The following is a 144,179-nucleotide window of genomic DNA, read 5'->3' as shown; positions in this document are numbered from 1 at the left end:
GGAACCGCGTTCATCTTCCCTAACACGACTCATCTGGACCCAGCAAGGGGCACTCACATGAGGTAGCAGCAAGATTCGGGCAAATTGAATGCTCAGAAGAGAGATGGATCAATAAAACAAATGGTGATAGAAGCGTTTCATTGTCAGGCAGTCCCAAATGGGCCCTAACAAATCTTTCTCATCTAAATAAATAATCTGCTTCAATAATAATCTCCCAAGGATATTTGACATCGGCTGCACTCCTAAATTTATTTACTAGGAAGTAAATCCTACTTGGAGAGGAAATAAGCAGTCAATGGGATTCCAAATTCACCAAACTCTTGACTTTCGATTTTGGAATCGGAATCTAGATTAGGGAATTTAAAGTTGGCTTCCACAGACTTGGCTGCTTGCCATCTCTCACTCGTTTTGACTGTTTGTGGACACAGATAAACTTTTAGCTGCCAAAAAGCGGCCTAGATCAAACACTGTGGCTCATTCATACCCCTGCATGCCAGTCTTCAGATAAAGTCAGGTAGGAAATATCATTGCACATCAACAATGGAACACAGTCAGAACTTTGACTATCCAGTTGATAGTCAGCATTAAAAGTTATGGAAGGACCGGGGGTGGGGGTGGTGCCAGCCCCACTGCTTTCCTTCCGAAGAAGTGTGTTCGGGAACAACCATCCTGGGTCTGACCCACTTGCCAAATGCAAGCAAAGGCCCAAGATTGGGCCAGTGGGCTTTGCACGGTGCCAGAGAAGCTTTGCCCTGGAGGCTGGTGGAGATGTGGGGTGGGTGTCCTCCAGGACACAAGCTGTGCCCTTTCGTTTGCACCCACTGCTCTTGAAGGAAAATTAGGGACTCGTATCTTTGTGGTTTCGGCAAACAGTTGCTTCACTGAACCTTGAAGGTGACAGTTTGGTATAAATAATAGCTTCTCTTGTGTGGAAGGGCCCTAGTAGACTGGAGAACAGGAGAGACTTCTTCAGTCTTTTCTGTGTAAGCTCTCTTGGGTCAGAGCCTATCCCTGTAAAAAGCCTCTGGGAAAAGGAGGGACCGTGTCTTGGTTGGTGAGGGACCACCTTCGCCCAATACTCAGGCATTTTGCAGGAAACAGATGCTAAATTCCTGGAAAACTGGAGGCGTTGACCAAGAACTTTGCAGCAGGAAGTACACTGTACACTGGAAAACTCTACCAGCCTTTCCTCCTTTCCGTTACTCCGTAGTGGGTGACATGTTCTCCTGGAATGAGCCAAGTACCTCCCTGGTTCTGGGGTACAAGCCAGGCCATGGCCTATGCGTGGCCATCTTGGGAACCTCAGAGAGCTGGGCTGGGACTCCTCCTTTCTGAAAGTCCAGGGCCCCACTGAAGCCCTACAATGATCAGCCCTGGGATACCTTGTCTAGCTCCCTGTACCTTAATCAACCAAGGCTCCACAGTTCTCCCCATGGTGTCCAACCTGGTCCTCAGCTCTGTAGCTCATGACTAGGAGCATTTGATCTGGAAATAAGACAAAGCACCATCAGTGAACAAAGTATCCACGAGCTTGAACAAAATATTATGGTGGAGGCTTAGGACTGCTCATACCCTCATGACCCATGCTGACTGGAGAAGAGCATTGATCAGCTAGACCGAGGGCACTGGACCTTTTAGCCTGAGGGCTGAATTCATCTTTCCACAAGCTTTTGGTGGAAGACATTACAAATAGCTTCACTGCCTTACTGCCGGTAACTAAGCCCTGGGAGAGGCATTTCAACCTTTTAAGGTGGGAAAGAAATGTGTGTAAGCTGGGAACCTCCCAGCAACTGGGGCTTGTCAGGCCAGAGGAAGGGTGTGTGGCCATCTTGGGAAACTGAGGGGCCTGGGCTGGGACTCAGCAGGCTGGATGCGGCCTGCAAGCCTCAGGTTCAATATCTGTGGCATAGACCATGGCCTGGCTTGTACCCCAGAACCAGTGAATGGTCCTGCACTGAACTGGCTGTAGATATTCTGCAGCCCACACTCTGCCGTCAACCAAAATGAGGGTGGAGTAGGGACGGAGTATTGCAATAAAGCACTTGTGGAATGTGTTGTGAGATACTGGGAGGAAGCAAGCTGCCCCACCAATTCACCTGTGTTGCTGGGCTCTGAGCCAACGCTTCTTCAGTCTTCCTCCCCGGTGGTCCAGGATCCCACCCCAGCCCACCAGGGACTGGGTTAAGTGCTGGAAGAATCAATCTGGAACTAGCTGGTTTGGGGGTCTTCTAAAACACAATATGTGTGGAGTTTTCTAGGTATTCCTAGATGTCGGAATGACTGATATTAAGGTGTTGCTGATGACTTATAAACCCCTAAATGGGTTAGGATCTGGATATCTGAAGGAGTGTCTCCTTCTATACATACCTGCCCACCCCCTAAGATCTGGGTCAGAGGTCCTTCTTTGGGAGCCCTCTTTGAAGGAGAGCAGGAGAGTGCTACCAGAGAAGGGCCTTCTCTGGGGTGGGACCTCAGCTTTGGAATTTTCTCCCCAGAGAGGTGCACCTGGTGCTAACACTTTACTCATTTTGGTGCCAGGCTAAACCCTTTTTGCTTTTCCAATATTTTAAGATCTGATGTTGTTTTAAAATTTTATTTTTATTTGTTATTTGGTTGATGTGCTTTATTCTTGTATAGGCGTCCTGAGACCCTGGTGAAGGACAGGATAGAAATGCTTTTAACAAACAAACAAACAAACAAGCATTATATATCTGAAACTTGGGTCAAGCAGTCAAAGGAAGATCTACAATGTCACATGAAAACAAGGAGTTAAAAGTTTAACTTTTCACAAACCAAAAGAAAGTAAGCCAAATGCATAAATGCTTGATGCTTGCTGCATTTTTAAATTTAGTGTTCTGCAAGTTTGAACGACTTAGGGAAAGCATGTTGCTTCCTAGGGTATGAATTGAAAACACTCAGACCAACAAACAAAGGGCATGTAAAGTTACATAAATGTGTCCCACTGCTTTCCTGTTGACAATTAAGCAACTGTTTAACCCTCTGCCGGACTAGGATTCCTGAATATCTACAGCCAATCCAATGCAGAAATTGTCCTACCCAATGCAAGGATGTGAAGTTTATAAATTGCACAGAGAACAGCAACAGACGCTTGTAAGTTCATCCAGGTCATTGCACACTGAGTTAGAAGAGTTTCAGACAGCTCCTCTTCACACACTTTCCTATTCATTGTATCTTGGCCGATGGCAATAGAGATCGGATTGCCACTTGTCCGTGAGCTGCCAAGAGCTCCCGTCCACTGCCTTGCGGCAGCTGCTGAGTCCAGTGGAAATGCCTCCACTAAAACCCTTCTCCAATTTGGTCTCCGAATAGACCAAATGCAATCATTCTGAAAGTGCTAGAAAAAATATTATTAATGCAGTGACTTTGGAAAGGTGATTAAGTGATTTAAATCTGAAATGTACTCCTGAAGCAATTCCTCGGAAACCATGGGAATCAGGTATGCTGTACAGACACTTGTGAAATTCACTTATAATTAATGCTAAACTGAAAACGTGGCCCCTTGCCTTCGCTGCTGGTTGCTGGCATTCCCACCCGCTGGCTGTTCCCCTCTTCCGTCAATTCAAAATGCCTCGCTTAAGCTGAATCCATCTCTCTCTCCTGTTGCTACGATTAGGACACTCTCCGTTGCTTAAGTCTCTCCGGTGGCGTCACGCTGCTTCCTGTATCTACTTTAAGATCCCATCCCTTCCCTTTGCTCATCTGTTTTTGATGGTAACTAGTCAATGTATGACATTATTGCTCACTGGGCCCTTCCTGTAGTCAGTCGTCCAGCTCTCCCCGGACATCACAAGGCATGTACTCTCTCTCTATCTCATGGGTTACTTCACCAGCCCTGGTCACACCATCCTGAAAATCATTAGACATACACATGGTAGGCATGTCAGGAGTAGAGCTGGCTGGAGCCGGGGGGCCAGACTAGATGGCCTGGGAGACCCCTTTTGACTTAGTTTCTATGTTTCTTTATTCCAAGGTTTCAGACCTTCAATGCCAGCCATATATGACTTTCTCCCTTCTCCTATCTCTTCTGTTCTCTTCTTCCCCTTCTCTCTGTTACTCACTCCTTCATTTATTCCTCTTTTAAAGAAGAGCAGGACGTGTTGCTCCCTTCTTCAAACAACAGCAACAGCTGCTAAGAGAAGGCCTTCCTGTAGGTGCAGCTCACCTTAGGTTAAGGGGCAATCCAGGTAGTCAAGACCAGTGCTCTGTAAGATGCCCTGTCTTACCTCTTTTTGGGGGTCATTGCTCAGTTATGGGGCAATGCGCATGCTGCTGGGTCATGGGTCTTGCGCACTACGTTCGAAGGGTACATGGGCTGGTGAAGAGCTTGGTTGAGATAATCAGCCATGACTCTTCTTAGCCTAGTCATTGTGCCTAACCAAGTTGATATCCGGGAGAATGAAACGAGATCTCTGCATGCCTTGAGCTTTTTAAACAAAAGCATGGATAAACCAACAAAAAAAGAAATAAAGAAAGAAAGCTGTCAGGGATGGGAAAATCTATCAGTTTCATTTCCTCCCACATTCAGTTAAAAATAATCTCAAGGAAGTTCTGCTTAGTGGCAGTAAACTCACGGCAGTGGCTTTTTTGATGGAGTCAATCCATCTCATATTCGGTTTTCTTCTACTTCTTCTGTCTTTGACTTTCCTTAGCATGATTGTCTTTTCCAGTAGGTCTTGCCTTCTTACGACGTCTCCAAAGCATGACAGCTTCAGTTTTGTCAGCCGTTAGCTGTTAACATAGAACTGCTAAAGTGATGAGGAAAAAAAAGAATGCCAGAAAAGTTGTCAGAAAAAAAGAAGTGGCAACCATAGTACAGAGAAAAGGAGAAAAACAATATGCTAAAGTAAGTTTTGGGTTCTCCCACATTCACTGTTTAAAATCTCAAATAGCATTAACCCCGAACATGGAGACTTTAATGAATGCTGGTAAATTCTTATTAAAACCATACTGAAGCAACTTTCTCACCTGACCCTATTCCTAGCAGAGGGGTTCCCAGCTCCAAAATTTGTTTTCTTCCCCTTTCAGTTTTAATTTCTTATATATCCAAGAATGTCCATCTATCTTATGATGGCAATTACTAACTTAAGGCAAGGTTGGAAGGAGATCCTCTCAGCTGCTCACACATGAGCCATGCCCTCCTTCCCCACTGGCATGGTGTAATAGAAACAGAGAAACAGAGCCAGTCAGGAGGGGCTCTCGGGACATCTAGTCTGACCCCTGGCTCCAGCCCGGTCCGCTCATGACATGCCTACCTAGAAGTATATTCCTGGTCATTATGGGATGCAGAGCTGCTGCACAGGGCTCCAGCACACAGGAAACGCTCTCACACAGCATGAGTAGTGTGACCCCCGGCTCAGGAACCTTCTTTGGGTCGAGCATACAGACCTTCCCTGCACTGAAATGGTGGTGCCTTGCCCTGTGCGATCTCAGGACATCTTGCAGCCCAGGCAAACTGTACCTTGTGCCATTTCATTTACAAATAAGGCAGCTGGGCTGGAAATGCAATGCCCAAGAGCAGCGAGCCTGCTCAGGCCGACAGCCCTTGGCGCCAGTTGCCTGGAGCCACTGCTTTGCTGTTCCTTCTGGTAAACCTGCCCTACACTGGTCCCTGCACGAGGGGAGCAGCCTGGAGGCGACTGCAGAAGAGGGAAGTGTGCCCAGGCCACGCTTCATGAGCCTCCTGCGTGGGAAAGGCTGCACATTTGAGCATGCTGTCAACTGGTCCAGCCAGAGCCCATGCCTTCATTGCAGCACCAGTGTTAATTTGATCCACATCTGGATTCACGTCTGCACCAGTGGCCTATGAGTTTCCCCTGCTGTGGCCAAGGGATTCTTATCCAGCAAACGTTGTTGTTGTTTAGTCACAATGTCATGTCTGATCCATTGCAACCCCATGGACAACATTCCTCCAGGCCTTCCTGTCCTTCACCATCCCCTGGAGTCCACTCAAGCTCACACCCACTACCCCAGTGACTCCATCCAGCCACCTCATCCTCTGCCGTCCCCTTCTCCTTTTGCCTCAATTGTTCCCAGCTTTAGGCTCTTCTCCAGGGAGTCCTTCCTTCTCATTAGGTGGCCAAAGTATTTGAGTTTCACCTTCAGTATCTGACCTTCTGAAGAGTGCTCAGGGTGGATTTTGTCCAGCAAACACAGAACTGTTCATTAAACCATCAAAGAAAGGGCGAGGAAAGCAGCATTTATAGTGCTCGGTTCCAAAGCAGAGATGCAAAGCATGTGATGCCTGAAATAATCCATGCGTCTTTCTCTTCATTTTGTAAGGCCATGTTGTGAGAAGGAAGATATAAGTGCTGAAATAGCTGGACGAGCGTTGCTTGGAAATACATCTTTGGCAGCCCGATGCTGGCGACAGCTTTCCTTTCCTTTGGATGACTTCATCCTGCATCAGAGGGTGCTTCCCTGGAGTGATGCCCGATGCTTTGGCGGTCATATCATTAGAACGCCGGGGAAGGTTTTTGATGGGAAACTCGATTCCTATCGTCACAAGTTCATTTGTACAGATTTCGAAGACCAGGAACTGCTTTTCCCCTGCAATGGGTGTTTTCCCCTTATACCTCTAAAAATGATTGAATGGTTTAGACCCAGCACAATCCTTATACACGCTTGCCTGGGAGTAGAACCAGCTGAGCTGAGTGCGGTTTAACTTTAAAGGGCAGGCAAGGATTGCACTGAGGAGTTACAGTTTCATCCACACAAATGGTAAACTCCACAGAATATAGTAGGATGTGGGATGTTCTTCAGTCTGACATGCCCTGCATTTCTGAATGCGTTGACTCCCCCAGGAAAGTCACACAATTCTCTCTGAGCTAGGCTTGCCTTTCAGGCAGGCTGCCTTTCAGCAAAGCCACACTGGAATATTAGTCTTTCTGCATTTAATCACCAAGCACTAACGGCGAACTCTTCACTTCATTAAAGGTGCTCAGAAATTCTGGCCAGCTGTTCTGAGCCACGTGGCTAAGGACAAGGTGGAGAAAGACGAGGATCCACTCCTCTGCCGCTCTCTGTTGCGTTCAGCATGTAATTCTGCTGCATAATTAGGTGTTCCTCATTTGATTGCCCAACTGGAAGCAGAATCCAAGATGGCCCCCTGCAGGGTCTTTGGGGCTTCAACACTGACATATTGTAATATTCTCTCATTTCCAGGGATTTCAGAGATATTTCAGATAAGTTATTTGTGCTGATAACTAATGATGTTCCTACCTTAGAGTTTTGTTTTTTTTCCAAAAAATTCCCCTACATTGCAACTTATTGCCCTCTAGATGTTATTGGACCAGAGCCCCATCAGCGCCAGACAGTGAGCTATCATTGCTAGTTTTTACCTAAATATTATCAATGGTTAATATTCATTTGGACTCTCAAATAGACAGACAGACAGACAGGGTTGATGGACAGATAGAAGTAGCTACTTCCACTCCTACACGTTTCGTTCAGAGTATATCGCCATGAACTCACAGGGTTCATTTCTCAGTATGCATGTATAGGATTGCACTGTATTGGATCTTAGACCATAACTCTATGCACATTTACTTCCATAAACATGGTGGCACTAAATTTGAGTAAATATGCACAGTGCAATTCTATTTTATATTTGTTCAGATGAAAGTTCCATTGATTTCAATGATTCTTGCTCCCAGGTAAGTGCGTACAGGTTTACGTTCTTAATTGTTTTTCTTTATGCTATTAATATTTATTTATTTATTCATTCATTCATTCATTCATTCAAGTATTTTTATTCCATCCAATATCCAGTGTGTCTCTGGACAACTTAATGATCCATGAACTGAGCATACAAACATAGTCAAAATTAAACATTAAAAGTATGGAAGAATAATAAGGTCAGTAGTCTTCAAGCTTTTGGTGCTAAAATTTAACTTCCCCTTACTTTGAATGAAGCCAATTAAAGCTAATTTTCAGGACTATGTGGTACAATCCTGTGCAAGGGTAGACAGGGAAACAGTGGCAGGCTGGGCGTTGTAGGTCTCATTTCTGTGTAAGTATGTAGGCAATTGTGTCCTAGCACATCCTCACAGTTAACCACTTAAACAAAGAAAGAGATGCTGGTGAAATGGAAAAAGCAACTGCACAAGTTCCCTAAGCAATTCAGAGAGACCCTTTCTTGAAGGAAATGCTTTATATTATTTAATGTAAATGCAAGCGTCTTGAGACACCATCTTGAGTGTATGGAGGAACACGTTTTTGTCCCAAGCGATTCTTATTAGGAAGCATAAAACAAATGCCACTTGCTTAAAGGTTCTCTTCAAACTGTGTTGGATCATATGTGGCCATGTGTCCTCTTTTACCAAAGGATGTCCTTTATTTGATGCTATCCTCCACTTGAAGATCTCTCCAGATTATGTCTGGTTTAAGGAGAAGGAACCAAAATGACCACTGAAGAAGGAAATGGAAACCCACTCCGGTATCCTTGCCATGAAAACCCCATTGAGTATCCAAAACTCAAATACTTTGGCCACCTAATGAGAAGGAAGGACTCCCTGGAGAAGAGCCTGATGCTGGGAACAAGAGATGGCAAAGGAAGAAGGGGACAGCAGAGGATGAGGTGGCTGGATCGAGTCACTGGGGTGGTGGGTGTGGGCTTAGGCGGACTCCGGGGGATGGTGGAGGGCGGGAAGGCCTGGAGGAGTGTTGTCCATGGGATCATGATGGGTCGAGCACGACTTTGCGACTAAACAAAACAAACAAGCAAACAGAAAACCTTTCCATCATCCCCCAGTTGAAGGCCATCTTGCACCTGGTGCCCCTTATGTTTTGGCTTCACTAGGGGCGCAACTTTATTAATACACAGCAAAGGAGAGCTGCGAGAAATACTGCAAGTCCTCCTTCCCCATCCCGGTGCCTGCCTGATGCATTGGGCTGGGGCTTCCATCATGCTCAGGCAGCTTGGCCATGAGCTGTGGGTACCTTCAATCCCCGGGCCCCGTGGCCGTATGGTGTCCACGTGGCTAAGATTTCCCTTGCTCCCCTTACCCCACTTCCATTCCATACTTTACAACCACACTTCTGTGCTCCTGATGCTTACAGGGCCACCATCGCCATCACTAACTGTTGCCAATCCGGACAAGACATATTCCGTGGCAGGACGGACTTGTCTCCCTCTCCCTGCCATGACTGCAAACTCTTTTGCACTCGCTGCACTTTCCCCCCTTCCTCTTCCCTTCTGTTTTACCCCACAGAAATTCCAAAAAGCGATCTACAATTTGCCAGCTAGCCCCAGCAAAGAGTCTGAAGGGCACATTGAAAAAGCTGTTAGTCGTTCATCGCCCCGTTTTTTAAACTTTTTTATTATGCACAAGAAATTTGTGTACACGTTTTTGAGTATTTTCCTGTCTTTTTAGCCTGATGTGTGCAGGGCTGAAATGGCAACCCTAAGCTGAGCAATGTGCAGCTAGTCCCCACCGTGGGTATTGACCCAGAGAGGTTGCAAAGAGTCTTATTTTTCAGATTGCTTTCTCTTGACAGCTGTCAAAAGGCGAGCTTTCAGGATAAACCAAAGCTGGGAATACTGTTTGCTTGCAAAAAGGGATGGCCATTCGATCGTGGTGAGGTCCTTTATGGGAACAGTTTTTGGTCCTGACTTTTCTCATATTCCTTGCAGTCTGCCACCATTTCAAAGCAAAGCAAAGCAAAGCAAAGCAAAGTGAAGCTGATTGCAGATTGACCCAGCCCTGAACAGTGAGAGTGGCCATTCCAGACTTTTCAAATCCAAAAGTAATAAAAAGATAAATTGAAAATATTTGCTCAAATATCCTGTGCTGAAAAAGAAAGGTGATGGACTAGCAACAGCCACTTCAAAGCAACGTTTGATCTCTCCAGATCAGAACATTCTTTTTGTAAACCCTGAAAGAGCGAGGAGGGGGAAATGTCACAGTGAAAGGAAAGGGGCCTGCAATCATGGTGGGGGGAATCGAACCAGCAGCCTCCACTCCGCTATGCTGCTCAGGCACTGATGGGACAGCTGGCACTGCCCTGGTTGGGGCCTGGACTGGCTGGCAAAAGCTGCAAGGTTTTCCCCCCACTCTTGCTGACTGGCCACTTCCTGTGACCATAGATGGGGTTGACATGACCACCCATTGCCCAGGTATGGATGACATGACCACCCATTGTGAGTCCAGCAACCTCAAGCACAAAGCATGGGTTATCAGGGTGGGTTGTTGTTGTTCAGTTGCAAAGTCATGCCTGACTCTTCGCAACCCCATGGACAGCATTCCTCCAGGTTCTCCTGTCCTCCACCATCCCCCAGAGCCCACCCAAGCTCACACCCACCGCCCCAGTGACTCCATCCAGCCACCTCATCCTCTGCCGTCCCCTCCTTCTGTTGCCATCTATTGTTCCCAGCATTAGGCTCTTCTCCAGGGAGTCCTTCCTTCTCATTAGGTGGCCAAAGTATTTGAGTTTCATCTTCAGTATTGGCCTTCGAAAGAGCAGTCAGGGTTGATTTCCTTTAGGATTGACTGATCTGTTCTCTTTGCAGTCCAAGGGACTCGCAGGAGTCTTCTCCAATGCCCTGGGAGAATAAGTCTGGATTTGCTCGCACTGCCATGCACTTTGGCTTGTCGCTCATTATGGGCTGTTATGCCATGCAAACCCAGTGGTTAATGCATTGTGGGCTCCAGGGTTTTGGGAAGACATTTCAGCCCAGGGTGCAAGTTCATGGACATTCATGCACGTGAAACCTATGCTCTGCTTTCGATCAATAAATTCCTTGCCCCATCAAGACAAGCTGCAGGGATCCCCTCCACAGCACTACTCTTCAGAGTTAGGGAAAAGAGCACAATTGCAGTTGCACAGTTATACAATTGCACAGTCTGGGTTTGCCACACTTCACAGGGAACCAGAGCCAGCCCTGCTGTCAGTTTTCTTGCTGCCCAGCTTTTTCTGCTAAGAACAACCAAGATGGCTCTCCAGCAAGTGGGGGCCCATTTAAAGCACAGCATGGAAGGGGGGCGTTGTCAAATAATTTCCCCTACAGCTCAATTTCTCCCTAGTCTGATTGCTACAAGCTATCCCCACCCTAAATTTGTTTTGCTTAAAGAGAGGGAGAGGGGTTTGATAAGCTTTATTAAACAGTATTTTAAAAGGTTGCAGTAGAAGACTGATTTGGGCATTTTCTGTTGATGGCCAATTTAGCTCAATTGCATTCACTGGCTTGCTTGAGGATAAGCTGCATTTTGATTCTTAAAATCGTCATGGCTTGCACGGATTAAAAACGCACCTGATTGGGAAAAATGGCATCCTGCAGAAGCCTTGATGAGTGGATTAGAAGAAACAAAATATGGCCATGCTAAACGAGCCACCCCACCAAATAATGGAACTATTTGAAAGATGTACTGTAGTTTCTCCACTGTGCAATTCTCGCCTCTCCCAGGGTGAGCTCGGGATTTGGAAACGTGTAGGAAGGCAGATGACAGAAAACTGGTCTGTGGTCAGGGGTGAGTCACTCCACAGCTTCCCTGCTTTCTTAAGCTGCCTCTGCTCAATCCGCCAAGGAACTCAGGAAGAGGAAAGGTTCAGCCAGCAGATACATCGCTTGCAGACAGCTGGGACATTACTAAAGAGGACGGTAGAATGTGACCGAGTGAAACCTTTGATGGCCACCAGCTTGATGATGCTCAGTTGCATCCCACATGTGGCCTGCAACACCAGTAAGAGAAATCGCTGTGCTCATGGCCTAGAGGATGTTTTAAAAAGCATCTTGCATGTTTTAAACTTCTGGCATCGCATGAAGGCCTCGCTGCATGTAAGCCATGTTGCCATCTGTGGAAACGACCCAGCTCCACCTTAAGAGCATATGACCTGAGGTCTGCGGGCGATGAAGTGCCTGGTTCAACACATGAGATCTGAAGGTTTATCCCATTGAAAAGCCACAAGATTCCTGAATGTTTCCATCGGTCTCCCATGAACACCCCAGATGTTTAGCTTTTTGCCATATTCCTTTTTCCTGAATTGAAGTGTAGAACATTTGAGACTTTGTTTTCATTGGGTTGTGTTTTAGCCTTGGCTTTTCCTTGTGTGATAGGTCACAGCTACAGTCTTAGTTTTGAAGACTGGGGAGATGAAGCAAAGGGCACATGATGATGATGATGATGATGATGATGATGATAATAATAATAATAATAATAATAATCTTCTGAAGGACACACAGGGCATGGCAAAGGCTGACCTAACCTGATGCTAGAAGAGGGTTGCTGCCAAATCGACAAAAAGCTGGATCATGGGGTGAGAGGGGGTTCTAAGTGCAGCCTCGCAGGTGCAGGTGGAATGTCCTTCTCCCCCCTTGAACTTCCTTCCAGAAATAGCTCCTCCCAGCAGATTTTTGTCCTGGTGGGCCTCCAACACCGGCATACTTAGAAAAGGCCAGCAGGGGGTGTTTTGGAGAGGGGTGTGGAGGGAGAAGCAACCTTGGGCGAGGATTAAATGACATTTCTCCATAGGATTTGTGGTCCTGTGTGAAAGGAAGGGAAGGGAGGCTCTTGAGATAAAAATGTTAAGGCTCCATTTACTTCAAGAGATCTTATCCACTCACACAACTCTATAGATGCTGCATTTGTAATCGATGGATTGATCTCTAAAAATTCATTTTTTAAAATCTATTCATTCAGTCATGTCGATACTGCCTGGTAGCTGAAACTGACTGACAGCTCACAGCACTTCCTAAAATTGTATTCAGGGATACAATAATGAAGTATATAATAAAATATACCAATAATAAAATGCAGCATAAAGTACACATTTCCCAAGATGCCAGTAGATACACAGTCTAGAAAATCCATAAATAAATAAATAAATAAATAAATAAGATACAGTAAAAGAAAAGCACATTAAAGATTCTGGTGCATCAAGTTAAAGCTATTGAGATATCTAACATAATTCCAATAATTCCAGTAATAATAATAAACTAGACCTTTTATAGAAGATGACATGGGCCATCATACATCATCCAATACCAGCCTGAACCAGGAACTGAAAAGATGACTATGCTGGCATCAGGCTAGCCTCAGTGGAGAGATCATTTCCATAATCGGGGGCAACCACGGAGAAGACCCTTCCCCTTGGAGCTATCCTCTGAAATGCCCTTGGAGGTGGCACATGGAGGAAGACCGCAGATGTAGGGATGGTCCTGAGGGCAGTCTTGCCCATTCTGCTGACTTTGGCCCTCCATCCTTCCCCACGGCACCACCAAGCATACAGGGAGAGCAGGTGCAAGGAGGTGGTCGCGCAGACAGAAAGCTCCTCCTGAAGCGGCCTCGTTCTCCAACAGCGACTGCAACCCCCACGTACTTGAGTCTTCTCACAGGGTCAGAATTAAAGGTAGGCATGACGGAGTGGCTGCTGGAGTCCACACCCAGTAGGGCTCGCTTTCAGGAGGCTCCCGGGTTTGTCCTCCTCTTCACCACTGCAGTTGGCCTCTTGCTGTGGCCCAGGAGACTGTTGGTGAGAGGGCGGCAGAGGAGAAGCTGGTGCCCACCTGCTCTTTGCCAGCTGAGCAAGAAGTGGTTGCGGCATCACTGGGGAAAAGGAGGAGGAGGAATAACAGCTGGTGACAGTGGCAGAGGAAGATCGCTAAGGGAGGACTCTCCAAAGCCTGGACCAGCATTGGCTTCCCACGCCCACCGCTCAGGTGCTTCCTTCCAGCCAGCTCCAGAGGCCCAGCAGATCAGAAGCGCATTATATCTTAGCAGTTTACCACCATATATGGTTACATCTCTTCTAATAAGGCCTCAAAAGTTGACTGCTTCTCCTTACATCCTCTAAATTTTATCGTGCACATCTGGGAAGCATTGAGAAGAAGCTTAGATGTTCGGAAAGATGCCTGTTAAACAATAAAAAGCATTCCTTTACAAAAGATGAGCTTCCCTTTCATGGTTTTCACATGGGATGGATATATTTAGCTTTACAATCACTATAAATAGAACTTCCTAGGAGCACACGAACCGTCTTCCTCGGCAACCTTGTACTCAGTCCTCTGAAGGTTGCAGCTCTCACACTGAACAAGCAGTCCTCCTGCTGCTCTCCATCTGCAGGTAAGTGGGACTTCAGCTCCCCTTATGCTTTCAGGGGGAAGGCAGCTACTTTTCTGTCTGCGGGCAGGTAGTGTGGGGGATGGTCCTCTAATATCAGGAAACACACCCAAATCTCCCACCTGCCTTCTGGAATAGTTGCATCCCATAGAAGAGCAGGGAGAGTCTTCCTGTCTGATGGTGGAGATGAAAAGCCCATGCCCGCACCATGCAGCTCCAGTATGATGGTGGGGAAAAGCAGAGAGGCAGCAGAGGTATCCCAGCTCCCTGACTGGACACTTCTGGATTGGGTGGATGGCCCATTAGCCTGATCCAGTGAAGCTATTCTGAAGTACATACGTTCACATTCAGCCCCAAACCCACTTGACAAAAAGCCCTCACCAGTCTATTATCCAGGACTGAACACAAAGCCCTGTGATCGAAGTGCCCTTCAGCAAATGGAGAAGTATTCAGCTGGCTCAGAGAAAGTGAGCCAAGCTGCATTCTGATGAGGAACTGAAGATCCTGTACATCTTTCCCAAGTGGAGAGGCCCTGCTCCAAGCTCCAGATATTTCAGTAGATTAGACTGGTCATGAAAGCAGCATCCTTACCACCAAGCTTCTGTGCAGAATGTTCCATAGCTGTGAAACTTGCTCAGTTCTTCATTCCTTGCTCACCCTGCCTCCTTCCTGAAAGTGCAAGTTTCCCCCCATTTTCTAAGGCTGAGGTACCTCACTTTTAACACATAATTACTGGGGCTTTAAACAGAAAGATGCTGATTATCCTAGTTTATTTTAAGATGGCACCCTAAGTGAACTGTCAGAGAAAGAACAGCAGGTGAAATTTGGAGGAACTTAAAAGGATTGGTTCCTGGACTGATGAGCTTCCCTTAATTTCTCTGCATTTGATTAAAAGGAGCACTTGATGACTGGAAACAGAATGGATACACTGAAGTGGTAGAAAACACTGGGAACTACAGACCAGTTAGTCTGAAATCAATCCCTGGAAAAAGTCTGGAACAAATTATTAAAAAATCAGTCTGCAAGCACCTCGAAGAAAATGCAGTGATGAGTAAAAGCTGACATGGATTTATCAACAATAAATTATGTTGGACTAATTTAATCTCATTTTTTGACTGGGTAACCTCCCAAACAGAGGAAACATTGCAGACATAATCTACCTTGACTTTAGCAAAATTTTTGACACAGTGCCCCATGACATCCTGATAAGCAAATTAGCAAAAAGTGGCTGCTAAATTGGACACAAAGGGTGCTCATCAATGGCACCTTTTTAAACTGGAGGGAGGCAACGAGTGGGGTGCCCCAGCTTTCAGTCCTGGGCCCAGCGCTCTTCAACATCTTTGTTACTGATTTAGATGAGGAAGTAGAAGGAACAATAATCAGGTTTGCAGATGATGCAAAGCTGGGTGGAATAGCAAACACCCTAGAAGAGAGAATGAAGATTGAGGGTGAGCTTGATGAACTTGACTGCTGAGCTGAAAGTAACAGAATGAGTCAGTAGGGACAAATGCCAGGTTCTCCACCTAGGAAAAAGAAACGGAATACACTGATACAAGAAGGGGAATACTTGGCTCAACAATAATGCAAGTGAGAAGGATCTTGGAATTGTTGTAGATCGCAAGCTGAATATGAGCCAACAACTATGTGACATGGTTGCAAAATGGGCAAATGCTATTTTGGGACCGCATTAACCGAAGTGTTACTTCCAAATCACCAGAAGTAATGGTTCCCCTCTTCTCCCCACTAGTCAGACCTCACCTGGTATACTGTGTCCAGTTCTGGGCACCAGGATTTAAGAAAGGGTCCAGCAGAAGAAAACAAAATTGATCCAGGGGTTGGAAACACTGCCCTGTGAGAAGAGACTGAGGGAACTGGGCAAGTTCAGCCTTGAGAAAAGAAGACGGAGGGGGGACATGATATCCCTCTAGAAGGACCTCAAGGGCTGTCACAAAGAGGAAGATCAAGATCTCTTCTCATTGATATCAGAGTGTAGGACACAGAATAATCTATTCAAGCTGTGACAGCCCAAGTTCAGGCTAGATATTAGGAAAAGTTTCCTCACTATCCGAGCAATATGAGAGTGGAACCAGCTGCCTGGAGAGGTGGTGGTCTCTCCCACACTAGGGTTATTCAAGAAGAAGCTGGGCAGGCATCTGAGTCCTGCAGCAGATGGTCTTCTTGACCCCTTCCAACTCTGCTATTTCATGATTCCATGATGCTTAGACTCTGCTTATTGAAATCCATATGACTGGAAGAAGGCGTGATTTCAGTGGGTCACCCCAAAGATTACTAAGCATGAACTCTACACACGTTTAGTCAGAGAACAGCTGCCGGGCTTGTAGGAATTATCTCTGTCTCCGCATACATGGCATCACACCCTATGTTTTGATCCAACCTGTTGAATACAGACTCATAGAACAGTAGAGTTGGAAGGGGCCAAGAAGGCCATCGGTTCCCGCCTGCTGCTCAGTGCAGGCCTCTCAGGGGGCTGCCCAGGTGCCAGTGAGAGGAGGAGAGAGGAAAGTTGGCTGCACGGTCCTTTTCAGAAGGCTAAGAAAATGACGCCGCGATGCCAACGCCACGCCTTAGCACAGTTCCACTTGTCCACAATCATGTCAGACATTTCCTTTTTGTCAGCTTTTTCTTATGAGTCACTGACGGAGCTGCTGGCTGGTTTGATATCTGATCATGGTGAGGTTGGCTGCTGGGGTGATGGCCAATTCCCTACTTTCATTGCTTGGATTGTTGTTACGTTTTTGCTATTCATACTAATCAGAAATATTTGGATATAACAGGTTAAAAATCCATGCTTTCAAAATTTTCTGCATGTAAGCCCACCGTGCCTCAGTTTCTTACACGGGCTAGATTTCCCATCACAAGTTACCAGTTCTGGGAATAAGGATGCCACAGTTGTAGGACCGGAATCCTTGAATGGAATGACGGCCAAGGAGAAATGTGTGGTTGACTTCAGGAGCCAGTCAGCAATATAGGGATCTAAGCTTGACATTTATCTGCAGCTGAAAGAAAACCGCAGGGACAAGCCGATCTCTCCATTTCAAATGGAGATGATGCAGAGATGGTGACTCTCAAAAGCAGTTCTCAGCCTTTGAGCTGACAGGGAAGAAAATGACCAAAAATGGGAAACAGTAGCACTTTTGTACTCCTTCCAGAATTCTGTCTAAGGATTAGCACTCATTTGCATATCACTAATGGGCACACCCCGCAATTTGAGCACACAAAATAGATGGAAGTTTAATTGCAGAGGCTGGCTGTGGTGTCTCGTGTTCGTAATAATGACTTACACTGCAGAACATTTACCAACATGCTATAAATCACTATTATAATTAAAGTAAATATACATGCCAAATCCATCAAAGGCCTTTAATGCAGGAAGGATGAACACCTGCACAGCCCGAGAGGTGGACGAGTCCTCCCACACATGACTGTTGCTCCCCACTCTGCACTATTGGGATGTTGTAACTTTCTGTTCTTACTAAAGCTAGCTGCAGCCTTGCCATCTTGTGGTTTGCATACCTGTGGGGAGAGAATGAAAAAAGTCCCAAATTCAGCACCTGGTGCCTGCAGGGAAGGTTGAGAAAGACCCCTGTCTGAAGAGCACCTGCCAGATCTTCCAACAGTGAGCCAGATGGACCATATCCTTACTTTTCAAGGAAAGGTGAAGGGAGGCTGCAAGTCTCCAGCTTGAATAGGATACTCCCTTCCCACGGCCAAGATCACCCTTTCCTGACCTCCAGACGTTTGGTGTCTTAGCAGGGCTAATGTCCCATGGCCAGGAATGCTGGAAGCCATTGCCTCAAAGCTCTAACAGGCACCAGGTTGGGAAGAGTTTCCAGATCTTTGGCATCCCCTTTCAGAATCACTGAAATCAGTGAGGAAATCATGGGAGAGCAGAACAATTCTCTCCATGCATCAGAGCTGCTGTGCCTGGAACAGAATGTCGGATCAAGCCGATGTGGCACAGTTTATGGAACGGCGGAGCTTTGGTCGGCTCTTCCCACAGCACTGCAGAGAATAAAAAATGAATCGCAGAGAACTGGTTACATGGGGGATGATGGGGAAGATTCCTGCCCTCTGCTGCCTGTGCTGTCCCTCCACTTGTCTTTCCTATGCCTGATGCTTCTTCTCCTTGTGCCTTTGGCTTCCAAAGGCACAAGTTTTAGTAGCTTCCCTTTTCCTAGTCCCAAAGAGAAGCACTTGGAACATTCAAAAGGTGATACAAATGCTAAAATGCAGAAGAGAGAGCAAGAGCTCAGTTTCAAGGTCTGTGGGGTAGCGTATCCACTCTGGGTTTCAGGCTGAGCCCTGAAAGTATTGTCCATGGTCTTGAACCTTCCAAGTTTGGAGTGGATGCATCCTCCTACAGACCTTGGAGCCGTCACTCCCCAAGTGCTCATACCTGTGTGTACAGTAGCAACGGGAGGCAGGAACAAGGAAGAGGCTAGAACAGAGAATGTTTCATCCTACTGCTCATCATTAGCTGACAGTCCCTGGTTTCAAAAAAATGCTACACTGGCAATTACTGTAATGGCAACATGAAACCGCAGTGTTGCCTTCTATCAAATCTTCACAAATATGTTTACACTTTGATGTCCAGATGTCTTCCTTTTGTGCTTAGCCTCAGAAACAACATCTGGGAGACCCTTCTGAAAGGGGGGTCCCATTGTTCCCTGAAGTAAGAATGGCTTAATTAAAAATATGACACTCATAAACACTAATTAATGCCGCTTTTGATTGGATATGCAGGCCTCCATTTTTAAGGGAGGAAATTGGACTGATACAACAGTGGAAATGCCATTGTAAAGAGTTGTAATGCAGCCCACATTTGCAAAGAAAAAACCCCTCAGTGGTTGTTATGATTAAAAATTATCACTAAAGTATGAAAGAGTAAAGAAAGAAAACAGTAATCAAAATGCTACTTCCAATAGCAAAGGGATGAGATCAAACCCAACTACAACACTTTAAAGCCCATTGAAATCAGTGGGAGAGCAAAGGGCGCACTTATGACTGCTCTCCTGTATTCCTAAGCCAGGAAGTGCATTCCATTCAACTCCATGGGCTTTTTTTCTGGGCATGCACGCAAAAGATTGCACTGTAAGTCTTTCCCATTGAAAGCAGCAGGATTAAGGGAAGAAGCCAATGCAGTGCAATTGCCCTATTAGGAGATCTTGATTCCTGTAGCTTGAGGTCTCCTTGGAGTTCCCTATGGACCCATGGCCTGACTGGAGTCCACCAGGAGAAGAACTTTCAGTGGGGCAGCCCCATTTCTGTGGGACTCCTTGCCTCCGAAGGCCAGGCAGTTTACAGTGGTGTGTTGTTTCCAGTCCCCACTGAAGACATCTTTGTTCCAGGAAGCCTATCTTGCCGGCCAGCCCTGGGCTTAACGTTATCTTGCTTTTAATGCACTGTTTTAATTCTTTTTACTGCCACATCTTTCTATTGTGGACTGCTCTGGAATCTCTTTAGATATGGAATGCTGTAATAAAGAGCGCGTCATACCAACACAACACATTCTGCTGCTGCGGAGCTTGTGCAACTTCTGCTAGGTTGTCTCGTTGCCAGTTGTGCATCTAATCTGATCAGTTCTGGCAGGCTTGCTGATCTGATGTAGCAGAGCAATACCACTGGATGCTGCTGGGAGACTGCATCATGCAGAAACCTGCCTGAGAGTAAGCCCTACGGAGCACACGCGTACTTGCTCCCTGGTAAATACGCCTAGAACCGAGCCGAGTATTTGCTGAAACCTGATTGGCTGCAGTCCTGCCTATGTGCCATTGGTTGGAAGAACCTAAGAGGCAGGACCAGAACGATAGCTTGGAAAGCAGTGCACTTCCCTCTCCGAGGCAGGTGATGGGACATCCTGCGAGGGTTGTGCGAGGACTCGCTCTTGTGCAGGAGATTGGCCAGACCCGCCAGTCTGGGCTTCCTGGACTTTGGTCTTGGCAGGGCCCCGAGTTCCTGGCACACATGCCTGGGGTTTGTGGGACGCAGGCCAGAAACTGAGCACGCCGTACCAGCAGTGCCGTTCTTCCACTCCCGCCACGAGCAGGACTGAGCGGAGAAGAAAGTTGGCTGCTGGGGGTGGTGGCTGGGCTAGGATGCCCGTCGTACGACCAGGGGCCAAAGAGAATTTGCAGATTTCCACCTGGAGGAGCTGGCTGCATATGAGAAATCTGTGGATTCTGGAGGGATTTATTTATTTATTGGCTTTCTGATTCCGATAGCCGCATGGCTCCCTGGGTGGGTTGCAATGATAAACCCATAAATGCAACATACGAGCAGTTTATTTATTTAAAATATTTCTATCCTGTCCTACACGCAAAGCGTCTCAGGGCGGTTTACAAAAATCAGAGCAAGCAATCCATAATCAAGACAGCAATTAACAATAACTAAGAATAATTGAGAACATACATGAAATGAACAGAAATATTATCAATAAGAACAAAGTCAAAGCAAAAGCAAAAACAAAAGCAAAGACGAAATGAAATGCAACTGCGGATAATTAAAACCAGTTAAAATTCCTAGTTGCTAAAATGGTGGGCAAATTTATAAAAAAAACCATGAATCACACATTACAATAAAACATTAGAACAATAAAATAATAAAAATGCATCCACTGACAGAATGAGTGATTTCATGAAAAGTCATGCCCTCTGGTTAAAATGCCATCAAAAACAAGCTAACAATTACAGTTGAAATAAAAAGCTATTTGCCTGATGCCGAAAAGAGTATAAAGAAGGTGCCAGGTGGAAAGCTCCACCTGGAAAGCTCCCCTCTGGAAAGCTCGTTCCAAAATTGGGGTGCCACCCCAGAGAAGGCCCTCCTTCTTGTTGCCACCCTTCTTATTTCCTGAGGATGGAGCTCCCTCAGAAGGGCCACAGATGTGGATCCAAGGTGTTGGGCAGGTTTAGACACCCTGGGCCCAAGTCATTGAGGGTGTTCAGTGCTAACGGTAACACCTTGAATTGGGCCCAGACTTCAATTGGAAGCCAGTGGAGATGGCCAAGGACTGGCGTTACAGGATCGCATTTGCCGGTCCTCATTAGCAGCCTAGCTGCCCTATTCTGGACCTACTGAAGTTTCCAGAGTGTCCTCAAGGAAAGCCCCAGGTAAGCATTCATCCCGGCCTCCACCCTGCTATCAAACAGACCTGGGACTGTTTTTCAAAAGCTGTTAATTGAAAACTCTGGTAATAGAAGCTCACTACACCTCACCACCGGGCAGAAGACTGAAGTGACTAGTGCGCTCAGCCTGCTCCCCAGGTATATGGCACCGATGGACAACTTCATGTCCCCTCTCTACCTTCTGGTGACTCTCTCTCTCCCTCTCTCTCCCTCTCTCTCTCTCTCTTTCTCTCTCTCTCAATTTGAATCAGACTGGGCTGCCCTTCCCATGGAGAATGCCTTCAAAATAAGGGAAGGTCCATTTGGCAGCCCTTCCAGCACAGCTTTGTGTTCAGTAGAAAGGGACTCCAAACAAGATCAGGGTGCTGGCATTGTCCAGATATCCCCATCCTGGCTGCCATCTGATATTGACAGAATGTCCAACCAGATCAGCTTCTGGTGTGGTCCAGCAGAGCTCCTCCTATGTTCTCATGAACTTACCTTCACTTCTAACCATGCAGACACTGGCACGGTCCAGTGGGACGTTCTGAAGAAGAAGCCTTGTGTGCCCACTCGGCTCCCCTTCATTCCATTCCTAACCCAGTAAACTCTTAAGGACGTGGCCGGTCTGCGGTCCGTGCACGTGGAACCAACCGTGTGTTGCCAGTGCCACAACCACCACCACCTTTGGTGTTGGCCTGTCTTTAATCTCTCAGCCCTGTTGGACCGATCGGGTAATCCAATCTTACTGTTCAAATCAGTCTTAAGATGGGGTGGGGGAAAGGTACCCATGAAACAAGGCTTTTCATTTTCCAAAGGTGGGGATACTAAAATAGTGTCTGTTCAGGGTATATTTTGATGTGATTTTTTTCTGTTCAGTATCAAAGAAATGGAGACCTTCTTAACGCATTTCATTTGTGATCTTTTAAAACTGTCAGACCAGAATGATTTTCAGTCATTTCAGTCTGGAGTGGATTTAAAATCCTCTCCCAAAGGTGGTAGATTAATAGATTTAAAAGGCAAAGTATTAATCTCATGCACTGATCTGTCTCCCAACCCATAACTTATAGAATAACTGTCATGAGATTATGGCAGTTCTCCAATGAAACAAAGTACTTAGATTTGATTTTGCAATAATCAAGCATTTCACTGACCATTACAATTGCTACTTTAATACATAATCTTCTATGTTCTGTGAGGTAGGAAACAGGTACCAAAGGGACTTTTAAAGACTTAAAGGGCATGTAATGGTTCACAATGCTTAGATTGGACATATTTGGGTTTGACTTTAATTAGGAGAAGGAAATCCAGTGGTTGGATGAAAGATCTGTTGGCTGTTATGGCTATCTTTCTGATAGTGGCCAACGCACTGCAAGGAAATGAGTGGCCAGAATGATGCGATGACACCAGCAGTCAGCAAGGGAGATGAAGAAACACCCCCTGCTTTTGGAGGATGAATGCACGGATTCAGGGGAAGCTTGCAAAAGCACTCAACAGTTTATTTACAGCAACAGGGACCCTCAAATTACAACGGCACGGAGGGGCAGCAGTTTAAGACTGGCTATGAGGAAACGGGACACGTGCAGTGTGTTTTATGGATTTGGGATCATCACGTATGCTATTGCAGGGATGGGGAGGCAGGCTTTGAATGGGTGATATACAAGAATATAGAAGCGCACGAGGACAATACAGAAACATGGAGAAATCATCAGGCGCACACTGGAAAAACATCATGATGCATCAAGACCTTGAGTGACAGACAAACAGATAAAATAATCAGGAGTTACAGGATTTAGCAGCCTTCAGTGTTTGCTTTTTACAGGCTGAGGTAGGAAATTGCAGGAAGACAATGAGGAGCTTGGCCAGAATTTGAATATTCAGACTGGCTGCATGGCATCGTCCCCTTGCCGACTTTGCTCTGCATTTGAGAGCAATTTGCCAGCGGGTGAATCATTGCAAATCCTGCAGCACTGGGACTTGCCTCCTTTTCCCATAGAATGAATCTGAATGAGAAAAAGCCCTACAGCTTGAGAGGGGGTGAAGGGAAACAAGCACAGCTTTCTGTACTCTGAAGTATAAAGCTTGCAGCTTTTATTAGGGCGACTCCAACAAGGAGGAGCGGTGATATAGGGAGACGAATGCTGTCTCACCTTACTGGGTTACTAGGGTAATGCATGAAACGCATTTGGAAGGTGAATGTGAGCTGCTATTGATGATGTGTTATTTTACTATCTGACAAACCCCCTTTTTAATGCAAGAGCTTGTAACAAGCACCGCTCACCTGAAGTGAGAAGCTGTTCCCTTCCAGAAGCCCACAGGCTCAAATGCACTGCCTAAAAAAGGGATTTCTGATGTGCTTCAGGCCGAGTAGATAAGCACTTCAATAGTTTGGGACTCAAAGAGCTGAATGACAGGATCAGGGAGACTTACTGGTCTCCCAGGTGGGGCTATACCACTTTGGACCACACATAAAATCACTGTATTTCAAGCCTGGCGTATTTCCTGCTTCTGGGAAAACGTCACAGGCTTCAGTCTGAGGTCACTTGGAGCATTTAAATAGCATAAAGGCTGCAAAAACTTTTGCTGCACGAATTGTGCTGAGACCACATTTAAGAGATTTCTGTCCTTCCGGATCGGGGGAGAGATATCAGGCCAATGGGGTCTCCACATAGGACATTCACAGAAAGGACCCAACCCACATATTACCTATGATTCCCTAACCTGATATCTTCCTGAATCCCATCAGCCCTAGCCAGCGTGGCCAACAGTAAACCGCTTTGAGAGCATTATGCTAATCATACATTATAGAAATGGTATAAATAGGCAGTGCTCCAAAACATCTGCCGAGCACCGCGTTGGAGAAAACTGCATGGCATCTGCTTGGTGCCTGGAGCCCCCCAGGTAAGGCAGGGACTGGGGGAGAGGTGGGGCTTGTCCGTGTCTTAGCCTCAGCCCCAACGGTGGAGACCAGCTGACCAAGGAGGCCATTCCCGGCAGTGACTGGCTGTCATCCAGTGCTGGGCACGTGTGGGATCGTATTTCGTTCTCTGCGCTTGGGAATTGGTGGCTGGCTGTGGGGTCTGTCTCCAACGAGGTGCACTTTGCCTGAGTGGCATGGTATGCAGGACAACCCATTCACACATGCAAGCCGTCCCTTCATGCCACTGTCTTTGACCTGCATGTGTTCACCGAACTTGTGTACGGTACACGATATGAAATAAAAGAGCAAACCGCATGAAACTGTGTTCCAGACATGGCGGCTCCTTTCTGGCCATTGATTTCCCCATTCTTGTTCATTTTCTTTAAACATCTGGGCATGATGTCGTTTAATACAAGGACTTCTTTAGCTTCATTAACTGCAGGGAAGAAGTTTGGCACATTCAGTTTTATACGTGTGCATTTTTGCCCAGAGCAGGCCTATTTGTGTGTGTGTGTTTGTGTTTTAATTCTTGCTATTTTTGTAGACTGCTTTTGGGGTGGTGCTTTTGCAAAGAGAAAAAGGTAGCTTAAAATAAGTACGACTTCGCCCACCTTCATCTTCCCTCTCAGCCAAAGGCCTCTTCAACTTTTGCTCTCCTCAGAAATGTTTCTGGCACCGTTAGGACCTGCCTTTCTCCAAAGAAAGAAAACCTTGGCAAGCTCAGAGGCTTGGGAGGTGTGTGTACAGGCATGACTCTGCACTGCATCCCCCCAAGACCTCAGCTTGCAATCACCTTCTTCCCTCTCTTCCATTACCCGATGCATTTTATCATGATTTCCACCGACTGCAGGCACCACTGCCTGACCACTTCCCCTTTAGCACACACTTATAAACTTACAGGGCGAGAGGGGCGGGGGAAGTAAACATTGTATAACAAAGTGTTCTGCAGCTGTCAACAAGGGCTTTGGAAATAAAACATTTCCCTCTCAATTCACAATTGGCTGACATTCGGCGCATAATGAATATATCTCTTGGGGACCAGCAGCAAAAGATGTGTGGGAAAACTTTAATTAAAAGCCTGTCAGTACAATTTTACCTGGGTGACATCATCTGACTGAAATCTCGCTGTGGGCTTTGTTGTCTGTTGAATCACAGGTAGCAGGGTTGTTTTGCTGACAGCAAACAATTCAAAAAGTGCCTTAGAACATTGGGCGAGGGGTGGGGGAAAGGGTGAGCTGCCAGAATGCAAGCCATTTACTGTGGGTTAATTTTCTAATTAGCCGTTGCCAACAGAGCATGCTTCCCCTTTGCTCTTGAAAGAGCAGCATGACAACTGAGCTTGGGGAGTGGCTGTTGACTCCGGGACTGGCAAGGAGCTTTCCCGGATGGATAGACTTTCCTGATGCGAAGAGGCCACTCGGGCAGAACGTGGAAGCTCACCTGTGGCCAGCAGCTGCTCCCTTTCAGGTCCTGGATCACACCAAAGGTCCGCCTTGGTAACCTTCAAGCCCACACAGCAGGCATTCAGTCGCCAAAGGGAAGCCTACAAGCAACCACAACGCCCATCCATCTTCCCCAGCACTTCTGCACATACTGCCTGGTTCTGGAGGTGCCACAAAGCCATGAGGACTAGTAACCATGGCTAGTTTTGTTGTTCTCCATGAATTTGTCCAAACCCCTGTGGAAGCTATCCCACTTGGTGGACATCACTTCATTTTATGATAGAAAATTTCATAGTTAAACTATTTATTTTATTTAAAACTTTTTAGACCATTCCTTACTGTAGTCTTGGGAAGGTTGAACAATAAAACGTAAATAAAATAAAATAATAAAATAAAACACAGCATCCTAATCAAATTCTTAACCAATGAACAATAAAACCCATATTAAAAACAGACCTTAAAACATTGAAAAAATTAAAAGGTTGTAGCCTGGTGCCAAAAAGGATAAAGTGATGGTGCCAGGCAAGCCTCTCTGGGGAGCGGATTCCACAATTGAGGTGCCACCGCTGAGAAGGCCCTTCTCAGGGCAGTCACCCTCCTAATCTCCTTCAAGGAGGGCTCCTGGAGAAGGGCCTCTGCCCCAGTTCTTAAGGGGTGGACCGGCACATATGGAAGGAGATGCTCCTTCAGGTAGCCAGGTAACCACTATATGTTCATACCAGCTGGTCCCTGCTAACAACCTGACAGTTGTGTTCTGAACCAATGAAACTATGCACAATGTGAAAAAAAGAATCCCTCATTTATCTTTCTTGAATCTTCTACCAAACAGCTTTGTGGGAAAACTGGGTTCTAATAAGATAAGAGAGGAAGAAAAACATCTCCTTCTCCACTTTCTCCACCACCAAGCACAATTTTGTACTCTTCCAACATGACTCTCCTTACTCCTTTCTTTCTACATGAAAGATAGACAGAAGCCGTAACCTGCCCCGATAGGAATTGTTCCAGTGCTTTGATCTCTTTAGTTGTTGGTTTCTCCATTTTTTCCCAGCTCCAAAGTATCCCTTTTTGATGCAGTGACCAGAATTGTGCACAGAATTCCAAGTCTGGATGCACCATAGAACTGTAAAAGGGGAATTGGTAGGCTTTTAAAAAAAAATCTTTCCAATTTGTGTCTAACATAGAATTATCGGTTTTCCCAGTAGTTGCGCTCTGGGTCAACATTTTCCTTGAGGTGCCCATATAACTTGAGGAACTGTGGCTGGGTTATCTCCAGCTAGGAATTGCCACTACCGCCATATTGGCCTAAATGGATGGAAAGTCCTCCAAGGCACCAAGGCAGCTTGGGCTTTTAAGGACAATCCTGGGTCAACAAGTGTCCCCAAGCAAGAGACCTGAACTTCGAGGGCACCGGTGGGAAGCTTTGGGAGGGGGAAAGCTGTTCCAGTCCCTCAATCATGACCTGCTCTTTTGAGCAGAAGGACAATATGCTCTCGGAGGTTTTATTTTCAATACTTTTCCTAACTGGGACTAAAATGGAGTTCGCCTTTTTCTACAGCAGTGGCTCACTGGTTCAGTGTTTTCATTGAAATGTCCACCATAACCCCAAGAACTCTTCCTTGCAACTGCTTCTTTGCTTCCCTGCCAGGTCTAAAGTTTGTTACTGGTGTACAAAGTCTTAAACTACTACCACCAGGTACTTAAAAACCATTAGATGCAGCTTCTGCTAACACAGACTTTTAAGAGCCAAGCACTCAAAGAGCTGGGCTTGGGTGGACAAATCTGTCATTTTTGTTTTATCTCACATTCAGTTTGTTTGTTTGTTTGTTTGTTTGTTTGTTTTTTAAATCTCAACTTCTTTCTGCCCTCTAATGAAAAAAAAATCTGCAAGTTTTGCTTAAAAAACACAAGATAAACCAAAGAAAGTCATCATCCATCATCAGTCTCAGTTGATTGAAATTGAAACGTGAAAGACTGAAGAGCAGAGGAGGAGAAATTACTTGGTCGGTGAGGCGAAGTCAAAGGTCCACCTTCGTGGGAGTTCTATCAGACTTGGCCAATTCAAAGTTTTCTTGGCGGCTGCTAATTTCACCCTTATTTCCTTTTGCCGGAAGACTTTAATGTCTGAGGTCCACATGACCTCTCTAAGCTGGATTCCAGCTTCAGATCCTAGACTTAAACCCAGGAAGAAGAGTCCCTTCAAGATTACCTTGGACATAGGCACATGGGGGTTTTGGAGCGGTTGCCGTAGAAGAAGGTGGATAAGAAGGATGTTTTAATTTATTTTAATTTATTGTTGTAAGCTGCCCCGAGGCTTTGGCGAATGGGGCGGCATAACAATGTTTTAATAAATAAATAAAATAAATAAATAACCCATGGGAACACTAGGCACAGCAGCACTGCTTGCCTGCATTTCGTTTGAAAAGCATGGTGGTTCAGCACAATGCTCCACATTAGTCCAGGTCTGATTTCTGTTCTAGGCTCACCAGTTCTGCAGCAGGTAGGTAATTTCTCTGCCCTTATTACAAAGGAAGAACCCACTCACTCGAGGCCACCTCGCCTCTCTGATCATGGCTCTTGTTGCCTGGGGCTGGTGGCAGTTGGAGGATGCCAGATGCTGCTTCTTCTCTAGGCTGTCACCTTCTTGGACAAGTGACCAACCTCCACCTTCAGTTATTTTCTTTCCAAAGTGGCACGTATTCCATGACCAGGGCACTAGGTAGATTGATGGTTTACAAGTTGCCAGCTTAGTTTTGCTTAGGGTAGCCACTTATGAATTGGCAAAAGACAAAGACAAGAGATGACACTGATTTTCATCAAATACACACACGCAAATATATACGTAAGTTATACTTACAATAACATTAATATAATTACAGTAGTGAAGAAGACTTGTCAGTAGGTGACCTTGATGTCTATCTTATTAATTGGCTGTTCTGGTGTTATCTATTGATGCTCAACTGTTCTTTATCTATGAACTGGAATTGGGCAAGCTAGCTCTTCAGATGGACAACCGGTCCTTGTGAAAAGGAACATACACGGCCACTTTAGTTTTGTTCAGTGGGTCACAATTGGCACTGGATTTGGCCTAAAGTGAAGGGGATGATTCAAATATTCACAGCAGAGTTTTGAAGAGCTAGGATTGCTTTCCATGTGATGGTGCACCTCAACTGAATGACTGAAGAATGTGCAAGATGGGCAAACTCCAGAAGGACACTGGGCCTATGCTTTCTCATGGCATCTGTATACTATGTTGATGCAACCCGCAGCAACCCAAAGGGGTTAACATTTTTTAAAAAGTTACCCTCATTTCCAGTCTTCATAGGGAGGTTCCAGTCCGCACGTGACCTCCTTTGGTTCTAATGGCACATAAGCCAGGGGGTCCTTCATTTCATGGCTTCCAGAGATCCTTCATTTAGAACTCTGTATGCAGACAGCAGACGGAACAGCTTGGGGCCCACCAAAGCAATCACCTTCCATAAATGGTGGTTTACCTGAGCAGAATGGAGCTTCCTCTTGGGGAGATATAGATAAGTTGGCATAAACTGCATGGCAGGCCACGGTGCGCTGACGGTGGGCAGCAATAAGTGAAGCACAAACTGAGCTTGCCTAAGCAGGACAGTGGAGAACTTCTTGGGAAAAACAGGTAAGAGCTCTGCAGACCACCAGCGCCGAAGTAGGCGATGGACTGAACTGTGGCTTATAAGAAAGAAAGGCTCAAGGAGTGTTTCAGGCCCCTGAAATATGAAACATCTGGGCAAGATCTTAAAACTCTATGGAATGATAGAACACACAAACATAAGGACCCTTGCAATAGAAGGTAAAGGATTTGCTAGAACTGAAGGGCGTTGTTGACCCAAAGAGCTGAGTGGTTGATTTGTTGCATCTCAGTCCTCCACAACCTGGTGCTCCCCAGATGTTTTTGACTCCCGTTCCTGTTGGCCCCATGGGCAATTGTCAGGAATGCTGAATTCTGGAGTCTGGAACGTTTGGAAGGCAGCAGGCAGGGGAAGGTTGTTGTATCCCAAAAAGTTGGTAAGGCTAAGAGACAGTAACCAGCCCAAGTTTATCCTGATCGGGAGGGCAGACGGTAACTATTAACATCCTACTATATCATTGGGATTTGGAGAAAATCAAGTACAGACAGATGCCAACAGCATTCTCTTGAAACGACACAAAGCTGACTTGTAGCAACACCGGATTTCAGTGTTCAGCTGCACCATTCATTACTCTAACCACCTCTTAATTGCTACAACAACCACTTTTCTTACTCATTCTCTTCTTTATCTGTTTGCTGAGATTACATGACCAAATCCTGAAATCCATCTTTTCCCCTGCTGGTTGTGCAACATTAAACTTGATCTATGGCATACAGTATTCCTCGTGGCTTTCTTGGGCTCTGTTTCCATGAATCAGCTGAGGAATCCATCGACTCTGGAATTTCCTAACAGGAGAAGCAGAAGTTTTCTTACAGTGCTGGCTTCCTGTAAGAATGGAGCATTGCAAACAGAGGCTTTTATTTGCTCTTCATCTCCTTTTCTTGAAGTTTGGAAACGTTCTCCATGTTTACCTCTTGCTAGGCGACAGGCTGGAATTCTGAAGGAAAATAAACTCCACAGTTAAATGCTAGTACTTCAGAAGAGCAAAGGCATAGAAAATGGAAAACAGGATTAGGTGACTTGTCCAAATGAAGCAACGTTGGTGGGTAAGACAGGAGTTACTTTAAATCCATTTCTAGCACCCATGTTTTGTTTGTTTAGTTGCAAAGTCATGCATGACCCCATGAACAACATTCCTCCAGGCTCTCCTGTCCTCCACCATCCCTTGGAGTCCCCCCAAGCCCACACCCACTGCCCCAGTGACTCCATCCAGCCTCTTCATCCTCTCCCGCCCCCTTCTTCCTTTGCCATCAATCGTCCCCAGCATCAGGATCTTCTCCAGGGAGTAGATCCTTCTCATTAGGTGGCCAAAGTAGTCAGGGTTGATCTCCTCTAAGACTGACTGGTTTGCTCTCTTTGCATCTAACATCTATGCCTGCTTTTATTTACATATTTTTACTCTAGAGGAGGTGAAAACTTTTGGATCAGGGCCCTGACATGGGTGTAAGGAGAGGGCTTTAAGAGTGGGACAGGAAGCCTACTCTAGAGTAAATATGAAATTAAACTATGCCACAGCTGACAGATTTAGAGTATCTGCTTTGGTCCTGGATTCAGAAAAGATGGAATCTCTATCGTGACAGAATGGGCACAGGGAAGGGCAACATGCTTTCCACGCCAAAGGTCTGTGCCCATGCACCTCCAGGTAGTGATGAGAAAGAGCCTGCCTGGAACCTTAGACATTTGCTGCTACTCAGTAACTGGGTTCAGACAGCACAACAACCCACATGAAAAGGTGTATGAATTGACTGCAGTTATTGTTGAACCATAGGTTGTTGTTGAAATGTGGGGTAGAAACAACCCAGGGATGCCACTCCTACAGTGAATTAAGTGCAAGCCTGTTTCACTCCCATTTCACGGAGCCACGATAACATACCATGGTGGCTATCACACGGTTCATGACCCAACAGCAAACCATGATTTCTCTTCATGGCTTGTTCATGGTTAACAAACCATGGCTTTAATTAGCACGGCTGAGTTCATACAATATAAATCCCCATGTTTCAACAAGAACCCTGCCACAGCAGAGGTTTGGACTCGATGGCCTCCACGATCTCTTTCAACTCTACTATTCTATGATTCTATGAACCCATATTCAATTGTTCAGTTCTCATGTTGTCCGAATCCAGTCAGTGCAGAACATTCTGACAGACCAATGGCTTGACTTCACACGGATCAAAGACAGCTTCTTCTCTGGAAGAAAAAATTTCATAATTGCAACTTCTGAAGTTCCACTACAGCCATTGCTCTTTTCTTCATCCTGCATAGGAGCTGAATTTTTCAGCTGCACCCCTTTGAGCCTTAACAACCCAGCACTATCAGAAGGATCAGTGCTTCTCTTCTGGATGGTTGTTTCTGTGACAAAAGGAATAAAACACCTATAGCAGAAGTTCTCCTTGGAATCCAGATGCTGACATTCCCAAGAAATGGAATCTTGCAGTGCAGTTGATATTCTCAGATTTACTGCATTTCTGCAGAATACACAGACCCCTGTCCATTTTTCACCGCTGAGCTGTGTTGCTGAAGGCTGGACACCCTTGCATGTGTAGATAATCACCCAATAAATTTCTGAATTGCAATAACTTATCATACTGGTATTTGGTTTCTTGATTGATCACATATATTCACCATGGCAAGCTGTTCATCACCTTCTGATAGCTTTGCCCCAGAGAAAGATCTTTAGGGGAACATATCTGAGTTCACATTTCTATGCCTACAACTTCTGTGGTTTTTGAAGAGAGCTGTTTCTGCTGCACTTTTGATGTATTAAGTCAAGTGACGAAACGGCATTTGCAGAGCAGAAGAGAGAAAGAGCTGCAGAAGTAAGTCAGGTCAACAATCATGATATTCATCATAAATGTGTGGATATGTGTGCATTTCAATGTTAAAGACACTCTGGCCTGAAATCCAAGCGAAGTTTTGCCAAATCTTTGTCAGGACTGAAAAGAGCTGCTACTTCAGCATGTTCTCCCTCCCTCCTTCCTTCTTGTTCCAAGGAACTTTGTAAAAGGCCTTGGAAATTGTCCCATTCTTAGGATAAGCCACATTTGGTGGAAGTTGGAATACAGTGGTACCTTGGCTCACGAACTTAATCCATTCCTGGACTCTGGTCGTGACCCAATTTGGTCATAAGCCAAGTCAAATTTCCCCATAAGGTTCAGTGTAAATATTTATTTATTTATTTATTTATTTATTAAAACATTTCTATGCCGCCCCTTGCCAAAGCCTCAGGGCGGCTCACAGCACAGAATAAAATACAATAAAATACAAAAATAACAATATAAAACCAACAATATAAAATAAATAACAATAGAAAAGAAGTCGCCCTGGCCATAAATAAGGTTAATCCATCCTGCAAATATTTTTTAATCACAAAAATTTGAAACAAAATCATACAGAACAACAAAGTAACAAAGTCCAGTACAGGAAAGAACACTAACCTAGGTGTAGAGGAGGTTATTGTTTGGAGGGAGAGTCCTAACCATAATTGTGTGATAGTGATCATGCTGGGAGGGGGGACGGGTGTGATTGTACTTGAGGTGGGGGAAGATGGGTGCAATCGTGGTCGTCACCCAATGCGGAGTTCACAAACTGAGGCAATTTTGCTCTGAAATTTCTGTTTGCGACCTGATTTGCTTATGAACTGAGACGTCCATGAGCTGAGGTACCACTGCAATTGAAGAGGAAGAGGACCAGGTGGTGGAGATGGCAGCAGTGCTGTTCAGATGTTCAAAGATATGTGAGGGAATAAACCGGGGAGCTGCAGTTCACATAAGCAGCTCCCCCCAGCCCTGTTCCTAATGTGCACGTTCCCTCAGGTTCCGTTCCCAATCTCCTTGCGCCTTCCTTGAGTGAAATGGCCTTCCTCATGCGTTCAGCGGAACAGCCTTCTGATTGGCAAGGCTTGGTTTTAGCTAATGTTAGTCCTACTCAAAATAGACCCACTGAAATAAATGGGACTTAACTTAAACTACCATTGGATACAACCACAAATCCCAAACTTGAGGAGGACTTTTCATCCATGCAACCAAAGATTTCCTGTTCTCAGACCTTCCCCTTCAACATGGGGTGGACAAGAGTGGACTTGTGCCAGACTACCTTCCAACACACACACACACACTTTGTTGACACACACACTTTCTTTGAATCCTAGAATCCAGTGAGGACTTATCCAGGATGTGATCCTTGATCAGCTGGGCTGCCTCGAACAGGAACACCTAGAGGGGAAAGTGGCCACCAAACAAGGCAGGGGCAGAGGAGAGGAAGTGGAGAGGAATGAGTCGCTGTCAGCAGTTCCAACAGTCATGAAAAATAAGCAGGATCAAGGATATTCTCCACAAAACAAGCACTCAGCAAACCAAGGGACAGCAAACAAAAATACTATTAGTAGGTCAAAATCAAACCCAGAAAACATCCATTTCTGCTCATACTGGTTCCTTTAGGCGATAGTGTTGCTTCCCTATTTAACTTAATGTAGATAATAATTTAGAAAAGAAATAAGATGAATGAGGAACAGGCCAAGAAAATATAAAAACGTGGGAGAGATGGAGCAGAGATCATGTTTATTCCCCCTGCCATGATACCAGAAGGTGAGATCACTCATTGGCACGTTCAGGAGAGGACTTAAGGCTGCAGTTGAGACCTCATTCAGAAGAACAAACAGGAAGACCCTCAAAGGCAGCCGGGTTGATGTGCCACATTTTTTTGGTGGGAGGAATGAAGTAATACAGATTACCAGTAAAAGAGGGGTAAGGCTATTAAATTCAAGCTCTAGAATGCATGTATCCATATAACTATACAGTCTATGCCAAGTTGGTCCAACTTTTCATACCTCGAGATCCACATGAGGACTTCAGCGCAGAACCTGGGGACTTCACATTGAATTATATTTCCATTTTGTAAATTAAAGTGTTTGCAATATATTTATCTAATTTAATATACACAATTAGCATATTTAATTAGCCATTAAACAAGGGAGAAAACCAATAAAAGGCCTCTGAGTTGGTAGCTCCTTCTCCAACCATGGACCAAGCATAATGACCTCTGCTCTGGGGTGGCCCACCCCTGTCTTCCCTGATCCTCCCTCCCAGAAACCCTCCCATGGGCTCCCCCTTGGCCCCTCCTTCCTTCTTGGAATTGTACTTGAGTGGACGAACCCTTCCCAGCATGCTCTGCGTGCTTCTGCTGATGAGAGAAAAGGCATAAAGCTCCTGAGCAGCTATAGGCTCACCAGGTGGAGTGAAACAGGACACGTACCTGAGTCTCAGGAAGAGAGTGGGATGGGATGGGGCCTCAAGAGCGCTCGGCTCCATCCTGCCGATGCCATGCTGGGATCTGGGCTGGGGGGCTGGGGGGCCTCCAAGCAGCAAGGGGGCATAGAACAGGCCATGTGTTGCATCACTCTGATCTATAGAATCTATCCGTATCATATATATACAATATCACTGGTGCTCCATGAGTAGGTTATTTGGCGGTTGGGCAGAGGTTGGGTAATAGAAGTCCTTTTGCAGTGCAGACCAGTGGCCACTTATGAATCATCCAAAAGAAAAGAGTTGACTGGTAATGAAAGAACCATCAAGTTGACATGGTGGACCAGCCAGAACTATCTTACAAGATTGGTTACTGCTATGAGGATAAAATGGATTTGTAAGCCACCTTGGGTGCCTTCCGGAAAAAGTAGGCTATAAATATAATTAATAAATAACCATGATTAAAATAGCTTTAGGTCTGGGAAGAGACAATATTTCTCCATCCCGTATATTATTCACCTACAGAACTCCTTGGGCCCATGCCTGGATGGGAGACCAGTCTGGAATCCTACATGGGCTGCCTCCAGGGCCATCCCAGAAGAAAGGTGGGGTGAAAACATAATGAATAAATATGGTGCCATGTCACTAGCCAGTGGTTACACTCATGAAAGAGGGATATTCAACAGCCGTTCGCCTTGACACATAAATAGCTGTTTACCTCTGAACACTGGATGATGTGGACAAACAGATTGCCGGACATGAGGCCCCAGTGCAAAATGCAGGAGCTCTTGCAGACAGAAGATTCCCCACAGCTTCTCCTCTGCATCTGTTACCGCCAGGATGTCTATTTAAAATGCACATATTCATTCTAGTCCTCCACCGCTCTACCTACCACTTGCAGGAGAGCAGAGAGAGTGAAAATGGCTCTCTTTAATTCTGCCCACAGTTATCTTTTTATTTATTTATTTTAAGAAAAGGCATAAACAACGTATTGAATGTGCAACATATGGGCTGTCAAAGAGGGTCGCATGCATCAAAAGCTTTTACACAACTATTACTCTGAGATGTGCTGGAAATGGGGGGGTGGGCGTTACCATGGCAACTGTCACAGCAAATTCGATTTTCCTCTCCACTGCAGAACACTTAAAATCAAGCATTTTCTTGTGATCATTAATGCCACTTCGTTCCCTTCAAGTTACAATAAGCTGGCCGTACGCTTTCAGCCATGGGTTGGCCCACCAGCTCAACTTGCGCTCTCTCTCTAGCAAGATTGCCCACCACAGTGTCCTGTAGAGAAGAGATTCGGACCACGCAGCAGCTCCGACTGAGGGTACAGCATCTGTCCTCGTGAGCGGACAATGACCCCGCTACTCACTGGCTGCTTTGCACCTTTTCGTTACCGGCTCAGAAATGCCTTTTGGGTAAGAAAGGAATGCTCCTCAAACAGTCTTGGAAAGCTTTGTGAGATGCGCTTCTCTTGTAGCCATTATGTATTTTATATTTGGTCTGCGCTCTTATTCTATATTAAGAAAAATACTGTAATTTAAGCAAGGTTAAAACTGCTTAACCCTGACTCTGGGAACGAGTGATGGCAAAAGGAGAAGGACAAGGCAGAGGATGAGGTGGCTGGATGGGGTCACTGGGGCGGTGGGCGAGGGTTTGGGTGGGCTCCGAGGATGGTGGAGGACAGGAGGGCCTGGAGGAAAGTTGTCCATGGGGTCATGATGGGTCAGGCATGACTTTGTGATGGGGGGAAAAAAAAAACCAAACAAAAAAACTGCTTAAGATTTCAAAGTAAAAAAATAATAAAAAACCCCCAAAACAACAACAACAACAACCCTGATCTCATAGTCCCGCATCTAAAAATTAACGTAACCTATGCCAGAAATCAAGCCTGCATTCTTGGTGGAGCATTATTTTGGGGGAAGACTTGGGATACATTAACTGCTGACCCATGACCCCAAGAAATAAAGAAATCCTGTTTCATAAAAACCCACTGGATTGGGATCCCCCGTTCATCCACCAATCCATAATGCAATGATGGGCATTTTTCTAGCTCATTGTAAGAATGAAATTCAAAACTGCAGCAGAGGTGCATGAAGGCTCTTCTCCACTATCACTTTTTACAGTGGCAGAGGGGAAAGAGAAGACCTGAAAAAAGCTCTTTGTCTCCTCGGGGCATTGAAAAGAACAAAGGAATCATGGGTGGAGTCTTTTGTAGAGCAGCCACTGAAGAACCTCCAAAAAAGAGGACTTACCTCATCAAAAAATGGGGCCAAGAGGACATAGTGGCAGAACATTTGAATATGCTAATGCATGTGCATAGATGCAATTTTTAAAGTAATTATTCTAATTTAAATGGAAATGCAGTACATTTCACCCAAGTGGCTGGTGTTTCTTTCTTACCAGGTGCTGCTGGCAGGAAGCTTCAAGGACCTGCTTTTCCTCTGATGGTTCTTTCTCTTTAAACTGAGCTATCCTTCCAATAGGGGAAGTCTTCAGAGCAGAGGACTGCCCCTGCCATCCCTTCAAATAGAGGAATGTCCTCTGTAAAGGAAGGGCCACGTCCTCCTAAAATTACCCAGTCGATTGCAGGCTGCGAACCCACCTACTTGTCTGGAATCATAAGTTTCGCTCAAAGGGTAACTGCCTCCCAGAATCCACCACTTCACATTCTACATGTACAGTGATACTTCAGCTCACGAACGCCTCAGTTCATGACCAAATCAGGTCACGAACAGAAATTTCAGGAAAATTTTTCCTCCGGTTGCAAACTTCCCATTGGGTGACAATCGCAATTGCGCCCATCTTCCCTGCACGGATGCAATTGCGGTCACACTTGGGGGTGAGGGGAGATGGCTGTGATCGTGCTTGGGGGGGGGGAGATGGCCACGATCATGCTCGGGGGGGGCAAATGGCCATGACCGCGCCCGTCTCCCCCCCCTCGAGTGCTCCCACAATCACGCCTGTCTTCCCTGTGATTAAAAAAAATAGTTACAGAATGGATTAACCTTATTTACATTGAACCCCATGGGGAAATTTGACTTGGCTCACAACCAATTTGGGTCACGACCAGAGCCCTGGAATGGATTAAGTTCATGAGCCAAGGCACCACTGTACTTCTACTGCAGAGGTGAGCAACTTGGGATCCTAAGGGCACACGTGCGTCCCCCCATCCCAAGCAATTTCAAAATCCCTCTGCAAGTAATCCATCTGGACCAGATGAAAGAAGAATCTTGTTTATTTTACTATTTATCTATTTAGAACATTGTTATCCCATCCTACACAACTAATTGTCTCAGGATGGCTTACAGTAAAATATAAATAAACAATAAATATAAACAATCTTTTTTTAATAAATTTTTTATTAAGATTTTTAAACTAACACTAAAGACTTCAATCATCAAATACATCAGACGTACTGGGTCAGCCCCCTACTCATATTTTTTTAACATTCTATAGTCATATTCAAATCCATTTATAATAACTTAAAAACATATTTAAATCTAAGCCAAGTCCCGTTTCTCTAGCCAATAATAAAAAAAGTCCCAAGTTTGATAGAGGTCAGTATCTTCTTTCTCCTTCAGGATAAAGTCAATCTATCCATTTCTGCACAGTCCAGAATCTTTTTAATATAAACAAACTACAACTAAATGAAAAGATAAAATGCAACTAAGGATATTGATATTAATAAAACCAGATTAAAATTATTTAAGCTTTAAAATGCTGGGTTAATAAAAAGGGTGAATAAAAATAAAAAGAATCTACCACACAAGCCAGAAGACTGCCAAGTTGGAAAGGGAACTAGTGAAAGAGGTGAGAGAAAGAGAGAGAAACCGCCACCCTCACCATCGCATGGCCTCTGATAGATTAACCTGGAGGGACTACAGCCTTCATCCCAAAAAGGCTTCCAACCCTTGTTTTACAGGAATGATCTGGGCTACACCAGGGTTGTTGAAAACTAGCTCAGGGGCACAGTTAGTATCAGAGAAGTTCTCGTAGGCCACATTCCAGTTTTGGGCATGGCTGAATGCAAAGAGATGGGGCCAAAGACAGAAAGGCCATGCTAAAATACCCCAAATACCAGTGTATATTAGTTTAAAGTTCTTAATGACATCTCAGGATAGGTAGTCGGAGGGAAAAAGTAGGAACCACCTGGTAACATGGGGAAGGGGGCCATCAAGTCTGGCACCACAACACTGCTCTACAGAGACTCTCCAGGCCTCCACACCCAGACCTCTACCCAGCTCTGCCTGGAGACATTGGACGGTGAACCTGGAGTCTTCATCCTCCAAGCCATTTGCTGAGCCCCTGGGCTGTAATTCACAGTGAATTGCAGTTCTTTTGCAACCTTGCCTCTCCAGGCAACTTTTCAAAAATATTTGTGGATTTCTCAAATGTGGGGAGTCAGACTTCAGTTGAAGCTGAAACACAACACCTCCCCTGTTGTTTTGTGCCAAAGTTGTCTCCGACTTACAGCAACCCTATGAATGAGCGCTCTCCCAAATGTCCTATTCATGACAGCTCAGCTCAGCTCTCGATCGCCTCTGTATTGAGGTGTAAATGACTCCAACATGGCAAACCTTTTCATTTATTAATAGAAAATCCACAATGATGATAATTTATACATACATCTTTTTTTAAAGCATTACTTATTTTGGTCAACTGGACCCCAGCATTAGATTAGTAAGGTACTGGATATGTTTTTATAGAGAGGTTCCAAACACGTTTGGTAATTCCATCTAATTTTATTTTTCCTTTATGTGGCAATTCTTGACTATTTACAAGAAACAGGTTTACAAAGTCCTGCGCAGATTTTTATCCAGAAATCTGGACAAAAGCTATCTATCCAGGACCTTCTTTACAAAATGAACTGCATTTCTAATATAGGTAATTTACATGATTGCTATAATTTGTAACGATTACTCATGCCTGTAAATTAGTAAGAAACTTTGAAAATAACACCTGCGAGAGCTTTTTCTTCACCCAGCTTGTTTAACCTTTTTTTCTCCTCAGTGTCAGAGTGGAATTTATGATGTTGAAAGACTTGGAGCACCTGGTCTGTGATTTTATCAAGTGCATAAGCAACACCCTGGAGGCATTTGGTGCAAACAGTTACAACAAGAACTGCCATTCATTAAAGCAGGGTGGCTGGGTTTTGTTTTTTGCGAGGGTTTTTGGTCTCCTAGGCAGAGTTCATTTCAAAAGGCACTTCATTCCAAACTGAGAGTCGCTTTTGACAAAATCAGTTCTTAAGGTGTTAGAGAAACTGTTTGTTAAACAGTTTAATTTCTTTCCTGGATCTGCAGATATCCAACACATGTGGGTTGCTCATTATTTAAGCAGCTCAGTCATCCTGTGGATCAATTTAAGCGTCGGTGGCACAAGTAGTGGCAAGTACACAGCAGCTGCTGTTGCCCTCAGGTCTTGGGAATCCAAGAGCTGTGAATGCTGACACACTGGGGAAGGGAAGGGAAGGGAAGGGAAGGGAAGGGAAGGGAAGGGAAGGGAAGGGAAGGGAAGGGAAGGGAAGGGAAGTTCTTCCCATGCCTCCAGCTTCATAGAACATGCAGTAATAGTGTTGGGAAGGGGCCAAGAAGGCCATTGGGTCCAACCAAGTTGATCCATCCCACTCAGAGGGCTGTCCATGTTCTTTTTGGATGCCTCCCGTGTGGGAGAGCCCCCCACCTCTCCAGGCAGCTGGTCCCACTGTCCTATTGCTCTGACAGTGTGGAAGCATTTCCTGGTGTCCAGCCTGAAACTGGTTGTCATAACTTGAATTGATTATTCCGTGTCCTACACTCCTGACTTCAGCAAGAAGAGATCTTGACCTTTCTCTTTGTGACAGCCTTTGAGGTACTTCTAGAGAGAGATCATGTAAACAATTTCAGATTGTGAGCCATCCCAAGATGCCATGCATAAGGAATGGCATATAAAAGTTACAAATAAATAAATAAACCCTCAGTCTTCTCTTCTCAAGGCTGAGCATGCCCACTTCTCTGTGTCTCTCCTCCTAGGGCAGTGTTTCTAAACCCTGGATCATTTTTGTTGCCCTCTACTAGACCCATTCCAATTTTTCTGTATCTCTCTTAAATCTTGGTGCCCAGAACTGGACACTGTACTCCAGGTGAGGTCTGACTAATGAGGAGTACAAGGGAACTACTCCTTCTGGTGATCTGGAAGAACTACTCTGAAAGCACTAATCTCTGCAATTCATGTAAGGCCCAACAGGAGGCATGCAAAGGCTTGTCCACACATGGTTGCTCCAAACATCAGGAGATAATTCTCCATGCATGAATGGCAACCACAGGCCTCAGGCCAGCCTTCCATAGCCTCTCCTGTGGGGTATCTTTCAGCTCAGGCACTCTACCATCCATCAGCAGGTATGGCGAAATGAATTGATCCTCAGGCATGTGTGAACCAGCCTTGGAAGACTGGAGACTAGAACGTTGTCCAGCAGGGGGCGATCTGTGGACCTCCAAATGTGGTTGGACTTCAACTTCCATTAGCCGACATGTCTCATAGTGAGGTATGATGGGATGGCCATCTCGCAACATCTGGAGGGTCAGAGGGTACCCCAGCTCTAGCCTCTTTCTAGAATTGCCACCTGCTCATAGGCTGTAGAACTGAAACAAATATTTGCTCATGTGCAACATTTGGCAGAATTTCGTATTTTTCTGTTCACAGTCAGAATGGAGACTTTCAAATGTGAAAACTGAGCTGTTCCAGCAGGTATCCCATATGAAATCTCATAAGCTGAGACTTATTTCAGATATCATATATGGCTGCATGTCGGTTCTAAAATATAATCACAGAGCACAATTATTATGTGTCATCCACGCAATGGCATAAAAAATCAAACAACAAAGCTATTCTCTGAGCTGTCAAATATTAATTTATTGTAGGAGGAGGAGAAGAGAAGAGAAGAGAAGAGAAGAGAAGAGAAGAGAAGAGAAGAGGGCCATTGAATCCAGCCCTTTGCTCTGTTTCCACATGTGGTCACCCATCCTGCTGCAGGCCCACATTTCTCCTGCTTCGCAAAGGTGACTTGACATGCTAGCTCAATGGATAGCTGTGCAGGCAGGCATTCCAACATCTGGAAGGGTTCATGATCTGTGCTCAGCACGTCTAACCTCCTCCCTCCACCTCAAGGCCGTCACCATCGAAATGCCCAGAATGGTTGTTGCTCACATGGAGGCACAATGCTATGCCAGTGACAGAATGGATTGTCCTGCTCCAGGAAACACAGAGAGGTCCAGAAGCATCCAGAGACTCCATGGCTTGAATGGGGAAACTCATGGCTCTGGAAGCTGGAATTAAGCCCAGTGAGCTCCTGGGGATGATGGATGCACGTCTCCCAACATCTTTAAGCCACAGAAGGGCATGCCAGTGAATTGTACTAGCACTTGTGAATGGCAGGGATATGAAGCACATTGATTGGCCAAGCCTAGAAATTGATGGCACCCTCCCAAAGAACCCCCTCCCCAAGAAAGGTATCACCAAAACAGAGCACACCGATTTGCATAAAATGTGAATACCCGAATTTGTATGTATAGAGGAACGTTATAACGTAAGCAAGGCATGTCGTGAGTGGAGCCAGCTGGAGCCAGGGGTCAGCCTAGTAGGCCCTTCTGACTCATTCTTTCTATGTTTCCATTTCTATGTTTCTATTATTACGTATTAATGACAATAACTTTATTATCATCATCATTGGGTTACTGAAGGATTGTTTAATTGGCTGGTGCTGCTAACTTCATTTATTACTATGCTCTCAATGGTGTTTTTAATTTATTTAACTTGTTCGAATTAAAGAGTCTATTTTTAGTTCTTCACCACTTTGAGTGCCATTTTTTCCTGCCGGATTGGAGCAATTGTAAGTAAATGAATAACACAACAATACAGTGCATCACACCACACTCTGGAAGAACATGTCCAGGTGACCCTTGCACTCAGTTGGCTATCCAGGTGTGCTGTGGATGGGAATGGGCAGTCTTCAAGTTGTCTGGTCACCCTTCAAATGGAGGACTGTCCTTTTCAAAGGAGGCCACACAGCCACCTTCTGGTTCAACAAGCCCTGGATTCTCTATCTGATGCATTCTCGGGCCTTGGGGAGAATGACCTTCACCTTGGGGCCAGCAGGGGGGTGTCAGCTCTGGTACCCCACATGGATCTGTGTTAGGACCGATGCTTTGCTATGTATCCTAAGATGTTCGGGTGTTTGGAGTGAGCAGAGATGCAGCCAAGTTTGCTGATGACCCCGAATTATTTAGGATGGTTAACCTGAAACAAAAAGGATTGTGAGGAACTCTCAGAAGGACTTCTCCAAATGCGGAGAATGGGCATCAAAAGTGCAGATGTAGTTCAAGGTAAACAGAGTAAGTGCAAAGCAATGCAAACTGAGGCCAAAACACCCTGGCCTCAAACGTAATCGGGTGGGATCTGAGTTAGTGGTGACTGACCAAGAAAAAGAACTTGGGGTTGTCATAAAAATGTCAGCCTAGAGTGTGGCTGCCATGAAAAGGGCAAACTCCATGCTAGGCATGGGAATTGCAAATAAAACTGCCAAGATCTTACTCTTCTTGTACCACACTTGGAAAATTGCGTACGGTTCTGACTCCTGTCCCACAAAAAGGGACATTGGAAGGTTAGAAAAAGAGCCAAAGGGGCCACGGAAATGATGAAGGTGTTGGAGGAATTCTCCAGTGTGGAAAGGTCCAAACACTTAAGATGGCTCAGTCTAAGCAAGTGAAGGGTGAACGTTAATGAAGCATGGCAAAGAGAAAGTAAAGATGTCTTCTCCCTCTCTCATGAAAGTTCCCGTGGCGAACCCCGTGAAGGTTGGATAAAAGGAAGTAACTCCTCACACAGCACATACGTAAACTAAGGAATTCAGTCCCACGGGATGTGGTGATGACCAGCAATTTGGATGCCTTCAGTGGGGAACTGGATACACCAATGGAGGAGAAGGCAATTAGACTTCACGACATATGCAACCTCCGGGATCAAAAGCTGCACTGCATTATCAGGAAGGGGCTGTTGTCATGCCCTGCTGGGGGCAGCTGCTGGTCCAATCCAGCCTGGCTCTTCTTAAGCTCTTCTGTATCAGAATCAAAGCACCCAATCTGGCCTTGGTTATGGCCAGACCCACCATTGCCAAAACCCCAGCTTGGTCCTTGATAGTTTGGTTTCATTCTGGCCTGATTACGGGGGATTTATTTCCTAGTTCACTCCCCTGGCAAGTCCAAAGGTCATAATTCATCTCAATTTGCAATTGCAATGCATTTGCATATACAGATACGCCACCTTTGATTTTTTAATGATGGAAGAGGCTGTTTGATTGTGAGAGGACTCCTTATCTCATCTGATTTTCAATAACCTGCAGTGCTGAAACTTGTTTCAGGTAGCTGCAGAAACAAAAGAGAGAGTTTTATACTTTCGTTAAAATGCACAGCTACCCGCCCAGCTTCCCAAGTTTGAAAAAAGAGGAAAGCTTGTAGAAAAATGAATGCAGGCACCAATGCTATATATTTAAAGATAGATTCTTGGCAAAGCCTCGTTTACACTTCGGGTGCCCATATTGCATACGGTCATAAATCTGCTTTCGTTCGGAGCTGGCAGACACTTTGCTTGAGCTCCAGATTGTGTTTAAGTGTCTGCTTCTTTGCATCATTAAGCAATCATGATGATGATTGGACGGTGACAATTAGGCTTCCCACGTTGAGGAATTGCAGAGCCAGGACCCAGTGGCTGATGCCACATTACTTCAGCTGCGGATGAGGAGGAAGCCTAAACCTAAGTATACGTAGCTGCACTGGGGGGTACTCACACATGCACCTTCCCCTTTGAGCTTTCTCCACACATCTCCTCGGCTCTGGCTGCCATTTCCAGCCACGGACAAGCATTTCCAAGCAAAAAACCTGCGGAAGGCTGAAGCCCAAAATACACCTACCAAATGAAAGTCCCTTTGAATTTGACAGGACTCACTTTTTTGAGTTGGCACGTATAAGACTGCACTGCAAATTCTTTTTCGGGCAAGTAAGGGTGCTGGGAAGTGCTTAACCTTGCTGGATTATGCTTAAGAACAGTACAGGAGGAGTTGCCAACTTGGTGGCACAGCGCAGGCTTCCCATGTTCAGAGGAAGGTTTCTATTTCCTCAGTTCCTGTGGACATGGGACTCGTCTTTTCTTTTGTGTTCATGGCACTCTCAAAGTTCCATGTAAATTAAGGGTGTCCGTCTTCACCCCAAGCAACTCAACAAGAAGCATGGAAATGACTAGTCTGGCTGGACATCCTCACCAAATCCTTTGATGCTGCTCCGTACGCAATCCTCCTGGAGAGAAACCAGTCACAATGAAGCACTTTTTGATTTCAATGGGAGGATTTGAGAGCTCGATCTGCAATGGATGAGACTGAAAAAGAATGGGCAACAACCCTATGGACATGTCCCGGGAGAAAGCCCTACTGAACTCAGTGGGACTCACATCTGAGCAGAAGTCTATAAAAGATGGATCTGGGTCCTCTTTTACGGAGGACCATCCTCTTTCTGTCTCATTCATTGTAGTGAGAGCTCTCCGGCTCTCCCATTGAAATCAAAAAGGGCTTCATTGTCTGGCTCCTCTCAAGGATGATAGTTGCACAAAACAGCATCCAAGGTTCTGGTGAATAAGTCTGCACACAGCCATTTCTACATCAGGCTGATAGGACTTGTTTGCCATTTCCAAAGGACAGCTCCGGTCAGAAAACCCCATGCAGCTTGGGGTTTGAACCCCATACAAACAAAGAAAAGGAAAAAGAAAAGCTATGCATCCAGTGTTGAATCGACTCTGTCAGGTTGGCTGTCTGTTCCGAAGCTCCCTTCAGCCTCAGTTCTTGAATGAAACAATTCACTTTGCAAGGAAGGTTAAAAAAACACACACACACACACAGAGAGAAGCCATCCTCTCTCTCTGTGCGCGTACGCGTTCGTGCGCGTGCGTGCACACACACACACACACATGTTCATACCTGTGAGGGCAGGTGACTAATATGCATAAAATAAGAGAGATGAGTCTTGATCTCGATAAAGCAGCTCATTTTGCTTTCTTCCCATCTGTCCACCACATGAGTCTTCCCATATGAACAATCCAGCTTTGCAAACCCCCCGTAGGAATGACTTGCATATCGGGGAAGAACTGGGGTCATACATCACTTTGGTGCCTTGGCCAATTTTGAAACAACCGTGGCAGGGACACTTTTCTTAACGATTACTTCAAGCCAATGCCTGGCAAATAAGGGATAGAGTATTCTTTCCTGACTGGCATTGTTCATATTCCTCTATATTCTTCTCAGAGGTTCCTGTGGGCTAAATATCACCTGAATTTCAATTCAATATTTTGACGTATAACCAGCAATAGTTATCAGCAACTTTCTTTGAGATATTTTCTTCTCGGCTGGGGCTTGGAAGGAAAATGAACAGCATCAGCACCGCTCTCAATCATGTCGATTTTTTGTTGCGCATACACATTTATTTATTTGCTGGTCTCCTGGTAGCCCAAGAGTGCAGGGAGAAGATGTAGAAGGTGCACGTACACGCAATTGGCTTAAACTTGAAAATAAGACATGATGCAACCAAAGAAAAGGGCAGGGAAGGTTTGAGAAACAAGATTAGTCTTTAATCTTCTTGAAAAGCATGATGGAAGGAACAAGCAGGCCCTTGAAGAGGGTGGCTTTCCAGTGATAAAGAGCTGCATGAGGACATCTTGGGCATAAGAAGAAGGCTGATAGGAGAGAACGAGAAGTGTTAGGAGAAATGGATAATGAAGGAAGGGAGCAAGATATGATGAGTACACATGACCTGCCGTCAGGTATATCATTCATTTTCCATCTTCTTAGCATTCCTGACCATTGGCCGTACTGGCTGGAGGTGATGGCAGTGGAAGTCCAAAACTCCAGGAGGACACCAGGTTGGAGAAGGCTGTGAAGACTGAAGATGTGCTGGGGAGAGATGCAAATAAGAAGTGAGCAGTAAAGAGAAACGGGAGATCAGATCCTAAACCTCATGTGGCCGTGAAGCTCGCTGGATGACTGTGGGTGAGTCAGAAATGCTCAGCCTCACAGGTCTGTTGTTGTGAAGATAACAGCTGTGGAGCTATGTGAAGGTGGGGAATAAATGCAATGTAATCATAAAATAAAATGAATATAATAATTAGTGAAAGGAGCAGAACCAAGGAAGGAGCTTTGCCTCTTGATAGCCATAGAAACAGAAGCTTTACCAAAGCCACCCAGTGTAAGACAAGAGGAGAAAAAACAGTTTTGGAGATGCCTGCTAGGCGAAGTCTTTTTATATCCTCTGGAGATTACAACATTCTCCTCTTCTGAACTAGCTCTGTTCATTATCTAGAAGCAGCACAAGAAAAACAATTGGGAAGGGCAGTCTGCCTTCCTGGGCTGGGGAAAGCTTTGCTGCACAGATTTGTGAAAGAGAATTCAAGGTATATTCTGGTGTTACAGGACAAGAGATGCTATGAATTTCATGCATAACGTTGTGCCTCTCCAGCTGGCTGCAGTTCACATTTCCTTCCCCCCTCCATACACGTGTTCCTGATGCAGACAGATGCCACGATCAGGCACAGAGAAGATGCAGGCTTGCTGTGGTCATAGCTATGATGGCACGGACTTACACCCTTGCTTGAAACACCGTGGCAAAGTATCTTTCCTATAGTCAAATCGATATTCTTTTTGTGTAGCAGCTCACCAAGGGGCAGGACCACACAAGCGCTTCCGAATCACACCAAGACGACTCTCCTTGCATCAGAGGAAGCTGTGTATGGGGGGCTTCTCTCCCACCACCCACTCGCCATTGCACCCTTGCTTGTAGAGATCAGCCTTGGATTCTTCCAGAAGCTCAAATCCTGAAGTCTCAGCAAGGCCTGAAAGCAAATATACTTCCTCTCCCCTCCTCTTCTTCCCTTAGGTTGCTACCAGCCCTTTTAGGTCACATCCCACCCTCTTGCAGGTGAAGCCACACTGTAGCTGGTGACACAGACGGATGACATATTTATTAGCTCGTCAAAACCTCCCCTGTTTATGGAAGGCTCTCCCAGCTAAACAAAACATACTGCTTTCCATTGGCTAATTGAGATGCTCCCCCATTGAGAGCCTCAGCAAAGTGCTTGATGAGGCATAAAATGATGATTAATTAATTTCCTGCACAGTTGATCATCAAACAGAGAGGTGTGTGGTGCTCACAGCGGTCAGCAGTCTCTCTTCAACAGACACCAGCATGAACAGGCATGCTCTGTCCTGCCGCTGCCTTTGCCATGACCTGAGCTGCGGTGCTTTAACTCAGGGAAGAAAAGGTGAAGGAGGGGAAGAGCTGGGGAAAAGGTGCAGAAGAAAGACTCGGAGCTGCTCTCTTTGCAGCGCTTTTGGGATTGGAGCCTTCAATGGAGCAGGAATCACAGAATCATAGAATAATAGAGTTGGAAGGGGCCAAGGCGCTTCAATGCATCCTCCAAATTCTCCTGCATTTTAGTAATTCATGCAAGTTTTTTCATGAATTTGAACATGGGCTGCGCTCTCAATACTTGAATATTTTTATATGAAATGCTACTAAATTAGCTACTCACTTCCACAGTTGATTTCAGTTTTTGATGCTGCATAGCGTTTGATGACCGGGAATATGGATGGATAATGAAATTGAGCAACTGACTATACTTGATTAATGACAGACATGCGTTTGATAGTGTTCAGGAGATGCCGTTCCTCTTTGGCAGGATTTGATAGATGACATGCAATGGTATGTAGTAACATTTGCCAGCCTGAAAGCCTGTTGAGACATCAGTTTTTATGGCTGCTAAAAGCATCAAGGCACGCCAGTTTCAGAGGCAGATCCCACATTTGGCACAAGATGTCATACTCAAATTATGACTGGCCATGCAAATGATTTCTTTATGTCGTAAGATCAGAAATTTCTCAAGTACTCAGTGAGGTCTGGCTTATTCAGGCAACCTGTGCAAAATATGTCCTGACCAAGGTGGCCATGGAGTACCCCTATGGGGAGCCAAACCAATACCCCAGTCCAGAGATGCATGGAAAGGATCAAGAGGACTCTGAGATGCCAATGAAGCGTGCAAAGCTTGGACACAGTTCTGAGCCTTCAGGATTAATAAAGCCCAGCTCAAAGAAGAGGCTCCACTTCCTTTTATTCCCAGCTTACTTGGCTGGGCCGGTAACAGCTGGAGCCATAGGGGCACTCTAGCCCAGCAGGCCTTTCCCCAGGGACAGTTGGCCCTGGCAGATCAGGGGCTGGCTGGTGACTGAGAAAAGTGTATGGGACTCAGAGCCCATTGCCCAGTCCAGCCAAGAAGGCAAGTGGACCCCTTCCCCCACCCAAGGACTGACCACCGACTCCCTGGAAGCTAAGATCATCAGCCTCACTTACTAAAGAATAGAAGTCTCATCCAGAGCAAGGAGGACAAGATTCCACATCGTATGCACAGGAACTGAGGTGAGGGACCTCTCGCAATGATGTTAGCGGGAACTGGACTTCTGGGACAGCTTAAGCACCTAAAAAAAGTTAGTGGCATTTCCCAGCCTGCTGCCCTCCAGATATTTCACTACAGCTCCCATCATCTCCAGCCAGCTTTCTATGCTCCACTCATCTGGAGGGAACCATGTGGAGGTGGCTGCCTTTAGCTCGTATCTGACCCCTAGCAGATGCAAGCTCAAGTGATCCAGCTAGGAACTGTCCGAGGTCCTGAATCCGATGTGCAAGCCGTCTCCCCACTTGGCCTGCTCCTTGAGAGACCACTCTGTTGTTCCCAAGCCCTGACTCATAGCTGGGACCAGACATATTTGTGAACAGTCATTTCAGATCTATCTTTAAACAAAGCTCGGCTTTCTGCTTCTCCGATGGCTCATCAGGGAGGGAAGGAAGGAAGGAAAGAACGAGCGAGCAAGCAAATCTAAGCAAAATTATGCTTACGTTTCTCCCACAGATATGAGAAAAAGTAGAAAAGTGTATAATTTTGATTCATGATCTCAGGACATAATCCAAAGTTAAGTACATACATCTCCACTTAAATTAATTGCACCTTGGGCTATGAGCTCCTATCTGGAAATAAACTTCTTTAATGGAGTTTCACTTCTGAGCATAAGTATAGGGTTGTACTAGAAATATGCTTCGCAATGGCTAGATTGTATCTGTTGTTGGAAGCTGCAACACCTGTTGTCAAAATCGCAAGATCTCAAACCATTCACTTTGATTGACTGCACTTTGGGCAGGATCATTAGAAAACACAACACAGACAATGAAATTAATAAAACACCATGTCATAAAAACAAGATAAAACCAGTAGCAAGATGTAAAAATATTACCACACCCAAATTCCAGTTAAAACTAGCAGCAAAATAAAAGCATTCTGGGAACTAAAAGTACTAAAACTAGTTCCTTAAATGCCTGGGGAAATAGAAAGGTCTTCACTCAGCATCAAAAGAAATAGGCTTCGGTGAGCTTCTCTGGGGACCAATCTTTTTGGTAGCCTTCCATAGCACTTCTGTGGGCAGAAACACCTGGAGCAGAGCTTCAGCTGATGATCTGAGTGTTCAGGTATGTACTTAGGAAAGGAGATGCTCATTCAGCTAATCTGACCCCGAGCCCCTTAGTGCTTGAAAAGTCAAAATGCGCCCTTCAAATTGGGCATCAAAGTCAACACAATTGGCACAATAGGAATACATTGACCAATCCCAGTCTCAGGGGACATGAAGGATTACAATCGTCCAACACTGCACCTCATGATCTGACAACCAGGAGTCTGAACACGTGAAGTTAAAATCTCTGTAATGGAAATGTACCAAACGCAGCTCCTAGTGGTCTGTTCCACATCCTAGTGTGGATGAGCAGCAAAAGACAGAAAGGAGCTAGCCAGATAGCGCAAACTGGCTATTTGCTGGCTGAAGTTACGAGAAGGCAAGGAACAGGTTTAACCCACCCGTGCATAACGGGTTATATTTTATATTTATTTTATATTTTATATTGTTAATTTTAATTTTATATTGTTATTTTTGTATTTTATTGTATTTTATTGTGTTGTAAGCCGCCCTGAGGCTTCAGCAAGGGGCAGCATAGAAATGTAATAATAATAATAATAATAATAATAATAATAATAATAATAATAATAATAATGGCAGTCTATGAGCTCAACTCCTGGAACATAAATGAATGCTTGCCATTCAGTCCTTTGGGGGAAAGTGCTCTTCCCTTGTAGGCCATTGCAGTTATGGGGCCATCTTCCTTTCAGCCAAAGTATCAGTGGCCAGCTGTCCCTTCTTAATGGAAGTCCAACAGGAACACCCAAACCTGTCAGTCTCCATTTCGCTGCGTTTGCCATTTCCTTAAGATCAAGCTTGTTCTGTCCTGTCTTCACATGAGCCTGTGTTTTTCCTTTTATGTTCTTTTTAAAATATGCACAGTTTTGGTGGACATTTTTCATATTGTGTGCATTAATGCACACACTTTTAAACAATTCACATTTTTCAACGTACACATCTCCCCTAGCAAGTGGCTGAAATGCAGTTTCTGTTCCTTACCAAGATGAGCAGCATTTTAAAAAATCCTCATAAAAGGGAGGACTCTGGAATGTAAGTCAGTCTGGTTTTCCTGATAGTTTTGGGAGGTGCAAACTGGGTTAACCCATATTTAAAGTCCTGACGAGAAAATTTCTCACCCACCTTTCAACACCAGAAGTAGACAAAATATCTCTGCATGCAGGGAATGTACAGGGCGTCATCCAATGATAGCCCCACATTGGATCAGGTAGACCCATTGAAATGAATGGGACTAACTTAAGCCTCATTCATTCCCATGGGTCTACTCTAACTTAAGTCTGATTGATTCCAAGGAGCATCCAGGTGAAATGTGAAAGACTGAGGCTCAAGACATCTGGGTTCTCATCTCTGTTTGACCGTGAAGCACACTAGGCGACTTTGGGCCAGTCGTTGACTCTCAAGCCAACCTCACAGGGTTGTTGTGAGGATAAAATGGCGATGAAAAGGACCTTGCTGTTGCATACCAGTGATACATAGCATTGGCAAAGAGTCCATGTAATCGATATCTCTTCAGTCTGTTCATACCCCACCAGCACAACGCTGAGTATTTTTTCTAATTTCTTGACAAATGTGAGAATGGAGAGCAGGTCTCATCCCAAAGGAAAATGCACTCATTTCAGTACCACATTCTTATTTTTATCAAAATCTCATTGTCTGGCAAGTCACCCAAATTGCATGCAAAATGCATAAGAGATTTTTTTCTTTAAAAAACACACACACATTCTTTCTTATTTAATTATTCAGCATGAGTTTGAATAAATGTGTTAAAAACATTTGGATGGTTTAAGCACCTCCTCGAAAAAGCCGCCTCTCTTATCCTTGGATAAATCTCTAAATTATTTATTTGGATATAGGTGTAAAGTGCTTTCCTGTTCCAGGGCCATCTCTAGAATAACCAACTGAATTTACGCTGAGTCCAGCGGCTGCTGAGAACATCCATGATATGATGGGCTGTAAAGGATAAGCTGAGGTTTCAAAAGTCATTTCCTGTGCTCTCATTTGCAGAAGCTGTGAAGGGACCAACTCGGACTTCCATCCTGTGCAAAGACGTACTGAAGAACAGACTACTGTTAAATGTAATAGAATTAATATTCTGGAAGGATTGGGTATTGATTTAGTCCTACTTAGAGCATGTGAAATTAGTGGTTGAATCAGTTAAGACAAAGTTAGTATAGAGTTATTTGTTTCAGGAGTCTGTTCTAAATATGACTAAATGTGGGTCCAACCCTTCATTTTCCTTGGGCACACCCAAAAGCCCATGGGTGGACCTACATCAGCACCCACCTGGCATTGGGCTACTGCAATGTGTAGACAAGTGGATGGGAGATAAAGCTTGGGAACACAGCAAGACTGGGACCAGAGCTGGCTGCAGTAAAGCAGAGGCAGTAGGTAGATTGTCAGGTGCTTTGTACTAGAATACCCAGAAGGACCTGCCAGTGGTCAGGCATGTCAAGCATCAAACATTTTCAGATCAACTTTCTGCCCCACCTTGGTATAAAGGGACAAGGATGGAGATAAGGCCAGTTCACATGACACAAGAAGCCATGGGGCATCAGGATCCAGTTCCAAAGTTCCTACATGGTAGGATTAGTTCTCTGAAAGCACAGAGAGAAGCCTGTTCCAAGGTTTCCACATTTCACTGTGGCTTCTCTGGTCATCTAGATTCATGATCTTCATTTTACCATTGTTGGTATGGAAGCACCATGGAGTCCCCCGGCAAGAGTGGCTGCAGAAGTGGCTGCTTCTAGCCTTCAAACATTACTGTCCTCAGCTCCCTAGCAACAGGCACGTCATTGCTTGCTTTATTCCCATTGGCCAAGTTGTGTGCATCTTGGAAACAGGGAAACAGTATGAAAATATATGTAGGAAATCATGGAGAGATTCTTCGTTTTCATTTAATAAAAATCTCTGTGGGGGCTGGAGCACCTGGGTAGCAACACAGAGATAGAGGTTCACTTGGTGTTGGGAGTGAGGAAGCTGATGGGCGCACAGTTTCTCAAGGGCTGCTGGTTGGTCTCTAGAAGAAGAGTTGGAGGAGGAAGGAAAGGTGCAGGTGGGGGATGTGGAATGTGGGGCATTTCCAGACCCTGAGATGAGAGAAGTGGAGATGCTTAACTCAAGGCCAGGCTCACCAGGTGAGCTGGCAGTTCCTGGGAATAAGCAAGATGGATCGGTGGTAGGAGGGGGCTTGGAACAGGGGAGTGTCTCATACTCAGGGGAGGTGAGCATGGCTCTTGACCCCATGATACACTGCCAGCAGAGGAGGGCAGCCCAGTGAGAGGATCGGCATGCAGAAAGGAAGTGTCCTTTTCAGAAGGCCCTTCTGAAGGAAGGAGGCCCAGGCATGCTCATAAGAAGAGTTCCTGGAGATAAATACTAGATGGGGTTCATCGAACAGCTCTGTGCATACTCAGAGATTGATTCTGGATGTTTGTGCCTCTGGAAAACTCTTTGGTGAACAAAGAGCATTTTCAAGAAAGGTCTGTGGCTTTGAAGGTGTGAAGAGAGGAACCCTGGCTCACGACCCTCAGGAGAGGGGAAGGGGGACCTGCATAAGGACCACAGCGGAGCCATCAGGAAGAGGCTGCTGCAAGAAGAGGGAAAGGATGGGATTGTGGGAGCTGCTGGGGCGTGTGGCGAGGCTGGGAGGAAGAAGTGGGGAGCACAGAAACTGCACTGTCCAGGGAACCATGTGAACATCTGACTGGTGCATATGGGCAAAAATACATGCTCCATGGAAACCACACAGTCTTGTTTGCCATGATGTCTGAACCAAGCCATAAAATCAGCTGCGACCCAGGGCCAGGGCTAACAAATTCACCTAAAGGGCATGGAAACAAATTTAGCTGATGGCATAGTTTGTTAAGGGATGCGGTGGCACAGTGGGCTAAACCACTGAGCCACTGGGCTGGTTGATCGAAAGGTCGCCGGTTCGAATCTGCACAACGGGGTGAGTTCCCATTGCTCCATCCCAGCTCCTGCCAACCTTGCAGTTCGAAAGTATGCATATGCAGGTAGATGAAAAGGTACCACTCCGGTGGGCAGGTAACAGCGTTCCGTGCACTTCGGTGTTTAGTCATGCGGCCACATGACCATGGAGACCACGGACAAACGCTGGCTCCCTCAGCTAGGAAACAGAGAGGAGCACCGCCCCTAGAGTCAGGCAGGACTGGACTTTAATGTCATGTGGAAACCTTCACCTTTACCTTACCTTTATAGTTTGTTGGGGTGAGGAACATTTCTTAGAAACAATAAGACTCTGTACCCCAGATTTCTGGATATTGCATTCTGCCACCTCTCTGGCTTCTCTGATGAAGTCGTGGAACTTCCTGGCTAGAAAAGTCTGGAGATCCTTAAAATAAATTCTCAGGAAGCAGAATTCTGTACTAAGTATCCCATTCTGTGGGGAGTTTTCCTGCTCCTACAGAATCGTGGCAAATAAGAGGGGCCTGCCCAGAACGCTGAAAGAAAAGATTGCCATTTATGGCTGATGGACTCCTCTAAGCTCGTGATGGCAGACAGACTGCTGCCTGTGCAGTTATGCATTCTGCTTGCACCACGTCTAAATCCTGGAAGGGAAGATTATCAATCTCCGCATCAGTCATAAATTAGAAGGAAATTGACCAGGTGTTTTCGGGATGTTTTATCGACTTGGAATGCAGATTTTTATTGAGAAAGGGAAATTTGCCTTAAGAGTCAGACAACATGGTGCAGCAACCATTTGTGGTAATGATCTGATGATGAGTCACATTAATTACAAACACCTTTCCCCTTCCCAGTGCACATCCTTTGGGCATGATGTATTCCTTCAGTGCAGAACTCTCCGTAGACCCTCGTGCGCTACACCCGCCATGCTAGCATGACTCAAGCCACTCTGTTAGAGCAGTTCAAAGAAAGTTTATGTCTCCACACAGTTAAGCCTCCTACACAAGAATTGGGGGTGAGCAACATGCTTAAGGCTACGGACGTCCAGTACCTGCTTCTTAACACTCCCGTTACTCAATGCAGAAATGGCTTTTTTCCAACGGGAACCCTTCGCCTAATTGCCATTTTTCGGGCACCTTGAGATTTCTGACCCTCAATTTTGCTCTAGGTCGTCATATCACAAAGGGACCCTTATTCAGCCAGCAGGATTGTAACAGCCTTTCCTGGTTCATTTTCTCTTTGTACGTGTGAATTAAACTTTGCCCATTCCTAAATCACATTACACTTCCCCGCGCAATGCTTTTCAGAACTGTCCATCACTATATGATATTTACTGAATCTCCTTCCCCGAATGAAAGGATGATATAACCGATTTGGTCTTCCGTTAGGCAAATCACTCTATTAATCTGTCCCTTTTCAGGCTTGCTTTTTAACCCTGAAGCGTTCTAGAACCTTCGCACTCTACACCTTCATTTGGGCCACTCCATGGGGAACGTAAATGGAAATCAGTCAGTGGACTGGACATTAGAGACAAAGGCTGCCGTTTTCTCCTTATTTATTTATTATTTCAATTTGTACACCACTACAATAGGCCACACCTGGGTTCTCTGTGCAGCTTACAATTAAAACAACACAACATTCTAAAATCAATAGCACTAAACCAACATACTCAAAACATGCTAACAGCATAACCAAAATATAAAAACACAATACATCAAAATAAAAATATTACATAAAAGCATTTGAATAAAGCAATTTAGACTAAAGCAACTAAAAAACCAGAAATAAGGCCAGTTAAAATCCCATTACCACCAAAATCTGTTATTAAAATAGCTAGAGAGGTGAAGTGTCTTTGCCTGGTGCTGGAATGATAACAGCAATGGTGCCTCTCTAGGGAGCTTATTGCAACCACCAAGAAGGCCCTTCTTCTAGCCACCATCCCCCTCACCTCTCTAGGGGGTGGCTCCTTAAGAAGGACCTTTTCACTTGATCTTAACGAAGCGGTAGGGAGATACAGGAATAGTGATTCCCTCTGGTACCCAGTACGCAAGCCATTTAGGGCGTCATATGTAAGTATAAGCACTTTAAACTGGGCCCAGACTTCCACTGGTAGCCAGTGTAGAGGATATAAAACTGGTCTGCTCTTGGTCTGCAAACTAGTTCTTGTTAACAATCATGTGGGCCTATTTCGAACCAGTTGGAGTGTCTGGAGTGTCTTCGAGGGGCTGCCGACTCCTCCACTCACCTTCCCAATCCTTTGGAGGCAAAAGGGACTCTTGTGCTTCTTTGCTTCTTGCTCATAGATTCATGGAACAGTATGGTCAGAAGGGGCCATGAAGACCATCAGGTCCAACCCGCTGCTGGTGCAGGACACCAAGTCACACCATCCCACTCAGATGACAGTCTATTTTGTTCAGAGTGAGATGCTTCTGAGCTGCTGCTGTGACCCAAACTTTGCAGTGTCCCTAAGCAATAACTTCCACTATTAGACAAGGTGGACAACTCTTCATCAACCGTCTGAACCAGCTCTGCTCTGGCTTGACGCCTTCCGTTACCAGGCCTTTCCCCTTTCCTCTTGAACCAGAGACATCTCCCAATGGCTGTGCTGTTTCCCATGTCATGTACCACCTGTTGGTTTCCTGGTTTTTCACATTTTAAATGTTTGGCATGCCTCTCCTAAGGCTTCCCTACTGTCAGGAACCGCATTAAGCAAAGCCATGCTGGCATTTTTGACATGTTTCCCTGTTCCCTTTTGCTTGATCCCCACCCATCCCTGGAAGATGGCCTCCAAGAGTTTCTCTGGAATGGCCCTTGAGCTGAATCAGAGACCCTCACTTTGAGCAGGCAAGACAGTCTGGATTCCTCGTGTGCAGGTACTTCTGTGCTGAACAGAGTGAATTTTGCTTTTGCAAAATCATTCTCATTCCCCTTGGTGGAAAACAAAGTGCCTTCAGGACAATTATCTTGGGTGAGATATCGAGTCCCTGCATTAAGCGTAGTCATGAGGTGGCCGAGGGTTGTGTGTTGGGTCATTTATCACACAATCATCTTTGAGGCAGCTGGTAGTTTTGGCAGCTTCCCACACAAGAGTTAAAGCCTAGGGAAACACAACCTGGGTGAATCCTTTCCTGAGGCTTTTTCGGACCAAGGAATAAGCGCGGCTGCAGAGTGAATGTGGAACACCAAGCAAAACCCCATCGTGCCATTGGCTCCCTTGCAACCGTAAAGTAGGCTCCAAAACACAACCAAAGAAAATTCTAAATAAATTCTAAAGCACCCAGGGCTTCTTCACACAGGAAGAGACTGTTTTGAAGTGAAAGGGCAGGTCTCCACGCAGCACTAAGCCGACAGGAGTAACAGAATGTTTGCAACTGTCATTTTTTTACCAGACTAGGAACTAGATCTGGCTTTTTTCTGCTGCAAAAGATAGCGGACACCCTGACCTAGAGAAGAACCCTGATGGATCCATTATGCATGCCATATTGCATTACCTTCCTCTCTATGGACTGGATTATACTCTGCCTCATTTTGTCTTTACTAATCTCATGCGATTCATCAGAACGATACTTCAAAGGTTCAGAAGCAGTCATATTCTGCCCCTATTTCACTGAGAGGAGCCATTTTAGTTTTAAGGGTATGATTTCAGATAGCAGATTGGAACCCGTATCATGAGCTGCTCCTTCCATGAAAGGAAAATTTCCTGCACAATGGACATTAGATGTCAGAGAGAAAGGTTCAGGTCCAGCTTTCACCCTGGCATTTTGTCTTCTTCATGTAGGGATTTTTAAAATTGTTTTTTGGAGTATGGAGGAGCTTTTTCCAGTGACTCCCCACCAAGTTTCTGAAACGATGCAGCCCAGACAGACTTTTCACCCCATAGTGGGAACAAGGCCTTCACCACAGTGAATTGGGACCTAGATTTGGCCACTCAATCACAGATGAAATCACTAGGAAACACCTTTCAGTAGGTATTTCAATGACTCACAACATAGTTATTCCTCACAGATGGTGAGGGGCCACCAAGCCAGCGAGAGCAAGCCTAAAACAAAGTTTATTTATTTATTTTATTATTGCATTTTTACACCACCAAACAGTCCAAATGGCTCTCCAGGTGATGTACATCAGTCAACAAAGCCAAAATACAAAAAAGTTTTAACAATTTCTGAATACTAAAACCAATAAAAGCACTAAAAGCCATCGATAACAAAACCACAATAATTTAACAATGAGCATTCTAAATCAGGCCCAAGTGTGATAGACAAACATTGATGATCTACTAGATCCCTTAAAATTGATAAGATCATCTTAGAAATTATTGTTAAAACTGGTGGAGAAATATTTTCACCTGGCGCCAAAACGAGAACAGAATTGACCCCAGGCGAGTGCCTCTGGGGACTTTGTTCCAAAGCGGGGCAACCATCAAGAAGGCCCCGTTCCCCAGACAATGCCAGTTTCTCTGAGATTTTTGGCTCAGGAGGTTCCAGTGCATGGCTAAATGAAAGAATAGGAATTATGCAAGACAGCAGGAGTGGAATGTAGATGGTCTCCAAAACCGTTGTTGGACAGCTGCACCATTAATTCACGAAGAGGCTGGTGGTTGTTTCAGGGTTATGAACCATGCCTTGTTCAGCATGGTTTGTTATCTCAGATAACTTGATAGTCCACATTTCTACAACAACTACTCATGACTCAATAATAAGCCACGCTCAGCCCTTGAGGATGGGTTATCTTGCTCTCTAAACATGACTGAGGGATTTGCTAAGGAGAATTTGAGAACTGCTCCCCATGGTTTCAGGATCCCAAGATCCACGATGCTTAAGAAAAGCTGGTGTTGGGAAGATCCTTCAAAGCTGCCCCCTGTATGAATTCCCTGGATATCTATCCCATTGGATTCTGTGGAGACTTCTGGGTAACCACAAACAGGATTGTGCAGTGAATTTTCTGTCTAAAAGATTTCCACAGAAATTCCGGTTGGTTTCAGAAGGGAAGGATATTTCGTTATGAGAAATAGTTATTGATTCAGAAGCTGGGGGTTTTCCTTTTCCCTTTCCTTTTCCCCCTTTTCTGGACAGCTGTGCAAGTAAATGGGCGTGTCGTGAGCGGAGCCGGCTGGTGCCGGAGGTCAGACTAGATGGCCCGGGAGACCCCTTCTGACTCGCTCTGTTTCTATGTTTCTAAATCAACCTGGACTCTCGCCGTACTGAAACTACTACTGAGTGAGATGAATCATCAAAATGTAAGGAAATTCAAAGCAAAAAATAACAGTGTATGAAAATTGTGTTGTCTATCCTTTCAATTTAAACATAGAAGTTATCTTAAATACTCCTCCTAAGAGGAGGAGGAGGAGGAAGAGGAGGACTACTCATAATGAATGTGTAAGGAAGTGGGCAAGAATGTCTAAGACAAGACTAGATGCCTTCTCACAACCCATTGCTTCACACATGGTCTCCCTGAGGCATGACCCAACCACCTTTGGTCTGTAGCACATTGCATAATGAGTGGCCCCACTGCTCGTTAACCACTTTGCTATTTCTAGAGCAGACTGGCACTTTGATGACTTTGTATTTTAGGTTGGCTTCTTTGATACCTCTGTAGAAAGCACTGTATAAATCCGAGCAAGAAAGCAAGCACAATCTGTGGTCCCTTGGAAGCACTCTGGGCGTCATAGAATTTATCAGATTACCCTGCCCCCCAGAGCTGTTGGCACTGATGACTTCAGGGTGCGCCCATTTTCTGAGGTCACAAAAATGACTTCAGGGGACCTCACAGAGGTCAGAAAGGGGGCATTCTACAGGGTGAGGAGAGGTGAGAGAGCAGGGTATGCAAGATCCTACAACCTTTCCAGTCCCAAACAACCCCTTCAGTGCATCTCCTCCAAGTGGCTTTGGAGGCCCATCAACAAGAAAAACATTACAGCGAGACACAGAGATAAAAAGCTCTTCTGTCCATTCCCCTGCCTTGCCAGAACAGGCAACAGGACCAGGGTAACCCCCAAGAGTCAATAAATCATCATTTCCCCTCAATAAACAGTAATAGATTTCAAATGGCAGAAGCGGCACAGGCAGCATCCGACTTTGAAATGTCAGTGTGACCGATCTGTGTCCTGCTAGGCACAATCAGGAAGGATTAGAATCAACAAGAATTTTGGCATTCCCACCAGCAGGTTCTGGGCAGCACCTGTTGGTGCAGAAAAGCAGGTGAACGAGCAACTTCTCATTTGGAAACAAGATGCAAAACCATCCTGTCATGTTGCAGTCACCAGCTGCTTCTACTTGGGTTTACATTTTGATTTATCATTTTTCTGTTCCTGTAGGCAAGGCTACTTGTATGGAAGGGAGAGAGGGAGGAAGGGCAGCAAATATTAAGAGAACAGCAGAAAATTAAATGGGAGAAAATTTCCACGAATCTGAAGACCTGAGTATGAGGGAGAGTTAACCAGGAATATATCACTAACTCCTCTCCCAAAACAATGGAAGAAAAGGAAGGAGACAGGTGTGCCGAAGCAGGAATTCAGACACGCTTGTTCCCCCCTTGATATTGGCACCATCACAGTCTGATTCTGCTTTGGCAGTGCCAACATTTCTGCATGCCAGGAAGCAGGCAGGGGTGCCCATTCGGAGCAGGATCCCACCGCAAGTGGCATGGCTGGAGGTAAAGGCTCGGAGGCACTTTCTGGGACGCCTTTGGATGCTCATCGGACTGATGCGTGGCATGGCTTATCCCACACGTGGTTAGACACATATAGACACTGAGACATGTGAATCTCCTTAGACAGACTGGGGCACAGTCCTTCCCAGAAACCCGAGGCAAGGCCCCGCTCCACGCACCCGCCGGTTGCGATGCCGGCTTGCAGCACGCAAGGCCTGTCCGACCGTGACGCAGGCCGATGTGCCCATATCAGGTAGCAGACAGGAGGGGCGGCAAATTGCCCTGCTGCTTCAACCTGCTCTTCTTCCCCAGCCCCTTCCGGCAGGTGTTCCGGAGACCCCTTCCAGCTGCCGTTTTCATATCACTGGTTTCCAGAACAATCCAGGGAGGTCGGTTAGGCTGAGAGCACTCGGAATGGACTCGGCAGTTCTGCTTGGCATCCTTTCCAGGACCAGAGCTGCATGAACTCTTCAGCAGCGAGAGCTGGGAAATGGGGAGTATGGGAATTGAAGGGGTGGTTGTCTGAAGGTCATGGACCCCAGGTGCTTGGGCAGGGTTTGGGAGAGAAGGGAGAGGGAGTCCCTGCCCCGTCCGGTCCCTGTTGCCCCTTGCCTGAAGCAGGAGAGCCACCCGGTCAGAGGGCCTGTGTGGAAGCGGCAAGTGAGCCCTTCTCTAGCGGGACCCAGCCAGAGGAATGGAGGGCAGCATTCCCCACAAGGAGCGTTTTCCAAGGTAGTTTCCAGCTGGGATTCAACAAATCACTCTGTTTATGCTTAGAAGCCACTCTTTCAGGGGCTGCAGCTTGCTAGTTGTGAATCAGCAATAAAGAGCTATTTTGCAAAGGGGCACCCTGCTTTTTTGTACATCTGAAGCAATTTTGAATATTCAGATAAATCAATATGGTGCATCACTACATCGGTGCTCGTTTCTCCTCTGTGGGCCACTTCAGGTATTGCAAATGTATTTGTGATTTATACCGCATGCTCTCCCACAGTGCTCTAGTCCAGTTATACCAGGTGCTCTTCCTTTCAATTAGTCCACCCTAATTGCTTATCAGGTTCTAGTTCCTGCTTGGCTGTGAAGCTCCTAAGGGACTCCGAGTGAGTCACAAGCTCTCACTTCAGTCTACCTTTTAGGGGTGTTGTGAGGAGGAGCAGGAAGATTAAGTAAGCCACCCTGGATTCTTGCAGGAAAAAAAGTGTGATATAAATATCTAAAGTAAAGTAAACTTCCATTTCATATGGCTTTCAATAATGTCAGATGTTGCATCTGAATGATATTGGTTAATATGGAAACTAAAGATCATCAGATATTAAGCACAGATATAAAATATTCAAGAACACCTAGGGAATATTTGGCATCAACATTCAGGGAAGACAAACTTGTTTCTGTTCCCATTAGAAGCAAAACAAAACAAGAACAGAGAAAACGAATGTTAATTTTTGGTGTCTTCTGTCCCTACCACGAAGTACGTTTTTACCCATGTATTTAAAAGAGTCCCATTAAAAATTAAAATCACTTTGGCTCCATGCTGGAGAGATTGTGCTTTAGGGGCTTCGCAGGGTAAATGGAGCACATGAGCCAAAAACAATGCGAACGTTTAGCTGCTGGCTTGAGTCAGTCTCTTTCAGCGGCAAATCATAATTGCTTTAGGACTTTTGGAATCCACTTTTGAATTCAAAGCGTCAGACAAATAATTGGATTTCCTGCAAACATGCTGAGCTGTGTTGCTTTCCCTGTCTTGCGTTATGTCCTCGGGGTTGCAACTTCTGTTTTATATCAAGCTGCACCTAGTAGGCTAATTGGAAGGATGGGCCGATCGCGCTGCCTTAAGATGTCCATCTGTATTAAGTAAGGCTTTCCCCACACTCTTTATCACCTTCTACGGAAATGATTCGCATTAGGGCCAGAGAGCTAGGAAATCAAGTCAGAATGGCTTTGCAATTTACCCACAGCTTGGCTTGCAAGTGTCTTGGCTGCACCGCCTTGTGATCCAAACCAATTACATTCCAGCTGACTTATTTCTGCAGAGGCACGCTCACTTGATGTGGCTGCTTGACTGGAGGGCAGCCCTAACTATGCTCTGGGCTATTTTCCTGGGCGGTTCTTGCTGCAGGTAAAAGTCAAGCTGCAAATCCTGCTTCTGTTTGATCCGGGAGTGTTGTTAACTGTGTCATATCAAAGATTCAGCTCTTCCAATCCCCACATCCATGTCACATAATCAAAAAGAGAGCACGTGGATCAAAGAAGGAGAAGAATCATCCGCAGTTATTTTAAATTAGTATAAACAAGCTGTGGAGCAATTCCAAGGGCACTGGAGAGTGATGGCAAAAATATAATTCAGTATATTTACAAATGCTTAGACAATGCTTGAATTCATACCAATCATTCATTTTACTTTGCACCAACAGATATTCTCTGAGCAGATTAAGGAGCAAAAACTAAAACAAAGGCATTATTGAAACTATAATTGAAATATGGGCAATATATATAAAAACCCTACTTTTTTACTTACTATATTGTCATCCTGTCTGTTTTCTATTTGAGGGACTCAAAGTAGCTTGCATAGCTCCATTTCGGCCTAAGAACAACAACCCTGTGAGGTAGGTGAGGCTTGGAGTCTGCAACTGGCCCAAAGCCACCCATGGCTGAGTGGGGGCTAGAGCCTGGAGAGCCCAGATCCCCAATCCATCATTCCAGCCAGGGCACCATGCTGGCTTCCTCGGGCAAGACACGGGATCCCAACCTTCCTCTTGCCACCCGAGTCACCCGCTGCCACTTGCCTGCCTGGTGCTTGTCCATGGCCTGGCCTTCTCACCACAGCTCTTTTCTGGGCCAGAGGGAGGGTCAGATGAGCTAGCAGGCTATGGTGATAAAGATCACCTACAGCTCCACAGGTGCCAGGCCAGGCTGACCCCTGGCTGGGCCCCCAAAACACAAGGTCTGGGTGAAGGAAAGGGTCTTGGCCTAGTGCCAGAAAGATGATAAAGAGATTGTTCCATAGCCTCGTTGCCACCACCAAGAAGACCCTGCCCTCGGGACCTTTGGATCTCACTGCATTTTCCAGGGGTACGTGGAGCAGGGCCCTTGAAGTGGATGGTAAGGTTGGGGGAGTTACATATGGAAGTCGGCCATCTTCTGGGTAGGCCTGGTCATGTCAGAAGCTGGTTCTGTTTTCCAGTGCCGAAATGGCTTCCTTCACATACGGTGCCTCCGCCCCACCCCAGCTCCCCCCATTCAGCAGGACCTCCTGATCTACTGAGCAGCATTTTGGGGGGCAGGAGGAGGGATGTGTGAAGAATCCAATGGGGGTGATAAAAGTTGGGTGGATTTTCCTCTAGGGTTCCAATGACTTTCCCAGAATCCATCTCTCCTCGGCTTGTCGGACTTCTTTCTATTGCTCAGCTGTGGCTTAGGAAGCAAGCCACCTGAGTCGGTCCATGCATGCTCATCAACGGTGGCAGAACTTCTCTTTGTGTTACCCGTCAATCTTCTGCAGCATGTCTCCATGTATCCAAAGCCTGCAACTCACATGAGTGGAAGAGAGACTTGCACAGAAATTCCAGGTGGATTCCAGCCCAAATGCTCTGCACGCCCAGTGCCAAGTCAGACTTAGAGCTAAGAGAAAGTGGGCCAGGGTTCCGGGAGCTGAGCCAAGGAAATCCGAAAGATTCCCACCTCCAGCCTGGTTTCCTTGCACACATTATTTGATTCAGCCTGGTGGATTCCATTCCTTCAGCCCCTGCACCCGTGCCAACTTGATTTGATGCAAGGGAGGCAACACATGGATTTCCACTTTTTAAATGGGCTGCCCAAATTTTGCACACACCTGAAATTAACTGCCAAGAAACACCAGGTGGTCAAGATAGATTCTGTGCATACACAGTGCTTAGAGGATGCTTCCATATAACTCATGCTAAATGCCACAACAAGAACAGAAGCTACAACTCAGATCTATCTGGGGAGCCATAATTTGCACAATTAATGCAATTTGTGCAAAATTCTATTAGGGATTGCAGCTCCAAATTTGTGCACGTATTTCAAGCAGCTTTGCAGAAGGTTCACCACCACCAGTTTAGCTTGTTTTTGGCTGTTGAGCTCAAATAGAGTAAAACGTTTAGGAAAAAAAAAAGGGCTACTGTAGAAAGGAAAGCCCTCTTTAGTTGACACAACGAAACCTGGATCCAACCTTCCAATGGTGCAAGCAGCTAGGGATGTGAATAAGCCAAGACATCACTAGTTTGGACCTCACCTCATCCACATGTTCATTACTGAACCTGGGCAAGCCGGTCTTTCACATCCCCAGCTCCTGCCCACACCATAAGAGTCCATGAAGCTGGCTTGATTTTCAGAAGCCCTGCGCAATGTATTTCAAGAAATATATGCTTTAATTTAAAAAAAAGAATTTATATGCCATTGCTCAGCCAGAAAGTTTCCCAAAGTACCTTACCTAGAATAAATAAAAAAACAAGATTAGTCCCTGAAGTCATAACATGAAAGGAAAGCAAAATGGGAGGGAAGAGGGGAAAAAAGGTTCTTTCAGCAGGCCTGGTGAGATGACCTGACTTCCCATCTCATCTCTGCCTATTTCACCCTGCTGGGGTGGGTGCAGCTGCTTATTATAATGTAAAGGTGAAACGAGTGAGCATAAGATATTAAGTAATGAGTCCCATGACTGATATTCTGACAAGGAGATGTTGCAGCTGCAGACTGCTGGACTTGGGCCCAGTTGCTGGGCTTGAGTCTACCTTGGGACAGGGCCCAAACAAAGCCATGAGTTTCATGGCACAAGGTTTGGACTCCCCTTTGCTAAGGGAAGAGCCGTGCGGCAGCGCGTTTCCACCTATGGATTGCCACCGCTATATCGGGAAGATCTGGGCTCGTGTCTAATTTTAAAACAAACAAACAAGAGTCCCTGCAGGGAATGGCAGTTTACCTTGAATAATGCAGATATGCTCTTATCGGCTTTTCTTTCCCTCATGCTGGAAGGCTTAATAAGGCACAGTTAATTAGGGAACAATGGAGATCTTGTTCAGGTGGAAACTCGAAAATCTGTTCAGTCCCAGCTAGAGGTGTTTCTTTTGTACGTATCCCAACTGCAGTCACAACAGCAGAGACACAATGGAAGGGAGCCCGTGACACAACTTCACAGCTGTCAGTTCTGGTGAGAGCAACCTCTGAATTTGCATGTCATCAGATTAAAGGAGATGATCTATTTTCTTCTGCATCTCAATTACATTTGATTGATAACATGCAATCAAAAGATAATCTTGGAACAAAAGCAGGTACTTCTTTTTGCTCCTATGTTAAAAGGAATCCCTGACTGAGAAGGAGCAGAATTCTGTCTGAAATGTCTTCCTTGTTTAACTTTCTATAATATTACTAGAAAAAATTACCATTTATATATTTGTAATAAATAGCATCAAAAGATTAGGAACTAGAAGGAGAGAATTAAAATTTCCCTTCTCACCTAATTCAAATATTGTTCCTGCCTCACACAGATTACCCATGTAATGTAAATCCATAGTCCCTTCTTAATCTGTATAAATTAGCACCAGAGCAGCTAATGACATAGTGAAAATGTTTACATATGTGTAAGCATTAATCACTTCCAGAACTCATTATCAAAAGAAATCTCTTACAAGATATTCACTGTTATTAGTCTTTTGGCAAGATAGCCAGCTTCATTTAATTAAGGTGTTAAGCAAATTAGAAATGACATATTTTGAGAGAAATTGATGTTGGGTTGGAAATGGGTCAATGGTATTCTTTTTCTTCTTTTTTTTGCTACAAAATCCTGAAGAAGTGCCTAAAGGAATTCTTATTACTGTATTAATTCATGTGGATGTATGAAATATGTATAAGATTTAAACAATTAAAAGGCACTGTACATGTCAAAGTTTAAATGCCTGAATTTCTTTTCTCCCTCTTCCCCTCCCTTTATCTATACACATATGCTTACGTAGCTATCTATTGATGGATTGATCCGGATATCAGCTGCTGCATCCAGACATCACCATACCTAGAGTGGACAACTGAAATCAAACAAGGTTGACTTCACCTGCAAGTAAGTATGTGTGCTTGGCGAAGAAGCAAGGTGTGAAGGTCCCCTCCTTGATGCCCGTCAGGTCTTGCTCATAATTCTGGGGAGAACAGGAACTGATTGAACTCTCCCAAATTAACTCAGACCTTTAACCGCAAAGAATGTACCAACCCGCCAATTATAAATTTCAGAAAGGGTTAAACTCCAAATGTGAGCTTTGAGATGTGTGGTAGGTATTTCTTTTTTAGAGAGCTTGGATTTATTTTTTTATGCAGCTTTCTGTTTGTGGCACAGTGCGATATGAAGAGGACGGATAATGCTTCAAGGTGCTAAGAATGGCAAATACGTTGTTAGATTTTTGCATTGCATTTTATATCCTGCTGCTTTTTCTCAAGGAACCCAACGGAGCTTCTGCAATCCCCCTCCACTCCACTTTATCTTCACAACAACACCCCTGTGAGCTAGACAGGACTGAAAATGAGTGACTGGCCCAAGGATTCGGATCTGCTGGGGTCCAGTACAACACTCCAGTCCCCACACCGCACTGGCTCTCATATATAGCCGAGCATGAAGGTTTCAACTGAAAATGCTCCAGTCCAGCACAGTAATCCCATGTGCATGGTTAATGCACCTCCTAGCCATGTAAGAAACACCCATCCAGTCTTCACGGAACTTTATAGTTGTGCCTGATGTGGGTGGGCTTTGTGACCCCAGATGGTACTAGCCAGATCAGCATTCCCCTGGCCTGATGCTCTTTCTACTGGGGTCAAAAAAGACCCCACAGCACAACTACTGCTAGTTTTTGGTTTGGATCAAGGTTTTTGCAACTGTCACAGGGGATTTGAATTTGGTGCTCAGCCTCATGTCAGAATCCCAATGCAACCAAATGAAGGGGAGCAGCTGAATCCACAGGAACAACTCGACACACACACGCACTCACATTAACTTGGGGTATCATTGTTGAAAATAACATCTTATGATTCGACTACAACAATTGTACAATAAACCCATAACCATTTGTACATACATAGATCTATAGAAATGCTTAAAGTGTAGACATCCATAAATACCTAACTGACCACGCTGAGTAAGCATAGTTGCCCTGTCTGGAATCTACCCAGAGTTTACCCAACTTCCAGACAACCACTCAAAGTGCAGATGGTTTTTTTTCAATGTGTGGGTTACCGGATTCTCTCTTCCTTCCTCTCCTACCTTCCAGTATTCTCAAATATATTTGTAATACTGGTGTAAAGAGCAACCAGTTTTGTTTTGCTTTTTAATCAGTCTATCCATTGACTCAGTAGTCTGGCGAAACAGTGCATGAACAACCAATGGTTCTGGGTGCACATGGAATGACAACCCATAGTTAGAACAACCCAGAGTTCACAACCTCAGAGCAAACCATGTGTTCTCTTTCTGATTGACTTTGGGTTAATGGGTCATAGTCATAGTTTTGCATTTGCAGAACAAACTAGGATTCAACAACCCATGCTCAGCATTCTGGCTTGTCATGTCGTGTGAACCAGGCCTGAGCATCAGCTGTACAACAAGATATTGGTGATGCTGGTGTACATGGGTATTAGTTGCAAATTTCTGATCCAGCGAATTTCCTACAGGCACAATGGGAAACCAGTTCATCCAATCCCAAAGGCTTGCTTAACTTTACGTATTAAAATGAAATTTAAATTACATTCCTGCAGATATGCATTGTTCAGATTAGAAAATATTTTAGCAATGTCTTTTGCTTTCCATTTGTTGCAAACTGGTAGCTGATCACAACCATTTTTGTGGCTGTAAAGAATAATGGTCAGGGGAAAGGATGCAAGGCTAGGGAGTTGGTTTTAAAAATAATCCTTGCACCCAAAGAGCAGAGCTGAATTAGGTGTTTCCAGCCCAGCTGATTCCCTTATCCCCTGCCAGTTCCCTTCTACAACTCACACCCAATGCTTGTGCAATGGTGATTTAGCACTTTAGAAGCAACCTGAAATAAGTGGAAGCACTCATTTCTGGAAAGAGATGAGATGGCAGAACATGTGTAATGGAACTCTGTCTCTTTCCAGTTTTTACTTGTTTCAGGGCTTCCCATAAGAAGTGATGGATCCCCTTCCATGGAACTGGCAAGACCTATTGCTTGCATACGGGAATTGGGTACAAAGGAATCAACGGGGGCACAAGAACCCCATTGGATCGTGTCCCATCTTTCCCGCTATGCCTCGGTTTGCAGCTGCAGACCTTGGACAGAATATGTCACCTCCCAACTGATGGGTGTGTAGGAACAACTGCATAGCTCCTTATGGGCTCCCCCTTTTCTCCCTTCCCTCTTGTCATCAGACCTTGATTGCATGCCAATGGATCCATGGCGTGATGGAGCAGACTGACAATTCTTTTAACAGATGGCCCGCAAATCTCTCCCACACATAAATTCAGCCAACCCTCTCCTTCCCAGAGCTCTCAGAAGACAGCCCTATTTCCTGGAGCAGTCAATCAGGGAGGGGAACTGAGCAAAGGGGGCTAAAATGGGGCCCATTCCCTCCCATCAAAGCTCATCCATGGAGGGATGGTCTCCGTTACTCAAGCGGGAATTCATTTTCTCTCCCCACATTGAAAAGATCTCAGTTGTGAAGCTGAAGTCAAATGTTCTCCTGAGACTTATCTATATCCTTAGCATTGATACTTTATTGTATCTGCGAGCTGGCATGCAACGTTGCGTAGCATTTGGCTGCACTGATAGCTCATAGGTAATGGTGTATCTCTGCATTTCCCAACTTCTGCCTTCATGGGAACACTTCTCCTTGTCTTCTGAGAAGATCTGCAGGTCAGCTGGGGCCATGTCCATGGACACAATAGGCGTTCATATCACCCCTTAAGCATTAACTGCTCACACCCAAGTTTACACTGTGTGTGTAAATTACGGAAGACGCAAAGCGGTGGTGCATGCTCTCTCTTCCAGGGAAGTCAGCACACCATTACTCTTCAGACTCAAGCAACTTCAACACAATTCCCAGGAATTCAGGTTCCCTTGAAGAAATTTGTAAATCATTATTTATTATCTTTTATGTCTATGTTGTTGTCCCTATTTCTTGTGAGACACCCAGAGCAACCCCAAGCTATGGGGCAGCATATAAATGCAGCAAATAATGAACAAATAAAGCATAATATCTGGCAGCATGTCCATGTGTATTTAATATTTAACAGTATTTATGGACAGGATTGATCTATTGATAGCTAGCGTGGTTAATAGAATGTCGGAGCTTACCAAATCCAGTCAACTAAGAAAACCCAATAAGTCTTAAGGGCTTGCATTAAAACATGTGTGTGTGTTCAAATTCAAATTCTGAATTTTAAGAATCTTATCCTGGATTGGAATACAAAAATTGAGAAACGAATACATTTTGAATATTTATTGATATCTGCTCTAGCTCTAAATCCATATTACACTTAACTGTCATGTAAAGCTATACTATCTCAGGGCGATCTCCTTGCTGTAGTGTTAGGACTTGTCTCAGTGCTCACTGGCTTTTGTTTGTCCGGTGTCACAACCTTTTGAGAAGGAGCAGGAGTGCCTATTCGCAATGCACGACATCCGCATTCCCGTTTATTTTCAGGTACACTTTTGCAAAGTTACATTTTGATCTTTCAATCATGCTCAACCACACAGCACTTGGCTGCTGCCCACCAGTGGTGTATTATAGGGAATACATGAGCAAAAAGGTGAATATAGAATTCTGTTTACTATATTAACAGTTTCGTGTATGTTACACCCCAATTTTTTGCAATCTAGTTTTCAATGCTGAAGGAAATTAATTAGTTAAAGTGCCATGTCATCTGAATATTATTGAATTTAATGTTGTCTTTTGTTTATAGTAATATTCTAATCAGAACTTATTAAAATTGCAAACGCATGCTGTTCAGCTTCTTCGGCAAGTTGCTCCCACGTTATTCACACAGGTTGCTTCGTTTATTCACGCGATTCAGCCACTGGCCCCACAGATTTCAGTGGGCATGTTAACCAGACGCTTAAACATGGTGACTATTGTCTCCTTTTACTCGCTGCAGTTCTAATTTATCCATGGAGCTTCCCTGAAAGGATTTGCCCTAAACACATCATTGGAGAAAGCCATTCCACACGAGTTCTCTTAGATCCTCCACCGGTGTTAAACAGAAGACCCAAGACATGGGAAGTTCAGAGTGCCTCAGCACAGGAGCATGTGCCCAAACCAGTGAGAGACTTCCCTGAGCTGCATCAGGGCTTCTCCCACAGATTTCCGTCAGCACAAACATTGAATTGCATCAAACAGGTTCAGCGAGCTCATGCCACATTCTTTACTCAGGGAATTGCGACTATAATGTTTGAATACTCATTTTAAAACGAGGGCTGTTGCGCTGATTTCTTCAATCAGGCTGCACAAAAGGAGATAGGAAGCAAAGCTGTTCCACCAGCCCTGCTGAAGTGCCAGGTCCACCTCTTTCCCTTCACCCAACTCTCTTCTCTTGAAGTTGCCTATTCTAAGAACTACCATTGAACTGAGCAGTTGCACCTATTTGCTTTTTTCCTCTTCTGTCCCAGTCCCTTTTTCCTCTGTAGTCATATTTTTAGCCTATAAGCCCTTGGTAGGGAATACCTTGTTTTACAGGTTTTGTGTAAACTGCTCTGGAGTCTCTTCAGTGCAAGACCAGGATACAAATGATAAATGTTTAAATTACTGAATAAAATAATAGTGAGAAAATTGCATCCTTTTCTTTTAGAATGTGTCCAAACATGTTGCAGAGGACTCCATCTTAGAAGCAGAATTTCTTTAGAAGAAGCGCTTCTTTGTAGGTGCAAGAATAGGCTTAATGAAGGGGCAAGGATTTGTAATAGAAAGAGTAATTTTAAAGCTTACCTAATTGGTCATATTTTACTGGCTGATCTAAAGTGTTGCTTGAGCCCAACTTTCAATGCAGACTTGGAAAACTTTTCTCCTCATTATTTTCCCTCCCTCTGTAATACATCAAATAAACAGCCATAGCTCAATCCAGTTTCGGGGAAAGCCTTTCTTAAAATGTAAACCTTTTTAGTACCCTTATGCATTATCAATACATAAATTAAATGACAACAACATTTAAACCTTGGAGAACAAGGTTTGGAATATGGCAAGGACAATAGCTACACCATCTGGTTGATTTTCACAACTAATTCACTCATTATAAATGTTCAATACACATGCACACAATGCAGACAAGTTGCAAAGTCTGAGATATTCTGTTGCTGATTTACAGATTTATTGAACAAACACCTTTTTTGGCATTTTGGTTTTGCAATGTGATGGTTATATTTTTACAATGCAAAAACATCTACATGGAAAGTACCCAGTGGTGCTAGTGTAAACCAAGGATTGTGCAACGTGGCTTGCAATTCTTCAGGGACAGGAGAAACTGGTGAGCTACTACTGATTTTCAGTGGAAAATTGCTGCCTATTCTGGTTACCTGTTGAGGGTTAGTGCAGGCACTGGTTTACACTGGTGAAGCATCAGTACCGTCAGGTGGGCACAGTGGGATGTTGCCCAGGGTCTGTGAGTTATCATGTCTCCAACAGAAAAAGAACAAAAGAAGCGCCATGATAGATCGGACCCCTTAATCCAGTTTGGGCCACCAGCTGCCTGGGCAAGAGCCAGGAATCAAAAACACCCTTCGGCACATGTGCTCCCATAACTGATGTGTGTAGGAGGTGGGGTATAATCACCAGCCATTGTCTGACCCACTTTTGAAGCCCCCCAAAGCAGTAGCCACCTGAATCCTGAATCTCCCACCAATCAGTTCCATGGGATCAGAGAGGGAAAACCACGTCTCCCTGTCCATTGTCTCCTCAGGGCTCACTTGTGTTTTTATGTCAAAAGTATAGGGTGCACCGTCTTAGGATTAGGTAGTGAAATCATTACCAAGCTTGAAAAGAGAGGAGAGAGAGCAAGGGGAAGGTCCAGGGCTTGCACGACCCCATTCATGCCCCCTCGTTTGACTACATCATGGGTGCGGAACCTGTGGGGCAAATTCCAGTCGGGTCTGCTGAATGCCATGAGCTCCCACCGACCTTTTCTTGGACGGCTTTCCAACTTTGGTGCAGTGTTTTCCCTGTTCTGAAAAGTCCAGAATGCTTTTCCTAACACTTAGTAAGCAGTGATGACAGCTTCAATCTATACTATGCTGACATGTTTGGTCTTGTGCCTTTTGGAGCTCCTCTGAAAGGAAACTTCAGTACCGCACTGGCACTGGTGATGAAGATGAGAGTGAAACACCCATCGCTCTCTAATTAGGCACATCCAGTGGACAGATCTGGGTTAAACTTAATGTCACTAAATCACATGCTGTTCCTTTATCTCCTCCCATTTCCAATGCGTTTCCTTCCAGCACATAAAGCTTTTCGAACTGTGCATCCAGAGCAGAAAGACCTGGGATGTTTCAGTGCTCCAAACCCCATCCCATCTTAAGTAACTCCTTTTTAATAGAGTTGCACATTTGACATGGAACTGAAGCCCTGAGGAGCTAGACTCAGCTGTAATATTACACCATAACCTTGATTTCCCCTCACTTCATGTTGCATTAAGTACCTGACAGGAGATGTCTGGTTACATCTTGTCCTCAACACATTTCTATCAGGATCAGGTATATGGGCAAAAAGCAACCCATCCTCTTCTGCGCAATTTTCAATTCTAATTTCCCAGGCCTCTTGGAACCTCTCTGCCAAGGCAGGTAAGCGACCTGTGGCCAGGTGCAGAAAACGGTACCCTGGTCTCTGTCTGCCTATCAGAATGATAATGAAAAAGTCATGTGGACTAGGCTCTTGCAATTTCCTCTGCAAGTCCTACTAGACCCGAGTCAGGTCCAGGCTTATTCCGTAGCCAGATGACGACAAGCAGCACTGGGAGAATCTCCATCCTGACAAGCGTTTGGGGTCACAGAATTCCAGGGGTGCCAAACCTTAGAGAAATCCTCAGGGCAAAATGCTTCTGATGGTCAAAGCAGAGCTCCTTTTCCGAATGAAGATGAGAGGGTATTCGAATCTTGTATCTGAAATGGTCGAACTTGTATGAGAGCAATGGGGTCAGGTCCCCCTCCAGCCTTTCTCCACGATGCACCATCTGGGCTGTATCTCTTAGTTAGATTCAGGCAGCAGCTTCCACTCAGAACGAACAGGCCCTCCATGTACCCAGCAGAGTGGGCTGTATCTCACCGTGACGGCGCCATCTTCCAATCTTCAGCTGGCCACCTTCTTCTTCAGGGCCCTTCAGGGCCCTGGTTTGGTTTTGCCCACCAGGGTAACCATTTGGTTTCCCTAAACAGGAAAGAGCATCTGAGGGTTCCCTCGGTTGAGCAGCATGGACTTTCTCAGCTCAGCTGTTTTCTTTGTCATTCCTCAGGCTCTTTTGCCATGTGGCTTTTGGTCCCTAGTTCCTGACTTCTTCACATGATGCAGAGACATGGCAGAGCAGGATTGGAGGATTAAGGCCAGAGCCTAGACAAAACGGATGATCCCTTCCATGGAGGAGCACATAAAATGACCCCAAAATCTTAGAACACCTTCAATAGGAACATTACTGGCCAAAAGCCCAAAAACATAATACACAAGAAACTATCAAAACATGGAAAGCATCAACTGAGACCAGAAACTCTACCATAAAAACACAGAAATAAGGCTGTCAAACATGGTTTTTTGCATTCACAAAAGGAAGGACAAATCAGAAACTAGTTTTATTATGCAGTTACCTGGGGTTCTAAAAAGAAAAAAAATGGCAATAATTATTTTAATTATGATCATAGCATAAAGGAAAGGAGATGTGGTTTGAGTCTTCATAGAAACATAAAAATAGAGCGAGCAGAAGGGTCTTCCTGGGCCATCTAGTCTGACCCCCAGCTCCAACCAGCTCTGCTCATGACAGACTTACTTTGGTAGTAGGGTATAAATAATATCAAAATAAACCATTTTTTTATGAATGCCTCTCAGTAATTCTCGCTGCTGTGCTGGGGGAAAGATGATTTTCATCTGAATCATAGTTCAAGAGAGAAGGGTTAAATCTAATTCTGGGCCAAAAATGGAACCCCTTTCTTAACCCTTCTGGTTCCATCAGGGAGAAAAAAGTGCTGTTATCAAGAGATTTAAAAGGGAACATTGTTTCAGGGAAAGGACATAAATATGGTATAAAATGAGAGTGAAGCAGAACAATGGAAGACTCTCTCATGGTGGAAGGAAACCTTTGGGATATTGGAGGACAGGTTTTGGCTCAGCAGTGGCTCAGCCCTTTCTGGACGCAGCTCTGTGTCTTTCACAGCTGCATTTTGGTCAAAGTAAGATGAATTCCCATCAGGAGCCTTCCCGGTTAATGAAATTGTCTCCCCAGTTTCTCTGTCCACCAACCAGGTGGGGAATTTTCAAAAGGCTGTTTGTGTAGTACCCTAATGGAACCTCACATGCCTTGGAATTCCAGCGGCCCTTGACTCTATGATATGAGTGAAAAAAAATCTGGTGTTGTTGCTAATTGTGCAATAAAGGTAATATTTATTACCTTTAGGTAGTAAATAAAGGTAGTATCTGATCCAGCCCTGGTGGGACTGCTCTTTAATTCAGAGAAAAGCACATTCTTTTGCACAAAAAATGCTGAATCTTCTGGTGGACCTGGCATTTTTGACATCAGTCCTAGTTTTAGGCAGAAAATGCCAAATCCAGCCCCTGATTTCTCTTGCCTAAAATCCCAGAGAGCCTCTAATTGTTGGCAGTATGGAAGTTCATGGCCTCTTGGTCTGATTCAGTATGGCAGTTTCCCATGTTCCTTTTTTTGCCAGTTCTCCTTGGACAATGAGTTCCTTAATTCAGCTTCCATCCACCTGGCACCAGCCATCCAGGTGCTTTGGACTTCAGCTCCCATCAGCCCAGCCAGCCAGCCAGCCAGCCAATCAGCCAATAGGAGCCCAAACCATCTGAATAAGTTGAGGAAGGCTGATGACGGGCACTGCCTGAGAGAACATCTCCCCGGCCTCCGTGTCTCACCATGAGGTGGGATATGGAGGAAAAGATCGCCATGCCCAGAGAGAGCAGAAAGAGGCCCTCCCACCCCTAAACCATTACAGCTTTGCTGCTGATAACCAGCAGCTCGAAAGTTATTTCTCTTCTCTCGATGGGAGGACCCGTCTCCTATTCTACAGAGGACAGCTCTGCATCTGGATGGTCCTAAGAAGCGGTCCTCCTGTATTTGAGGGGCTGCCCAGTCCATGCCTGCCCAATCCAAGAGGACAAAGTGCAAAGAGAGATCTCAGGGCCTTCTGTGCCCATCAGTGATTAGTCCCTGGATAGCCCAGTGGCACAGATGTTGCCTGGCCATGATCTTGAGAGCCAGTCATGATGGCAAGGGTATTGGACTAAAGCTCTGAGAGGAGATGTTAGTCCCCACTCAGCCACCAAGTTCACTGGGTGATTTCAGGCCAGCCAGTCCTCTCAGGCTAAGCCACCTCACAGGACTGTTGCAAGGATAAAACAGAGTGGAGATCTGTGCAAGCCACCTTTATCTCCTTGCAAGAGGAAAAAAGGTGCGTATAAACGCAATGTAATAATAACGATATTTTATTGTTATTTATTGTACAGACATGATTTCTAATTAAACAGAGAGCTAGTGTGGGGTAGTGGTTAAGAGTACAAGTCTGAGATCCAGATGATCTGGGTTCAAGTCCACACTCAGCCATGGACCAGCCACAGCCCAACCTACCTCACAGGGTTGTTGTGGAAATAGGACTGAGTTTAGGAGGGGGGAATGATGTAAGCCACTTTGAGTTCTTTTGAAAAGGAAAAAAGGCTGTATATAAATCTAATAAATGAACAAATGTGGATCTACACCTATACATTAGCACAAGTGAGTGTTACACAAATCTGGGTTCTGTTGTGCAATTTTGGGGTGCTGTCTAAGTGAGTGCCCAACACCTACTTGTGTGGAACAAGGAAAAGAGCCTGAAATTTGCAAAACCTTTGGGTGCTTTCACCCCAACTCCCTACATAAACAAGATACAGGGTGGCACAAAATTAATTTTCGCGGAGCACTGTGACATCAGTTCGAGCTGGTCACTGGCAACACCTGCAGGATCCGGGTGCCGTGGGTTGCCAACTTTGCAAAGAATTGGCCTTTCCAAGATACTCTATTTTTCGTAAAAAGGAAAATGTACCACTGCTTCTCAACTCTCTGTCAGGCAACTGTTGTCCCCAGGAGAGAGAAAACTCTCACAAAGATGGCTGTCATTTTTTAATAATGCTTTCCACCAGGGAAGAAGGGACGGAAGAGGTAAAACAAACCAAGCACCAGATCAATTTTTAAGCCTTAGGTTTATGTTCCTGATGCTTGATTCCCCTGCAGATTGAAGCGGTAACAAATAGCGCAAGGTAGAAATGAGTTAATGGATTAATGGCAAAGTATACATATTAAGTTACAACTTCGGAGTTCACCCCTTGAACTCATTCTTTTCCGATTCTGAACTGATTCAACAGAAACTGTTTTTCGTTGCTGGAAAGACGGATGGCCACAGAGGGGGGGATGCGATCATTCATCGCCGGAGTGACCCAGTTAGAGGGCAAATGTTTGCTAAGCCAAAAAGCAATCTTGAGAAATGTATTTTATTTTTGTAGTGGTGTCCTGCCAATGCTGCAGAATGTCCCCAGTTATTTTTGCCAGGAAACTGAACCTTAATATTTGGCCCCACCTGGTCCGTTGTCAGTTTCCTGCTTCTTGCGAACTTCTCCGTACCACCCCAGGGTGCTACAATAATGAAATGAACCTCCTTCCCAAGCTAATTTAACCCCTTTGGCTCCCTGTTGTGGCTTCAGAATGCCCCAAAACTGATTCAATTTTGTGCGCTGGGCAAAAAATATTTGCTAGCTTTACAGGACCACTTTTGGGTTCAGAGGCGAAACACCAAGTCCAGGTCCTGCTCTTACCTTGGAGGTGCAAGAAACAGTCAAACAGCTGAATTAGACACTTCCTTCTTCCCCACCTAGTGGCTGCCCCCTCCTAATCCTATTCAGCCATTTCCCAAACATTTTCCTTCAGAAAGATCAGAGATAATTTGGGGGTGGGGAAGTGGCAAGCCAGGCAGGTTGGGTTAAGCTGAGTGGCTTATCCTGCTGCCAGAGGCCCCTGCTTTTGCATTTCCATCATCCCAGCAAACGCTAGTTTGGACATACACATTTGCCAAAATACCATTGTTTTTCCCTTAGACTAAATTGCAAAAAAGCAGGGTGTTCCAGGGATGGAGGCAACCCTATTGGTTTTCTGGATCTTTCAGCACCATTCAGCACTATGAACATTATATCCTTTTGAGCTCTCTAAGCAGGACGGAGGTTGAAGGTACCATGCTCCAGTCCTTTCTTGAGCAACAGACCCAGAAGATGGTCCAAGGAGACCCCAGTCCTGCCCTGTGGCCTTTAGGGCTCCTCATGGCCTCAGTGCTTCTGAAATATGAATGGCACTGCTACAAGTAGTCACCCAGAAATTCTGGCGAGTGGGGCATCAGGGTGCAGATGACCTGCTGATGACCTATCAGCTCTACCTCCCTTTTCCATCCACCAGTCCTAGGGAGGCTGTGGACTTCCAGACCGTGGGCCTGGAGGCAGTTTTGAGATGGATGAAGGCAACCACACTGAAGCTTATTACTGGGGAGGACAAACCTAGACTGACATAGACAGATGGAACAAGGATGGACGGACAGACAAACATTCAAACAGACAGATACACAGGAGTGGAAAAGTTTAAGAAGTTGCCCAGTAGCCACCTTCTTCTTCAGTCTCTTCCATTATGGTTTGTTTGTTTGTTAACTTTTAAGACTCATTGAAGAAAAGCTGCATCGAATTTGCATGCAATACAAAGCTGGGTGGAATAGCAAACACCCTAGAAGACAGAATGAAGATCCAGGGTGATCTTGATAAACTTGAACACTGGGCTGAAAGCAGCAGAAGGAGATCCAGTAGGGAGAAGTGCCAAGTCCTCCACCTGGAAAAAAAGAAACCAAATGCATTGATACAAAATGGGGAATATGTGGCTCATCAGAACTGAAAAGGAAAAAAAAAAAGACCTTGGAGTTATTGCGGACAACCGGCTAAATGTGAACCAATAATAAGATGCAGCTGCCAAAACGGCAAATGCTATTTTGGGTTGTATTAATAGAAATATTCCTTCCACATCACAAGAAGAAGTAGTTCCTCTATACTACTCACTGGTCAGACCTCACCTGGAATACTGTGTCCGGTTCTGGGCACCAAGATCTAAGAAAGATGCAGGAAAATTAGAAAGGGTCCAGCAGAGGTCAACAAAAATGATCCAAGGTTTGGAAACACTGCCATGTGAGGAGACTGAGGGAACTGGGCATGTTCAGCCTTGAGAAGAGAAGACGGAGGGGGGACATGATCTCCCTCTAGAAGTAGCTCAAAGAGGAAGGTCAAGATCTCTTCTCACTGATGCTAGAGTGCAGGACACGGAATAATCGATTCAAGTTGCGGCAACCCAGATTCAGGCTGGACATCAGGAAGAGCTTCCTCACTGTCAGAGCAACACGGCAGTGGGACCAGCTGCCTGGAGAGGTGGGGGGCTCTCCCACACGGGAGACATTTGAGGAGAAACTGGACAGCCTTGAATGGGATGGTGTAACTTGGTGTCCTGCACCAGCAGGGGGGTGGACCTGATGGCCTTCATGGCCCCTTCCAACCCTACTATTCTATGTTTCTATAATTTTATGAAAAGTTTGAGCCTAAGTTGAGATGATGAAATCAACACCGTGGCCCAGCTTGCCAAAAAATACCCCCGTGCCCACACATGCGCACACACAACAACAACAACCCTTTCTAATAGCCAGATGAGCACAGGCAGAGGAGGAGACGGGGCAGTTCTTGGCCGCAGCTGCTGCTTGCACAGAGGTCCCCCTTGTTGCCTAGTGACTAAGTCTTGCTGCTGCTTTTCCTCGCTGCATTCCCCAAGCGATGAGCATGTGGGGAAACATGATTAAGAGGCACACGTTTTCCAGAATTTTCCAGCTCTTCTTCCACTGTCTGCTCTGGAAAACTAATTCTCCAGAATCCAGCAGAGAGGAAACAAGCTGTTTGGAAAAAGTAGAGAAGTCCCAGGAGAGAAAGTTGCCCGTGGCCCAAGCAACCTGTCAGATCAGTTCCAAATTCCTGTGGATGAGTATTTTAGTCCTCGCTCAGACATTCCACTTTAGCCAAAGCAACACATGAGTTGCAGCAGTACATCTTTCCTTTTATCCTCACAACAGTAACTGTACATAATAAAGCTATGTGAAAGTGATATGCTTGGACAACCTAGTCACAGCAATTGTACCTCTGAGCCCATGCAGAGTGCTTTCAAGGATTTTGCAGTGAAATATGGACCAAACTGTTTCTAGTCTCAAGGCCTGAAGACCAAACGAGTAACATGTCCCAGGAATCCTGTTGTTTGTTTATTTAAAGGGAAAACAAAGCACAGGAACAACGACTTTCTGTGAAAGAACAAGCTGTGGGAACTTCCCCTGGAATTAATTTTCTGTGCATAAGCCTTGTGCAAATACTTTGCTACCAGTGGGGCTGAATATACAGGGATTGTATCTTTTTCCTCACAGGTGGAAAAGTGACATGCAAGGAAAAATCAAATGGGAGAAAATGTACCCCTTGTTCTGTTTTGTGCTGTAAGTTTACAGTGAGGACTTGCCAACAAAATTTTACATCTCTTTTCAGAATAGGGATTCATCTTGATTCATAAATCAAGATACACACATAAATGCATCTATAAATGCATAAAGAGAGGAATACTTCTTTCTTGTGGAAACATCCATTTTTCTGGCTGCAGGAGACAGACTTGTGACCTCTACTTAAACATCCTGAGGTAAGAGGAGTAGCCGGTGGAAATTATTTATAACCTTGACCAGCTCATTTTGTTTCATTCTCTGAAGCTCACAGCGTCTGACTGACACAGCAATAATGGACAGCGAACTTTTGTGTCAATTAATTGTTAATGAGAGGTTTGATTAGCAAATAAAGTGCCTATTAGGTGAACTGATTGTCTTTCTTTCATAATACTAGAGGTCAACTTTTTTTAAACTGAAGAAACACACTGTATTTAGCAAAAGAAGAAAAAGAAGAAAAGAAGGGAGGGAGGGAGGAAATAGAAAGCAAGCAGGCAAGAAAGAAAGAAAAATAAAGGAGGGAGGGAAGGAGGGAGGAAACAGGAAGGAAGCAAGGAAGCAAGGAAGGAAGGAAGGAAGGAAGGAAGGAAGGAAGGAAGGAAGGAAGGTTTAAATTTTAACCACATCTCTTCCAAACCTGGATAACAGAGATTTGACAAACCTGGAATGAAGGAAACAGCCTGTGGTTAGACAATTCAATCGATCATCTGAAATGTGCAGCTTGCAGTTCTTTTCAACAGATCACGCACTCAGATCTCACCTGATAGCAGAGTCTTCCAAACTGTTTCATGCCTCAAGCACCATTTTCTTTCCTGGGGAAAATGGAGAGCACAATTCACTCTCACATCCAAAACGGTTTCTGTATAAGGGTCCCAGGTGAGCGATTGGTGGTCCTGCAGATGTTTTGGCCTGTAACTCCCATTAGGCTTAGCCAATGGTGACTGATGATGGGTGTTGTAGGCCAGAACTGTAAGCTGCACACCCCGCTATAGCTGGGTATGGCCAAGGGAGATTCATGCCCCTCAAAGACTTTTGAGAGAACAGTGTGGCATGAATTGCAAAAACTAGTGCTCCTTGCCCTTTTTTGGAGAAAAGAGATGTTTTCACCCTCAACAACTCCACCCACTTGCCTGGAGTTGCAGTGCTTAATTCTTGTCCTTTTGGGGCAGCTGTTTGTGTATATTGGAAAAAAGGAATGGGATACAGTAGGGGATACTATAGGAAATTAACTTAGTGTTTGTCCCTCCTGGCTCCTTTGCGATGGTTGTCATTGAACCATATGTTGTTGCTTGAAATATGGGTTTCCATATTGTCTGAATGCAGCCAAGAGGAGAAACCTTGGTGTACAACCCACAGTTCACGGCCTAACAAGAAACTATGTTGTTTGGTTCATTTATATCTTCTGCATTTTGCTAACATGTCCAGCATAAATGTTTGATTGCAGTTGCTTGGATTTCCAGCAATGGCAGTAGAATAATCATGTTCTTCATTTACAAACAAAAGCAAGCACAGCAACAAAAGCTGACAAAATAAATTAGGATCATGTAGTTAGATGCTTGTTTGAAAGACAGAAACTTTCACAGAAGCAAGAATTGGTTATTTAAAGGCCCAGTGCTTTGAAAATGCTCCTTATGAGGTCTTCTGTGTTTATACTTTAAAAGCCACCACGTATCACGCCCTGCTCTGCTGGAGAGTTTCATGTGTAAAACTCAGCCAAGAAGGGACAACATGGAGAAAGATGTCTAAGGATGGCTATAACAGACCTAGATACTGAAGACAAAACTCAAATGCTTTGGCCACCTAACGAGAAGGAAGGACTCACTGGAGAAGACCCTGATGCTGGGCACAATAGATGGCAAAAGAAGGAGGGGACGGCAGAGGATGAGGTGGCTGGATGGAGTCCCTGGGGTGGTGGGTGTGGGCTTGGGTGTACTCCGGGGAATGGTGGAGGACAGGAAGGCCTGGAGGAATGTTTTCCATGAGGTTATGAAGAGTCGGGCATGACTTTGGGACTGAACAGTAACAAATTATATTATATTATATTATATTGGACAGATACTGAAGATGACGCTCAAATACTTTGGCACCTAATGAGAAGGAACAACTCACTGGAGAAGAGCCTAATGCTGGGAACAATAGATGGCAAAAGAAGAAGGGGGCGGCAGAGGATGAGGTGGCTGGATGGAGTCACTGGGGCGGTGGGTGTGAGCTTGGGTGGACTCCAGGGGATGGTGGAGGACAGGAAGGCCTGGAGGAGTGTTGTCCATGAGGTTGTGATGGGTTAGCCATGAGGTTGTGATGGGTTAGCCATGGGGTTGTGATGGGTTAGCCATGACTTTGCGACTAAAAAAACAAAACAAAACAATAATAGACCTGCCTTAATGTGTCACACCAGTCCACCAACTGACCATTTGCAGACATGCCGCAGGATGGGGAAGGGCAATTTCTGACCATCCACATAATTTTGGCCCACAGTTCCCATCATCCCTAGCCAGCACCGGCCAAACCTTTGTGATATCACCAAATTGTCCACTGCCCCCAGGAGATCACTTTGCACATTATTTGTCCTAATTCTTTTCTCATGAAGGAAGGAGAAATTCATCCTCTTTGATGAAGGAAACTTGTCGTTAGAACGAAGGAGCAAGGGTAACCCTGAGCTTCCACTGGACCGAGATGACAAAAATTGACTTGTTTCCCCACTGTCAGCTTTCTTCCATCTCAGTACCCTAATTTAAAAAGAGTGATCCTTTTGTTGTTGCTGTTGGAAGTCAGGAGCCCTTGCTATTCCACTGCATTGTGCATTATTCAAAGCATGTAGATTTGCTGGATTTGTATAATTGATGTAAATTGCAGAATTCTGCTGCATTCAGATTTGGGATTGGCTGAGCACAGAATAATAATAATAATAATAATAATAATAATTATTATTATTATTATTATTATTATTATTATTATTATTATTATTATTGCATACTAACAACCCTATAGAAATGTCCCAGTCACACTGCCTTTTGACAAAGTCCAGGTCTGAACCCTTATGTCCAATTGCCATCAGCACCAAGTGTGGTGGCTGGATTCCTGCTGGTACCAGAAACTTTGGGAGCTGTCCAAAGGGACAAGAGCAGATTCAAGGTAAATTGCTGAAAAAGGAGCTGTCCTGCCACAGAGACACTTTGGAGTTCATGGAGATGTTGTACCAGGAATAGTGATGAAGTGAATGAGCCGTGAGCATGGAGTTACTGTCCTCCATGGAACATCAGGAGGACCCCGGCTGAGGATTTGCTTACATTCTGGTTTGCACCTCCAGAAAAGGGCTCATAGATGGAAAATACCATGCTGCACCTTCCAATCTGAGCTCCAGCTAGTGACCAGCAGTGGAGGTATCAGATCTTAATGTGCTAAGTTTCAGGTTGTCTATTAAGCTTACCAACTTCCATTAGTTCTGGAAACTGCTTGGTCAGAGGGTCCTTCTTCCTCCTCCAGTTCCATCTGGAATTCCAGATCTGGATGCAGCCTCATTCTGCAGGTGTTCTGTCCTTACTAGTGCTTTGAAGGCTTCTTGCTATCTTCTTCAGTAGATCCTCTACTGGATCGCTCCATCTTTCTACTCCTCATTGTCATGTGGCAGACAGAACAAGACGCTTGCAGGCAGGGCATCGCACGGAAGGACTCAGCACCAGAAAACCAGCCAAGGCTAAGGGGGTTTACCATTCAGATCAGATGATTTATATGGATACCGAAAAGTCTGAACCAATCTCAGAAATGCGAATTTCTGAAATTGTTGTATGAGAGGGCGGCATACCAAAGCTTTTAATAAATAAATTAATTAATTAATAATCGTTTGGGTGTGTTAAATATGGGGTGGGTGCAGGCAGGCATGCGGAAGGCTAGACAGTGAAACACAAGACAAAGACTGGAAATAGAAGCAATTGTCTCTGTATAAAGGCTAGCCTGGAAGGTCTTCCAGTTGCTGCTGATGAGTGGAATTAAGATAACCTCAGATTCCTAGCTATGGAATCTGGTATTTGAAGTCCTGCACAGACAGCAAACACACATGGTTGGCCACCATCTGTATTTGTTCTAAGCTGTGTACATAAGTTGCACATAAGTTGGTGACACGCAAGTTGCTTTGACATGAGCTAAGCTCATTGCGGAGATGCTACAGGAATCTATGATGGTTCAGCTATAGATTGATGGGTGGACCTCAAGTTATATCTGATTGACCAAAGAACTATAATTCCATTGAGCAGGAGAAATAAATGAAAGACAAATATTTATATGGTGACAAAGGTATTACAGTCCACCCTCAATAAATATCAGTCTAGTTCTTGTCTTCTGGTATGGAATCAGTGTTCTGCAACACTATTTTCCTCTCATTCACTATGCACACACACATACACACAAACACGACATTTGCTGGGCTTTGGCCTATTGCTTCACTGCTGTAGATTAAGTGAATAAATATCAGAGATAGGAAATACGTTTGGAAGGGTTGTAAGACAGATTTTTAAATGAGTGTTTGCTTCAAAAAATGCCAATGTGTGTATGAACACTGGGGTTTCTGATCAGTTCTCATTGGTGTTAGTTTGCTCTAAATTAGCAATTTCCTTATGGACCATAATGGTTAGCATCTCAGTTGGAACTATATTGGAATCTGAGCTGCCAAAAAAGATCATGAAACGTGGAATAAAAAGCATATGGAGAGGAGTAACCCACAAAGTTTGCCTTGCTAGTATAATAGAGGGCGTTTTGGCAGGTGGCCATCTGTACCCGCTGAACAGAGAGCTCTGGTATGACATTGATCGATTTAACAGTGGGAATGTATTAATGATATGCGCTCTGATGGCCGAGCCACTTCTTACTCATTTGCATTTCCATTCATCATCTCAGCATTTATCATTATGAGGAGAATGCCAGAACTAATTAAAGTCTGGGCTAACGGGGTGACAAAGGGGACCAGCCAGTACCTTCTGCGGAGGAAAATATGGGAAGTTTTCCAGCAGGAAGTACATCAACCTTACACAAAACCCAATTAACTTAATTCCTAACTAAACTGTTAGAAGTTCCTTCATTTAAACAATTTAACAAGCCCAGCTTTAAGTTACATGATTTTTTCATGATTTTCTAACATTGTTTTAAGTAACCTTTTCCTTTCAGATAGCATGGAAGGTTTCCATGGCATTTTGGCATTCATTTTTCCTCCCTCTGGCTGAGAACAATGGACAAACCCCCATAAAGTCCTAGCATAAAGTGAACATTTTAAAGAGTAACATCTATGACACGGATTCATCCTGGAGGTATCTTGAATGAGTGTCTCATTAAGGACATTATTCTCAAGGATGAAAGACGTGAATGATACAGCCTCTGAAATAGAGATGCTCCCTTTTGGTAAAAAGGATGGCCTTATTCAAAATTGACCTCTAGGTAGCCTATTTAAGTGGGAGCTGTATTTCCCATGGTATAACCCAGCCAAAGTAATGCCAAGGCTGCCAACAAAAGCTTGCTTGCTAAGGACAGGGAGTGAATCCATCAAACAAAACAGTCGAACAACCATGAACAACGGTTGTGCTCAAATAAGAAAGCACGGGTGAGATCCGGGATGGCGCTCCGCAGAGTTTCACTTTCTCTGGAGGATAGTGGTGAGCAGGTCCAGGGCAGCATCAGAGGAAATGCAAGGGGCAACGGGGAGAGAACAAGAGCACCTGGGCCCCCCCTTGCATCGTTGTTCCTCCATTGGACCAGTTGCCTTCCATGAAGCACAAGATTCCGAGATCCAACACGGAATGCCCAAATGCATTCAGTCGTAGGCTTTACGAACCTCTGGAAATATGGCATGCGGTTTATCCTGCCTATGGCATCAACTGTGGGAAAAACACATGACTTTTCTGACACTCTTCCTTTTTCTAAACTTTTGAAACTTGGGTTTATGGTGCTCCCTGTCCCCTGATGGGGTCTTACGTATAAAGCCCTGGACTGCTTCAAAATCCAACCCTTTTAGAAATCCAGTAGCCTGGTTCCTATGAATTGATTGGCAGTGACGAGCTAGCATGTTCAAAATGAAGATGTTTGCTGAGGAATGTGTTTACACAAGGATATAAAGTGTTACTTTTCAAATAACAGGATTGGAATGCCTAAATGGATTTAGTTCAAATTAACTATCGTTATTTTAGGATTATTGCTCCTATTAGGCACGAGAGTCTTCCCCTGTTAAATGTACTCTCAGCGGCTTTTGTCTTGGATCAGATTTCCCTAGATGGCATCCCAGACTATTCCTCACAACCAAGAAGTGTGATACAGCTGTTGTCTTTGGCTTCCCATTCTTCCTATTGCATCTGGCTTCTGTTTCAAGGGGCACCAGCTGAAGTTCCTTCTGGTCAAACATCATTCTGAAACCTTTTGGTCCTGGTCTGTGCTTCCTGCTCAAAGCTTGACCACAACCTCACAGCAAGGATCATCTTCTTCATAAGAGCCATGTGGTCTTCAGAACTTCTGCCTAGGGGGCTTTCTCAGGCTGACCCAAAAGCTTTCACCTTCCCAAGTTCTGTTCTCTTCAGCCCTCAACTGTCTCTGCCAAACTATCTTCATGTTTTCTCTAAACCCTAACCAGAACCTTTGACCAATCATATTCTTGATGGAACATCCAGCTGCCAACATCCTTTGGTGAACCTTCTGACCAATCCTAGCAATGGTAGCTTCCCCGCTTTACTCATGTTCAAACTCAGCTTGAAGCTGCCCCTTTAGAGCACCGGTAACCAAGCCAGACTTCTGGCCTACCTCAGTCAGAAGTCGTTCAAAGTATCTGAAGATAACCCAACAGAAACAAATGGATAAAAAAGGCATTTTTTCTTTATACAGCCTTTTTCTCCTCTTCAGATACTCATGAAAAACTTTAGTTTTGAAGAAAGATGGATGGACAAAAATGAGTTGCGTTCTATTGTTCCAGGTTCCTGCCCCCAAGAGTCAGACATGACTGGACTTTAAACCACTGTGCCACCCGCAGTTCCTCTCCTCTTCTTTAGTAACGCCTAAATTTCCATCTTAGTCACAGAAACACATGGTTGCAGGATCAGCCTTTGTAGTTTCTGGGGGCTAGGCCAAGCAGGGCCACTTCTGTCTAACCCAAAATCAAAATCAAAATTGAAACCTAAAATGAAACCAAAAGCTTAACCTAAGCCTAAGCCAAAACCTAAATCTTGCCTTCCATGTTCTATGCATGTCTACCCTGAACCATATAGGGCAATACCAAAGAAGCAATATGTGGAACCATAACTCCTCAGTATTGATGCCTCATTTATGGAATTCAGTCTCCCGAGAAGGATGCCCGGCATCGACATTGTGTGTGTTCCGGCATCTGGCAAAAATGTTTTTATTCACTCAACATCTTAATGGTTGAGTCATATGCTATTACTAACTATACCAGGTCTTTCCTTTATTTTATTTTCTGTTTTGGTTCTTGTCTTTATTGGGATTCTTTATTTATTAAGCCATTTATGTTTTGTTTAGTTTTACTTATTGTTTAATTGGAATGTTTTATTGGTTGTAAAACTGTTTTAATATATTGTACTATGTTTTATTGAGTGTAAACCATGCAGGGAGCCTTCATGGTTGAGTGAACGGTCCACAAAAACTTTTATAAATGAATGAACAATCAAACAAAAGGTTCAGCACTCGAGAGGTCCCCATTGCATCCTTGGGCTCTGAGAAAAATAGCCAAATGTTCAAGCACACAAACACACCTGAGGGCAATCCCTCAGGATCCCAGGGCCTCCCATTACAGGTAAATGTCCCACACATGGCTGTTCATTTGTTAAATTTGTACATCTGGTGAGCTGGGCAATGATAATTAAAGTGGTCCTGTTGGGTTCCACCATCAGCTTGAGCGCCCATACTCCAGAAAGTCCCTGTGCATTTGAGGGGAACGTCAGTACTAGGAATGTAGGAGAATCCCATTTGTAGGGTGAAAGATCAATGGATTTTCGGCTCTATGGGTTTGTGGCTCGGTTTTCCCCCTATCTGTAGTCAGCTGTTCCAGAACGTAGATTCCATTTGTTTTAAATGGTGGCAATATCCACAGACTGGGGGAAGGAGAGGAGGTAATCTTGAAATTTCCCCCTGAGAATTCCTTGGAAAACTCTTGCAAGTGTGTGCTTTAGAACACCACAGAGGTACATTCCCCTTCTGGTAAGTCTGCCAGTGAGTTTGCTCCTCTCCAAAGCTCTCCCATTACCCTAGCAAAGGTGTATTCTGTGTTTGTGAAAGGATTTGTGAAATTCCACCCCCAACCCCTTTGCTCATGAAATAGAGAATGATCCCCAAATAACAAATTAATTTGGTGATTGATTGATTGATTAAATCAATCAAAAATTAATTGCTGATATTTGCACAAATTCATGATCTGACCACTCTCCATTTGCACAAACTTGAGCAAATGGCAAACAACCACTTTTCCCCAAAAATGCACTTGACCCCAACCCCAGGATCAAGAAAACTTACTGCTGGAACCCCTTTGGACTTAAACGGAACAGAATTCCAAGCACCAAAGATCCCTGGTTAGTTCTGAGGTCAGGAACTCTTTTGGTGGTCGGTAGATTGCCTACCAATACCAATCATTTCATAGAGGAACCCCCTAAAGAGGTCCCAAGTACTATCCATAAATCAATATGAAAACTCCACCTAAATGCCATGGACACCTCCTGGTTGTGCTAAAGGCATGCTGGTGAAATAAATAAGGATTGCCATCAAAATCTTGCATGAACTAGCAGAGATATTTGTATTCTAGCCTTTTCAGAGGAGGTCTTGTTTGAAAAGAAAAATAAATGAAAAATAAGAATGGGATATGAACTCTTTCTAACCTTGAGATGTTCCATTTGTTTGCTGTCTTGGAAAAGTTTGGAGCCGCTTGCTCCAGAGGATCAATTTGTACAATTGAATGGAGAGCCATGTTGGATGGCTTCAGGTTGGTTGCCCGTCAGACATTAAACATCTTATCGACACACCTATGAAAACCATTCTTTTCTTTTGTTAACTGAAAGACACAGGGCGCACTTGATTTCCATTTCGAGCAATCCAGTGGCGAGTGTCTGTTCCGATTACTGTCACTTCTGCCTGCACCATCACATCCTTCTGCGACTCAAACTTGTTACTTTTCATTCTAGTGTTGAGTGTGGGACAAAGACACCTTCACGTCAGAATCTCATGATGTTTTGAAAACTAAGAATTCGGCAGCACTTTCCGCCATACGAGTTTCAGTCCCAACCTCAAAAGAGTTTGGGGCTGACTGATATGTATCCACTGAAATCCAGGGGGAAACATTTTTGACTGGGTAAGCTGGCAAAAGTATGAATTTTGGCAACGTGTGGTGCCAATACTGGCAACAAGTAGAATTGGAACCCAAAGTTGACCTTCCCGTTGCTCCTTGTCTGAGCAGTTGGTCCCACAATGGTCTGACAATATAAGATGCTGCCCGGATTATTATTTATTATTGGTCAATTTCTATACTGCCCATTAGCAAAAAACTCTCTAGGCATTTCACAAGATGGTCGTTTTCTCATTTGCATCATTACTCATATATTTCAAAATGTGTATGTGACCTTTGCAATACATTTATGTTCAGGACATGTATACTGTATGTAAAGCTCTAAAATTAATAAACTAGTTATTATCAATTAACAATAAAAGAATCTAAAATGTACAAAGATGTCTGATTTGAATATTCAAACATTCTTTAATTAAATCCTGTTTGGACAATTGCAACATACTCTATATGGGGGCTACTTTTGAAAAGAGTTCAGAAACTTCTGCTGCTCTAGAAACTTCAGCTGCAGCCATACGCTTGAATCAGGCAGATTACAGCAAGCACAGAACTTGAAATTGTGAACATAAAAATCAGATGCACTGTGTCCAGCCCCTTCAGACGGGTTTGGAAGTTCTGCCCACATCCTGACATAGGTAGTCGTGTGGCCCAGTGAGACCGGATGCAGAGGGACCGGAGAATTCTCCATCTCTCCTGGGAGAAGCTGACTGAACAAAGGCAAGACCAGAAAGAGAAGCAAATCAACACAAAAGTGGCTGACGCTTTGGGCTTATGATATAACACCTTCTACTAATATTCCTTCTTGCACTGTCGAGTTTGGGAGCAGCTACACATTGTTATTATTGTGTTTGATTCAGCGCTAACCATTTATATTAAGAGTGAGAGCCAACTCCAGCTTAAAGGTCAACTTCCATTTCAGAGCGGCTCTCCAAAGCCACATTCCAGCGGCAAAGGGGCTGGCCCACAACTGCTGGCTTGTTGTAGCTTAGCTTTCCTAGTGCTAGTCACTGAGCTTTGAGAGAGTCATTCCAATCTGGAATGGGGGGAAAACAACAGAACAACCAGGGACCAGTCCAAAGAGCCATGGCTGAGGGAAGGGAGCAAGGCCTGCGGGAAGGGGACTGGCCATCTAGGAAGCTCCAGAGAGCTGGCCTGGAACCTCAGATGGGCCAGAGTGGGGCCCAAGCCTTGGAAAGTCCATTCCTTTGGGACATTCAGGCACACGCTTCATTCCGCTTCACTGATATCAGTAGGCATTCAAGCAGTTTGATTTTCGATGGACTTTGCTGCCGATTATGATGATGACGACGGGGATCCTGTGCTTCCCTATTCTTTCCAAAGTGAATTGACAAGACCGGAAAATGCTCGATGGAGGCATTCCATCCTCCCATTTCTGCTTCCTCGAGTCACACACTTTAATCAATGAGCTACACACTGAGTAGAGCTATGCTAATACATTAACATTTGCACAATCGGGCTGTTTAAGAGGACTCGGTGGAGATGAAATCAGAGCTCCTCTGTATCATGGCATTTATAATTCATGATCATACTATAGCGGTATAATGGCTAATAAAACAATCTTAGACAAAAGAAACAGCAAGCTGCTGTTACTCCTGATATGCAAGCTGCTGCCATGATGTTTTCCGGTCCTTCTTCGAGAAGGTCCAAGCTTATCCAAAAGCTGGTTCACCCCACCCGCAAATGGCATTTGGGTGACCATCTGAACCACTCCAGAGGTCCAAAACCTTGAAGTTAAATTGGAGTATCTAAGGAAGTCACCTAAGTTCTGAAAGGACATGTAGCAGTTGAGATGAAGCCAAGTAGGTCATGAGGAGAAGGAACTGGCCAGAGGAGAAGGAAGTCATGCAGCCACCTGGAGTTCTGCAGTGGAAGATAGGTGGGGTAGAAACGTAGCAGATAAATCCATTTGATTATGAGCTTCACTGTTGTACGGTGGAAAAGTCTGGATATATTTGGGAGCATTTGTGCATTTGAGACATTTATTAAATTTGGTGTACTAACTGTAACATTATATGTGTGCATACACAACACACACAGAGAAAGTCTAAAAGGAAATCTTTTTGCTTCATGTCTACATGAGCACAAATGGGGAAAAGTGGGGGAAAGATACAGACTGGAATGAACAACACACCCCTCAGCATTACAGCTGATAAAATATCAGGAATATAGTTTCGCTAAGTGCCACGTCTGTCCACACTATACAATTGTAAGTTAGATTCAGCAAGACATCACTCTGTAGGTGCTCTGTTCATGTGTTCATTAAATCTAGAAAGCACCGGTGGAGGGGGGAAAGTACAAAGTCTGATTCATAAAAGCAAAAGGGGCTGAGGAAAAAGAAATGTGAAAGAAACTTTAAACAAGTTTTGTTAAAAACAACAACATACACACTCAAAACACCGCAATGCTTTCTGTGTAAGAGAATCGTCTCGTGAACATTGTCAGCCTTATGCCATATGTTCCAGGAAACCAGGGACCCTTGAAGAAGAGGCTTTTGAATTATTGATCAATGATTAGCAAATGCAATCGAAATTGTAGACTTGATGTTGTGCAGGGATTCATAATTTATGAGTGGACAAAATAGGAGGTAACAGAGGTAGCGGTAGGTGATTTCAGCCCCCATATTGATTACTTAAAACAACAGGAGGTACGTGTAGTGTGCCAGATGGAGCTAAAACTGACAGCTCACTGCCTGTCCATCACTGCAGACTGAGAGCTCAGGGAATAAAGCATACCGTAGAAGCAAATGCATTTCTATTGTGTGTCTTTGATCATTATGCTGTTCAACTAGACCAAAGGACATATTTGTTTATAATTTATGTATTCTCTTACTATAAAAGATTGATGGCTTCCTATTAGATACCATCGGATCTAAATATCCAGATTCTTTGTCCCTGTAACAGGCGGAGATGTGGCATTGTAGAAGGAGTTTGCTTAGCCTTGCTATGGATTTCAGGTAGCGGCATCCTGAGCGCAAGCTCAGCAGAACAGCACTCTCTGTGCAGCGCTGGCGCAAAAGTGAGCCCAGCCCAGCCACGCCACGCCACCTGCCCCCTTCGCCGCTACCTTCTGGCCGTGTGGAGCAGATCAGGAGGGCTCCGATTGGTGGGGCTGTAAGATCTGCCCTGCTCCAGGGCCGTGGACTAAATTACTGGGTGTGTGTCACAGGGCTGGGTAGGGGGTCCTTACAGGGGAAGGGGGAATCAGTCAACTTCTTCCCCTAAATTTGAATTTACACTTTAATTTAATTGAAATTAATTTAATTAAAACATTTATATCCCATCCTTTCTGACAAACGGCTCAGGATGGCTTACAATGATTTAACATATGATATTACAATAATACAATCATTAAAACTGTAGATATTAAATCAACATAAAAACAACACATCATAAAACTAAGAGAGAGAGAAGAAAGGAAGAAAAAGAATAGAAAATGGAAAATGCAACTGTGGAAAAAGATCTTAAAACTTCTAACAGCCTAATTATTAAAATGCTGGCTGAATAAAAAGGTCTTTGCCATGCACTGTAAAGCGAATAAAGTTGGCCCCAGGCAAACCTCTCTAGGGAGCGCATTCCATAGTCTGGGTGCCACTGCAGAGAAATTTAGAATTTCTTCCCCTAAATTTCCTTTCAAGTTGATAGAATGGCGAAATGAACTGGACCATCCCACTCTGGTCTGGCTAGTTTCAGGAAGAAGACAAAAAGGTCTTGAATGGAATATTTTCCTTCCTTCCTTCCTTCCTTCCTTCCTTCCTTCCTTCCTTCCACCTCCCTCCCTCCTTCCCTTCAGTCCTCCTTCCTTCCCTCCCTCCCTTCCTCCCCTTCTTTCTGCCTCCCTCCCTCCCTCCCTCCCTCCCTCCCTCTTTCTTTCAGCATGCTTAAAAATTAAAACGCAGAGAACAAAATTAAAAGTTAAAACTCTAGAGGCTGTTTGCACACACTTATGGATTAAGTATCCATCTTTCACACTGACAATATCACTTAAATCCCATTGGACAGTTCAAAGGGCACTGAAGGCATGCAGGGAGGGGAACTGTGCTCCCCCCACGGACTCGGTCCAAAGCTTCACACTGTTCTGCTCCGGCATCACTGAGAAGTCCAGGAGCGCCGCTTTCCGAGGAGCTCAACTTCCCACGTACGCAGAGCCTGTGAGCAGAACCCGCAGCCCTTTGGCATCAAGCCCATTGAGATGCACGTTTTCGGAAATGCCTTCCGGTCACGGATGGGCACGATCACCAATGCATATTGCAGGAAGAAGCATGGATGTGGTTGAAGAATTATGTGGGATCCCATCTTGCAGTGCAGCTTGATCAATGCAGACTCGGGCTAGCGTGCTGCAAGAGCTGCAATGGGGGGAAAGTGGACCAAAATGGCGACCGTTTGTGCTTGCTCAGTGGTCTGAATGGAGCCTCATAAAAAAGGAAGAATGGTGGATTCCTGATCCAACCATCTCACTTTGGAAGTAGGCTAAAGATGCAAAGGTTTCCTAGCATTCAGACACACTCACCCTAATTCAGGCCTGTTGATTAATCTCTGAGAGACGCACACGTTTCCAAAGGTGGACAAGAACCATAGGCAAAGATTTTCCCCAGCAGCGAATAGGGAGGTGACTAAAATTGTCCATGGGCCTTCTATTTGTGCCGACCTGGAATTCTCTTCTGCCCACTCTTGCCCCTGGTCAAATAGGCCTGCAGGTTTTCAAATCAAGAGCAAAACCTGCCACATCTGTTTAGTGGAGCTGAAACACTACCAGCATCAAATCTCTCTTTCAAACCATTTTTTCCCTGAACCCCATCCTGGTCTTATTTGGAAGAGTCAAACCATTTTTTACAAATACTCAATATGTCAGTTTCTCATTTTGAATGAGAAATTCTGAATTTCAAAAACCCAAACATTGCGCTGGGAATTTGACATTTCTTTTACTACAAATGACGAATCTTTTAGCTGTGTTGGGTTCTCTGTCTTGTTTTGCTATTGGAAAATACCAAATATGAAATATTGCTACAGGGTACTTCTGGAAAATTCTTGCTAAGATATAACGGAAGTTTTCAGCTTGACTTATGAGGGACCCTGAGTTCTTTAGAAAGCTAGCAAAAAACACCCTGCCTGCATGTTAGCTTATGTGCTCTCGTTTATCTTTCAATGCAAATCAGAGCCACTGGGGATGTTTGATGTAGTCCGAAGCATACCCTCGATTTATAATAACTGATGATGAAGAAGAAGCTTGCTAACACTTCATATGAACCAAGTGCAGAATTTAAAACCTGCTCTGGAAACCTATGCAGCAAAGAGGGTTCTCAGGTAGACGAGTCATTGTGGGAGGCATTACCTAAAGATGCAAAGTTGAAAATCGTTATGATGAATCGTTATGATTGTGTGTCTCCCGTCAGTTGTGGTCAGCATATCATATTCATGCACATTGACTTCTGTATACTGTCAACCATTTATTTGTTTTATTTATTATTTATTAAAACATTTCTATGCTGCCCCTTGCCGAAGCCTCGGGGTGGCTTACAACAAAATAAAATAAAATACAAAAATAACAATATAAAATTAACAATATAAAATAAATAACAATGTAAAAGAAGTCTCCCTGGCCAAATTCTAATATGACTGAATGTCAACTGGAGATGTCCTCCAGACATCCTTTGCACATCTGGAGAAGATGTGATGCTAACATGCAAAAGTGATGATTTCAGGAAGGAAACACTTTTCAGATGGAGCAGTTCATCCACCAAGGGAGCTCCCCCCTCCCACGCTCTTTCTTGTTCTGAGACCAGAAGGAATGGTTAGTCTTTAGCCGCAGCTCTTCTTACAAAATTGCCTTTTGTGATCATTCTGTTCTCTCCAATTTCCTTCTGAAATTAGAAATGTTGGATTCTCCACCTTCACTGGTTTCCGCCCACCCCTTCTGCACACACAGATAATCATAGCTATGTTGAGAAATCTCTTAATGATCCCCATTCTAAGTCCTTCAGCCCGTGGCAGTCACCTTGTAATGTTTATTCCCCACCCAATAATCTCCCCTTTTCTTTGAAAAAAGGTATAAATAGAATTACAACCCAATTGCCTCCTTTTATCTGATGAATACGAAGCAGTGATATCGTGTTAGTGGGCTTTTTTGGAAGATATATTGGACTTTAATAAAATTTGATCAATGCATTTAAGTCAAATTGAATTATATGTAAGTGGATAAGGGTTGACATATGTTTCAATATCTGCAAGTGATACATTATTCTCCAGTGAGCATAAAATTTAATGAAATATAAATACCCATTAATCCTCATGTTTCAACCAATCAGTCACCAGCACTCCTGCCTGCTGTTAGCAGAAGCAGGCCCAGAAAGTCATCTGTTTTATCTAAGCAGGAGTTCCAAACTGGAAAGACATCAGAAAGCCTGGGGAAGAGAGAAAAGCAGGCCGGGGAGGCACTCTGCCAGCCTTTTGCTGTTGCAAGCTCTCGAAAACCAAACAATGCAGCAATCTGTTCTCTCATCAAATAAGATTCCAGAAGGAAGTAAACAGAACTCTGTCTGTCCTTCCTTCCTTCCTTCCTTCCCTCCCTCCCTCCTTCCTTCCTTCCTTCCCTCCTTCACATCAAGGTGTCATTAATTTTCACTGTTACATTTTTTAAGAATAATGATACACCAGTCCTCATTAAGTTCTCTCCACAATGCAAGGACTAATCTGGTTGCTTGGCCAGATCTCCTCCGCCACTTCCGCTCTCCGTGTGTGTGTGTGTGTGTGTGTGTGCGTGCGTGTGCGCGTGTGCGTGTGTGCACTGCACCCTCCTGAAAATGCTACATAAAGCATCGGAGGAACCCAGCAGAACAGGCTGAGGAAGGGGATATCTCCGCCAAACTGGGCAAAGGGGCCTTCCGAAATTAGAACCTTCCCATCAATGGAAGGCTAATCCTGGGCCCAGTGCAGATCCTGGACCCATATCCAAATAAGTAGATAGGATAATCTCGTTGATTAGTTAAGAGGTTGACTAGGATGCTGCGTTTTACTCTGTTTTGTCTTGTTAAACCACGGTGAGGGATGCTCTAAAAAAGTTTTAAATAAACAGATAAATAAAATCTTTGACGTAACATCACGCGTACAGTGTGTTATATAGTGTGTACTCAAGCTGCAGAAATTTCTGCAATGAGTGCCATTCTAGCGCAGAAATCTCTTTGACCACTCAAACCATTCCAAGGCACCAGTTTGCCCCAGTGAAATGTCCACTTCCATAGGAGTGGAGGCCACGATCAAACCTGAATTAACCAAGAGTGACATCTGAATGGCCCTTCTTTCTCCCCGAATTATCAAACCACGGCATTACATGAGATTTACAATTCCCATTTCTCCATATTCCCATTTTGACCCTTAAACTGACTTCAGAGCGATTGGACTACAGAAGAAGTGCTTAGATAATTGACATCTGTCCTTGAACGAATCAAAGCGTTGCCCTCTTTTCTTCCTCACCAGCCATGCCGTTTTGAAGAAGCAATTAACTAATAGAGACTCATGTGCAGTGTCAAACACAATCATCTTAAAAGCCGTCTGACAGGTTTGCATTTCGCTTTGGAGATGAGCGTGAATGGCAATCACACAAATTTCATACGAGTAAATATAATGTCACCCCAGCAATAGTGATGTTTCCTCTGGAACATTTTGGCTTCTGTGTAATGTGATAGATCCCTCCGGTGTCAAGCAGCAACCAAATTTCATTTTCACGTTATTCCTAGCCGGCCTTTCTCAGTCGTGCAGAGTCATATTTTGCGATCTGCGAACCAAAGAAAAACCTGTAAAATGTAGCTATTAGCTAATCATGGAATTACTTTTTAAAGAATGCACCCAGGTGCCTTTTATTCATGTGAACCTTTTGCTATCTAAGTGAATTGCTAACTAACACAGTTTAATTGGGTGGGCATTTAACTATCCCAGATGTTTCATTGCTTCTTAGGAACTGGTTTTATTCTGGTTGCAGTCTTTTTTCATTCCTTAATGTGTTTTCGATTTTACAGTTTAGCAACACACGTACATCTTAAAGAAAGAACACAATATAACAAAAAGTGATGAATTACAGTGTACTATGCAAGAAAAGGTACAATGCCTCATCTTGCATGCACCTGTTAGGGTCAGCCCGGAGAGACCTGGAGCAGCTCAGCCAGACCATGCTGGTTCCGCTTATCCAGGTCCAAAAGAAAGCAATCTCCCTTTGCAATCTGTGGCAGGTGCCTGATAAATCTAATTGCCAGCATGCGGATGGATGCTTGAAGGCCAAGCACCTCGTGCTTAGCTAGCCTATTGACTAGAAAACTTGCCAGGGGCTAAACAAGGAGGACTCTTCTAAAATCCATCTCAACCTGAGGATAAGCTATTCCTGGATAGTCAGCAGGTATAAAACAAGACATTCCCCTGCAATTTCCATCCAAGCAAAAGCAGAGCGACCAGAGATAAACTCTACTTGGAAAGGAAGTCAGGAGTTTTTCTCTTTTGGTGCAGCTGCTCAAAGCAGCCCTCCTGAGAAGAGGCAAGGGTATCAAGGAAGTTTGCACTGAGGTGTCTTCACTCCTGCAAAGGTGATGGGGTGTAGATTTCCCCCAAAGAGAGGAAAGACCTGAACCAGGCACATGGGGAACCACAGCAAGGGGAGCGTGAGATTCCCAAGAACCAGCTCAGCAACTCAGCACAGGTCTGTATGGGCTAGACCGTCTTTTCTGTTTATTTGTCATTTGCCGCTGCACTGCTGCTTTAACATTGTTTGAAGCTGAGCAGCATTTTCCTGGTCAGTACTTTTTGCCCAAATCGCTAAGAAATCTTTAACCTCGTTTTCACTCAATCCAGACTGGCTGCTTTGAAGGTGAAAGTGAGGAGGCACTCAAATTGGGGCACTGCATTATTGGTCACACCAATGCTGATTTAACATCCAGGCTGCAAGCAAGAAGCAGAGCAGAACCTGTATCTTCAGCTGGGCTCCCCAGAGGACACCAGAGGGCCGGAAGGACACCCAACACAAAGGGCCCCAGTGGGAACCTGGGCCAGTTGTTCCCAAGGGCCCAAGAGCATGTGGTGGCTGAAAACTCTGTTGATTTAACTTTGGTGCAACTGTCCAGTACCAGTTTGCTCTGCTGCACCAAGTCTTGCATCCACAACTGGGGTGCCTGTGGGTTCCAACTCATCATGGTGACCTCCAAGGACGCAACCCTATCCAGATGAAGTTACAAGCTCATGTTCACCCTGTGCAGAATGGAGGGAGGGAAGCCAAGATCCCTTGAATGCAAGGGAACTCGGCTTCCCTGCTCCTCATATCCTGCCATTTTGCCTGATGGCCGTTTCTGGAGAGGGACAGAGGGATGCTGGAGCGGCTTCAGGTTACTGACATCCTGGCTTCCCATCTCCTCCCTTCCCTGTCCCCTGGAATGCCCCCTTTAACTGATCTCCAAAGTCACTTCCTGACAGTGGTGTAGTGGCAAATTCAGAAGTGGGGAACCCCTTCATGATAGTGCTGCGGCCCGACAAAGCTACGCCTCTTTCCAAGATTATGCAATCGAGGATGATACAATAAAATGAGCTTTGTCAGTTTGTTTGGATTTCTGTTGAGTAATGAATGCAAGGGAACTCAAATAATTTGGCCACCTAATGAGAAGGAAGAGCTCATTGGAGAAGACCCTGAAGCTGGGAACAATTGATGGCAAAAGGAGAAGGGGGCGGCAGAGGTTGAGGTGGCCGGATGGAGTCACTGGGATGGTGGGTGTGGGCTTGGGTGGACTTTGGGGGATGGTGGAGGACAGGAGAGCCTGGAGGAAGGTTGTCCATGGAGTCATGATGGGTCAGGCACAACTTTGCGACTAAACAACAAAAAACAATGAAAGCAAGGAGAGGGCATCTCTTGACAGAGATGTTGCATTCTCTGATAACACTAAGTTTGAAAATCTCTGTGCCATGTAGACACTGGCATATATCTATTTCCAGTACTCTCAAATATCTCCTGTAAAAGATCCAAACCTGAAATTAAATCCCATTGTGTGTCAAATGCATAAATCAAATATTGAGCACTGAGAGAAAATGTGGAGAACTTACCATATTAAAATGCTTTTCATTGTGCAGGAATTTATTCATTTCTTGTGAAGGTTACAAACTGCTTTTCCAATGCTCTCAAAGCATTGTGCAGCAGACAAAAAGGGAAGAAAGAAGAAAAGAGAACCACTGTTTAGGGGGGGAAAGACCAGCAACACAAATGATAAAACATTTGAGCAACAGGGGGAACATGAAGCATATCAGTAGCAGCTTAAAACTGAAGGATTAAGATGAGAAAATTAATCATTACTAGAGGCATGTTAGAAAATGTTCCTTTTGCCATCCAAGGAAAAGTTCTAAGGAAAAGGCCAAATAGTAATGTGAAAATCAGGGAAATTTTAACCACAGTTTTCCAAGTTCCATCCTCATGCTTCTTCAAATTCATATCAGATGATGAGGCTTGTTTTGCTTTTGCATGAGAATCCATGCTTATTTCAAAGGTACATTTATTCTTGTACAGAAGCATCAAATGTCTTTTTTCTCTTTTGGTCCACAATGTTGGTTCAATTCACAAATTGATGGACTCTGAACATGTTCACTTTGAAGGTGTGAACTGATCAAAACCAATCTGAAGCTCATTTCTCTTGCATCTCCAGGACAACATGAGGTTTCTTATGGGTGGGAGCTCCATAGTCCATGAGCTTCTAATTTGGTTCCATTCAGCATCAAAACTGTTACATACTGGATCTGAGACACCCTGGTGGGAAAGCCAAATTCAAGCAAGCAGACATTACCCTGGTGTGACTTTGGCCCAGTCAACTCTCTCTCTCTGCCTAACCTACCTCACAGGGTTGCTGTCAGGTTAAAAGGGAGCTATGAAAGGAAAAAGGCAATTGTAATGATCATAGCAAGAACAACAATAAATTAGACTGCATAGGGGCACAATCAGGTAGGCCTCTAAATGCTCACAAATTCACACCTCTGAGCTTTGGGTGCACAGCGAGAGCATCCATGCTTTCTCCACTTCTCCACCCTGCCATTTAGTGACTTCCCCATGGCAGATTTTGGCCATCTCGCCAAGGTGCTTCAGAGCGGGAGGGAAGGGGCCCAGTTTCCTGCCCCCCACACCCTCCTCTTCCAGGTCAATTTTCCCCACTCGGAGAAGCAGCCCGCATGGTTTCTTTCTGCTCCAATGTGAGGAAAGAGAAGGGAAGTAGCCTGCAGGATGTCCCAGTTCATGCTTTATTTATGAAAAGTGCCAAGGCTAAGAAGGCTAATGTGACGCTGATCTGGGCATCGTCTGGAAGCTTCTTCAAGGCGACATTATTTTCTGTGAAAGACAATATCAAGTTAATTTAAGGTTACCTGGAAGACTGTGGTTAAAAAGCCGGTTCTGCTCTTGGTAGGATGTGCTGTAAATCCTCATCCTGAAAGCTAAGCTAAAGCAAGCTGAAATGCCCAGCTTCCCCTTAGCTCCCTCCCACACAGTACTTCAATGTGAAAGACTAAAGCAACAGCATTACTAGCTTTCCAGAAGTAAACAATGAACTCTGAAATGTAAATACTGACGGATAGAAGCCAACCGAGCAGCTGTATGGTGCCATCTTATGCATGTTTAGACCAAGAAAAGTTCTCCATTTCCCACCCTGAGGGAACTTTTTCCTGCCTAGGCAAGCCCAGAGTGGCATGCTAAGCCTGGTTAAGTTCTAACATAAGGAATCAAAGGATTCAAATTAGCTGAAAGCATCAAAATATTGATTAAACCAAAGTGTTAAAAACAACCATAATTACCCAGATCCTCCATAGTTAAGGAGGATCTGGTGAAATTCAAGCAGCAAACAAAGGCAGAGGTGCGAGACTGAGAAAATGATAGCAAGCAATTCCAATAAACACAGAGGGAGAGGGAGAGGGAGGGAGGGAGAGAGACTTTGACCCATGGTTTACGTTGTTGCCATAATTTCTTGCCCAGTGGAAGCCAAGGACCAATTTCTGGCATCTTTTTACCAGTATTCATTGCTGTCTAAGTATGTGAAATAGCAACTCTTGAGACATTCAAAACCCAGGCCGTTGCTTGTCTTTTCTTTGTTCTCTGGGGTTCTGCAGAAAACAAGATAAAGACACAGGTTATCATGCAGCCTTTTGCCTGATATGCACTTTCCTTCAGAAATCATATGGATAGAAAAATATGGGTCTGGAAGATGAGTCTGGAGTCTTTTAGGGGGACTACTCAGAATAATGCCATTCTATTCCTTGTTTATTTATTCTCTTTGTAAGCCACTCCGAGGCTTCTGCGATGGGTGCGGCATAAAAATTTTATAAATAAATAAATACTTGAAGACTCTATTTTACCCCGTTTTATCCCACAGTCGTGAGACTATGATTTGACCATCATGAGACCAAATCATTGCCATGATTTGAGTGAATGTTGAATGTCAAATTGCACCGGGACAGAATAATTCTTATTTTCAGAGATGGAAAACTGAATGGAAACGGAATAATACGTGTGACTGTCTAATGAGGCCTCCTGTAAGATGACTAAGTCCATTGCCCAAAAGGACCTGTTTGCGCCGCGGATGTCCCTCTTCTGGCTTGAGATACTCAGACGCAAATGCACTGCTAATTAATCAAGCTTCTCTCATCAAATACATTTGATGCTGGGAGATGTAAGATGAAGCATAATTCCTACAGAGCTGCAATGCTGCCCATTTTCTTCAGTGCTATTGCTCTGTTTAAAACATGTCAGTATCTCTTTGGGAAGGAGCTCAAATCAGCTTGCCATCACACCCCTAACACGCTTATCCCACACACAAATAACCACAAAACTCAAAGAAAACCCAGCTACAAATGACAGCATGGCCTGGATGGCTGTTCAGCTGCACCACCTTCAGTCTTAGCCAGAACAGCCAATGGGGGATCATGGGAATTGCAGTCCAGGAACATGTGAAGGACCACACATCCACCGTTCTTGCTGTTGGGCATCGCTGGAGAGGCATGTGACTGGTCTCTGCGTCCATCTGAATGGATCTGGTCTGTGGGAGATTTCCAAGATTAAGGGGCTCCACTGCCCCCTTGTAGCTGCCAGGAGATCAAAAGCAGCCGCGAGGGAGGACGCCTTTCATCTTGAACCTCGGCGTTTTATTAGGGAGAAGCAACACAGGCACCCTCTGCAGAGAACCTACTTATGAACAGCACTGCTGGGTAGAGGTTCTGACCAATGCATGTTTTTAGAACATGTGCAGAGTGCTTTATTGGCTGTGAGTCATGTGCACAGCAGCAGGGCAGATTATTATTATTATTTTTAATTTTTTTATTTGATTGATTTCTATCCTGCCTTTTTCCTACAAAGGGCTCAAGGCAGCTTACATCATTCTCCTCCACCATCTTATCCCCACAACCACCACCACCCTGTGAGGTCGGTTGGGCTGAGAGTCTGTGACTGGCCCAAAGTCACCCGGTTGGCTCCATGGCTGAGCAGGGAGTAGAACCCAGATCCTCCGAGTCCCAGTCCCATGCTCTTAACCACTACGCCACACTGGCTCTCACTGAATGAACGAACGAACGAACGAATGAACGAACGAACATACCTTCCATCCTCCTTCCATCTGTCACTGTACTTGGGTGCAGAGGCACGAGCATTAAAAGGATCAGAATTATCATCAATATGAAGAGCCTCAGCAAACCGCCTAAGTATTGAATATTAAAAACATACATTATTGAGCGAAACACTTACCATCTTAGATAAACAAAACACTTAGAACCCAGATCGTCTGAGTCCCATTCCCATGCTCTTAACCACTGCACCACACTGGCTCTCTGATGAGCAACTAATGGGTCCCTACCAACAGATCATGTATTCATGAGCAAGACAGCATGAAGAAATGGCAAAGGGACGTGGCCTGATGGTGCAGTAAATATCAGTGATTATTGATATGGCGGGGAGAAAGGATCATAACGGGGTTGGGTGTGGGCACTGATGTGCACAAAGACTGGCCCAGGTAGTCCTGCTGCAGCGCAGCAAGTTGTCAGAACAACCGCTCAATGCAGCCAAATGCTACTCATATCACAAACTTCACCTTGCAACTAGATGTAGCTGGTGTCAGGAAAACAGAGAGTTCCAGTCTCTTAGGTTGCCAGTCATCCAAGGAAATCTGGCTTGGAATTCTGCTTCTTTCTGGGCAAGAGGAGAGGGCATACGGAAGGTTCGATTTCCTATCACCAAGGCACCTATAAGCAACCTTTCTCTATCCAGATTTCTCCAGCACACCCAAGAGGAACTGCATCCCTGTCTCTATTTGCCTGAAGAATTTCCCTCTTCTAGAGGGTTTCCCTCCCCTGCCGCCACTCTGCCAAATTTTGGCAATGCAGCAGCCACTTGGAGAGGGCCCCCAAAGCACACCGGGAGGGCTGCAGGCGCACAGATCCAGAGATAAGTGGAGCCAAGCGGCCCTTGTACAACACGCTGCATGTTTCCAAAATCTTATCCTGAGTGCCTCTGCAAAGCTTCGAGATCATCCGATTAGCCGCGTTATCTTGATTGCAAAATAGCCTATCTGTTCTGAGCAGGTCCCCGTGCAGATGCTGGGGGAGATAAGCGAGAAAAGCCACAATGAAGGCATGTTCTTATCGCACACTTAATTGCAGCATTTAAAGGTGGGAGGGGGAATCATTTGCTTTCCTGGCAGTTGACACCCTTTCATTTCAGCGACAACATCGCCTTGTGATTATGAAAGGCTTTCCATTAGCCTTGCTTTTTTGCCAGCCTGACCTGGCTTGCTCTCGAGGTGTGGAGTGTCACTCTGCAAATTTCCTCATGCATCGAGGCTTGACATATTCAAGACCCTTCGTGATTTACACGGACAAATATAAAACGGAAGTGCTGCACTACCTGACTTGCGAGGGGGACCAAGGAGTGTTTGTCAGATGCCTGAATCGGGCCACACTTGTACCGTCCAAGAGCAACTCACGTGCCGTCTCACCCTCTTTGGCAAATATCGCCAGGCTGGGCAGTCTTGGCTCTCTGGAAGCAGATTCCGCGGGCATACGCTGGCCTCGCAAAATCTTCCGCAAGAACTTCTTGCAGGGCAGGATGGGGCTTGTAATACAGTGCCATTCGGACCATGATTCTTGGGAGTGTGCCCCACTCCTAAAACATAAAAATGGACACGTTTTCATGGCAGAGGCTGGGATCTTTTCCAGTGGCAGCGTTCCGTATTTCCCATGAAGGCTTCTGGGCCACTAGTAGGGTTCCGATGCACTCCAGTGAAACGAGGATTTCACTGCAGGCCGATTCTGTGCAGAGTACCTACCCACTCAGAAAACAGAAAGGGGCTGTGAAAAATGGACTCAGGGGCTCATTCCCACCTGGTGAGCCCCTAGAGGTGGTGTTAGGGGGTAGAGCACTAGATCTGAGCTCTGAATCTTGCTTTTGGAGCTTGGATTCTGTGGGGCACCCTCTGACCCACCAGACTTGCTGCCCAGGGGCACGTCCTGAAAAACAGATGCAGGGACCCTGAGAATCTCTGTTGTGCTGGCTCTCCCAGATCATCTGGCCCTTTGCCCCCTTGTCTTCCCTCCTTGAGTCCTCCTTCTGCCTGAGTTATTTTCCCAGAAATCAAATGCCTTCTCTCTTTCTCCCTACACCCCTTCGTATAAACATGGGAGTCCTTAATAGAGATGTGCAGGGACTTTAGGCTGTATTTAAATTAATATACAAAAAGATGTGCTTGTGTGTGAGCTGGGCTTGAGCCCTGTAGCTTTGTGGTACCAAGAAAGGCAGCAGAAAGCCGGTGGGACAAGGTCCATGGCCCAAGCAGATCTAGTTGCCTCGATGCGTCGAAGCTCCTTGGCAAATCCACTGTAAAACATCTTGCATGGGGCTGCCTTGTATGTGGGTTCAGAAGTTCAATTGCTGCTTGAGGTGGGGTGGAAGACAACATATGAAACCTGCAGCTCTTCACCTCCAGGCCCAGTTCAAGCTCTAGACAGCTGTGGGTCCTAAAGTTTGCCTCTTTACAGGAGATGGGAACACTTTTCAGTGGGAACAGGTGTAAGATGACTGGAGTTTTACCACTTGGAATCTAACTCAGAAGGGTAAAATAGTCTATATTTTTCTCTTCAGAGGGTTAAAAGAATATATAGGACATATTTATGCCGATTCTTGAAGGAAAAAATCAAATAGAAGATGATTCGATGCATATTTGATGGATATGTCAATATGTTTTTTGGTCTACTATGACAAACAATAAAGTACTGCCTGTGAAATTCCATTATATCTGATGATACTTCTGGAAAAAGCAATGCCAGGAAAGAATAATTGAAATAACTGAAATTTATTAGGAAACCTATTTACTTGCAAAATGCAATCTGTGTTCTTTGACAGAGGAACAGGCAAGGGGATTCTAGCACAAAATGTTAATCAACTAAATTACACACCGTTTGCAAGACTTCGGGAGGTTTCAAAAATCACGCTTGGTCACTTTAGGAACAGTGCTGCTATTTTAACAAAGCTCTTATTGGGACAGGATTTAAACCAGAACTGTGAATGAGCGGCCTTTTCAAATTCTCCTCTACATTTGCAGGTAGAGATATTTCAGCAAATTTCTCTAGGAGGAGAAGAAATACTCAACAATTTTTCACAGAGAGGGCTCACCACTCACATGTGTTTGGAGCACAGCTCTCATCCTGTTTCCCAGGTTTTTTCCCCCATGACGCAACTGCAAATAGGAATGGCGTCATTTGTGCTAGCAGGCTGATCTTCATTTTGTGTGCACCGCAAAGCAAGAATGAGAGGCTCAGGGCTGTGTCCAACTCCAGGGAAGAGGTGGAGCTTGTATGGACCAAAAACGTGGATGGAAGTGTTCTTCCTCCATACATGCCCTGCCTCATTCTTGACAGAAATCATAAATGCTTTATCATTTACTTTTGTGCTGTTTTTGGAGCTTGCCTGATCATTGTGAAGTGGCTACAGGTGTTGTGGGTATTTGTTCCCATTGCTCGGCAGCTTATCAGGCTGTCTGCACTTTCTGAACTGAACAAAAAACCCATGGGTGGATTTCCCCATACTGTCTTCCCCTGGAATTCCACTGAGGCAGCTACAATGAAAGACAGGACACTTCTCTGGTCCTCTGCTCCCCCACATACGTGAGGCCAAGTTCCTGGCAAATCCACCCAGTGTTCGCACTGTGCTCACCAGCAATCAAGCCCCATCAGAGCAATCAAGTCCCTTGCCTCTCCCACGTCAAGTGGAGCAGCTTTAGCATGTGCCGGACAACCCTGTTTCATGAGCTTTCCTGGGCTTCCTCTCTGCTCAGCTAGCTTTCTAAGTGAGAGCCAACCACTAGACTAGAAGAAGTCCACAAACGCTAGAGAGACCAATTACCTGGAGCTTCAATACATCCCTACCTGGACCTGCTTTGAAGGGCATTGGATCACATCCTTAAAAGGGGAAAGCCACAATGGACGCACCACAGCCTGGGTCCCTTGGAGATCTAGTGGAACCAGAAGTCATGAAGAGTTTTAAGTTAAACAATACCCTTGCCACGAATCGCTAGCATATTACCTGTCCATTCCTGGTGTTCTCAAAACAAGAGCTGCCTGCTAAATTGAACTAGTGAGCTGGTTTCAGATAGAGGTCCTTCTGAGAAGTCATCACCACCATCAAGATGAAATGCAGGGGTGGGGAAGTCCTCCCTTCCCTCACTAGATTGATGCCCCTGCATGGGAAATGGAGAGTCAAAAATAACCTGAGGAAACTTGAAAAGAAACTTTGGAAACTCTTTAGGTTTGTGGTCAAAATTAAAGGAAGATATTTTGAGAGAAGACATTTATCTATCATGATTTATAGATACAGTTTTTGTTTTGTTTGTTTCATTTAGACAAGAAACATCATGTGCGGAAAAGAATCCACTAGAGAGAAGTCAAGCTGAATTGGAAGGCATGTCTAAGCTTGAGGAAAACCTCTTCTCCTCGGGTTTTTTTAAATAAAGGCAACTATTTAGTGACTCACTACATGTTTTCAGATGGAACATGCTTAAGATCTTGTTCACAAGCAAGTTTACATTAGTTTTGTGTAAACCATGGCTTGAAACATTATCTCCCTGCAACTAATTTGCACATGTACAGCTTTGTATAATAACTTGGTGTAATTAAAGCAATTGCAAAGTTCTGCTAAGTCTCATGAAATATGCTCAAAGAGTGCTTCTCTTTACTGGATTCCCAGCCTCTGATCGATTTGACTAATGAGGAATTTTTCCCTCAACAAAAGACCATGTACCTTCACCTCAGGAACCAACCGTCACGAGAACCGCTGAGCAAGTTGAACCGCTGAGCAAGAAGGACTGGGCAAGGGACCCTCCACCTTTTGGGGTCTTCCAGTCCCACTGCTCAAACCCAGCTATCAAACCCACATATTTGCACAGGGTGTCACTTGTATGACAATTTGCTTGTGTGGTGGTTGAATGTGATGCAACGAGCCCCACATTCTTTGGGAACAAGCTGCCTTGAGGCCCAAGTAGGCTGGCTGGAAAAACGACGAGAGACAGGGCCCTTTGTGGACTGTTAGGGACATGTTGGTGGCGTCCCTCTGTCAGAGGTCAGATCTTCTGCTCAGTCAGAGACTGGAGGAATCTGGGAAATGGACTTAGGGGAATGAAGAGGAGGAGGGGAATGTGACAGTGAGAAATGTGACCCTTGAAAACCAAGTGAGTTGAGTTGTGGTGGCTCTGAAGAATTTGTATGGGTGAGCTGATCGATCGTGCCGAGGAGATGTGGGTGGGCCCATCAGCATGATGTGGGGAAGTGCGGTGTCGTGGCCCTAGAAGAAAAAGGTTGGCTGCTAGGTGAGAAGTGAAATCCAGGACCCCAAAGGGAGATTTTCCTGAAATGCTGTCTGTTCCTCACGCAGTCAGGCAGAGCTGAGGGGTCCCACTGTGTGGGTGAGTGGGTGGTGCTTGGACTTCTTAGGTGGTGGGGGATGCTAGGGGAGAAGCCAAGCCAAGCTCTATCTGATTTGAAACGGGACCAATTATTATTATTATTATTATTATTATTATTATTATTATTATTATTATAACATTTCTATGCTATAGAAATTCCCCGGCACTTGTTATCAGAAGTTGCAAAGTGATCTAAAATGATCTGCAGGGGAAAGTAATCAGGACCTGGAGAGCTTCTGGTTCACCCACCAGACCAAATTTCTTGTGGTGACCTTGGGATGGAGAATAAAACCAAGGAGGTGCTCAGGGAGGATAATTATATGAATCAGTAATTTAAATCAGCCTCATATAGACTCAATCAATGTGTGTTCCAGTCAGGGAACCAAAGTAAAATGCTCTGATAAACAGCTATGCTTTGGACAGTTGACTGTGGAACCAACCCAAGGAGAAGAAACTGTAGACTCAATCATAACGGCATCTCACAAGAACTAGTGTAAAATAGGAGTGTTAAACTGATCAGCAACTGCAGCCCCCTTTCCAGCCAGCCTGACACATATGCAAGTGGACAATTGCCAAGGTAGGTCAACAGTCACATTGGACTTCAGAAGAGAAAATTTCTCAAAAAAAAAAAAAAACCAGAGGGGATGATAAACATATGTTGAATGGGAGAATCAGGAGTGACTTATCTCCATGATGCTTTGAGGGGTTTGTTTGTGTGCGCGTGTGTGTGTGTGTGTGTGCGTGCAGCACAATAACAGAAGATCAGCTAGAAAGTATATTCCAGAATCAGGAAAGATGCTACTAAGTTCGTAGCTAACAAGCAGAATCAAGGAAGCTGTTGGAGGCCAAGTTTCCTTTTGCCCAAACATCTTGCCCAAATGAGGGGAACAAAAAGAAATGCAAACTATAGTCAACTCAATGCAAGGAGATGTTAAGAGATGGAAGGAGGAGGAGGAAAAGGAGCAAAAGTGAGCTAAGTATTTGAGGAGTGATACATACAATACATCAGAAAGAGGAAACAGCTTGGGAGGTGATTGGATTGTTAGATGGCAAGCAAACAAAAGATGTGCCAGAGAAGAGTACAGAAAAAAGCACGCAATACCTTTTTGAGGAAGGGAATCTGAAGACTGAAACTGTTATTTGTAGCTAGATATGACGATCTAGGCTTTTTTATGAATTAAAATTTAAAAATCCCTGGATCCAAATGGTAGGCACCTGAGAGATTTTGAAAGTCAAATGTAAAATCACTGATAATCTAAATAAAATACGTTAACTTGTCCCTAGGATCAGAGGACTGGAAAATGGTCAATGTAATACCCTTTTTGAAAAGGGATCAGAGGATCCAGGAAATTACAGGTCACAGTTTATCACCTGCTCAGAGGAAAGAAATATTAAATATAAAATTATGAACCATACAGAAGAGTAAATGTCGTGGAAGGAAAACAAACATGGCTACTGAAAAGGTAAGTCCTGTCTCTCGTATTGTTGGAGCTCCTGCAGAGAGTCAACAAGAATGTGATATGGATGATCTGGACACTCGTCTACTTGGACTTCCTGAAGCTCCTGAATATAAAGCAGGTGCAGAATAAGAGGATCAGGAGTTGGTTAAGGAGCAGCAAAACAGAGGGTAGAGCATTTTTTCAGTGGGGCAGTATAACATATGAGGGACTCCAAGGTCTTTCTTGGGATGACGCTTTTTGATTTGTTCTTAATAGCCTTTTTAAAATGGTGACGGTCTCAATTTTTGCAGAGTGGTACAAACAAAAAGGGTCACCCTTACGAGTAAAATGCTCTCCAGGTGTCACCTGCAATTCACCTCCAGGTGGTTTGTAAACCTGAAATGCTATTTCTTTATTTATTTACCTCCCAATAGCCAATTAAGGAGGACAAAGTCCAAGGTTGGGGGACAGGGATTCATCTGAGTCCAGTTCCTTAGGGACTGCCTGTTTTAAATGGTTTTAAACTTAAATTAAATGTTTGAAATGTTTGGAACATGCCAAATGGTGGTAAAGAAGACATTGAATCCCTTGGATCGTGTACAAAGTGACTCTCTCCACGAGAAGCCAGAAGGCTTTTCAACCCCAGCAGGTGCTTCATGACAGTTTCTGGGACAAAATGAAAACCAGGGACCATTCTCTGCGTGTCCCAAACTTATTGTCCTACATTTATTACTTCATTTTTATTTATACATAATTGCATATCACCTTGCGGGAGATATTCACCCATCCCTGGTGGACTTAATAAGCCACTATTTCCTCATTTGAGCATTACAGGATGGGGATTATGCTAATTAATTTATAGGGCCATTGAAATAATAGATGCAAAGTCCTTTGGAACGTTTTATGTACAATATAAATGATGAAGCTTCCATGGGCATGCTACAACCCACCATCTGCAACCACAATGCATGCCCACCTTAAGGGATGAGTCTCTGATATGTTTCTGGACCAGCATCGCCAAGGCCTCCTTGATGGAATAAAGCATGCCAGCTAGCCATGAGTGTTCAGGGGCTGCATCCTTCCTGAGGAACCATCTCTAGATATGGGAATCCTTGCCAGCTCTCATCTGGTTTCCAGACACCTATTTATAGGCAAGGTAATTGGAAAGGCTGCAGCGAGGCAGCTGGGTTTCCGCTTTCCTATGGGGTAAAGACCAAGACCTGTCAGGGTGATGAATGGTCTGCTGATGATAGAACATCAAGGACAGCTGGTCATTTTGGACCTTATGGCAGTGTTTGCTAAGATGGAGTGCAAGCCATGGTAGCTGGGGACAGCCGGTGCTTCCACGGGAGCTGCTGGGTGATTATTTGAATCATGCTGCAGGACCAAAGCCACTTGGGTGTAAGGGACGGCTGAGGACGAGCATCTGCATCCCTCCGGTACTGCCTGTGTGGTCCAGGACAGTCACGTTGTGGCTCTGGGGCTGCGCAAGGGAGGATGGGGAGCACAACTGGCTCGTGCGGACGGTGTCTCTCCTGGAACCAATATGGCGCACACCCCAGGATCTGCCCTACTGTGGAAGTGCTGCATCTGCAGCTCACCAGTTGAAAAGCAGCAGGCTTATCTCATGGGATGCTGACAAGGGAAGCCCCGACACACAAGGCTGCACTGTGGAGTCCTTTTTTTCATGGTTCCTCCCACTTCACAGGTTCATAGAATCATAGAATAGTAAAGTTGGAAGGGGCCATGAAGGCTATCGGGTCCAACCCGCTGCTGTTGCAAGACACCAGTTTGCACCATCCCACTCAGAGGGCTGTCCAGCTTCTTCTTGAAGGTCCCCATTGTGGGAGAGCCCCCCCACCTCTCCAGGCAGCTGGTCCCACTTCCATATCGCTCTGACAGTGAGGAAGCTTTTCCTGATGTCCAGGCTGAATCGGGGTTGCCGCAACTTGAACTGACTATTCCATGTCCTGCACTCTGGCATCAGCAAGAAAGAGCTCTTGACCTTCCTCTTTGTGGCAGCCTCTGAGGTACTTCTAGAGGGAGAGCATGTCCCCCCTCCGTCTTCTTTTCTCAAGGCTGAACATGCCCAGTTCTCTCAGTCTCTCCCCACAGGGCAGTGTCTCCAGTCCCTGGATCCTTTTTTTGCCCTCTGCTGGACCCTTTCTAGTTTTTCTGCATCTTTCTCAAATTCCACTTTCCTTCTCTGCATTGCAAAAGAAAGTTAGCACACAGTGTCTATGGGGCCTGTTTTGTCTGCACTGGCCAGATTTGTTGTAGTCCAGAGCTCCTTTTCCACTTGGACATTTGGAGTGTGGGCACACTTGTGCCTAGTCTCAGCTGCATCAAAAGTTTGGATCTGCTAATAATGGGCAACCCAGCTCTGTCTCTGGGCATCTGGAAACAGCCTCTCCGAAAGAACCTGTCCCACCAGTTTGATGGTGCTTCTGTCTGTCATATAGCTATCTCTTCATGTCCAGCCTTTTCCTTCTAGTACCCCTCCCACAGGATTGCCAAGTTCTTTCTTTTCTTCTTGCTCTATCAATGTCCGTGCAACTGATTTCTTCTAGGAATGTTGGTGTGGAATGTGTGGAGATTGTAAAAATGTTTGCATACCTGCAAAGCTTGAGGTGACTGCACGTTTTCTGATACCTCTTTCTGAAGGCACATCAAGTGACATTTGAAGGAATGACGTCTGGAGGAAAGGGATGCCAAGTCTGTTGCATAGATCAAGCCTTCCCTTTCCATCATATTCAGAAAACGCTTACGATAAAGAGCAATGCATCCTGGAATCCATTGCTGCCAATGAAATCGGGGAGCCCCAATGCCACATGTTGAAAATGCAACTGGGGGAAACAGGATCATGAATCATTTCTGCTTTCCCCCTTCCATGTCTGCTTCAGACACATTCCAGAAAAGCCCCTTAAATTCATTATGCCTCCGAAAGCTTTTGGTTGATCCCAGCCTTGATGTTTGTTGGAAAGATTCCACCCTGCCTAATGGGTCATAAAAGCCACATCCTATTTGGTGATCCATCTACCCATTTTATTGGGATCGAAAAATGACTGCAGAAATCAGAGAAATTGCTCATAAATGCCTATTCAATGCCCAGTCCATCTAGGGCCTTGAGTAGTGACTTTTGCATTCATTTCCAACACCAGTTCCTACACCTTGTCACATATGCAAGCTTATCTTATATGAACATCTGAAATATAGAATTGCAGTTTCTATTTTCTGGCCCGCATAGACACTGTTGGGTGTGTGTGCGTGGGGGAGTGAGAGAGAGAGAGAAAGATTCTTTGAATTTTTCTAATGCTTATTGAAGACAGTTCTACTACAAAGAGATTGTTCTCCGGGCCATGGGATCAGCACAAAATTACTTTCTGACAGCTAATTTTGCTGATAGTGATTGAAACCTATAGTTAGAATAACTTGTTTAAACAAGATGCCATCGAAACAAGCATCTACCCACCCACTGCCTTTCAAATGAAAGCTGCCAAATAAAAGTGCTTTAAATCACATAATTTTAGTCTTGGCAAAGTCATACAAATGTTACCAAGTGTCTACCTTTTTATATAAATCAGAGCTTATAGTCTTTAAGATGACAGTTAATTAACCCAGAGCATTAAACAGAAGAAGTCTTTCTTCTTATTAAATTGACAATGAAGACAACAATAACAATGTTTGGGCTTGTTGGATCTGTAACTGGCAGTGCATCTAAGATTCACACCAATGCAGCGGACTTTCCTGGAGCTCGGGAGGCTGAGAGTTGCAGCTTCTAAGATGGAACAAGCAATGCACACACTAGAGGACACATGCTTCATGCCCAAAATATCTGATAGACTTGCCATATTCAAATGTGGCAGCCCTTCCAAGTGCAGGATTAAGTGTTCTCCCTCTATCAGATTGGGTGGCTCAGCATCAAAGAACTTCCTAAGAAGGGTGGAGCTTGTGGTGCCAATTTGTATCTGTGGAAGATCTTGTGCATGTACTTTGAGAATGTTCTATCTAGAACTAAATATATTCATTCATTGTGAATATTATAGAAGGGAAGGGCCTCCTCTGCAAAGGTTTGGTTCTTTTTGTCTAATGCTGACAAATGTGTGTCCCATAGAATATCTAAATTTCTGGTCAATGCTTTACAGATGTGCTTGATTAAAGGCAAAGTATTCAACAGCTGGGTGTATTAGCAGAGCTGTAACCTTGTATAATGGTAAATTGCTAAGATACAATAACATTGGCTTGCTTGCTCGCGCACTCGCTTTATGGAAATGGATCAGCACCGCACTTGACCGATGCCCACAGTCAGATGGAAGCTGCCCTCAGGGGAGGAGACTGGCATTTCCTCAGCCATCTTTATCCAGGATGTGCAGGTTTAGCTCCGGCTACTCCGTGCTTCTTGTTGAATTTCCTCAATGTCTGTCCATAAAGACATGACACCCACTTACCTGTATTCTTGTTCTGTGTCCCCATTCAGCAAATTCTATGTGATGGGATTCAACTGGGACTCCTGCCAGCCATATCAGGAGCAAGTCAGAAGGGGCCTCCTGGCATTAGACAATGTGACTATTTGCAGCTGAAACATTCCCAGTTTTAGTTCTCTGTATGCACACCTTTTGTTGTGGAATATACCAGATAGAGAGAGAAAGAGAGCACTCCAGAATGTTTGAGTGTGTGCAGTGTGGGAACGTACAAAGACCTGTACCACAAACATCTGGAAAGGGTTGAAGTGGTTCTCATTTCTTGTAGAAGGCAGAACTGATGGTGGGGAACCCAAGTGCTCGACCACATGGGCAGCCAAGGATCTTAGCAGGTGGTTGTGAGTCGGAGTGGGGCAGTACAGCTCGATCTCAACATCAGTTCCTCAATAATGGATGGTTCCTCAGCTGAAGCTTAATGGCGAGCTGATCAGGGATGGTCTGGCTGTCCATGTCACTGGCTGTATGAACAGTAAGTTGTCTGGACATCTCTTCTGCTTTCTCTTTTCTCAGATCAAGCAGTCATTCCAAAATAAAAAAATGAAAGTTGTCATCATCATCATCCTCAGAGAGAGAAGAAACGAGGCTTCTGCTTAAAGGCAAGTCTACCTCTAGAGTACATGGGCAGCTGTTGTGATGTCCTCCAGCAGTACAGGAAACCCTGCAACTGGGAGATGGTAGATTGTGTGATCACATGGACTATTGCAATGGGACTTCCCTTGAAGACAGTCCAGAAACTTCAGTAGGTCCAGAATAGGGCAGCTAGACTGCTAATGAGAACTGGCAGATACAATCATATAAAGCCAATCCTCGGCCATCTCCACTGGCTTCCAGTTGAGGTCCAGACCCAATTCAAGGTGCTAACATTAGTGTTTAATGCCACAAGTGGCTTGGGGCCAGCTTATCTAAAGGAGAGCCTCTTCCCGTAAGAACCTACCCATCACCTTAGATGCACTTCTGAGGCCCTTCTGAGGCACCCCTCTTCTCTGGAAACAAGGAGGGTGGCAACAAGAAGGTCCTTCTCAGGAGTGGCACCTCAACTCTGGAATGAGCTCCCCAGAGAGGTTTGCCTGCCACCCTCTTTATACTATTTTCAGCACTGTTTTTATTTCAATGGTATCTTAACTGTTAACCTGTTTTTAATCGTATTTTAACAATACCGTGCCTTTTCTAAAATTACTAGTTCTGTTGAGCTGGATGCGTTATTTATTGTTTTAATGTTTTATTGCAATGTGACTTGTTTTATATTGTATTATATCATTTTATTATTGTAACCTTCCCAGGGATCTGTTTAGTTAATAGGGCGGGTTAGCAAACAAATTATAAATTATAAATATAATATAATGTAATATATAATCAAATAGACAGATGATGCACAAGACTTTCCACCTATTTGACTTCACTTCAGAATAAAGCAGTTCCTTTCCAGGTATCCAGCCACACAGAACAGATTGTCAGGGTTTGCTTCATGTTTGAGGAAGATCTCTCTTACCAGTTTCCAGGACTTACTTTCTCTTTCTTTCTTTCTTTCTTTCTTTCTTTCTTTCTTTCTTTCTTTCTTTCTTTCATTCATTCATTCATTCATTCATTCATTTACTTATTTGGAGTTTTTGTATGCCGTCGCATTTGCATGAGCCTCGGGACAGCTTCCATCCGGACATAAAAATGTGTGGTCTCTCACACAGCAATGCTTTTCTGCTAGCGCCTCAGGGAACTTAGTGGGAAGTCACTAAGTCTTTGGTTTTGAGGAATGAAGGATCCCCTTGTCTCTTGAACCTCTTCTCAGGAGTTGCAATGGGAGGAAATTGTGCCCACTCCCTCCCTCATGAGCGTGTGGATTGCTTAAGAGAGATGTGCCTGCCGGGAACGAAAGAGGAATCGCGCAGACCTGGCATACCTTTCTCCTCTGCTTGTCCAGCTGGAATGGACACTTTTCAATAGATGGAGCATGTGGACAGAATCCTGGGATTGCTGACCCCACCATCTGTGTCCTGGTCCTTGCCCATTCTGGCATCCATATTTCAAAATATTTATTGATTTTGTTTCAGCAGCTTTTTCAGTTCCCCCCACACCCCGAACAATCCCACCACATGCTCTTTGTAGGCAACACCCTGGCGCCATGTCAGAAGTGCCTGTGTTTTCCTAGAATTCTGGAATCCTTTCTCTAGAACGAAAAGGAAGGTCGGGGTTTAACTGGAGCCAGGCCGGCGCAGTCGGTGTTTATAACAGCCTGTCCAGGCATTTTGCACCCGAACAGGGCAAACATGCCATGAGAAACGCTCTAGCCCCCTCCTTTGCCTTCACCATCACCCTCCACGTGTGGAAAGGAGCACCATGGATATGAGGCAGGCTCCGCTTTCTACAAGAGGAGAGGACCTTCCTCCAGAGGAACCGCTGTACTTTGAGGTCCCTCCATCCTGGCGGCATCTCCTTCTGCTGCACATCACCACCCCGTGGGTCTCGGTGCAGACAAAGGGAGCTGTTGGGACTGTCATGGAAAGCTATGGCAGGGAAGCCCTTGTCCACCGATGCTGTTCGGCCAGTGTAAATCTGGATCCACCCCATATTCTTTACACTTAACCTGTGTCTTCTAAGCCAATTCTCCCCAGTGGACTTAGCATCCGCCATGTTCATACCTTGGCTCTGCCCAAATATTCCCCTGCCAGTTGACTAGAAGAACTTAGGAAGCAACCTGATGGACCCTGTACTTTGTCTGAGGGGGTAAAGGAAGAAGAAACATATCGATACAATATCGATACATATTGATATGGGGAATGCATGCCTCAACAGAACTGAGAAAGAAAAAATAATTGTGGATGAGAGGCTAAACATGAGCCAACAATGTGATGAAGCCACCAAAAGGGCAAATGCTATTTTGGGATGCATTAACAGAAGCATTACTTCCAAATCATGAGAAGTAGTATTTCCTCTGTACTCCTCACTAGTCAGACCTCACCTGGAATACTGTGTCCAGTTCTGGGCACCAAGATTCAAGAAAGATGCAGAAAAATTAGAAAGGGTCCAGAGGAGGGTAACAAAAATGTTCCAGGGTTTGGGGACACTGCCCTATGAGGAGAGACTGAGAGAACTGGGCATGTTCAGCCTTGAGAAGAGAAGACTGAGGAGGGACATGATGTCCCTCTAGAAGTACCTCAAAGCCTGCCACAAAGAGGAAGGTCAAGATCTCTTCTCACAGATACTAGGGTTTAGGACATGGAATAATCAATTCAAGGTGCAACAACCGAGATTCAGACTGGATATAAGGAAAAGATTCCTCATAGTCAATGCAACAGTGGAACCAGTTGCCAAGAGAGGTTATGGGATCCCCCACACCAGAGACTTTCAAAAGAAACTGGGCAACCATCTGTGTGGGATGGTGTGACTTGGTGTCCTACAACCTCAGGGGGGTGGACCCAATGGCCTTCATGGCCCCTTCCAACTCGTCTGTTCTACAATTCTATAGGATATCAAGGATTTCCCCCCACTATGAGATCATGGAAAATACGCTGGTCTCAGAAGGGGCAATTAGAGATCCAACGATCTGTCCCTGTCCCCTTGCGGCTGACTCACGAAGAGCTGCATCAGCTGACCCCATAGATCAGAAAAGCAGCCTTGGAGATGGGGGAAAGGGGTCAATTTGGTTGGCCAGGAGGGAAAGAGAGTGGAAAGGCCAGAACACAAGCTACTAATGATGGCACATCTTCTGTTTTGTTTATTTTGAAATTTTGTTTCTAACATTTATATATTTAAAGTTTGCTGCATGTCATTGCATCTGTATTTTATGCATGGCTGTGAAATGCCCAGAAAGCCTTAGCTACTGGGTGGTATAACAGTGAAATTCATCATCACTGTCATTGTCCTGCCCCCAAGTTCATGAGCTTTCCAATCATTAAGGGTACAATCCAGAAGACGGTGTCCTTAATTTTTTAGAAAAGCAAGAGAGATTTTGTTTTAAAGTACCCTGTCAAAGTCAGTCTTGTGTGCGAAAGAGTTGTGTTTTCCGCTCATTTTTGCAGAACTGGGTAATTAAGCTGCACATGAAACTCCAGCTCCCAGAGTGAAACACAACTGACTTCACAGTTCTGTCACAATTCCCACTTCATACACACAACTTCGGAAGACACGCGTTATTGGAACATTTAGGAAGGAGGCAGGGGGTTGGATTTGAGCTGCCATGCCATGCAGGAGAGTCCACCGTGCAGATACAGGGCATATATCTTTATAAGGGATGGCTTGCCTGAAAATGGATTCCCAAGACAGTACACAACAGGGACAAAGTGTGCTCTTGGGCACCTCACCCTTCCAGTTAACAAGAAAGGTTAAAGACCAACAAGCCCGAGATACCTCTGTTGAGAAAGAGAAATCCAGAGCTCGGCCTCTGAGTTCCTTCCCTGCCAAGCCTGTCCCTCGTGCAGCTGACTTGGCTTTCTCCTACGACTGCTGTGAATGAACAAGCCAAACAAGGCTATACTTGACATATCCAGTCAGGCTGTGCCAATGCTCGTTCCTCAAGTACACACAGCTCTTCTCAGCCTAGTTGCAGGAACAAATCCGGGCAGTCTAATTGATTGGAAGAGATGGTTAATTGGCCAAGGGAGAGGGGCGCTATATAATTTATGCACCATTTCTTAACAAAAAGTCTTATAAGGATCCCTGAAATCATTCCGTTCAAACCGTGCCTTGGCGTTCTCATGTTGAGAGAAGTGTGACGCACAAGAAAATCTTGCAATGCAGAGACTGATGCAATTCCACTGCCCTTTCCACTCCCAGTTTTCTCTCTCTCCACTCCTGACACTCAGCATTTCATGCTTAGTCCTCCCTGAATTGTCTGTGGGCTTGTCCCTCTCCAGGTTTTTCCTTTTCTTTTGTATTTTCCATAAGATGGGTTTGTCTTGTTCTTTTTCAAGCCTGCGGCTACCACAGTCTGGCTTGTGGGTGGCCCCTGGTTTCATGGGTACCGCCTGAATGGCCCAAGCAGAGGGAAGGATATATCCCTTCCCAGTCGGAGGTATCTCATCTGGGAGTGGATGCTGAACGTGCTTTTAAAAGGGCACCTCCTGTGGGAGTGAGAAAGAGCGATGCTTTGGCGATCGTTCCCAAGGACCACTGGCTGGATGAGAATGTGAAGCAGAACTGGGGAAAGCTGGAAATGTGGTCCATACCAGGACATTGGAATGAGAGAAGTGGAGGCACCCATCTTAGGGCGGGGCTCCCCAGCTGGGCAGGCAGTCCCAGGAGTATGTACCACCAGTGGAAGGGGAGCTTCTCAGACTCACATGAATGGGGCAGGGCTCCTGACCCCAGGACATGCTGCCAGCAGAGTTGGGCAGCCCAACCAGGGGGCAGGCACATGGAGAGGAGGCGTGCTCACTTTCAGAAGGCCTCTCCCAAAATGATGGGGCCCAGACACACTCATAAGGAGAGTTCCTCGAGGTGATTACTAGATAGGGTTCAACAAACCACTCTGTGCATGCTCAGAGATCCATTTTTGGTGTTTCCTGCGTTTTGGCCTATAAAGAACATGTTGCAAGGAAAGCGCTCAGTGGCTTTTGAATGACAAGGGACAAAGCCTGACTCACAACTGCCCAAATCCTTCCCAAGGCAACAACCAGGGCAGTAATTGCTTGCAGAAAACAGGGCTGTCAGCTGCAAACAGGGACACCTAGCAACCCTGTTGTGTTCAGCCTGGTGAGTTGGGCCACACTTCAGGCAGTGTCCAAGCATACGAACCGGCCACTAGCCCTCCACCCGACACATGCATCTCATGAAAGAGATTCTTGCAATTCTGAAATGGCGAAGTCTGCATGGCTGAATCTTCACTGCAGCCTGCCCTGGGCCTTTTCTGCACCACTGTGTTCCCAGAACACTCCCATCAGGCTTTCTGCCTGAACCCTGGATTCTAGCTTTAGAGAAGAGTCTGACAAAGTTTCCAGATATGGTTTGTGGCTTTTTCATTTGGCCCCAGTGAAGGCATTCACCAGTCAGTGTTTGAAGCCATTTTATTGCACTTGGCCAATGCAGCTGCAAAGCTCCTATAAACAAACCACCTCAGTTCAAACTTTTATTTTTCTCCATGTTTTGAATTCCATGCATTACAGATGATCAGTAATACTTCAGGTCACAAGCCTGGAACATGCGCGGGGCAGAAGGGAAGGGGATGCAATAATGCAGCTCTGCTCTGGATTTTTGCAAACCTCCTTTTGAATGTGGAGATGCTAATGGCAACTTCATCTGATATTTCAAAGCATTTGCTTGGGGTCACATTTATTAATTATATTTATATCCCACCTTTCTCCCATTGGGGAACTCAAGGTTCTCATTGGGGAACTCAGGGGTCTACAAGAGGTTCTCAGGTGGTCTCCCCTCCAAACTCCAGCATGGTGGATTTTTTATTCACCTTCCACCATGGCCCAAGGCTGGACCAAGAATTTGCTGTTCAGAAGTGGCTTGCTCTTTTCTAACACTTTTCACTGGCTCGGGCAAATCTCCCAAGGTATGGACAACAGGAACATAAAAAAAGGAAATTATTTTCCATAAATATCCCCAAGCATGATCTACAATGCATTTAGCCTCAAGTTTGTTTGCTTGTTGCTGTTGTCGTTGATGATGATGATGATGTTTCCCTATGGTAATAAGGTCCCAGCCTGTTTCCTCTTACCACTGCATTCTTGGGCACCAAGTGGGTTAATTCCCCCGATCTCCTTTACTCATCCCAAAGCTGAAAGCTCAACATTGGAATAGACCTTAACCAGTGGGATAAATTAGGCTGCATTTCCTCCCTGAAATCCTTCGTTTCCATGCCATTAATAACATAAAGACCATATTTCTTTTTCATGGGACAAATGTCATGGCAGTAACAGCAGGCCAAGGAAAAGGGCAATTTTGGAAGCACAGGAGTGTTCTGAAAATTTGCATAGCCAATGATGTCTTATTTCCAAAGGAACAACAAGAAGATAGAGTGCCAAGAATGAGAGTTTTAAATAATGGAGCGCACCAGTTAAGTGAATTTATTGAGAAACTGCAAAAATGTTGTAACAATAATAAGTAATAATGGTCTTACTTACTCAGTGAATATGTATGTGGTAATGAATCATTTATGTCTACATCCAGGAAACTGATAAATTTTGAACAAATTTAATTGAAATCACCCCTGGAGTGAGTCTGAAGAAGGATTAAATTTAATGGCCTCATGCAGTGGCATACTTCCAGCTTCAAAAGCCTATTCTTCCTTCCCTCCCCACCGGACTCCACCATCTATTAGATCCCCAAACCTTTCTATGCAAGCTTGTGGGTTTAATAAAAATAACTTAGAAATGAAAATCACTGCAATTTACCATGTAATGGGATCTAAATAAGATGTTCAGCTGGACAGATTGGAACATTCAATTTCGCTTAGCCTTAGATCTTAGATCTTACCTTGGAGATGGAATATTTTCTTCAGAAACCATTGAAAGCATGTTCAGATGGCTCAGGTTCGCTCCAGTGCAAGGCACCAGCTTTGGGTATGGCTGTCCAGTTTGTGGACAAGACATTCGTAGAACACTGGGGCTAACAGAAACAACACTTTTTGTATTCTAACACAAATCTGCAAGATCAATCATACAAATTTCTGATATTGTTCCATTACAGATAAGACGTACCAGCTGGGGAGACTGCCTATCTGTTCCTTCTTTGCATAACTGTTGTCTTGAGCGAATGACCAGAGGAGCATTTGGAGGGTCTTAAGAGAAAAGTATAAGATTCCCTGAATGGGTATTGTTAGCCATGCCTAGGTTTCAGTGTCATCTAAATTAAGCACATATACCTCCAGTTTATACAATGGTGAAAAGAAAGATCAACCAGAAAGAGGATCAGCCTATGGCCATATGTTGAATCATACCTGGATTTTAGACCTAGCTGTCCCCAACTCAGATTCCAGGGTGAGTTTGTAATTAATATATCCCCTGCCTCATCCAGGTGCCCTCCCACCCTCAGAAAGCCAAGAATATGGTTTTGGCTAATGTATTCATGGGTAAAACCACCAATTTCTCAAAATCACTCTGAAAAGACTCTCCAAGTCAATTCTGTGTAACGGGCCCTTCGTCTGGACAGAGACAAGGCCTAATCTTAGCTCTTACAGTCCTTCGTGGGTCCCTATTTCTGGATCTTTAGATGAAACTTTGGCATTCTTATCTAGTCACAGTCCACTTTGTCTTGATCATCTTAGATTGCATCTAGGTTATATGGACTTCATGTCAATTATCAGAATCGTTTGCAGTGTGGAGAATGCAGCTGTGTCTGTTCCGTGGTCTATGCTGATGAACGATCCTACTTTTCATCATCAATGTGATCTTGCGGCTGGTAGATGTAAAGTGGTCAGTAATCTTTACTGAACGCTACTTGATGCTAGTGTTCCAATTCCTGGATAATAACATGTTGTATGGTGACACTGGCCATACCGGACACTAGGGAAAACACTTCGGCCGAAAAGTGGAGAGGCTGTTGGAGGCTTAAGGCTCTGAAAACAATAATTTTGCATCTGCCAAATGGTATTTTCTTCTATAAGGGGATTCAGATTCCAGGGTGAGTTGGTAATTCCAACATCTATGCACCAATTACATGTTGCTTTGGGCAAAGCATGGAAAGCCTGCAAGCCACGTGCATGTAGAACTTTACCTGAACTCACTTCCTGACGGACACCCACAAAAACGTTCAGCAAAAGGTTGCAGAAACCAGGCCAGAGTCCGAGCAGCAGAGGCGAGGCTGTCTGATCAGTTCCCACCTCAAAGCACATTCCTCACACCCCTTGTGTGATCAGCAGCACATGTCTGCATTTAAGCTCCTGATAGCAAAATGTTGGCCACCCTTTTGCACCAAAGAAGAATGGTTTTGTGCCCCACCTTTCACACTTTAATTGCATGGCAAGCTTTGTGGGCAAGCCCACTTCATCCAGTGCAGCCAGCACACGCCGCCTGGAGCCACCCACCTCCAAAGCCACATTCCTATCCTTGCCTGGACTCGCTCTACTTGATTCCCTGGGGCAGCGGCAGACTGAACCTGCTAAGCTTCAGCGAGGATCAGGACACCGATCATGCCACAGTTGCAGGAGGATTTCGTTTTCCTCAGGTGAATTTCCAGTTACTCACCCTGCGTGGAAGATTTAGATTTGGGTGGCGCTGGGAGAGATTTTTCTAACCATTCCCATGAAAGCAATCTCCTCAGATTACCCATTAAAAAAAAAATCTTACATGCAACATCCCAAAAGAAGAGATGTCCCCGATGGCACAAGAGATCTCCTTCCGCTGTGGTTTGAAGGCCTTTAGTAAGACCTGGAGAATTTCAGCGTCTACTTCTGGACTTCATAGAAACCACTAGAAACAGAGTTGCCCTCTAGCTATAGAGATGGGACTAGTTTATACTGTCAGAAGAATTGTTTTCTTCCTGGACTGCCCCACAACAAGCTTCAGGAGGAAATCCCAGTCCCTGCATTTAAGTAGCACCAATAGGAACTCTCGATGCAAAGAAAAACGGTGTGTATCCAGGGAACAGACCACACAGAACCTTCCTGTTTCCCATCATCCTTTTCTATATGCAGGCATGTTTGCTTGATTTAATGTGGGGAAGTTTCATAAGGGACCTGATGGGTGCTGTAGTCCAAAGCCCAATGGTACGGGAAGGCTGTTGTAGATGGTTCTATTCCAGGCTTCATTTAGTTAGTTAACAGGTGTATACAGTAGAAACTTGCATTAGAAACAACAACCAGAATAAAAGATTCACCAATCACACCACCCACAGAACTGTTTTCAATAAACCTTTAAGGGGTAGCCTGCATTGGAATACTCCCAAATGTCCCACAAATCCTCACACAGAAACGCTAGCAAGTCCTTCTTCAGCCCGGCCTTCTTGAGAAGTCTCAGCTATGGTTTTTCTACCTTCAGGGGTGTAGCTTTAAGTCTTGCAGTCCAGGAAAGACTTGCCACTTGATTCTTCTGAAAGTACGTAGTGGCCCCAGGAAGCTTCAGAGGAGAAACGCATGAAGCTGACTTCCACTGTAGCTTTCCCCAACTAGTTTCCTTCAACCCTTTTTCTTACTGCAGCTCCCAACCATTGGCCATGGGGGCTGGGGCTGATGGGAACTGAAGTCCAAAACAGTTGAGATGCACCATTCCATCTCTGTCTATTCCACCAAACAGTGCCTCTCCGAAATTTCAGGCAGGGATGGGTCTTTCCATGAGATCTTTCGACTGCATCACACACCCTTTGATTTTTGATTGCAGAGATTGGCTTTGGAACAGAACATGCTTGAGGTTACTTTGTACGTTTTATGAGTCTGTGATCAGGAAGAACACCTGACAGATGCAGTCTTCCTCTCTTGTCACCTTCGTGTGATCCTTCATGTTTCGTATCAAAGAATCTCTCCAGTAGTTGAAAGCAGGTTTATCCTCAAAGGAATTTATGACAAATACCATAATTCCTTCTTCAAGCAGGACCCATTTAATCCACCAACTCATTAAGCACAGCAGAGCTGCAGCAAACAACTATTATGTCAATGATAACCATATTGTATTTAAAGAATACAATTAATCCCCTAATTGGAGTATAAAATATTCCTTTTCCTCTACACGGCACCTCAGATAGTAATCTAATAATACAAGGTAGTTATCCAAATGTTAATTAAGAGAAAGGAGTTGGCTTGGCACTGTGTGTTTCTGGAGTTCCTTGAAAAGTAAGATATCTTTTAGATTGAGAGAGGAAAGAAAAAGCAAATTAAAAACTGTAAAAGCTGAACAAAGTCTCTCTCCCTCCCTCTTTCGTGAGCCATGAGATACGAGTATAAGAAATCCTCCAGGGAGATTTCACTAATGACACTGAAATTATGGAAATGCCCTTTGAAATTTCTGCAGCTGTTTTGACCTGCAAGGGGCCCTCAGATTTGGCTTCAGGTGGAATAATTTGGTGGCAACTCTAGGAATGTCAACAGAAGCTACTCACTTATTCTTTGATTTGCAGGTCTCCAAATCCAACAGTGCTCATCACTGGGAATGTTGAGGGAAAGCAATCAGGTTAGGAGGGGAAAATGACTTCTGTCAAATAGGTTGGAGGTAGAAAAATTCAACCTGCGATTGCATGAGGAATAGCAAGATGATGAAGATAAGAAAATACTCTTATCTAGATAGCTTCTCAGTTCTTTTTTTTTTTTTTTTCCAGAGCAATTGCTCCTTCTTGATTGTTCTTGTTAGGGTGGGACACATGTCCTCCTTTATTGCAGATGGTTCGGTGTTTGAGTCTGTCCTCTGTTAGGAGGGCTGGCCAAAACAAACTGGTCTGAAGGTAGAGAACCAGCAGAAGGAAAAACTAGGCCTTGAAGAACCCATCAGTAGCATCCAAACAGCAAATTAAGAATGGCAAATGGGTCCCCAGGTCTCAGTCCTCCACATGATGCTGAGATGTTCTGTATTTCTATTTAAATCATAATTGACTATTTCTAATTCTCCAGTGAAGCACATAAATTAGCATATAGATAGTGTTTGCAAATGATTCACATTTCTAGAAAATCAGTGTCTTCTTCTGTCCTCCTTTTGGTGAGTCATCCGCTGTCAGCTGACCTTTTGTCTTGGCAAGTTTTGGTTCACCAAAGCAGATGCCTCTCACCATTAAAGCATATCAGGTCAGCGGCACAAAACCACAGAAAATGGCACATTTGTTGTTGAACATCTTGCATCTGTTGCAAATTTGAAATATGCAATAAAAAACCCTTTTCTATCTTAATGCAAAGAATCGTGCTTGTGGCATTCTTGTAGCTGTATTACCAGAAGAGAACAAACCTTCCAATATTTTTTAAACCTTCTGTAACATGTCACTCACATTTCAGGTAGACAGAAGACCCTTTTTCCGTGGAGTATGCCTGATGCCGAACCTATTTCAACAAGAATTCACTAAAAAAGCAGGAGCGGGGTGGGGATGGAAGGGAAAGGAAAGGAAAGGAAGCAAAACCAAGGATGTGCTTTACAGATGGAAAATGCAGTGAGAATATTCTTACCTCTACCTGCCACATAAAAAGGCAGCCATCCCAATAACAATCCGGATTTTTCTCTCTTCCGTGGCATACCTCGAATAAAGCTGGAAAACATGTGATGCTTACCAGATGGCTTAGGCAGACAATTTGTTTGAAGTTGTGCTCTCTCTCTTTCTCTCAGTCTTTCTCTGCATGACTTTAATATCATTCTAATAAAACAGATGATTAATCATATGCTTACTGTCATCTGATTTTCACTCTTAAATTTCTAGAACAACCTCAAAAAGCATTTACTACCTCTCATTGAGCATCGGTCACTTTAGAAGAGGTGGAAAATTTGACAGACCCTTGGCAAAGACCTTCTGGAGATCAATGATTCTGATAAGCTGATGAGGACACACTCCACTGATTTTCCCATTAAGACATCGCCTGACATGTTCTTTGTAATTTAGTTACAGGACACAAGATGCTGGCAATATTCACCTGCGCCATCATTAGCCAGACTCTGAGATGCATTTAGGATGGCGTCTCAAGTTCTAAGTATGCCAAGTGAAAAGTCAGACACAGTTTTGGACATCAATATTACAAAATAAGATTATGTGATGGTAGCTGTTAAGCTGGTGTTTGCAAAAGACTGGGACTCTGAAATCCAGTTTGGCTGCCTATAAATCTCTGACTTTAGAGGATTCTGGGTTTCCAATAGAGGGCAGAAGAACATGGATGGTGAAGGCCACCTCTGCATGGCTACCATACTACAAGCGAATTAGATCTAACACTTGGGTTGTCCATGTAAGACTTTCGCCCTGGAGGAGACCAGCATGAAGCACCACCAGGGTACTTTGTGGTGGGGTCTTTCTCCTCCCCTCTCCGTCCTCCATCAACTTCCAGCTCCAGGGTTGGACGTCGGACCTTCAAGCCACAACCATTTCAGTTTTTCCTACCAGCTGCCAGGGCAGAAGGAAGTTGCATTGAGGTTGGAGTCCCAGCTCCAACATTGGGGCACATTTCCAAGGGTCTTTCTATGGACATCCAGAGTCTGTTCAATGGCCACAGGATTATACCCTAAAAATCTAGACTTTAAACCACAAAAAGCAAAGCTTTTTGCTTTGTACCAATGGCCAAGCTTACATCATGTACAAAGACAAAAGCAAATCATTCGAACTTTGAGACTCTTCCATTTAAGCAGATATTGTGTATTGAGTTAGTAGAACGTATTTAATAACATTCAGTTTGCATTTATGTTTTAGGATGATTTGATTGAATGGATTGTTATAACTTTGTTCCTCAATCTTTTACAGTAAATTCTGTAGAGGTTCCCATGTCTGCACAAAACAAATGCCTACATGTTTCTTCTGCTACACATTTTAGATTTTCCAAATATGGGCAACTGTCAAAGAGAAGTAAGCATTTCAAGCTTCAGACATGTCATTTCGCATTTTGTTGTGTTTTCTCCCTTTCTTCAAATTTTCCAAAAATTGAAATTGGCTTTTCTATAGAAGGCTGTATATTAAATGTCGCAAGAATCCCGCTAGCCTTGTTTCAGTGCCCAGATCTGTCTAGCACCTAAAATGGATGCAGTACAGCCAGAAGAAATGAGCAACTAAAATGGTCACAGGGCTGGATCAATTCCTATGAAAATGCATTACGGCATCTCGCATTGTTTAGTGGAGAAAGGAAGGAAACATAGAAACAGAGCGAGTCAGAAGGCTCTTCCCGGGCCATCTAGTCTGACCTCCAGCACCAACCAGCTCCGCTGACGGCATGCCCATCATGTGGACGTCCAGCCTATCCTTGAACACCCTCACCGATGGGGCCTCAACGACCTCTTGTGGAAGCCCATTCCACACCCTCAGGGTCCTGACTGTCAGGAAGTGCTTCTTGGCATCCAAATGGAAGGAGAAATGTGTTAGAGGAGTTCAAAAATATGTTTGGTGCAGAGAAAGTAGAGGAGACCTTTTTCTTCTTCCCTCAAAATACTAGAACCTGGGATCATCCCAAGAAGCTGAGCGGTAGAAAATTCAGGAAAGATAAAGGGACTTATTCTTCACTCAGAGCATCTTTAAAGTATGGACTTTGCTATCAAGAAATGGAACATTGGCCACTGATGGGTTCAAAAGAGGACTGGACAAGTTCAAGGAGGATAAAACTAAAATTGTCAAGGGCTACTTTATACGCTCCCCTCCATTCACCCTCTCTATAAAATCATCACAAAATGAATCAACGACTTAGTTCTGATGTGTTAGGAGTCTTGTTTGTTTTGGCGTTTGCTGTGTATTTAAAAATATAATTTTGATAAGTTTTTGCATGAGAAAACAAAAATTGGCATCTCTTCACCTCTGAATTTTTCTATTGCCTTTAAGTTCCTTCTGCTTTGAACACTGCTGAAAAGAGTTCACACATCCAGCTGAGATGGGGCACTCCCAAATCAAGCAATGCACACACATTTGCAAACCAGTCTTTAAAGGGCAAACCTCTTTTACCTAAAATCAAAACCAAGAGGTTCAGATGTGAGCTCCCAAGCTAAGCACTTAAATAGATTTATATTTTACCTGTCCAAGAATTAGCAAAATCAGGTTACATTGTTGAACCTTCTGTGCAGAGCTTTCTTTGTGTTCAACAAATTAGTTTTTGCTTATTAAAATTAATCATCCTTCCCTCACCTTTGATTTTATTGAAGGAACCTGCAGATCCTGTTTCATGTCAGATTAAACAAGCAGGTACTTGCTGGCCTTAACTATACAGTTAGAGTTCAGTCTTTCCAATTAATTGAGTTCCCATCTGTGTTTTGTTTAAAAGAAAGATCCTGGTCTTAAAATTATTGATGCTGAAGGCGTGCCTTCCAGTGACTTCTCAGACAAAGCAGATGCATGCATGACTGTAGCAGAAAGCAAAGCAAGGGACGTTGGAAGCAAAAGTGGCCCTGCATGACCTTTACTGCCTTTGGCCACCTTGTCCAGCTGGGGCCGTGCAGATGTGCTGGACTGAAATCGTGTAGGGTTTGGCTAGCTGGGGCATTATGGGAAGTGTAGCCCAAAACACCTGGAGGGCCCCAGATTGGAGAAGTTGTTCTAGTTAGTGCAGATGGATTCCACATTCTTATTCTATATTTCTTCTCGCTGATGGCAGAGTGTAGGACACGGAATAATCAAGCCATGTTGCGGCAACCCAGATTCAGGCTGGACATCAGGAAAAGCTTCCCCACTCACTGTCAGAGCACTACGGCAGTGGGACCAGCTGCCTAGAGAGGTGGGGGGCTGTCCCACACTGGAGACAAGCAAAAAGAAACTGGACAGCCACCTGAGTGGGATGGTGACGTGCAGCAACAGGGGGTTGGACCTGATGGACTTCATAACTCCTTCCAGCTCTACTATTCTGTGATTCTATGGTTTCAAAGGGTAAGAGGCCCCATAGCAGGAAGTAGTCATGTGTTCTCCCTTTCCACAGTGGCCCTGGGAGAAGTAGGGCCAGCAGTGCTGGCAGGAGGCTCCAAGGTGGCCCTTGGCCCATCCTATAGAAACCTCTGTGGGTGTGGACTCTGAGGAGGACCATACGGTAATCCAGCCTTCCCCAGCCTTGCGCCTTCCAGACACATTTGGAGTGCACCACCCAAAATGCTTAGCCAATGGCTTTGCTGGATGGAAATTCTGGGAGTTGTGGTCCAAAGGCCTCTGAAGGCCACTAGGTTGGGGAGAGCTGCTCTAATTTTCAGAAAAAAACCCCAGAAGGCTCAAGGGGTGAGCTTCAAAATGCAGCTCCACCAAGTTCAGCAAATCCTTAGATGCAGCTAATCCGCACAGTGGCATGATGCCAGTTTCCTAAGGAATGGTGCTGGCATGGAGAGAAGATGCAGTGCAGCCTCCTGCACCTGGGCCAGAGTTTCTTTGCTTACCTCAACCGCAGAAGAATCATGTTCCTGCAACTCCCACATGAAAGAATCATGTTCTTGAAACTCCTAAGATGAATGTCAGCCTAGAAAGTTCTCCCTCAGCATCTAGTGGAAGAGACGGCAAGAGAGAGGGAGAAGTTGTCCATCATGCAATCCCCCACTTGCAGTCCAAAATGCTAATGTCCAGGAACAAGGTGCATTTGGAATGCCACAAGAACCTTTTCTGAATGATCGCTCTTATTTAAATTATGTGCCAACTGTGAGAAGGACTCTCTGGAGAAGAGCCTAATGCGGGGCACAATAGATGGCAAAAGAAGAAGGGGACGGCAGAGAATGAGGTGGCTGGATGGAGTCACTGAAGCAATTGGCGTGAGCTTAGGTGGACTCCAGGGGATGGTGGAGGACAGGAAGGCCTGGAGGAATGTTGTCCATGGGGTGGCGATGGGTCGGACGCGACTTCACGACTAACAACAAAACTGTGAGATCACCTCATAACTTCTAAACACATGTAATCCATTCAGCTCTGATGCAGAAGAGAACTCCCATAATTTATGAGTTCTAGACTGTCTCTGAAGAGTAAATCCTTCCTCATATACCAAAGCAATTTTATGAATGCTTTTACTGATTTTCAACCCTTTGCTTCCACAAAGGAATAGTATGCAGGAGAAAAACCATCATCAGGAGATATGATTGTGTACCTACAGGTAATCTGCATTTGTTCTTTGAAAATTGCAGATGAGTCTTCCCCAGTCCGGTGTCCTGGACAACAATGTGCATCAGCACACCAGGCTTGTCCAGGGTGGAACCTGCTGATCTAACGTTCTCCATATTGCGCATCAGTCTGAAGCAAGATGAGAAGCTCTACCTCCCAGCCAATCAGTCCCAGCTTGACCAGCCACTAATGTGGATGGAGGTCACCTGGAACTTCAGGAACATCATTTCAGGGTTCTTGGCAGCTCCTGAGGACAGAGTTAGGGTGGAAGCAAGAACGTGGGAGGTTATTGCAGGATCTGACCAGCAGATGTCATTCACTGATCTTTCCAGCAGGATCCTAGGGATGACTAACCAACAGTAGGCACTCCTGGGTGAAGTGGGGCTTCCTCACAGGTAAGTGTATATAAATTTGCAGCCCCATGTTGGTTAGAGGACAGAGACTGGGTTCATTGGCCAAAGTTTTCTCTCCTTTTTCAGCAAAACTGAAAACAATTTCTACTGGGAGTACCAGAGGGAGAACGTTCGTAGAGATGGGAGAATTTTAAACTCATGTTCCCAGGCTGAGGGTTCGCTTGCCTTGGTTTACAGGTGCGCTTCATGGCCTAATCCTATGCAAGTTTTGTAAGCAGAAAAGAATCATAGAATGTGCAGCACTCCCCAGCACAACTAAGTATGCACAGAGTTGCACCCAAAGAAAGCCCCCTGCCAGCTATACCCAATTTCCTCTCCACCACTCCAGAGCCCTCCAAGTCCCTTCCAGCCATCTGAAGAAATAGAAAAGCTAATGACAGACCGGCACATATTTTAAAGAATGTTGGGGTTTTTTTACTGTTTTCCACAACACTTCAGCCAAGGGGAAAACGTGCCTACTTCACTCCTCCAGGAAATGTTGCAAACCTTCTCAAGATGCTTTTGGTTCCCTCCACATTCTTTTGGAAGTTTTACCTGGGAAGAACCTCCAATTCCCTTTGAATTCTTTGTTGTTATGTGCCGTCATCTCTGACTTATGGTGACCCTGTGCTCTCTGAAAAGTGCTGCCCATCACAGCCCTGCTCAGCGCTTGCCAGCTCAGGGCTGTGTCTTCCTTTGTGGAATTGCCCCATCTCACAGTTGGTCTTCTATCTATCTGTCTTCCACCTTCCCTAGCATGGTTGCCTCTCACATTATGCCCCAGGTAAGACAAGACCAATTTCATTATTTTTTAGTTTCAGAGCAAGTTCTGGCTTGTGAAATTTCATATTGACACAGAGAAACGTTGAGAACCATCTTGCCAGTCAGAATGGACATTCCAAATTCATTTTGAATTTGACCTTGGGTGAAATAGCCTGACAACTCTAGGAAGGACTCTCGACGCATTCAGAGTTCAATGGAATGTCAGATTTATTTCTTGATTTATTTATTTTGCTGAAGCATTTTCCCTCCGATCTTCAGCTGAAAAACACTCCCAGAGTGTCCTAGAAAGATTAATAGCAACTTAGCCCCTCCCCACTCAGACTTACAATCTAAAAAACATTGCACAATAGAGATTGGGAAGATATATGAAAAAAACAAATGCAGGTGCTAGTACTTAATTGCAGAAACCTGGCTGGTGTTCTGTTTGGCAGCAAAGGGGCAAAACAAGCTCTCTGCAGTCAGGCTGGTGTCTATCTTCCCATGATGCTCCTCCTGAATGGCAAGATGCCCAGTCTCCCATTGGTCGTTGACCAATGGCTTAAGGCAGAATATGTATTCATTTATTCTACGCCTATGGAGGAGGAGGAGGAGGAGGAGATGATCATCAACCAGCTTCCCTATAGCCTGAAGCACCTGATCCTGCCTAATCTTGGAAGCTAAGCAGGGTCAGGTCTGGTTGAAGAAGAAGAAGAAGATCATCAACCAGCTTCCATAGAAGGAGAAGAAGGAGAAGGAGAAGGAGAAGATCATCAACCAGCTTCCATAGAAGGAGAAGAAGGAGAAGGAGAAGGAGAAGATCATCAACCAGCTTCCATAGAAGGAGAAGGAGAAGATCATCAACCAGCTTCCCTATAGCCTGAAGCACCTGATCCTGCCTAATCTTGGAAGCTAAGCAGGGTCAGGTCTGGTTGAAGAAGAAGAAGAAGATCATCAACCAGCTTCCATAGAAGGAGAAGGAGAAGGAGAAGGAGAAGGAGAAGGAGAAGGAGAAGGAGAAGGCAGGGGGACAACTGTGACATGAATCTATTCCATAATGCAAGCCACAGCCTGGAATTTGGAAGAGCAAAGCAGAGCTGTGAAGGACAAGACATTCTGGAGAGCATTCATTCACAGAGTTGCCAAAAGTCAGAGTTAACTTGACAACACAAAACGACAGCCGCAGCCGCAGCAGCAATAACAGACTAATGAGCTCATTTCTAGACCAGTTGGAAACATTCTGTGCTAGCTATCCAGGGGATTCCTCTATTTTTAAAGGGGTTAACTAGCTAGTTTGTTTTAAATTAGCCCACAGGCCATTTATATTTCTTTAGAAACAAAAGGAACATATGCATGCAAACAAAAATATTCAAAGCATTATAAGGACAGTAACTGAATCCACTTAATGCTATCTAACAAATTGCTTCAATAATGACTGCTCTGAAGCGTCATTCATCCAGTGAGGCCCCATCGGAGCACCACCGTTTAAGAAAGATGCAGGACTGGAAATAAAGGAGAGATTGAAAAAACCGGGTATGTTCAGCCTTGAGAAGAGAAGGCTGAGGAGGGATATGATAGCACTTTTTAAACACTTTAACGGCTATTGCACTGCACAGGGCCATGTTTCTTCTCAATCAACCCGGAGTGCAGGACACAGAATAATGGGCTCAAGTGACAGGAAGCAGGTTCCAGCTGAACATGGGAACTTCCTGACTGTTAGGAGCAGTACAACGATGGGACCACTCATCTAAGAAGGTGGTGGGCTCTCCCACACTGGAGGCATTCCAAAGGCCATTAGTCGGGGATCTTTAACGTGGGTTTAACCTGTTGGTCTCATAAGCTCCTTCCAACACTCATCCTCCCTGATTGTATGATTCTAGAAGCATAGCAATGCTTGGGGCTTGGTATTTCCCATAAAAGGTGCAAATTACCATGTTTTATTGGAGCATCCTGACTCTGAGCTGCATTTCTTTTTTCTCCTGGAATGGAACATCATCATTATTACCATCATCTTGCACATGGACGTCTTGCTCTGCAGACCCTGTGGGTTCTGCTTTGGAAGGGTGATATCGGCAGCAAATTAGTCTCACTGGGAGAAAATAGCGATACTGCAGAAATGAGGATGCTCTCAGTTCAGGAAATAAGGAACCAGTCCAGGTTTGGTTTTACCACTGCCTTTTCCATGAACTTTAAGAGCAAGGAGACACAGAGCAGAACAATACTGGAAAAGTAGATTCGTACTGGGATCATGGCGTCTGTGAACTGTGAACAAAAACACTGTGCTTGTCCTGATGGTGGACCCGGAGCCTTCATCTTGGATCTGCTTGGACCTTGACCCCACCTCACCTTAGCATGGGCAATTTGGATTTGCCAGCCTCAAACGAATCAAGCCCCTGTGTCACTGGTCAACACGGATGGACCCTGCATGCTGTCCGCCCAGGAGAACTTTCTGGCATGCGACTTAATTGTCAGACCACATGCACAGTAAGGTCAGCATTCTGTCTGAAATAGCGGTGCTGCTAAAGAAGGCCCACGCTTGCCTGTTCAGAAGGAGAAATAGCCTCTCTGAAAAATGATGACCGAAAGAGAAACGGTGCCATTCTTGGGCTCTTGTGCCGCTGTTGCATCGATTTAGGACAAATCCAGAAATTCCACACATTTGAGCAAGCGGGATCATCAGAACCCCTTTGTCTGGTTTTCCATCAAGGCCAAGAACACTGGCTTCTCGTGTATTTTAAGATCCCTGCTTCTTTCAGGAGGAGGAAAATATGCATTTAAGCTGTAAATGGACAATCAATACATGTTTGTGTCACCAGGGAGAAGCGCGATGGCTTCTCATCTGTGCCCTTGAACTGTGCTGAGATCTTGCCAGGTGCATCTGTTACCCTTCGCTGGAGAGGCATTTAAATGGGCAAAGCAGTGGCTTAAAGCTGAGCATGTTTGTATTTGTGAGCGTGTGTGATCCTTTGCACCCGTAACAGCAGTTCTTGATTTTAAAATGGGGGCGGGAGGGGGGGAGAAGTGATGATATTTTGCCTTCCTTCCTGAATCAATGCCCCCCTCCCCACCAATCATCACACCTTCGTCACAGTCGTTGTGGTTTCAAATCACTGAAAGTGCTTTGGAGTGAGCGAGTGATGTCTTTTTGCTTCCAACAAAATAGCGGTCAAGGTGCATTTGAATCCACGGTGCGCTGTACGTATAGTGATAAAATGCCATAGACAAAGTATGAGCAAGCATGTGTGTGTGCATAGATAGGCAGACAGACGGACAGATATGAACAGTGCTTTCCAAACATAGCAATAGAGTGATAAGCAATCAAAGCGCCAGAAAAAGAAACCCAGAATGAAACCTACAGAAATATCACATGCAAGTGAATAGGGATGGCTCAAATGTGCCATTGCATGGCTTCCTGACACCATCTAGGATCATTTAGGAACCCACCCTGTGATCCCGTGTTCCCACTCAGCCCTCTCGCAGTCGTCCCAGAAGGAACAATGCCTGCTCCGAATGCACCCCGGAGGGGAGACATGGGTGTGCTGGTAGGCACAGGGAGGAGAGGCTAAGGCATCATGCCGGTTCCAAACTGGCTTCCCAGCCTCCTCCCCTCCCCTCCAAAATCTAGATAAAATCCCCACCAAGAGGTCCATCAGTCACCAAGCTCACCACCACCAAACTTCTTCCCAAGCACAGGAGGCACAGAAGGTGATGAGATCAGAAGCCCGTGTTGATGCGGCCGGCGGTACCATTTCTAAAAGGCTAGAAGGGACACTGACGTTCAGATGTCCCAGGTTCTGTGGCAAAGACCTGCCACCAAGGAGTCCTATTCTTGGTGATCACTTCTAGTGCTACAGATGGTTAGGGTGTAATTCTATGCCTGTTGAGTGTGTGTGAGGAGAGCGAGCGAGCAACTCTTAGCATGGCTGCTGAAGCAGGCAGGCTTGGACTTAAAGGACATTCCTCTGTCAAAAGAGGCATAGGATTGTACCATGAGGGATGATGAAGACAGGAATTCCCCAGATTGGAGAGAAGGAGATACATTTTTATGACATGCAACCGTGCTCCGATATACTCTCTGGGAATCGTGGTTGTGACCTCTTTCCTTGAACTCCAGTTTGAACAGGTTATCCACGTTATCACCCTGTTTGCAATGACCCCAGCCAGTGAAGGTCAAGCGTCCAGATCTTGGTCGCCCTCAAGTGAGTAATCCTAGCTTTCTCATCATGAGGAGAAGGATGTCCCACCAGGATCAGTGAACACCATGTGACCGAGGTCACCATATTTGTCAGAATCAAAGCTATTGCATGGCTGCTGCTCCTCCTCCTTTTTCTTCTCTATTAGTGATTCTGTTGGCAATAAAACTTGTACAAGGATGAAAAGCAACAATTGTGCCTTCAGTCGTCTGCGTGGGCACTTCATCATGCATTAGTAATATGCGCATTCAATAAAGCCCTCATCTGCTTTCTGCTGACAATTGTTTAACTTTTCTTTACAGCTCATGTTCTTTGGGAGGACAGCAAAGCTTAATGGAGGTGTCACGAAATGCTTTTCATTGAACCTCTGCTTTAATTATGGATGCCCTGTGTGACAAGTTCTTCCTTAGCATATGTTTCTTCACTCAAAGAACACCAGTTTAAGTCAGCGATCAAAGGAAATTGAGAGAAACACCATGTATGAATCAATCATTCCATTCTGACGTGTTTTGAATATGGACCATCCTCCTGCCCGAGATGAAGGGTCTACCAAAGACCTGCCAATATGTGAGGGGATATGTATGCGATGGGTCACCTACTGGAAGGATCTGTTCGAAACACATCACGCCTTGCTTCTCCCTCATCTCAACCACACGAGGTCCCTGTCAGGGAGTTCCCAGGCCACCTCGTGTCTTGCATACTGAGCAAGTTTTTCCTTCATCAGAACAATGCCTTCCATTTCCAAGTTGTACTTTTCTCCATGCAAGGGAATGACAATCATATACTTATCTGAGAATATCCATTTCCACAGAGAATCCAAACATTGTATCATTCTCCTCACCATTACACACACTCTTGCCTAACACAGAAGCCTGGAGGCCAGTCTCTCTTATGGAAAAGCGGTTTTGGGAAAGGGACTACTTGGGTACAGAAGTAACATGGATAGTCTCATAAACGTATGCTCCCTTCCTCCCTCCCTTCCTCCCTCCCTCCCTCTCTCTCTCTCTCTCTCTCCCTCACACACAGATACACACACCACTTTCTCATATCTTTGCCCAGCAGAGGGTGGAAAAAGTCAATGCCCTGGCAGACAAACAACTTGGAGAAAATTCGAAGAAGAGAAGCAGTGGGCATATTTCAAAGTCAGGTCTCCATTGTAGCAAGACCTTCCTCTTCCAGGAAAGAGAACAAAATATGCGTTTCCCACTGCTGGCACTGGGAGAGGGACAGTGCCACATTATCATATGGGCTGAGCGGGCTGCCTCACCATCTAGTGGGGGCTGGGGCCCCTTCCTAAAATTAAAATACAATTATCATTAATTTTATTTCATTTGTAACAATAAAAATCAAGGCCATACCTAGGCAAAAGGTCATTTTCTAGCCTAAAAGCAATAAAGAATGATCTATAGTCAACAATGTCCCATGACTGGTCATCTGATCGAAGCATTCCTTAGAAAATGATATACTGTGACTTAGGATTTTAATGATATAATTGATAAGTTTGCATCCCAAAAAAGCTTGAAATAAACTGTTTCTTGTATATTGTAAAGTTATGACATAGCTATGATTCTGATGTGAATATTCTGTGTGAATGACTTCATTAATGCCATACTTTTGAAAACTTACGCAAGGTTATAAATGTATAAGCAATTTTTACCAATGCCAAAATTGCAGCAATGCTCTACTTTCATTGAGCAGATAAAGAAGAGAATGAGGTCTCATTTTTCCTGATCAGATGCTATTAAGTTTGGCCCCCCAGAGGTCTTCCAACCCCAGGCCTCCAGTTGCTTTAATCCGGGACTGGAGAGGGGCCTCAGCCAAGCCCTTTAACGTAAAGAATGATTTATAAAGCTCCCCATAACTTTCAGGATAAGAAGTTTACGCACACTAAAAACTGCTGCTTAACTCACAGTAGGTGTTAGAGTTTTCTGGCTAAACTGCCACTTGTTTGGAATTGTTATTCAGCAATTTATTTATTTATTTATTGATTGATTGATATAACACCACTTTCCTAATTGCTTCAGGTCACTCATCATCTTGAGAAACACCATTGCCCCCCCCCCCCCCCTCTCTCTCTCTCTCTCTCTCTCTCTCTCTCTCTCTCCCCCTCCTTCCTTCCTTCCCTCCTGCCTTCCTTTTTCCACTTTGAAGGAGTTATCATCTCCACCAATGCTGTCAGCTTCGTTGAAGTCTCTTACCTCATTTGCTACTAATTTATGTCTGATTGATTGGATTGATTTCCAATTTGTATCCATTGCTATCAGTTTTCCCTGTGGTCCAATGCTGGAAATCATTGGATTCATTAGTATTGAATCTTCCAGGAAGGAGCGCTTCCTACAGTGACATGCTACAAAGTAATTGTGAATTATTGTCAGAAATTGCAAGACCAGGGGGTGGACACAGCAAATCTGCCCGTGGCTCTCAACATCCTTTAAGCCCTCATGTGTTCAGGCTTTGATGCCGCTGACTGATGGAGGCATTAATAGAAATAGGTACATCTGCATGCACACACCCCATTCACTTCTAAGGCAGGTCAGTTCCTTGTATGAGGAGGAATAATGCATGCGAGGAATCACTCTCACCCTTGGGGTGTGCAGGAAAGCTCTTATGTGTCCCACAAACTTAACTATGACTGAGATAACTATGGCGGCAAACCTATTCACAATCCCCGCAGCTTCAACCACAATGTATGTTGCTATTCCAGGAGCCCTAAACTCCCAGTGTAACATCCACTGCAGGTTGGACAAGATGGCTTGGGGGGCAACCTTCACTGATCTTATTTCTGGACCTGGAAAGGGATGTGAGGGATGTGTTGAACCTCCTCAAGAAACTTTGTGAATCATGTCAAAACTCTCTCTCTCTCTCTCTCTCGCTCTCTCTCTCGCTCTCTCTCTTGCTCTCTCTCTCGCTCTCTCTCTTGCTCTCTCTTTCTCTCTGCTTTCACCAAATATCTAAGATACTTCAGTTCTCCTTTTAGGTGAAATGTGGCATCCCCTCTAAGCATGTTTGAGAACCAGGAATTCCTGAATCTACCAGTGAGTCTGTTGGTCAGACTGACAAACTCCGAGCTTTGACGTATTTCGCGATCGAGGAAGAGAATCAGCTCTCCATTGCAGGCTCTTGGGCTTCAACCCCAAATGAGAATCGCTTCTAAATCTGTGCAGGTTCTGCATCCCACTCTGGAAAACTTGGCCTCAGGAGCCCCGTGGGTTGGGAGTCAATAGAGTGACACAGGCAGTTCATTAGCTGCATACCTTGAGCGCTAAACTTGTCCCAGCGAAGCAGTCTTACAGTAGCTCAGCCAGGCCAATGCCATTTTTAATGACTGTTTCTTCTGGCTTTCCTAATCCTATTTGATACTTTCAACAACACTTTAAAGATTTCTTTGTAGAAGTTTCCAGCCTTGCATCTGGGTAACTTGCTGAAAATGGAACCTGACAGCCAAGTGGAATATGTCTTGGGTTCCTTACATAAAAGGATCAATAGCACTTTACACCTAATCTTTATTTCAGCTTTTAAGCTTTTAATGCATCATTTGCTCCCTTTTGACACATAGGGAAGGCCAAGAAGGGTGGGTGAGGGTGGGGGGATGCACGACCGAACGACCGAATAATTTTTACCTTGATATAATAGGCATCAAATGCCCCCTCCCCTCCCTTAACGCTATGAAAGAAGAAAAAGATGTTAGGGTCACTGGGAAAACATTTTATTTTACTTCTCAGTAGACTAAGCAAAGGAAATGACTTTTCAGTCAATAGAAAGCTAGTCAATCAGGAAAAAACAAACACAAAACTGGGGGGAAATGCTGTAAAGGAAATTGAAGGGCCTTTTGCACTCTGCACACAAGGGTGAAGAAAAGACTTTCCTTACACTATGCATGAGCAACTGCCATGCTAGTTGGCTGCCCCTTCCGCCCCCCCCCCCGTGTAAGTCAGCAGGTGCTACCATGGGGGATGCAGAGACAAAGGACAGTGGAGCTCATGGAGTTAACCAGGCTTGTCATCACGAAAAACTCTCGTCCGAGACTCCCCTGCTCACTCCCAGCCAGCCTCCAGGACTGCTGTCCAAAAGGCGCTTGACGTGTGAACTGCGGAAGGACAGCGGGGTCTGGGAATTTTTCTAGAATAAATGGGTTCTGTTGCTTCTCTCCTGCTACCATGTACTGATGCCCTTCAGAAAACAAACCTAAACTCCGAAAATCCCTGCTCTTACTCTGCTCGAATGAAATTTGCAACACATGTTGGTCCAGCACAATCTCTTTAAAATGTGGCTTCTGATCATGGAGTTCGCAGCAAAAGTCCAACTGGCTTAGTTTGTTCTCTGTCTCCTCCATGTCTGGAAAGTTATCAGGAGGGTTCTGAGATGGATGGAAGGAAGCATTGGTATTTTCCAGAGTCTGTTGCGCTACGGTTTTAGCAGCTGCAGTAACGAAAAGGGCATGCTGCTGGTTCAGCTTTCCCCAATGCAGTGCTTGCCATGTGTTTTGGACCTCAAGTTCCATCAGTCCCAGCCAGTGTGGCTAATGGCCAGGAATCCCCAGAGCTGTCTTTCAGAGCATCTGTGGGACACCAACTTGAGAACAGCTTGGCTAAGCCCATGGGGTTCTACTAACCACAGGTGTCAGTGGTCCCAAGATCTTCCAATGAATGGTTTTTCAACAGTTCCGGTGTATTCAGGGCATGTCTGCACAGATGAATATGGGGAGCATCGTCCATCCATATCCCGTCATTGTAGGAACTACGTTGGATTGATACACAAGAGTCTTTTCAACCGTGATGCCAGGAGGCAACATTCACAGGCCTGAGGGATATGTCAAGCTCCTTCCTTATTTGTTTCCAGGTATCATTAAGAAAAGATCGGGCTCTTTCTTTCATAAAAGCCCTGCTGGATCAGACCAAGGTCTGTCTAGTCCAGGCCCCCATGCACATGGTGGCAAACCAGCTGCCCACAGGATCCCTCCAGCGGGATGGGTGCAAGACCTCCTCCTGCCCAAGCCCCCCAGCAATGGGTGTGTGCAGTCGGGCCACCTCAGGTCAAGGAGGGAGCACATGGCCAGCAAGGCTAGTAGTCACGGAGAGCATCCTCCCTGTTCATCTGTCCTATCCCCTTTTAAAGCCACCCAGGTTGGTGGCCGTCACCACTTTCCATAGTTTAGCTCTGCATGGCATGAAGAAGTCCTAAACTTCTCACCAACCAGCTTCACAGAACGACACTTGGTTCTACAATTATGGCAGAGGGAGAAAAGTTTCCCTCTCCACTTTCTCCACACCATCCACAATATTGTAGATATCTGCAATTTCTCACCTTGCTCACCTATTTTCTTAGCTAAACAGTCCCAGTTCTTTCCACCCTTCAGAGAGAAGCTGCTCCAGCCCCTTCCTTGTGCTTTTTCTAACTCAATCACTTCCTTTTTCAGGCAAGGCAACCAGAACAGCATACAATATTCCAAGAGCAGTTGCACCAAAGATTTGCGTCAGGAGAGCACCATCTTGGCTGTCCCATTTTCAGTTCCATTTCAAGTATTGGTGCCACCGCTTCTGATATGTTGTTATAAACTGTTACTCGCTTGTGGATTGGGTGATTCTTGCCACTTTTCATGTTCAATTTTACATGTATGTCATGCACATTTGCAGTTTGATCCACCTGGAGTATCCTTTTGGACCAAAAAGGTGGAATTAAAATATTTAAGTGTATAAGTGTGCAACTCTGTGCAATGCATGCTTGGACAGAAACCAGTCCTACAACAGCTGGGCCATCCTGGAGGTATGGGGGCTTTTCTGACTACACAAGCATAGGACTGAAATCTAGAACTGAACCATAAATAAATAAAAGTAAAGAGTCACAGTAGTGCTCATTAGTTAAGACAATTAGGGAAGGAAACATTCTACATGATATACCTCCTAGTTTTATTTCTTATGCAAATGATGCCATTTGAGCCAAAACTGTGAAACCTGGACTGTGTGATTCACGTGGTGAGATTCACTGCTGTGCCAAATTTGAAACTCAGCTGATAAGAAGAGACACAGCCACCAATGGCCTTTCTCAGCTCACAGGAGAACCCATCTAGTAACAGAGCAAAACTCAGACGCTTCATAAAGCAGCTGCAGGATCAGGACCATATATGGCATGTTTGCTAGCTCCAGGCATCCCATCATCCCCATCCACACTTGGAACCAGAAGACCAAAGACAAGTGTGGCTGAAAGTGTAAGAAAGCACATTTTGTGAATTTGCAAAACAGGACATGCCCGAAAAGCTCCCAGTTTTCTGGCTTCTTGGAAAGATAAACTTGAGCCAAGATAAACGAGATGCTTGTCTTAAGTTCCAGGCTTTTTATAATTGAATATGTGTTTGCTATAGTGAATGTGTTTTTAGAAGTAGGTCGGCTAATGCTCTTAGCTTTGCTAGCTATTGTTTTCTTCTTTCTATTATAGAATGATACAAACCAAAGACAGGTCCAAGCCCCAGCGAGCTTACAATTGGTATTGAAACCCTTTGGATAAGCAAGACCACGAACAGAAAAGAGGGAGAATCACAGCTGAAGGCTGGATATGCATAAATCCAGGCAGCTGGTTTTCAGCATCATTCTAGGGCAGCACATAGCTGGTTGTTTTTTTGTTTTACATAAAAGCATTATTTGCTGGTAAAGTCTCCAGAGAAATCAAAATAATAATGCAAGGAGAGGCTCCTGTGGGATTCCCTGCCACGGGTGCCAAAATTACTTGCACCTAATATGCACCTTAGGGGATGCAGGTGGCACAGTGGTTAAAACCGCTGTGCTGCTGGGCTGGTAGATCAAAAGGTTGCCCGTTCGAAACTGCACAATGGGGTGAGTTCCCGCTGCTCCGTCCCAGCTCCTGCCAACCTTGCAGCTCGAAAGCATGCAAATGCAAGGAGATGAAAAGGTGCCACTTTGGTGGGCAGGGAACAGCATTCCGTGCACCTCGGTGTTCAGTCATGCCAGCCACATGACCACGGAGACTGTCTGCAGACAAGGGCTGGCTTCCTTGGCTAGGAAACGGAGATGAGCACTGCCCCCTAGAGTCAGGCATGACTGGACTTTAATGTCAAGGGGAAACCTTAACCTTTAATATGCACCTTGACTTGTCTGCCGCCCCATCTCAGGCAAGTGTCTCAAACTGGCTGCAAGAGTTACCAGAAGATATTGTTACTTTCCATATCACAGAAGTTAAAATTTTCCTTTCATCCCCACCCAGAATACTTGGTGACCACTTAGGGAAGTGATACTCCTTCCCTTCAGAATCACATTGCACTCTTTTTTTTTCTTCCCTGAAGATTCCTCAGGTGTTTCCCCAACCATAAAACTCATATTTTCACTGAAAGTCAGTGGTCTTGTTTATTCTGCTATGCATTCACTTGTCCGTCCTCTTCAATGGGAGGAGTGGTTCCCACCCCACTGAAGAATCACAGTTCAAATGCCAAATATATTTAGCTGATGAGTGTGTCCACTTTTAGGAGCACAGTCCTATGTTTGTTTAGACAGAAAACGTCTAAACAAACGACACAGGACTGCATATTTAGCAAGACATGGACTTAATAAGAAGATGAAGTTTATCCTCCTTTTCTGCTCTTTGTGCTTAGATGCAGGAGAACCCACAAAGCTCAACTTGTCCATCTGCCTCATTTCTACATATTTCCGATTGGGAGCTTTGTTGGTGTTGTTCAAAATTGTAAAGTGTGCATTTGGGTG

The sequence above is a fragment of the Varanus komodoensis genome, unplaced genomic scaffold (assembly GCF_004798865.1).
Source record: "Varanus komodoensis strain SLA01 unplaced genomic scaffold, ASM479886v1 scaffold40, whole genome shotgun sequence".
NCBI classification, from domain to species: domain Eukaryota; kingdom Metazoa; phylum Chordata; class Lepidosauria; order Squamata; family Varanidae; genus Varanus; species Varanus komodoensis.
The sequence above is the reverse complement of the archived record's forward strand: the minus strand, read 5'-3'. Positions refer to the sequence as shown.